At 37.6% G+C, this 144,179-nt stretch overlaps 4 protein-coding genes across 4 annotated transcripts; 1 reads left to right on the forward strand and 3 right to left on the reverse strand.

Annotated features, from left to right (window-relative positions):
- Positions 1-7,526: 7,526 nt before the first annotated feature.
- LOC307132257 (uncharacterized protein) lies at positions 7,527-10,615 on the reverse strand. The gene is made up of 4 exons (XM_079826430.1): positions 10,086-10,615; positions 9,316-9,346; positions 9,091-9,171; positions 7,527-8,749 (listed from the first exon to the last, which is right to left on the reverse strand). The coding sequence occupies exons 1-4, from the start codon at positions 10,263-10,265 to the stop codon at positions 8,319-8,321; spliced, it is 723 nt and encodes a 240-aa protein (XP_079682556.1). The 5' UTR covers positions 10,266-10,615; the 3' UTR covers positions 7,527-8,318.
- A 6,881-nt stretch (positions 10,616-17,496) lies between these two features.
- On the reverse strand, positions 17,497-70,136 carry LOC307132207 (multiple epidermal growth factor-like domains protein 9). The gene is made up of 6 exons (XM_079826379.1): positions 69,463-70,136; positions 58,986-59,184; positions 46,125-46,264; positions 40,328-40,477; positions 35,679-35,948; positions 17,497-19,733 (listed from the first exon to the last, which is right to left on the reverse strand). The coding sequence occupies exons 1-6, from the start codon at positions 69,908-69,910 to the stop codon at positions 19,249-19,251; spliced, it is 1,692 nt and encodes a 563-aa protein (XP_079682505.1). The 5' UTR covers positions 69,911-70,136; the 3' UTR covers positions 17,497-19,248.
- Positions 70,137-73,431: 3,295 nt separating this feature from the next.
- golga1 (golgin A1) lies at positions 73,432-104,679 on the forward strand. The gene is made up of 23 exons (XM_079827021.1): positions 73,432-73,595; positions 74,248-74,514; positions 77,375-77,465; positions 78,168-78,242; positions 80,998-81,128; positions 81,215-81,343; positions 81,619-81,788; positions 84,221-84,311; positions 84,907-85,002; positions 85,674-85,799; positions 85,892-85,987; positions 87,314-87,409; positions 87,493-87,588; positions 87,861-88,013; positions 88,110-88,205; positions 89,493-89,582; positions 89,674-89,776; positions 90,893-91,053; positions 91,156-91,311; positions 93,536-93,595; positions 93,693-93,959; positions 98,046-98,132; positions 103,200-104,679. Exons 2-23 carry the CDS (start codon positions 74,389-74,391, stop codon positions 103,275-103,277), a joined length of 2,574 nt encoding a protein of 857 aa, XP_079683147.1. The 5' UTR covers positions 73,432-73,595; positions 74,248-74,388; the 3' UTR covers positions 103,278-104,679.
- A 2,654-nt stretch (positions 104,680-107,333) lies between these two features.
- On the reverse strand, positions 107,334-113,645 carry arpc5la (actin related protein 2/3 complex, subunit 5-like, a). Its single transcript, XM_079827124.1, has 4 exons — positions 113,267-113,645; positions 111,131-111,202; positions 108,008-108,184; positions 107,334-107,914 (listed from the first exon to the last, which is right to left on the reverse strand). Exons 1-4 carry the CDS (start codon positions 113,405-113,407, stop codon positions 107,852-107,854), a joined length of 453 nt encoding a protein of 150 aa, XP_079683250.1. The 5' UTR covers positions 113,408-113,645; the 3' UTR covers positions 107,334-107,851.
- Positions 113,646-144,179: the final 30,534 nt, after the last annotated feature.

Consider the following 144,179-nt stretch of genomic DNA (forward strand, 5'->3'; position numbering starts at 1 on the left):
CCGTGTGGAGCAGTTATAGGATGGATAGAATATTCATTCTCTGGCATTATAAAGCTTTGAAGAGCCACGACTTTTTAAATATAACTCTGATTTTATTTGTCTGAAAGAAGAATGTCATATAGGATGACTTGAGGGTGAGTAAATCATGGGCTAATTTTCATTTTTGGATGAACTAACCCTTTAACACAGAGCCAGTGTTTGGTTTGTCCGTTCTGGAATTGGAACACCGGTTACACACTAGACTGACATCCATTCAAAGCCAATGAGTTTCCTGATCAGTCCACAAACTTCCTGGTTGAAATGTACTGTCTGCCTCTTTGACTTTGTGACTGTCTCTGGATTGATGCACCTAAACAAAAAGGGAGAGAGGAAAGCTGTTAGTTTTATTCAAGTAGGATGAAAAATGTGTCCATTCCCAGTCACCACCTTCAGTGTTAGCAAAAAAAGTTATTTTGAACAAAGAGACGTTGGATCAGTTAAACCACAAACAACTCAAAAACATTGCAATCACAAACACACAATCAAGAACAGTCCTGCAACAAAGTAGAGATGTGTGATTTACCCAGGCAGAGCATTTGCATACAACAATTTACATAATTTACATAAATGATACGGTAATGCATTTACATTATATGATATTGTATTGATCCTGTTTGCAGAGGATGGAGTAAGAGCTCCATCCTTTTAAAAACAACTTCCTCTCTGGTCTAATTTCAGATGAATTTACTCTACCTTTGCCCTAATACACAACACTATAATTTATCTGGATGATAATTAAATAATAAAGCCACAGCTTACCTTACAACTTTATTCCCCAGTGGTCACTGCAGAAAAATCCTGTGGGGAGGAATTAGGAAAGAGAGAACGCTGTTAAAGTAAGAAAAGCATAAAGCAAAGCTAAAGTTAAATTTTCGACGGTGTGGCTAATGTCTCAAAGTTACTAACTTAATACGGTACAATTAACAAAAACGTACAACCATCTGTTAATTCAAATTAGCGCGCTCAAACCTACGCGAGTTCACTCCAGCTACAAAAACATACACATGACAACAGAACCTGCAACTAATGCTAATTTGGTTCATACTTTTAAATAACATGCACTATCATATAAAAAAAATACAGTGAAATATTACAGTTACATATTGTGAAATCCTGGATTTTTTTTTTTTTTACAGTGTAAGGGGTTTCGGTTAATAGAATAAATGTACATGTAGTTGCAAAGTTACGTAAAGTCTTTACACTCTAAAAAAAAAAAGGTTCTATATGGCACCAAAAATGGTTCTTGACTCGTTATCATAGGGGAACCTTTTTTAGTGCTATATAGCACCAATTTTGGTGCTTCAGTGGTTCTTCAGCGTTCTTCAGAGGTGCTATGTAGCACCTTAGTCAAAGAACCGGTGAAGAACCTCTGAAGAACCGCTGAAGAACCACTGAAGCTCCAAAATTGGTGCTATATAGCACTAAAAAAGGTTCCCCTATGATTACGAGCCAAGAACCATTTTTGGTGCCATATAGAACATTTTTTTTAGAGAGTAGAATGTTTGTTATCAACATAAAAAATTACCAGATCAGACAGTCTACTAATACTCAATTAAAGGAATAGTTCACCCAAAAATTAAAATTTGACATTTATCTGCTTACCCCCAGGCCATCCAAGGTGTAGGTGTCTTTGTTTCTTCAGTAGAACACAAATTGAGATTTTTAACTTCAACCGTTGCTGTGTGTCACTCATAGAATGCATGTCAATGGGGTCTAGTTCTATTAGGGTAAAAAAAAACATGCACAGACAACTTCAAATTAATCCATGTGGCTCGTGACGACACATTGATGTCTTAAGACACAAAACGATCGGTTTGTGCGATAAACCGAACAGTATTTATATAATTTTTCACCTCAAATACAACACCATGTCCAACAGCCCTGAAAGCGCAGCACTTCCGGAAAGGAAGGTCAATGTACACGATCTAGTGTAGAGACCGGATTAATTTGAAGTCGTCTGTGCATGTTTTTTTTTACCCTAATAGAACTAGACCCCATTGACATGCATTCTATGAGTGACACACAGCAACGGTTGAAGTTAAAAATCTCCGCTGAAGAACCACTGAAGCACCTAAATTGGTGCTATATAGCACTAAAAATGGTTCCCCTATGATTACGAGCCAAGAACCATTTTTGGTGCCATATAGAACCTTTTTTTTTTAGAGTGTATCCGGAACAATTTGTACCAAGAACTTTTTTTACAGGAACTTTTTTCTCTCCAGACCTGCTACTGTCTGCGTTTCCACTGCGATCTAAAGTACCATGAAGATTAGGCAAATTAGTCCAGAGACGTGGGACTGCGTGCGGCTGCTCCTCCCAGTCAGCGACGGACAGTAATAATTTTTGTGCGATGCTGTCTGCAACAACAACAAGTATGGAGGAGATGCAAGCAGTGTTGCTTTTGCTAGTTATGTATTGGTTTACTAAAGATGTAATTAACAAAATGGCGGGAAAGAGACGAGCACTGATACTAAAGCGTATTCTGAAAGCTCGTAAAGCTAGATTTAAAATAAGACAACGTATGTTATTATCAGCTATTAAGGACATTGACCGTGCGATTGCTGAGACGAACGTGCGCCATCAGACAGAAAGAGCAAGACTGATATTTACTGAACGCAGAACGAGAGTCAAGACTCACAAGACTTCTAAAAATGCCGGTTGAAATAAAATGCTGCGTGAGCTCATCCAATCAGCATGTTCAGCACCCAAGTCCCACCCCCAAAAGTTCCTGAACTTTGAAAAAGTACTACCTCGCGAGCAGGGCCGTTTGGAGGGGGAAATATTTACCCGGAACTTCATTTAGACCCTGGTTCCTGCGGTCGAAACACACCGAGTACCACCCCAAAGTTCCTAGTTCCTGGGGAAAGTTCCTGCGGTGCACTGTAAAACCTAACAGTTGTATGTACTAAAAAAAATGAGTTCACTGCACTCAAACATTACCGAATGTTGTGTGGACACAATGACTGAAACAGAACTCAAAATGAATGAGTTATAGAACATTTCTAGTTCCCAGCATGATAATTGGATAATAATTGTATTGTTAAGTGATTAAATAAGTGATAATTGCAAATTGGTGGTGACACCTGATGATGGTAATGAGCAGAATCACTGAAGGAAATAGAAACACAAGAACTACAACAGAATTCAGCCACAGCTTTAGATGAAATCAACTGAAGGATAAAAGAAGACATTAAATCTCTGAAGATCTCAGCAGAGGAGGATTAAACAACTCCACAAACAGCACTACCAGCTTCACACTTTACTAACCAGACTAACTTTATTTCTGTCATTTCTGATATATTGAAAATAATAGTTTTGTTTGAATTCACCATGATGGTCTTCAGTGTTTGCGTTTGTTGGGATCTTGACCCTTGACAAAACATGTCTAGCTCTGGCTGCTTTAACGAAGCACATTTGTTATGATAAGAAAAGCCAAGAGGAAATGTGATCAGATGATGTTGGTTGTTTTTGGCTGATGATATTATCGTTAGTAAGGACTAAATCTCTTATCTCATTCGGAGTCTAATGCTCTGGTTATAGAAGTTTTATGTTTTTTTTTTGTATTATTCATAAAAGAACCTATGTGATTCTACAGCACAAGATCCAGGATGGTTGCGGAAGTCGAACAATATGCAGGACATAAATGAATGAAATTAATGCACAGAAAGTTTTAATCTACAACAGTACTCGGACACACACAGAGATCAAGAATCAGCGTATGAATCTCAACAATGGTGACAATCAAAAAATATTTTCAGATAAACAGATCAACTTTGAATATAAAACAAGCTACAAAAACATCACAACGAACACAGCAAAAGTAAAAGCAAATAGTAAGAATCAAAGAAAATTAGTCACAATTCAGATGCACAATTTATTCATGCCGCAATGCATGCTGGGACCCATGAGGGAGTTTTGATTGGTGGTAACCAGCATGCACTGCAGCATGAAGCTTTTCATTGATTGTCACCATTGTTGAGATTCATACGCAGATTCTTGATATCTGTGTGTGTCTGAGTAATGCCATAGATTAAAACTGCATTACAACTTTTGAGCACTACATGATTTAAACATTTTGCATATTATTTAATTACCACAACAGTGCTGGATCTTGTGCTGCTGAATCACATAGGCACCATTATGAAAAATAAAAATATTAAGAACACAATACTGCTATAACCAGAGCATAAGACTCTGAGTGAGATCAGTGACTTAAGCCACCACATGATGATTGTACTAACATCAATGTATATCCAACATCACCTAATCACATTTCCTCTAGGCATTTCTTACCATAACAAATGTGCTTTCTAAACACAAAGTTAAAGCAGCCAGAGGAAAAAAAATGAAAGTTAAATGTTTAAGGGTCAAGAGCCCAACTAAAGAAAAGACTCATCTCCACCATGGTGACATGATGAATGAATGATCAATTCAACTATTATTTTCATTAAAACAGAAATGACAGAAATAAAGTCAGTCTGGTTAGTAATGTGTGAAGCTGGTAGTGCTGTTTGTGGAGTTGTTTAATCCTCCTCTGCTGAGATATTCAGAGATTTAATGTCTTCTTTTATCTTCTGTTATTTCATCTAAAGCTGTGGCTTAAATCAATTGTAGTTATTCCCCCGGTTTCACAGACAATGCTTAAGCTAATCCTAGACTAAAATGCATGTTTGAGCTATTTTAACTGAAAGAATCTTGCACTGACAAATCTTAAAATATGTCAGTGGCATTGTTTTGTCTCAAGATGCACACCAGTAATGATTTTTTCTTGGGCACGTTTATAAAAGTTACTTAAATTTCCTAATTGAACTAAGGCCTAATCCTGGCTTAGTCTAAGCCCTGTCTGTGAAACCGGGCCATAGTGTTTCTCTTTCCTTCTGTGATTCTGCTCATTATCATCAGGTGTTCATAATTAATGCTCAATCATCACTTAATTAATCACTTAATTACTCAACTGCAACATATATTAAGAATCATTTCAAAAAATGTCTATTAGTGTACTCAACTGAAATGAGCTTAGAGTACTCATAACTGTTGGTTTTTAAACTCGAATTATTTGAGTTAATACGTTTCCTCAAATGTAATGAGTTTGCTTAACTCATTGGGTTGGACTTTGTGTGTGCTATTGTGAGCTAGCAGTAACTAGCAAGCTCTCTGAGTTAATTTAAAGTTTGTTATTTCTGTTGTTTTACTTATTATAGTGAAGTTTTAGCTGTAAAAATTATTTGAATGCAGTGTAAAGTTTAATTGGATATTAAGAAATATCCTTGGTTTAGTGGACTCAATTAAAACAAGTTCAGAGTACTCATAACTACAGTTTTTCTTTACTTCAATTAAGTTTGTTAAACTCAATTTAATTGAGGTAATCAGTTTCCTCAAATTAAATGAGTTAGCTTAACTTGTTGGGTTTTACAGTGTGGATAGAAGCCCTGTAGAAGCCGTTTTTGTAAAAAATAGGCTAAAGATTGCGTCATAACCACACGACACGAGAAGCTCGTAGGCAATCTTTTACTGTCTATGAGGCAATCGGGGGGACGTGGAGGCATAAAGGCCGATAGAGATGTTGCAAATCCTGCTTCATTCATCAAAAGTTGCTCCTGCTCACTCTCTCTGTCTCTACAAGATTCAGTGATTCAGATTTCACTTTGCACAACTAAGACATACAACTGTCAGACAGGTTGCTTACGTCACATCTACGTTGTCAAGCTCAGTCTGAGGCTGCGCAGTACCTCTGTTGAAGTCTATGGGGTCGCTGTGTCCATTTCTTTTACTGTCTATGTGGGCTTTTACTGTCTATGTGGGCTATAGTCAACAGAAGGTCTAAAGGGGGCCATGGATCCAATTAGACAGATATTCAATTTAATTATTTGTAATAATTATTAATTATTTGTTTTAGAGGAAAGTATACTAAATGTCTATGAAAAAGATACATTTGTTTGAGAAGCAAAATAATATATTAAAGGGAAAGTTCACCCAAAAATGAAAATTAGTTGAACCCCTAAGTTGTTCCAAACATCTTAAGTTGTTCTGAACACAAAAGAAGATGTTTTGAAGAATATAGGGAACTAAACAGTTGATGGACCCCATTGACTTCCAAAGTAGGGGGAAAATAATAAGGAAGTCAATGGGGTCCATCAACTGTTTGGTTATAGACATTATTCAAAATATATTCTTTTGTGTTCAGCAAAACAAATAAATCTACAGGTTTGGAACAACTTAAAGGGAAAGGGAAAATTAGCCCATGATTTACTCACCCTCAAGTCATAGGTGTATAGACACACTTCTATCAGACGAATACAATCTGAGTTATATTAAAAAAGTCTAGGCTAATCCAAGCATTATAATAGCAGTAATAGTTGCTCTGTTCGTCAAATAACATGCTCCACATGGCTCTGGGGTGTTAATAAAGGCCTTCTGAAGCGAATCGATGCGTTTGTGTAAGAAAAATATCCATATTTAAAACTTTATAAAGTAAAGTTTCGGCCAACCGCCTTCCGTATTCAATTTATGGAAAAAGTGTTGAAAGTGCCTCTGCCGATTGAAAGACAAACGCGACCAGGCACGCTCGTCATGACGTCACGTACGCATCTTGAATTGCGAGATGACACTTTCAACACTTTTCCACAGAAGGCGATCGGCTGGAACTTAGCTTGATAAAGCTTTAAATATGGATAGCCTACTTTTCTTACACAATCGCATCGATTCGGTTCAGAAGGCCTTTATTAACACCCCAGACCCGTGTGGCGCACGTTATTTGACGGACAGATGCATTTTTTATGGACTTCAAAAACAGAGCAACTATTACTGCTATAATAACGCTTGGATTAGCCTGGACTTTTTTAATATTACTCAGATTGTATTCGTCTGAAAGAAGAATGTCATATACACCTAGAATGACTTGAGGGTGAGTAAATCATGGGCTAATTTTCATTTTTGGGTGAACTATCTCTTTAAGGGTGAGTACAATTTTAGATGAACTATCCCTTTAAGACTTTATTTGACAAAATAAATATATTGAATAGAAGTGTAGACTAATACTCACCCTATTGGCAAATATTTTAAAATATTTTTACAACCTAACATAATATGCAATTTTTCTTCTAATGTAGATGCATCATTAGAAAAATGTTTACTCGACTGGTCCTCAGTGCCAACAGGACTGTCCACAAAGTAGATATCCTGGCTTTAGTCTCTTATCTGTCAGGCAACTGCTGTCAAAGCAGTTATGACAGTGTCAGGACTTATGACTAATCTAATAATTTGGTGTTATATAGCAAAGATAAAACATTTGATACAAGAGTGTAATTAAACTATATAGCTATTTTCCTATATCAATCAGATGCCTTAAATATAATTGCTTAATATAAATATCTAGCAAATGGTTATCTTTAAGTAGCTATCAAGCATCTCTTAAAGGCAACAGAAAATAATATATCTGATCTAGTGTAAAAATTCAGAAAAATATTACACATTTTCTGAGACAGACACAGCCTTTATGTAATAGTATTTATTGATATTTTATGGCCAGAGAAATGGTGTAATTTCGAAGGTGTATACATGTACATAAAAGATATTTCATGCAAATCAGTACGAATGTGCTATTTGGTGGTTTCAGGAAACTGCTAACCTGCTTTAATCCAAAGTTATTGCCTACTAATTCCAATGACAGCACCCATAATGCACCTCAAAAGCATAATATGGAAGATATTGATCATTCTGTCCATTCCGTAATGTTACAGAAATTGTAACATTCGCATTAGCAGCCCAAACATAAATAGCATACAAAAGATTTAAATAAGGTTACAATGGCATAAATATTATAGCATACAATACATTTGTGCACACAAAGCATTGACATTACTGGGTAAAAAACTCACTGTTGTATCTTTTGGACAAATTCAAATAAAATTCAATAAAACAAAAATACTTTCTCCTCAATTGTAATGCTTTAAAGCTTTGAAGCAGAACATAAAAAAAAAAAACTAATACCAAAAAGTAGTATTAGGAAGGTTTTTTTTTTTATTACATATTCCATTTTGTTCTTGAAAAAGTATCCTATAAGGAAAGGATTTCAGTACTATAGTATATTTCAAAGCACCCTGGTATTAACATGTGACTCCGTTACTGTACCACAGTATTTTTTGTAAGGGTTTCCTTCTGTACATGGCTCTGCTATTAATTATAGCTATCTCAGATATATCTGAGATCTAAATGATTCCCATGCAGAAGAACTGGTTTGGATGAAAAGGTCATTATTATGCAAAGCTACAGATCTATCATCATGTGGAAAAATGAGGATACACCACAAATACTGTTTTTTGTCCCTTTTTTTCTCCAACATCAATAAGGGACAGACTGTTGGTCGACACCATGAGTCTGTCATCAACTTGGAGATAAAAAATACCTTCAGAGAACAGACTTTTCCTCCAGTATGGGGATGTAAAGTTCACTGTTTCCATGTAGGTGAGCAGAGGCTGGGGCGGTCCATGATAACTTTCAGAATAATGATTAATATCATGCTGCAGAAAGATAATACCATTGTGTTCTTCGACTCCTCTGTATGTGATCTGCAAAGAAACTTTGTATGTTCCTTCACGAAGGATCTTCAGAGATTCACTGTCTTTATCCAAGGTGAAGTATCCGTTATGGTTTTGAGACCCAAATTCCATCCATGGCACATGTCCTTCTTCAGAAAAATTACCGGATTTAGCTAGAGAGAAGGAAAATGTGTGAATACATTTAGCCAAAAAATACTACAAGAATCTTTGAGAAGGAAAAATACAGATGATATGCTATTGTCTAACATTTGACTCAAACATCAAGGTCACAATCTTATTTATGATTAACCTTGCAGCTCTACTTAATATTTAATTGTAAACCGATTTAAACAGATGCTGTCTATTTAAAGTGACTTTCAGGGCCTGAATTACAGCAGGCATAGGCACACATTGTCTGATTAAAGGTACAACTCTTGGTTACAGTTCTTCTTTTCCTAATGGTGAATTGGCAATTATGTTTTGTATTTACTTCTACTTATGCATTACTTCTTACCTGTCAGACGAATGAAAGATGTGATTCTTTGTGAATCTTCACTTTCTTCGCTGCTCGATTCAGGACCCTGAAGCTGCCTATCTACATGGATGAAAAATGTGAGATTCATATTATCAATGTGAATTTCCATAGCAAGAAGTCGTATATAATGCATCATGGTACCACAATGTGGAAGACACTAAATTCAATATTTACAATAAAATTCAGCATTAGAAATGAACTCACCAATTTTAGGTGCCTCCATAGTTCCATTTTCCTATGTAAAGAGAGCAAATGCAAACCGTTTAACACACTACAATAATTTTAAATTAATCTGTATATTAATTCTCTCAGGCATACAGTAATTGTACATTTCATTTTTTAATCACTATTAAGTAATCAATCATTACACTATCTATCAGTAGATACTAGAACATATTTTGTTGCTATTAGTCATATATGCCATTGAATTTACTGTGGTATCAACTATTCACTTCTGACAATTATTCCCATTACTACTGGCACCTATAGTTTTACTATAATAATAAAGTAGGCCTATTAGTATTTATTTCTACCTATCCCAATTGTAGGCTAAAAGTTATGAGTGCTTATTTCACTGCAATATGAATTACAATATGCAGTAGCCTACACTAGAAAATATTCCAGTTAAAAAAATGTTTTATCTTTGAACACATTAGTTGAACTAAAAGTCATTACAAGTTAAATTAGTTACTCAGTAATTAAAATTAAAACAATACAATATCTGGATAGATGAATAGTCACTTTTTCGAATAATAAAAATAAATAAATACAGAGTAGAAGTTATATTTTTGTTGCAATCAATATTAAAACGGTTATACTCCAATATGTTATCATGTAGCCTACATGTCAATTAAGATATGAATGAAAACATTATTTTATTTTATTTTGTGCACATGTGTATTCAGTATAACAAATGATAAACTGAACCAATAACTGTTTGACGTTGACTTTAAGTGTACCTGTATGCGTCTTACCTTGCACGTCGTCGGGGATGAGTGATACATGACCGTGAACAGGCAGCAGCTGAAGCAGAACAGCACGCTGATGGACTGGAAGAAGTATACCTGTCGCCGCAGTGACTGGTAGGTCTTCAGGCGGCTCACGGGCACGGGCTCCATTAAAACCACGGCTATTTCGTCTCTTACCGTCTCCATAACTGATACTTTAAGTAGCACCGCTTCATTCCCTCGGACTCCTCTATATACGCTATTTCTCCCACGTGTTTTCTTCAACGCCCAAAACAAACAGCCTACTCGTGAAGTTTCGGCACCTTGAATATGAGGCTCTCAGTCCAGTCAATCCAGTGTCGCTTCCTGCTTTGCTCATGCAAGACGTCCTGCGCTTGACTCCGAGCCAAATTCTTGAAGCCTGAGCAAATAAACAATTACACGACATGTCGTCACCATGACTAGTGTTGCGTGTTCAAGTCGTTACAGTAAATGTCGAGGGAAGACCATTCGAAACCCCATGACTTCAGTGATTCAGGACCAGTGCTTACAGAAATAGGCTTATGCGGATATAGCCTACATTAAAATAAATCTTCATAGCCTATCATATTTAATGTATCTTAAAATCTGCTTGATACCCTCATGATATGTAACACTGGACCACAAAACCAGTTGTAAGAGTATTTTTTTTATTTTTATTTTTTATTGAGATTTATGAAAGCTGAATAAGCTTTGCATTGATATTGGACAATATTTGTTCGAGATACAACTATTTGGAAAACTGGAATCTGAGGGTGCAAAAAAATCTAAATATTGAGAAAATTGACTCTAAAGTTGTCCAAATGAAGTCCTTAGCAATGAATATTGCTACTAATAATATATATTTTTTATATATTTACAGTAGGAAATTTACAACATATCTTCTTGGAACACGATCTCTACTTAATATCCTAATAATGTTTGACATAAAAGAAAAATAAATGATAACTTTGACTCATACAATGTATTGTTGGCTATTGCTACAAATATACCCGTGCGACTTATGACTGGTTTTGTGGTCCAGGGTTACATATATCATGAGGACCGGTTATAAACACATAAAAAATTTAAAAAAAAGAATTACTCGTGGGCTTTCACATAGCCTAGCGTACATGGTTAACAGTTTTTGCTTGCTGTCTGCTATCAGATTGGAGAGGATATTGTAAGCCTACTTGAGCTCCGATTTGAGATTTAAATTTTAAGATATTTAAGTTTTTAGAAGTTTGATGTAGCCTTAAAAGCAACATTCTATCAGAAAATACGAGATGTAGTTGCAAGAGTTTTCTGGGTGGTTGCTAGCTAGCTTTATAGCAAAGACTTTATAGGGACTTTGTTTATAGCTAGAGAAACCACATTAAGTCCATGATATCAGGCTGAAAACACTGGCCAGCCTGAGATAGATAGATGATTTGATGTTACAGACCTCTAACACTGTTTTTCATTATGCAGCAACATTTGATAAAACTTTTAGACTCTGAAAGAAGACTAGATTGCAATGCACATTGCCAAGCATGTAGGTTTAGGTATGTAGAACATGTTCAAACCACTGTCGAGAGAGTTCTGTCGAAAGTGTGTTGATCACATAATCATAACCAGTTTGTTTAAAGCTACAATACTTACATGGTTTCAAAATTCAGTGTCATATTGCCTTTGTATTGTTTATCTGATGAAAGAAAAGAATTTGACTTAAAAGTGCGAAGAATGTGTTTGAGGTAATGGCATTTTCTCTTTTATTTGGAAAGGTTTAGGGAAGTTTGGGAAATCACAACAGTTGTCTTTGCAAAATGTTCATAGTCTGAAAAACATTGCGATGTCTATCACTTGATATTTCGGGCACGTGGCTGGTGCTTCTACCAAAACAATCAAAATATAATCTTGGCCCAGAGCAATGTGGGTAATGCTTAGACCAATCTTGCATGAAAGGAATGTGGATTTTCAGTGCTGTTTCCCTCCTTATCACTTTTGGGTCAAAAATATTAAAACATATGAGTGCATGGGCTACCCAAATATAATTTTTGCTGCTAGGTTTGAAGGTTTCTATTACATACTTATATGAACAGATCATTCACACCCAACTTCACACCTCATTTGACAGAAAGTGTTCCAGCTATGGATTGCAGCTCTGATCATGGCAATACCTTTAAAGATGCACTATGTAAAAATTAGTAATGAGTAAAATATCCAAAAACCACTAGGCCAGTGTTATATATTTTGTTCAGTTGAGTACTTACAATATCCCAAATGTTTCCAACTATTTGTAAATCGTGAAAAATTGCCATTTTAACCGAGGAACCGGCACGTGTGAGGGAGTCGCCTGTCGATTGCGTCATATCTGCATTACCCTCGGTTTCCGGTTACGCTTTACTCTCAATGCAGTGTGAACAAATGTCATAGCAGCATTTATTGGATTTAAAAGGGTTAGTGTAGACAGACACAATAAACAGTGTGGAGGTGCCATTTCTGCCTCATGATTCACAGTAGTATGAACACTGTTCAGATGTCAAAGATTATCATACAAAGATTTTTCTTAAATGCGCAGAGCTCCAAATGGCTGTCTATTGATGTTTTTCTACCAGATGTGACTTTTCCTTTGCACATTTTACAGAGCTGTATTCACTCAAGCATTTCGTCATAAAGCTAATCTGTTTCATCTGTTTATAACATGCACAGTGAGATCTGAGACTATGAGATCACAAGACAAAATGTGGGTGTTCCAGGTTGACCTGTGTTCATATCGGGGCAAATAGAAAGTTCATGAACGACCTCCATGATTGTGTCTGGACAGACAGGAAATTCCGGGGCAACCTCCGGGGTCGTGTCAGGGCAAACAGGACACTCGGGGGTGACCTACGTGGTCACATCAGGACTGTCAGGAAGCTTGGGGATGACCTTCAAGGTCATGTCAGGGCAAAAAAGAAGTTCATGGTCGACATCCGTGGTCGTATCAGGGCAGACAGGAAGCTCCGGGATGACCTCCGTGGTCGCGGCAAACAAGAAGTTCATGGACGTCCTTTGTGGTCAGGGCAGGGCAGACAGAAGCTTGTGGGCGACCTCCATGGTCATGTCAGGACTGCCAGGAAACTCAGGGACGACCTTCGAAGTCGTGTCAGGGCAAACAGGAAGTTCATGCTCGACCTCCGTGGTCGCAGCAGAGCAGACAGGAAGCTCCGGGACGACCTCCATGGTCACATCAGGGCAGACAAGAAACTCAGGGATGACCTCCATGGTCGTGTCAGGACAAACAGAGATCATTGACGACCTCTGTGGTTGTGTCGGAGCAAATAGGAAGTTAATGGGCAGACAGCGTTGCGTCGGGCAAAACTGGATCAGGTGCCGCCACCGCTGGAGAAACTGGGGAAGCGTACGCGTCCCAGACACACATTATAGCCATCGTCGTAACAAGGAGTGCAACTGATGGTGGAAGAATCTCTGAGACCCCAAGACTAGATGTCCGCTGCTCGCACCGATATCAGTGGTGTGTCCGCCAAACTGAGAGCCAGTGTCAAATGCCTAGGGACCACCTTAGTAGTTTCAGGTGCAGCGATCATGATGACTGGAGACTCTGGCATGGTGTACATGATGGCTGAAAACTTGAAGGCAGCCATGTCATGAAGAGTCTCTGGTGTGGCAGCCATGTTGTGAAGAGTCTCTGGTCTTGGGACCACCAGACTGGAAAACGTTCAGAGCACCGTACTAGTGATCATCAGACCTGGTCTTGCTGGAAACCGTGGTGGGCCAGCCTCCATGCCCTCTGGTGGCTACTTATTATATTTTTAAATTACATTTTAGCCATGCACTGGACACCACTGCATAATGAGCAGTGTTGGGGAAAGTTACTTTTAAAAGTAATGTGATACAATATGCGTTATTCCTTAAAAAGGTAACTATTGCATTACTTAGTTAAATTTTACGGAAAGTAATTTCTCACCTGGACTTGGTTGGTTGTTTGTTTTTATATTTTGGCAAATGTAAAGGCCCTTTCACACCTTAAGTGAAATAAAAGCCTCAGGCTGAAGAAAATGCAAATTCAGCCTGTACAGTAGAAGGCACAGCTCCACAAACCTTTCAGCTGTTCTGGACACAGGAGGACAAAGTTCAAAACTCTTACTTCAGCAATAAAAAAATGAAAAAAAAGAAAGACAAATGTGATGATGATCTAAAGTCATTTTTGCTTATTGGAGTGGTTGAATTGGATTGTCAAATGTCAGCAGCAAAGACATTGGTTAATAAAGTGAAATTAAATACATAAAGTATATTTATGTAATTTATTTAACATATTGGATGTTTGCGTAATATTCTGAGTTTGCATTTCACTGTTTTCTTTTTTGTGCTTCTGCACTTACTCCTGATTTCTCTCAACATGAGACCTCTCCTCTCGTGTCACTCAACACGTGGGAAAACAGTAACTTGCAATACTTATTTGAAAAAGTAACTCAGATATTTTGTTGTAAATTTAAAATGTGTTACTTTACTTGATACTTGAAAAATAGTATTCTGATTACGTAACTTGAGTTACTTGTAATGCGTTACCCCTGGGAGTCTGGGATGATACTTTTTTTTGTATCACTCCTCTTGTCTGTGTGCTTTGTTGGGGAAAGTAACTTTTAAAAGTAATACATTACAATATTGCATTACTCCTTTAAAAAGTAACTAATTGTGTTACTTAGTTACCTTTTATGGAAAGTAATGCGCTGCATTAGTTTTGCGTTACTTTTTCTCACCTGGGCTGGGCTTGCTTGTTTGTTTTTTAATAACAAAAAAAAAAAGTTATAGTTTTTGGGAAGTTTAAAGACCCTTTCACACCAAACGTGAAATGAATAAGCCTCAGGCTGACAGAAATGCAAATTCGCGTCTATACAGTACAGGGTGAAAACTTTCAGCTGTTCAGCCATTCTGGATTGAGGAAGATGCAGGAGAAGAAAGTTCAACAGGCTTACTTCAGCAATAATTTTTTATATAATAACATAGTGTCAGTCCAGATCCGGGTCACATTTGGTACATGTGGATTCCACACATACCAGATGTGGGCTGGATCTGGGACATTATATTACTGCCTGGGTTATTAGTATGGTTGAAGTGGGTCATCGAAGGTCAGCAGTGAATACATTGTTTAATAAAATGAGATTAAACACAAAGTATATTTGTGTAATGTAATATATTTAATTATTGCGGGTGTGCATAATATTCTGAGTTTGCATTTCACTGTTTATTAATTTTAAGTAATAATGAAGAATTTTTTTTGCAAGTGAGATGAGTAAATGCCTGCTCAAATTTAGTCTAGAACTACATAACCATCATGTTCACACATCGCACATACTTCACACATCTTCACTTACAATTTCTCTGCTGTCAGTCTATAAATAGAAAAAGGAACTCGGATATTTTATTTTATTTGGAAAATAATGCGTTACTTTACTAGTTGCTTGTAATGCGTTACCCCAACACTGATCGTGGGACACATTTTCAGTGGCTCATTCTGTAGGTTACTAGTTACGCAAATAGGTGGCGACATTTGACTAAGTGCGTCATTTGAATCATTCACTCAATTGATTCATTACTGATTAATTCTGCAATGAAACGCCACTACTCTTGCTTCGTTTGCAAGTACTTCAGTGGCAGTAGGCAGAACCAAACTAGCTAAGTAAGTGACAACATTCTTTCTAAAATCTAAGTTATTCAATATAAAGTTATTGTTGAACAAAATCAATATCACACTAGCAATGGGCAATAAACTACGTGAGTCAGTACGATTGTTTTTTTTGTTTTTGTTTTTTTAGAGATAAATCTCTTATGCTAACCAACACTGTATTTATTTGATCAAAAATACAGTAAAAATAATAATAAATTGAAATATTAATTCATTAAAAAAAAATTAAATGCTGAATTTCCAGTCCTCAGTGTCACATGATCCTTCAGAAATCATTCTAATTGCCTATGCTGATTTGATGCTCAAGAAACATTTCTTATTATTATCAATGTTTAAAACAGTTGGACTGCTTAATGTTTTAATGGAAAATGTGATACATTTTCATGATACTTTCATGAATAAGATTAATTTGAAATTGAAATATTTTGCAACATTATGTATGAATCATGTCACTCATGATCATGTGTTCTTTTGAATAATATATATTTTTTTTAAACTATGAAATGGTAGTGGTGAACAACAGCACTGTGTACGTCCATCCATGTCAGGAAACAGTTTTTGATCATAAACAACTCATATCATTTACTCATATCAGTATAAAAATTCCAGACAGTTGTAAGTCTGGCCATCAACCAGCATCTCTCAGGTAAAAAAGGGTTGGGTCAGGATTACTCTTGGGTGAGCTGCGCTGATCTACACCCTTGAGGAACAAAGGCTGCCATGAATGCAAAACTTCCATTGGTCTATTTTTATTCAGTTCATTGTAATTCAGATGCAGTGTTTCAACAGTGAGCTATTGCGAAAGTACAGTGAAACCTAACATACACAGCTACAGGCTGATCAGGGTTTTACAAATTTAGACCGCTAATTTATTTGCTTGAAAAAGTTTTTTCTTGAAAAATTATTAAATAATAAAATATATTCAATTATGAAAAAATTCAAGCATGTCCAAAATAACAAATTAATGTTCTTCTGAATTGCAAAATGTTTGTTTTTAAAGGTAAAATGTTGAATTTCGGCAAAAATAATGACTATAAGGTAATAAGGTTTCCCAAACACACTGTTCATTTTCCATTTGTCGATCAAACACACAACCCCACCCAAAACTCAAGCCATTGGTTGAGCTGTTGCTGTGTCAGGCTGGTCTAGATGATCGAACAAACAGAGCAACGTTTTTATAGCACCACAGAGACAGCATTTACACTGGTTCCGTCTACATTAAAGCCAGGGTGTGCAATTTCGTAGAGACCAAGTGTGCCACCTGAGTCCTGAAAAGTGAAGCCAAAGCGTCTCGTCTGGATGCAGTATAGGTCATAAACCCCACCCTCTCCATGTGATGTAATCTGACATAGACAAACTAAAAAATCTAATTGCACTTCAAATACATTTACACTAGTTTAAACTGGGAAAGAAGGAATTCTGATAATCACCCAAAAATCGAAATGTCATCATTTACTCACTCACATGTCGAGACAAACCAGTATGACTTTCTTTCTTCTGTGGAACACACAAGTAGACGTTTTAAACTGTGGATGAACTCTAACGTTAACTGTTTTGACCATACAATGAAAGACAATCCAAAACAACATTGGGTCCTACTGACTTATAATGCTTGGGCATGCCACAGAAGAAAAATAGTCACAGTTTTGGAGCGACATAGGGTGAATAATTTATTCATTTTTGGGTAGATTGTCCCTTTTAAAAGAGAAAAATTCAATTTCACTCAAAAAATGACTTCCATACCATCTCTTTGAAGCATGTCCTTTGATTCAATAATCCTTTATTTTCAGTCATTTGACCACTCATGAATGAGAAAATACAGTATTTTCCACCAAAATCCCATTGTATACTGTGAGTTATTAACACGTGACCTGACTAAATAAATTAGAAAGAAAATAAGAGAAGAAAATAAGTCTTCCAACACATCTTTGAAGTTGTGCTCACAACTCGGCCTACAGAGTTTGCATTCGGTATGGTACACTGTACAATGCAGCAAGAAGATTGAAAAAAACATTGATAAAATAAGACCACAGAGACAAACACAAATGATAAATAAATAGACAAATAAACAAGACGAATAAGGGAAAACAAAACAAAACAACACATTAGTTCAAACACCGGTCCTTTGTCCAAATCATCAAAATGATCCTGAATCACATTTAAAAGGGTCCTTGCAGACAAATGGAGGAGAAAAGAAAAAAACACCCACTCTGTCCACCGTCGTACCAAACAGGTTCCCAAAAAAAGTCAACTTGACAAAGTCTTCGGAACACGCTCTTCGTGGGTCATTTCACGCTTGCATGGCTTTCATGTCTACAATATTCTGTCAAACATTTGATCAGTTTTCGTGAAACTATGCAGCAGAAGAAATCCAGTCTTTTTGTACATTCCTGCGTAGAATCCAGCTCCACGCAGTTAGATCTGAAACTGTCTCCACACTCAACACTCTCTCTCTCGCTCTCGCTCTCTCTCCAAGCACGCACATACACACACACCCACTCACACATAAATACAATAAGGCTGAAACAGGTGCTAGTGTTACAGGTATGACTGTTATGTAGCATGTTCAGTTTGGTACCAATCCGTGACAGGAATCGAGTCAAGAGGAAATCGTAGCGAGGCTGCGTTCCAAAGAAATTGAACGTGCCATATATGCATGAAATAGTCTCTGTCAAAGACATACGCACACACATAGGCTTCCATATTAAGGGGCAGCCTTTTAACTGGCAGTCTTTATTTCCTTTACAAAAGCATTTCTAATTGAATGGACCTTTTTTCTATTGAAAATCCCAAAGCCAAAGGGAATTTCCCAGTCGGTGCAATTGGGTCAGTCTGAAAACCTTTCGAGTTTCCTATACAAATAGCCGTTTTGGGTGAAATGATCTTGGCATGTGGGTCCAAATTGCCTCAGTAATAGTGGGAGTGAATCCTCTTTCATGTATGCAGAAGTATCAATTGAAGTTTAGCATCCTTAACACCCAAACACACAAAGTTTAGATGCTCATTTAAGAGGCAATACATTTGCAATTCATCGACTTTTGTGTCTGAGGGCAACCGTGAAGTATCATGTTAATGGCTTGTCTTGTATTTCCTTGAGTCCTCTCTAAAATGTTGCAGGAAATATTGTACGTGAGAACACTTTTCATGAGGATATCACATAGGAAGCAATGGGGAGCTAAATAGTGTGTAGAATCAAATAAAGAAGCTAGCTTTGGCTCCCAGGCCATCTTCTTTCACTTATCATCGTAATTAACGGGATAGTTACTTAGCCTCATGTTGTTTAAAACCTGTATGACTTTGTTTCTTCTGTGAAACACAAAAGAAAAGATGTTGTTTTGGACCCCACCGACTTTCGGTACAAGTACAGTTCTTCAAAATATCATCTTTTATGTTCCACCGAAAAAAAAAGAAAGTCATACAGGTTTGGTACGACATAAGGGTGATTAAATGATGACAGAATGTTCAACTTTCCCTTTAAAAGACGTTACAATCGTATCGATAACTTCACGCTTTGTACATGTTGGCGGCAGTGGCGAGCGCTAACTGCCCATTGGCTGCGACCACACACGGCTCCTCCTCCAGTAGTCCATTGGGATCGGCGTGCGGGATGCTATCGTGGTAGCTGCTGAAGCTGATGTTGTCCTCCTTCAGCTCAATGGTCCAAAACGGGGCATTCAGTTTTCGGTTGCGGTACTCGCGATATGTGTAAACGCCTCCAACGAAGCCCATGAGGAGAACGACGACCACAATGATGACGGCGAGAATGATGATGTTAAACTGCGTCCAGGACACCACTGTTAGAGCAGAGGCCGTGCTGTTGTGTCCTGCGGAGTCTCCCGTGCCGGACTCCTGGGTCGGTAGGCTTGGGTGGGTGGTGGGGGAGGAGGACGTGAGGAGAAGGGAAGGAGGTGTAGATGAAATGGAACTCGTGGATTTGGGGATTTCTGTTGTGGAGGTCTTGATGTCTTGAGTCGGGGAGATTCTCACAGCTGAGAGAGAGAGAGAGAGAGAGAGAGAGAGAGAGAGAGAGAGAGAGAGAGAGAGAGAGAGAGAGAGAGAGAGAGAGAGAGAGAGAGAGAGAGAGAGAGAGAGAGAGAGAGAGAGAGAGAGAGAGAGAGAGAGAGAGAGAGAGAGAGAGAGAGAGAGAGAGAGAGAGAGAGAATTATCAAAATGGTTGGTGTGTCTGTAGAGATAGTAAAGGGTATAAATGAAAATGTAATAACTTAGAGCAATTAGCTGAAGTATTCAAGATTACGATCAATCTTGATAAAAATCTACCGATAAACCAAACCAAAGAGTGGATTAGGACTGCATCTAGGCCTATTTTTTTTTTTTTTCAATAAATGTGTTTTTTTCTATTATTTTTCGAAGTTGTAAACAAACATTATTGAAGTATGTTTTACATGAAAACAGTATTTCAATGTGTTACTTTCTTTGTAATTCTTTTGAATTATTTGTGAAATTTACTAGCAGCTTCTTATTGAAAATTGTTTCAACGCAAATCTCTTTTTTCAGTGACATATATGTTTTATTTGTAAATCGTTATTTTTGTTTGGACAGATGTTGACCATACACATAAAATTACCCATTCAAATTATTTGTTTTTTTCCCCACTAGTAATTTAAAAAGGAATTTCCATGTGGTGTGACGGGATAGTTCATGAGCATGAGCAACTGAACAACTGTTCCATGAGGCATGAGCAACTGAAAACTATGGAAGCATTCAAATAAAAATACAATTATTTTTATATGATGTCATTACGATCTATTTAAAGAAATCAGACCAGACACTGTTTGCAAATTGCTCTAAAAATAAGTCTTTACTATTTCAGTGAGAAGTGACTCATAAAATCCATTTCATCTAAATTCACAAGATCCCCAAAAGAAAGCAGATGTCAGACAAGATATGCATTGTTGAGCAATGTTTTAAATTAGAGACTTACCTCCCGCTATTAATCACATTTTTAATATTTCTGTGTCCGTTTTGACGCCTCCACGTGCGTGCGAGCTTTACTAGCAGGGCTTCCAACTCTCACGCATTCAGCGTGCGTGAGGCTATCAAATTACACTTTTTACACACTCATGCCACACATCCATTTTCTCACGCAGAGAAAAATCGCGAAGCAAAGAGGACACTGACACCGACAGACAAGACAAAGCAGGTTACTTTTGATATGAACCAAATTCTCAGCTCTCAAATTTATTACGAAATATAAACAATGCATACCGTTTTGGTGCTGGTCGACAGATTGCCGCCCCCCACCCCCTAAATGGACAACTTAAAAGGGTTTTGTTATTTTGGTAAAAACTTTATTTCTTCATAAGGATGACCTTTGCATGGAATTGGCCAAAGAGTTTACATTGATTACTTTAATATCTGTAGTATTTCTTACCTGAATAATAACCAACTGTTGGACCCACATGAAAAACTTAATTTATTTCATCTCTTTATTCAATTGCATTTATTTATGCTGTTGTTTACAATTTGTTTATTGGCTCTTATCTTTTTGTTGACTTTTTACTTGTGTTTTTTGCAATCAGTGCATCTTTGGTTATTGTTTTAATTGAAGCCATTTGCTTTAATCCTGAATAAAAGCTTCAGCGAGCGATAGGCTATCTTCTGTTTTGTCATCAGTAAGACATTACTGTAAGCCCCGTTATGGATTTTTGAAAATGACATTTCATGTAGTGTGTAACATAGTTCTAAGTGAATGAAAACATACAGCAAAAATCCTTGAAGGATTTGTTCACTTCAAAATGAAAATGTCCTGATAATTTACTCACCCCCACCTCATCCAAGATGTTTATGTCTTTTCTTTCTTCAGTCGAAAAGAAAATATTTTTTTGAGGAAAACATTCCAGGATTTTTCTTCACATAATTGGTTTTCAATTGCAACCAAAATGCTGAAGGTCCAAATCAATGCAGTTTTAAAGCAATTTGAAGGGCTTCGGAGACTCTGCACGATCCCAGACGAGGAATAGGGTCTTATCTAGGGAAACGATCGGTGGTTTAAAAAAAAAAGTACAACTGAATATACTTTTTAACCTAAATTGCTCATCTTGCGCTGCTCTGCGCCCGCCAGTGATTGCGCAATCATGTTGAGACGTCACACTAGACGTAGGCGAAAGTACCGCCCCAACCAAACTAATACAAACGCCCTTTACCAAAAAACACTCCATCTTCAACTTCAAAATCGTCTGACATCGTTGTTTTACCTTTCTTTTGCTAAAAGGTGTTTGTATTAGTCTTCGCATGTGCGCTTTGTAAATATGGCGGTACTTCCACCTACGTCTAGTGTGACGTTTTTGACGTGATTGCACAATCACTGGCGGCCGCAGAGCAGATTTTTTTTTATTAAATGGCCGACTGTTCCGCTAGATAAGACCCTATTCCTCATCTGGGATCGTGCAGAGTCTCTGAAGCCCTTCAAATCGCATTTATTTGGAGCATCAACATTTTGGTTGCAATTGAAAACCATTTTCCTCAAAAAATTTAATTTCTTTTCGACCGAAGAAAGAAAGACATCAACATCTTGGATGAGATGGGGGTGAGTAGAATATAAGAAAAATTTCATTTTGAAGTGAACTATTCCTTTAAATCTGAAAGTGCAGCGTATGCAGGAAAGTTATTGTCTCTCAAAAGTAAGAGTCGACTCTGAGTCAATTAAATGAATCGCTTTTCAAACGAGTCCTAAGCCGTTTCGTTGTGACGTCACAACTAAACATTAGCATATTGCCCGTCCACTTATTGCACGCACACACCACACAGAGACCAGGGAAACCTTGAACACTGCAGCAGATACTGGATTGCATCATGTCGAGAAGACGCTGTGCTCTACAATGTGTTTATTGTGTTTCATATTGTGTAGGTTTCTGGCTAACCGGCTAGCTCACTTTCTTACTGTCTTCTGTATCAGCTGTGTGCTGCAATATTACCTAAAACTGCCTTTCAAGAATCCTTCAAATTGAGATGACCTTCTGCGACTTTTTGATGACGTGGCAGCTGAGATATGCAGCCTTCCGTTTAAGAAACACCCATGCAGTGTATACTATCGCTGAGCATTAGGAAGCCTCAAGGCAGAGTTGAAGTTTATGATAATGGGCGTTTGTTTCTGAAATATGAGCTGTACGCGGTAGAGCAATCACAACAGACTGGGCCATCTGACCAATCAGCGAGTAGGCTCGTGGGAAATGATGGATTTAGACTAGAGAGACTGACTCATTCATCCATGATTCATCCTCGTTTGAGAATCACACAATGTACAATGTATTCTATGAAAAAATTAAACAGTTTTTTTTTACCTTTGATGCATGTAAACCTGCTGTTGGAGACCTCCAAAACAAAACTAGGAAACTTTAAAATAGCATAATCGGGGCACTTTAAAACACGGCACTGCAAATGACAGTGTATTTGTTTTCACTTTATCGAAAAGGATGAATGATGAATAGCCGAACGACAGTGCAACAAACATTGGTACATTCATTCATGATACATGAAACACAGTAAGTCATCCTTTGTCAATTAAAAATGTGTTAAGACTTATACAAACAAGACTTATAAAGCATATGTAATACGCATAAATGTTTCACGTTGTTAGCAAATGTTTTGAACTATGTAACAAGATATTTTTCGACGTCTGGAGTTTTCAAAACAATTCCACACGTGTAATGGCAGGGATGTTGAAATTAATTTTAATAGGCAAAACTGTTACCCAATCATAACAGTGGGCGTTTACTTCCAAGTCTTGCATGGTGTTTGAAAGAGAGGGTCAAAAACAGGATAGAAAATAGCTTATTACTTCTACATTAAGATGTTTTTTATGTAAAAATCTCTGTATGTTTTTTTTTTTTTTATGCAGTTCAAGACCCCTTTAACACTTTACTGCTATGTGTGGATGCAGCATATAACTTAAAATTAATGTCAAAAAAAGTCAAACATAAAATAATACAAATCCTTACATTTAACTGTAAGTCAATCTAATGTTAGATAGACACCATAATACATAAAATAAGGCGTTGTCAAAGGTATACAGTGCCTACACAGGAAGTCTACACTAACCATAAACAACTGTCCTCAACATAGATCCTTATCCTCAGGTGAAAGTGCGAACAGTGTATAATAAAATCATTAAATATTATCCAGACTACATCAAAGCTTGCATTCGCTTTCATGACGCAGTGGTTGCTGATATCCCAGCAACCATTTCAGCAACAAATTCCCTCACATACCATTGATATGACACCATTGTGAGTTACTGATAAAAAAAAAATGCTCTCACAGTCCATTCATTGACCACTTGAAACTAGATGCACCATTACTAAATCTCTCCTGCGATACCGATAACTGATTATTCAGAATGATATCTGACAATATTGGTAGCTTGATTTTCTTAAAGAAAAAAAAATCTCTCCCATATAATGCTGTAAACTATACATAACCCTCTCATTTGGTACATTTGGACTCGGGGAGAGCAGAGGGATCCATCTGCAGAAATTGATTTGTTGCAATAAGGTAAATCACAAAGTGGTAAGCCATGTAGCAAAGTCCAGCAACGGTCCAATCAGGCAACCAAATCCAAAACACAAATCCAAGTGAGTAAAGGTAAAAGACAGATAATCCAAAATCAAGGCAAGACATAACAATGGGTTAAATGCTCAGAATTGCAGACCTTCCAAACAAAACTTTGCAATGAACAAAGGGGGTGCTTTTCAATTCTTATTTGTGCATCCTCGTTTCCTTTCCCAGCTTCCTTTCCTCGCGTCTTATCGCCACCCCTTCAGGATGCGAGGTGAGGAAGCTAGGAAAAGATGTGAGGACGGAGGAAATTAATCAAGTGCATAAGTTCAAAGCGTCGTCAATTAATGATGACTACACCGCTGGATTTAGCTTGCACACCGGGATTCTTGAACATTAGCGATATTTATATTGTAATAGTATTGTAACCACATTTGTCCCTTTTTTATTTTTAACTATGAATTATTCCCAGTTATAAACTGCTTTTTATTTGTTGTATAGTATTACAGTTTGTTTAATTTTCTTTCATTTTCTCGTGCTTTGATATAATTCTGCAACTGTCCTACTACAGTTGTTGTCATTTGACATACATTTGACATTATACATTCAGTGACAGGAACAGAGGATAGAGTTCAGAATAAAGGAGAGGGCGCACTCTGGTGGTTAGGAGGGGGGACCTCAGGTCAGGATCTTACAGGTACTCTGCTATAATATCAGAGGTTAAAATGAACAACAGAGTTGTAACTGCTATTTATTTTCAGATATAATAATTACACTCAAATAAAACTGAAATGTTTGTATACAACTCAGTTGAACATAAGGGAGGTTTCATAAACTAAAATGTATTTAAGCATACGTATATAATATTAACATTAAATAAGCTCCTGTTGTTTTTATAGTTAACTAACGAACTGTCAACGTTGGATAACTTTTCTGAGGTAAATGCAACGTTTCCATAAGTGACATAGGACCCTATTTTAATGATATACGCGCATGGTCTGTAGCGCATTGCGCAGGTGCACTTGGGGCTTGTCCGAATCCACTTTTGATAGTTTAACGACGGGAAAAGGGATGGTCCAAAAGGTTTATTCCTAGTCTCTTAATGAGCCATGGGTGTATTTTTGGTGTAACGTGCAATAAACTAATCAGAGTCTCATCTCATTCCCTTTAAAAGCCAGTTGCGCTTGCTCAATGGCGGATTTGCTATTTACATGGCAGAATTTGCAAGTGGAAAGACTGAACATTTCCCTTTCAATCCTTTTATTTTAATATTAAAAAAATGTTTGTGTGCTGCTGCGCGTCCCAGTGTGTAATAAGCAGAGTGTACACGCACTGTGCACCCGCCTAAATGCGCATATTACTAACATGCTCTTTAAATATCATCTTCAGACCAGCATGCCCATGGGCGAACAGATGGGCACGAGTGCATTTGCTATTTAAACAACGTGGCGCTGGATGTGAAAATGATAACTGCATCGGGCTGAAACTAACAAAAAACATTTGCCTGCCGTCGCATTGCGCCGGGTGTATGATAAGGCCCATATTGTTCACAAGCTGTTTTATTGAATTCTTTCCACGGATGAAACACTGATTGAGGGATTACATGAAACATGATGCATCTCGGTAAGTTGTACTGCATCTTTCAACCTACCTTTTGATGTTTATGCATGTTTTTTTGTGATATAACTTGTATTAAAGTGGAAGAAAAGACTCACACTCCATGCTGCCGCTGAACTCAGGTATTACAGCAATCTGTCATAATAATAATACAATTTCTTTTATAAATCGCCTTTAAAAGCAGCTTCTCAAAGCGCTGCACAAAAAAAGTATGATTTAACAGTACTCTGAACAAAAGAATCAAATAAAAGTCTAGTATCAAAAATAACTCCAAGGTTCCTCACTTTACTTTTAGTCTCCAAGACAGACCCATCCATAGTCAAAGACAGTGAATCAGCTTTGGAAGTCTGATGATGACTTCAGTTTTACAACTGTTCAGACAGAGGAAATTATTACTCATCCATGTTTTTATCTCAGAAATACAGTCGGAGAGAAAACAAACATCATGTTGTTCACCAGATTTTGAGTGTATATAAATCTGCGTATAATCAGCATTCAAATGATAATGGAGGCCAAGCGATTGCAACAAATGACTAAGTGGAGGCAGACAAATATTAAAGCGCAGCGGGCCCAAGACTGAGCCCTAGGGAACACTAGTGAAAACAAACTGAGAATGCTCAGTGAAATAGAATTTTAACCACTTAAAAGCTAACCACGACACAACAAAATCGTGTTCAAGGCGGATGAGTAATAGACTATGATCAATAGTATCAAAAGCTGCTATTAAATCAAGAAGGATGAGAATGGAAATTACACCAGAGGTATAAGCCAACAGCTTGTGAGAATAGGATCAAGCAAGCAAGTGGTAGACTTAATGCCTCCCTTTTGAGAGCGTCAGAATCAAGATGTGGGAAATTAGTGACAGAACTAGTACCAGTCAACCCAGATGAACAGAGTAGTGGAACAGTGGGAGCAGATGCAACAGAAATTTGTTTTACGAATATCAATTTTAGAGTTAAAGAAATGAAGAAAAGAATAACATAGTTGTTGAAAAAACAGGCAAGGTGGTGGCAGCATCAATTTTAAGCAGTTATTTATAGTTTTGTAACAAATGTCCGGGATTTCCTTGATTGTTTGTTTTCAATAGTCTGAAAGAAATAAGATCTTTAATTCTCAATTAATGCTCAGTCTATAGTCACCAAGAAGGTCCTTCCAAGCTAAATAATGAACATTCACACTAGTAAGATGCCATTTGCCCTCCATTTTGACAAGCAGCCTGCCTAGTGCGCAGATTGTCATTATACCAAGGAGCAGAGATACATTGTAGGAAGGTCACATTTAAGAGCGTAAAAACATAATTTTTTGTTTGAATTTCATTAAAAAAATGATAGAATTTGAAAGCTAAGCCTGCTGCTGTCATGCATAGTCTGATGAGGAAGAAGAATGGCATTGATTAACAAAGTAAAATAGTAAAATAATTCTTTATTTAAACAAAGCAAATACAGGTAATCCAAATCTGGGGAAACAAACAAAACAATACCGGACAATGACTGAAAGAAAATGAGGAACTTAAATAGACATGGTGACTAAGTACAGACAGGTGTGCTCATTAAAGAATGTCCATTACAACTAATGACTGGCGGGAAACTAGAACAAAGGAAACGGGTAACTTAAGAAAGACAAACTAAGAGTCCATGAAAATTTAACTAAACATATTTGATATATTTATGTTAGGACATTTACAAAATATCTTCATGGAACATGATCTTTACTTAATATCCAAATTTTTGATATAAAAGAAAAATAGATAATTTTTACCAATACAATGTATTGTTGGCTATTGCCAAGTCAAGTCAAGCCAACTTTATTTATATAGCGCTTTTAGCAATGTAGATTGTTTCAAAGCAGCTTTACAGTGTTAAACAGGACAATAATGCAGCATAATTTTATTCAGCTGTATAGCCATTCTGGAAAAAACGCTGATGTCATCAGTTCATTTCAATTATCATACAGTGACAGTGTGGGCTTTAGATCAATAATTCGATCAGTAATTTAGTTTATATGGTTAATTTAGTTTATTATTTAGATTTATTTCGATGTTTACTTGAAAAATTTAGTGTCCCCAACTGAGCACGCCAAGCCAGAGGCAACAGTGGCAAGGAAACCAAAACCCCATTAGGTGACCTAATGGAGAAAAATAAACCTTGGGAGAAACCAGGCTCAGTCGGGTGCCAGTTCTCCTCTGGCCAATTAACAAACAGCGTATTATTATTATTATTATTCTGGCAGCTTTACAGCTCAGAGGTCATAATAGATCAGAATATTCGAGGGACCGGGGGCAACATGCTGGAGACGGGTTTATTGAGGATGATGTTGATTAAATAATTATTAAAGTGCAATATTCGAATGATCAGAGGCAACACGCTGGAGACGGGTTTATTGAGGATGACATATCGATTTAAGTATTATTTAATTGTAATATTCGAACAATCTGAGTCAACACGCCGGAGACAAATATACACTCTAAAAATGCTGTTGGGTTGTTTTAAGCAAACATTTAACCCAACCGCTGGGTTGAAACAACCCAATTGCTGGGTTAGTCCATTTTCAACCCAACTTGGGTTATTTTTAACCCAGCATCTTTTAGAGTTTACCCGTGCAACTTATAACTGGTTCCCTTTCAGTCGGTCACGTTCGACGTACATCGGAACTGACCGACGAATTGGGATCTGACTTCTCCTTCAGGGAACGAGGGTTACATACGTAACCGAGACGTTTTGTGGTCCAGGATCACATTTACATTGTTTACACTTTTCTGGTTAAAATGAAAGGATTCACAGATGTGCAGAACTCAGACAATGAGCTTGCGCTGAAAAAACAACAACAGTTGTTTTGTGTGGTATTCAGACTAACTTAAACACCTATGATTGGCCACTGGCACTCGCACAATACGAATAAGAGTGTTTGAAAGCCTATCAGCCGGTACCAGATTGACCAGGTACTTGGTAACATAGGCGCCACCTATTTATGTTTCTGACAGTGGGTGCCTACACTTCATAACACCCCCACCCCCAAAACGTGATGAGAAACGCATGTACGGCTTTCTTCGTGTATCTTTATTAATCTCTGTTTCCATAAGCAAATAATAACGCGCCTAATTAGGCGCAATTAGGCCGTTTGCTTTTCCACTGCAGTAGTATCGCTTCAAGTGGGTGGGATTACATTGAAGTTGCGCCACCTCTACTACCGCGACATCATCATAAATGCAACACAAAACTAAAGAAGATGCATATTTGAAATAAATAAAGAAGTAGGAAATGTGAGAAAAGTTTGTGGAAAAAGAAGGGGTGACAGTAATTTCTCGACTTCGTATTGGACACACAGCTTTGAATCAATCACATTTTAAAATAGGTAAACATAATGCAGGATTGTGCAGCAAATGTGGATTACCAGAAACAGTCAAACATTTTCTTTTAAAATGTGCTGGTTTTAAAGAAGAGAGCTCATAGAAGAGGCTAAGGCTGTAGGAATTAAAAGGTTAACATTAATGAACTTGCGGAACAATAATTCAAAAGTGACCACTGCTTTTATTAGAATATCTTAAGAAAACACGTTGGATTAGAAGAATTAAATTTTTCATTTTATTAAAATTTTTGTCCATCAAAGCTTCACACTCCATTCCAGTATGTGGCAGAAATTCACCAAAGCTGGTTTGCCAGCCGCCATTAAAATACAGAAGAAGACGAAGAAAACAAATGCGCGAAACAGTGGCTGCGTCCGAAAACCTAGGCAGGTGACTCGTTGCCTCGCTGCCTTATCAGACAATGGCTTGTAAGGCAGCGTTTGTGCATGAAGGCACCTCACGAAACTAATTTCGGACAGACTTCTTAGGCAGCGTAACTGTTTAATAATCTACAGCAAAATAGAGAGAGCTTTGATGAGAACTAAACAAATATTTAATTTCTACATTAGTAATTTCTCGCTAGAAATGACATCAGAAGTAAAAAATGTTGGTAAAAAAACGTACATTTACACACAAACTGACCAGCAAACGCAACTTTCGGACGCCATCTTTTTTTCCAGCTCAACTGTTATAGAATGGAAAGGACATGATTGTGGGATATCCAAGGCAGTGAAGGATACATCTATGCCATCCTTCAAAAATCGATCAGATGAAGGTATCTCAGAAGGTATACATTAGATTCGGACGTGCCTTGGTGCCTTCCTGCCTTCCTGCCTTGAAATGTGTCCTCCGAAGGCAGCATTTTCCAGGTTTCGGATGCAGCCAGTGCTGCGTTCCACTCCACTTTCAGACATACACTTGCAAACTTCCCTAAGCACTTCCCCACAGGGGAATCCCTGCCGCCATTTTGAAGTGCGTTCCACTTCGTGAAGTGGACGAGGGAAGTTTATATGGACAGACCCTTGCCCTTGCTCCCTCGATTTTGTCTACTTCATGTGTACACTGTAAGGTGGTGCCGATCAGTCTGGGCCGAGAGATGCCGTTCAGTCTGAACAGAGAAACCGTGATTTTCCGGAAACAAAGGACTTTCCCAAAGATTACCATTTAAACACTTCCCTGCATACACAACAGCCCCAACCGAGACACATCACACTGAGACACACACACCACACATTCACACCCTGCACAGCACCCTCTGTATAACTCACTCTCACCCACACTGAAAACTCATTCAAAATCTATGCAACGTTAAATGTGTACATTGTGTAACTATGCATGTTTAGTATCATTTGAAACGTATCGGTGTGTCTGGTAAAATGGTCTCATTCTCCTAATCATAATGCAAACCTCCAAGAAGTTATGTAAATTGATAAAAATACTATGTCTCACCAAAAGGTGACCCCCCCAAAGATCATCTACTCAAGTGCCTCCTGTATGTAAATAAGTGCCCTCCTTTACAGATGTCTAGAACCCATTCAAACACAAATCCTGATTGCCCATTTGTGACCCCCCTGAATGAGGGACCAAAATCTAATTATAATCTAAAACACCACCATTTGTGGACTTATTGATTATCTGGGTATTTAAGGGAAGGTGATACAAGAATCGGGGAATCTGGATTGAGATTTCCCACACTGCTTGTGTGTAGTTTTTCACGACCAGGTAAAGATTTCTAGAATCATTGATTCTTGAATTATTGCTTTTGTATATGATTGATTGATGTTTTTTACTCTTTGAGTTGAATTTTGATTGATGTTTCTTACCTGGTTAATACATCGTTATGTTTAAACTTACTGCAATGCATTTTGTGTTATTAACTCAGTATATCATGTTGTAACCATAACAGTACGGATATATGCTCAGGTAAGTTTAACACGGACTAAGATACAGTTTTGGAGAAGCTTAAAGAGCACACCAGACTGATGTCCTAGAGCTCCGACTAACACATTGGCACTAGGTACGTATACTTGGACTGTAGAGGCTGATAGGCTAAATAAGTCTTTCCGTTTAGAACAATAATAAATTGTTAGACCAATCTAAATAGGGCAAACTCAATTCCTGATTATTGTAATATTGTTCTAATTAACGCATACGTGGGAAACCACGGCATGATTACAGAAAGTTATCATTAGAGTTAGCAAGTTGGTCACTTGATTCTGTGATAATGGTCATGGCCTCTGATTAGAAGCAGTTTTGCATTAATTAAGTGAATTCAGATCTAAGGGAACTGAATAAAACTATTCTGGAATGATCAACGTATTGCACGGGCGTCCAGAATATCAGTGTGTCGCCTCTGCCTTGATGACCAAGACTGACGAGTCCGTAAAAGAGTTCGTAAACCCGGCCGGTGCGAAACTCTAAAACGTTACTGGAATCTTGAATGCTGAGTATAACATAAGATAAACGATTTAAATTGAAAGACAAAATATAAATCTAAAGTTAATGGTTAACAAAATCATTTAAGACCTTTTCATTTAATGGAGTCAGATGAAACAACAAGGTAAATACATATAAAGAAATGTGTTTAAATTAAACTGTTTTATTGTGTAAAAGGAAAGACAGTGATACGCAGAAACACCTTCTCCTTGCCATTGGACGCCGAGAATTGGACCAGTGGGCGGGGTTTTGCAACACTTCAGGCAGTTTCATTATATACCAAAATGCAACACGAATGTGACATCACCGCATATCACGTTTAATTTACCCCACCACAAACAAATGTATGATATTTTAATAATTTTTTAAAGCATTTAAAACAACCCAAACACACCTATCTACATATAGAATGCTGCATTAAACATTTTCGTAAAGGAAAAAAATACATAATAAATCAACTCCATAGTGGATTCCAAGTGATCAAGGGCTTAGGATGTTCCAGTTCAGTCCATTGCAAAGGTTCCGCCAGTAGTGGGCACTCACGCAATGTAAGCAATGATGCACATCCGAGTGAACGAGATGGAGGGACGTTAGCAAGTGAAGGACATAATAAAAAAAAATGGAACGCAGCACAGGAGCAATGGAGCCTATCAAAGGAATGGTGTTCTTGATTCTCAGCATGTGGATGTTTTTCACTGCACAACGAAAAAGTTTGTTTCAAAGGAGTATGGGAAAGGCGCACAAGGGTTAAGCTAATCTTGCATTTCTGTTTAAGGTCTCAATCGCTATATCACTGTCACAAAAGCATATAATGAACCTGGCTGCCAATATTATGTTTTAAAATGCGTATTCTGTGTATTCCAGATTCTTCATATTTTGCAAAGTCAAACCATCTGTTTGGACATTTAACTGAGCTTCTGAGTGGTGGGATGTGATTGTTCTGTTTGGACATTTAAAGGACAACTCCGGTGAAAAATGAACCTAGGGGTAATTAACACATGGTTACCGAGTAGATCGTTCTCTGGGATGCGTTTTCATGAAAATCGAACAGTTATTAAACAAACAGTTTAATAAGAAGATACTTTATAAAGACCGAATATTACGTGTACACAGACAGGAGCCATCTTGGAAAACTGTCTTGACAAGTCGAGCCACGCTGTGCTAAGTTGCGATAATTCCTATCGACCAGCTCACTTAGCACAGCGTTCGTGGCTCGACTTGTCAAGACTGTTTTCCAAGATGGCTCCTGTCTGTGTACGCGTAATATTCTGTCTTTATAAAGTATCTTCTTATTAAACTGTTTGTACACTTACAAAGTTCTCAATGCTTCGGTTTGAATGTAGGGACCCTCATTATGCTACCGTGTTAGTGTGAGGCTATTTTGAGCCTTGTTAGTGGTATAAACTAGCGATTTAATTTTACTTACTCTGTGCCCCATTCACTCGCGTTATAAGCTAATCTGTTTTTAGAGATAAAACTCTTTACATTCAATTTTCATGAAAACGCATCCCAGACAACGATCTACTCGGTAACCATGTGTTAATTACCCCTAGGTTCATTTTTCACCGGAGTTGTCCTTTAACTGAGCTTCTGAGTGGTGGGACGTGATTGTTATGTTTGGACATTTAACCAAGCTTCTGAGTGGTGGGATGTGATTGTTCCCGGTTTTACAAACACTCAGTGGCTGGAGAACTTTAGAATGTCAGAAGAAACATTTGCCTACTTGTGCAACAAAGTGCGTCCAGCGATGGAAAGACGGGACACAAACTTCCGTGTTTGGGTACCTCTAAAGAAGTAGCCATCGCACTGTGGAAGCTTGCAACCGGCTCTGAGTACAGAAGTGTTGGACATCTTTTTGGAGCTAGCATAACAACTGTTTGTTGATGTGTTCAGGAGTTCTGTGCTGTAGCAGAGACTTTGTTGGCACCAGAACAAATTCGTTTTCCAGATCAGGAGAAGTTTCAAGAAATGGCTGCCTACATTGAGAACAGGTGAGGTCCCACCCACCTGTATGTATGCTATTCTCGGCAGCAGTGTATTGCTGCACACCCATCATAACACCACAGGACTAAAACTGTGAGTATTTCAACCGTAAAGGCTGGCACTCCATCATCATTCAAGGTGTTGTGGATGGAAAGGGACTTTCCTGGAATGTTTTTACAGGACTGCCTGGAAGCCTGCATGATACTCTGGTTTTGAGACTGTTCACACTGTTGGATTTGGCAAGTCGTGGAAACCACATACCAGCTTACACCAGAAACATTGGTGGGGTGAATGTTGGCCACTGAAAAACGTATTCATTCTGGGTCGCCCCATCCAGCTTTCGCTGGATCCACTCCTCGGTTATCAACGAGAGGAATGTCTGCATCTCATCTACTGACCAAGATTCAGCCATTTTTTTTCTTTCAAGCAAGTCCATTACCTTGTATCTTACACTATCGCCCCGTAGAATCTGTTTTTGTAAAAATAGGCTAACGATTGCGTCATAACCATGTGACTCTCTGTCGTGTAGTAGTGAAATTACCGTATAGACAGGAGGAGAAGCTTGCAGGAAATCTTTTACTGTCTATGAGGCAATCGCGGGGACGTGGAGGCATAAAGTCCGATAAAGTCAAGGGAGAAGCATGGGGAGAAGCCGGTTAGAGCATGGGTTAGAGAGTCGGACTTGTAACCGGAAGGTTGCGGGTTCAAGTCTCAGGTCCGGCAGGAATTGACGGTGGGGGGTGTGAATAACCAGCGCCCTCCTCCACCCTCAATACCACGACTGAGGTTAGACCCTTGAGCAAGGCACCGAACCCCCAACTGCTCCCCGGGCGCCGCAACAATATGGCTGCCCACTGCTCTCTGTGTGTGTGCACTTGGATGGGTTAAATGCAGTATGGGTCACCATACTTGGTCACACGTCACTTCACTTTCACTTCACAACTACTAGAAGACTTACAACTTTCAGACAGATTTCTCACGTCACAGCTACGTCGTCAAACTCAGTCTAAGGCTGCGCAGTACGCTCAGCCATCAGGAAGTGAGTGCTTCTACTTGACTTCACTTTCCTCCGTTGAAGTCTATGGGGTCACTGTGTACATTTCTTTTACTGTCTGTGGTCAATAACTTAAAATGTTTTCCAGGACCTGTGGAAAATGTATTCCAGAACCAGCAACAGCACCTGTGGAAACCCTGATTGCTCATAAAACCACAAAGCACCTGCAGGCTGCTACAGTTTTTCATTCTGTTTGGGTAGGCTGACATGCAATTTCATGGAATATGTGAGCACTTATTTTTTTCAGTCTGCCTGGAACCAACGTTTGCAAGCTTTGCAGGCAAACATTTGCAAGGTTATGACATCAAATGATTATAATCAATTCAGCGCCAGTCCTAGACTTCTGGGAGCTCTAAGTAAAACATTGCCTTTCAGTGCATGCATTCATAAAATCCTCAAAATGACTCCCAACCCCTTCATCTGTTCTTTCATTGCCATTAATTGACAGAGAGAGCAGCAGGTTTATTAGGCTGCTGTCACTTTAAGACCAAATGCACAGTCCTAATACACTGACAAGAATTTGATTACTTTCCCAGCTGTTTAGGTTCACTGAAGACATACAGTAGCTGAATGTTTTTAAGTTAAAAAGTTCCCAAGATGGACATTTTGACATATTTTTGCCTGTTTATGCGCACGACTGAAGCCCAAAGTAGCCTGTACTTGTCCGGTTGCCTGTTGAACAGCATCTTATTCACAGCTCAATGCGCTTTGACATTACATGAATCGACTGATTCGGATGTTACATATGGGGACAGCGCACCACATAAAGGAAAGGAACGGAAAGAGGCATTATGTTTTCATAATCGTGGTCAACATTTTTGAGAGCAAGGGGGGCCCCCTGGTGGTTTGGGGGCCCTACACTACTTGCGTACTTTGCGTATGGGAGGACCGGCACTGCTTGTTCTTTTTAAAAGGACAGGAACCCCATCAGTATTGTCTGGGCATGTTTATAACTATGTTCTCACAATTCTTAGACACTTGTCGTACCTTTCAGGGTGCAGTTGTGATAGCGTGCGTCCCCCATGTATCCACGTGCGCAGTTCTCACAGTGTGCTCCTGCTGTGTGGTTGATGCAGCGGTGGCAGTGGCCAGTCTCGGGGTGGCATATTTGTGGCATGGAGCGAGGGTCCGCGTTCCCATTACAGTCGCAGGGCACGCACGCGCCTGCCGATTTAAATAAACCGTCGGTGCACACGTCGCATGTTGGGCCGGAGAATCCAGGCTTACATTCGTCACATACAGGTCGTCCACTGGAATCTGTAAATGAGAAAACAGACCTGATCAACAACTAAAAGATTAAATAAGGCATTTGTAGGTTTTTTTTTTTTTTGGAGCATTAATAGCAAAGTGTCTTTCCAAATGCTGGACTCATTTTGATGTACAGTGGGCCCCTAAAGTATTTGGACAGTTGCGCCACACTTAAAAAGGTATAAATGTCTTCTGGCTACTTTCCTGTGTCACTGCTATATCAAAATATATTTAATTTTATATTTTAAGACACCTGTGTGAAGCTTTTTGCTTGTTTGTTTTGTTTTAGTCATGTTTTATTTATTTTTTTATTTTTATTTTATATTTTGTCATGTCATATTTATTAACACAAATTTTAGTTAACAAAAATAACATTTTAGCTGACAATTTTAGTTGTACAATGTTTCAGCTGTAACTGTAACAATTTTTAGTGTATTGTTAATCTTGCTGTATTTTTGACATATTTTTGTCAACAGCACTGTTTTAAAGGGGCTATATGCAACTTTTTCCCCAAAATAAACGTAACAATAGCCTTTTTATTTGACCATTTATGACTCAAACATCTCCTGATGAGCATACTGACAACTTGTCCGCTCACAGTGGGTGCACCTATAAGCCTGTATCCTATTTTTCCTATTTTCTGGCGGGTCGTTTTTTCCCGCGCTGTCTGCGGATGTGACATCACCACCGCTGCGAGAGCGAGCAGAAAATAAGAGCAGTTCTGTTTTTTGGCCACAGGTGTCAGTCGCGAGTTTAAATTTCAGAAAAACGCATAAAGCCCCTTTAATTCATTTAATGTAATTATTGTCACAATGTATCAGTTATTGTTGATGAAATTATATTTTTTAAAAACAAATAGACGGCCATGAAAAGTGAAGATAGTTCTGAGAAAAGCTCTACTGTCTTGATTATTATTAATAATAATACTAATTTATTATTATTATTATTCAAGCATTTGAATTCAGACAATTTTAAGGGTAACGAGTGTAAAATACTTTTTGGGGCCATTTATAGTTCCAAATACAATCACATGGTGGCGCCAGAGCACCAAATTTAAAGTCTGAAATCATATTCTACAGAAGTGCAGGATATAAAAATGAAGCAGTAATTGAGAATATATTTCAATTTACTAATTTAAACAAAGCTTTGTAAGTGGCATATGGAGGAGCCAAGATTATAACTTCCTTAGACTGCGCGCACGTATCTTTGTGGGGACTCTTCGTAGACGTAATGGTTTTAATACTGTACAAAATGTATATTCTATCCCCACTAACCCTACCCCTAAACATACCCATCACACAAAACATTGTTACATTTTCAAAAAAACTACAACAAACAAGAAATGTATTCTGTTTTATTATTTCCTCATGAGGACCTCAATTTATGTCCTCAGGGTGACACGAGAGCCCATGAGTCTGTGTGCATTCAGGTTGAAGTCCCCACTGGGATAGACAAACATGAATACAGACACTGTTGGTTTTACATGTTTTTATACTGTTCAAACTGTATATTTTATCCCCTAACCCTAAACCTACCCCTAAATACAACCCTCATAAAAAAACTCTGCATTTTTATATTTTCAGAAACCATGATTTAGAATGATTTATAAGCTGTTTTCCTCATGGGGACCAGAAAATGTCAAGAATTACCGGTATCACTATATTTTTGGTCCCCACAACGTTGGGTATATCAGGACCCCAGACACACTCTCACACACACACCTTAGCTGGTGTCGGATCTGAAATATTTATGATAGGAAAGAAAAACACACTTAGCAGGATGTGTGAATGACTGCACTGGATTAACATCCTGACCTGCCTGACACTCACACTCACTCTCTGACCTTCATATCTATAAAATGATGTTCGGAATAAATGTCAAGGCATACAGTAATGCAAGCTTCTCTGCAGTTTCATGACACCACTGATCTGTTTTCTCAATGGCCGCTGTTGCCAGGGCAACCCCCTCCCTGAACCAGATCTCTCCCCACACCCCCGGCCTGACTGGCCTTACTGCCACAGTCTGCGACATACACAAATCTGTCACGGGCAAATCAGAGAGACGCAGACACACTGCTGGGCTGTGACAGACGGAAGAGGCCAGAAGGCGGAGGAATTTGTTTCGGCACTCCTTCCATTCCTGCGATGAGAACTCCTTGGCCGTGTCTGTGCCAGCTTCATGCTCCAGTGTGATGCCAACACATGAGGGTTTACCAGACCACCTTTAACGTCACCAGGGACTATGTATAACTAGTATACATAATGCACACACACACACACACACACACACACACACACACACACACACACGTCTGGTTCACTACATTTGTGGGGACTCTCCGTAGACGTAATGGTTTTTATACTGTACAAACTGTATATTTTATCCCCTTACACTAACCCTACCCCTAAACATACCCATCACACAAAACTTCCTGCATTTTTAAAAAAACTCATTCTGTATGATTTATAAGCTTCTTCATGGGGATTTCATCCATCCATCTAATACAATTTGTAATTAATCTCATTTTTCCAACCTGTCCAAAATTAAGCCAAAGTTCTACATTCTGCATTTTATCTTATTTTATTATTTTGTATTATTTTATATTGTCATTTTAAGTTGTTTATTTCTTATAAATACTATATTATTCTATTATTTTATTCACAAATATTATATTAATTATTTTATTAAGAATTTATTTAAATTTTTATTTTTTTATTATTATGAATTATTTATTACATTATTTTATTTACATTTGTGTACTATTTTTCTCTGAACTTTTCCATGGCCCCCCTATGACCCCCTTGTGCCCCCCCCCCGGGGGTCCATAAAACTCTCATTTTGATTTCATGGGGGTCTTTTAAGTCTAATTCAACTAAATGTCACACCTTTTTTTCACATACAAACATTTATTTTTAATTTCTTAAGTGGTTGGTGAGATTTTTTTCCATATTTAAAATACTGTTTCTTTTAAAAATCAGTAAATACATATTTAAAAAAAAATCAGCAAAGCCTCGAAATAAACAGGCAGGTAGTAATATTGCAGTTCCAGGGAAATTTCCCCCAAAAAAGGGAGCACTTCCCTTTGAGCAACCTGGGGTTAAGCATTTTGATCAGGACCAATTGCAGGATTTGAACCTACACATTTTCAGTCATCAGCACAGACCTTTAACCAATCCACAAAATTCCGACTTAAGATGAAACTCCTTTAGTCGTGGAAGGTGAGAGGCGCAGATGTGGGCCTGTTGACACATTGATAATCACTGCTGTTCTGCTTCATCTCCCTCATTGTAACCTCCCTTTCATTTTCCCTCTCTCTTCTATATAAAATCATTCAACTCAAATTAAAATTCCATGTCCACATATTTATTTGTTTGTTAAGTAGCCATGTTATAAGTGGCTTAATGTACAGTCCGACCATTATTATCAGTATAAATATAATGACTGTCAGACTGTACATTATGCCCTATATATTTGACCTGTAAATATATAAATAATATTGAGTACACTTATATAAGAGTTCTGAACTTTCAGTGCCCTCTCTCTCTCTCTTCCTCACACTCACTCGTTGACTTTGCTCCTCAGGCTCCACTGACCGTAAATGTAAAGTGACAACCCAAAGCCGCATCACCACGGCTGTTGCTGTGCAATTCCATCCAGTGGAAGAGAAGCTGAGATGGACACAAAGTCTTTGATTGGCTCCTTTGGTACCATAACATTTTCACTTGTAACCAAGATTTAAACCAAGGTTGTGTATCAATCCATCAAGGAATGAACAACTCCCACCTGCTCACTGACTCAATCATCCTAATGCAATAAACCTCCAGGTACCAATGGTTACTTGTAAAAACCGTCAGGTCGCTTATATAATGAACTATCGAATTTTGACTGGAGATACTGTATTTTTGGGCCCAATCAAACTTGAGGGCTTGACCCTTAAAGGCAACATGACCTCTGAATCTCTGAATTAACCCCACTTTTTTTTTACTGGTCAAAGTTTGGAATAATTAGGATTTTTAATGCTTTTGAAAGAAGTCTCTTATGCTCACAAAGGCTACATCTATTTGATAAAAAACTGTAATATTATTACAATTATTAAAATATACATTTTAAAATATACATATACAACTACATTTCAATATATATTCAAATGATTGAAATTTAAATTGTAATAATATTTTAAAATGTACTGTATTTTTTATCAAATAAATGCAGTATGGTGAGCTGAGACTTGTTTCAAAAACATTAAATGTCAAGATCTATCAGTGATATTCAATAGAAAATAAATCAAAATCAAATGTTCTATGCCTTCTATTTTTCTGCCCTCCAAAAACATTCCCAGCCAGAAGCTGCCCTAACCCTGTCAACATGTCACAGAGATGCAGACCCACCGAGATGGCAGCTGCCGCTGGAGGTCTCAGAGGAGCAGGGACAAGGCAGACAGGCGTCCGCAGACCCTTCGCCGTGACGCCGGTAAAAGTTGGGCAGACACTCCTCACAGTTGTGGCCCTGAGTGTTGTCCTGACAGTCCAAACAAACACCTGAAACACCAGGAGATTATACAGAACAACATTAGCAATAGTATAGACAGAATATGACACTTCATGACTTCCTGAGAGTCTTATGTAAATCATTATATAAGGTGAGGACTAACAACGGCCCTTTTACTGTCCTAAATTCACTGTAAACCTCTGCTTCACGGGGCTTATTGCTTTAATATTATATTATATAAACCAAAGTTGCATGTAATTTCATGCTTAAGTATATGAATGCAAATTAACAGATAATATTAAAGGGATAGTTCACCCAAAAATGAAAATTCTCCCATGATTTACTCACACTCAAGTCATCCTAGGTGTATATGACATTCTTCTTTCAGACGAATACAATCTGAGTTATATTAAAAAATGTCCTTCCAAGCTTTATAATGGCAGTGCATAGCTTCCGGCAGACGGCCTACACAAGTCGACTTACTGCAAAAGAGTAACCCCTGACACGATATATGACGCAGGATGTAGGAGTATCACAAGCTTTGACACGTCTTGCGGTTCAAACAAATAGGGCTGGGCAACAAACTCAAGCCCCTCTTCTCTTATATCGAAATCATCCGGCATTTCTCTTTAAAAATAATTTTTCCGATTTCTAATTCATGACCAGTGTTTTGCTCTATCCTCTGCGCTTACGTCGATACATCGTGTGTCAGGTCAAGGGGTACTCTTTCGACATAAATCGATGCGTACGGCCGTCTGCCGGAAGCTTGTTATTTTAGTCTATAATCGTTTAGTTTAGTTTATACGTTTTAAATATGGATTTTTTTTCTCACACAAATGCACCGCTTCACTTCAGAAGGCCTTTATTAACCCCCTGGAGCCATGTGGAGCCACTTTTATGATGGATAGATGCACTTTCATGGACTTCAAAACAGATCAGCCATTCACTGCCATTATAAAGCTTGGAAGAGCCAGGACATTTTTTAATATGACTCCGATTGTATTCGTCCTGTAGAAGAATGTGATATACACCTAGGATGACTTGAGGGTGAGTAAATCATGGGATAATTTTTAATTTTTGGGTGAACTATCCCTTTAAGCATTATGTGATTTAATAATGTTTATAAATATGAATGAAAACTTCAAATTGTTACACTTTGTTCATATGTTACCAGTTTTGGGGGTATTTGTTTAAAGGGTGGGGGGGGGTCTAATGCCTTCAGTTTTTTTTTTGAGTATGGCCCTGTATGACATCATAAAGGGCGGGATTCCTTGTATAGGCACTCCTGAATGAGTGAATGCGCAACCTCCCGCAGTTTAAATTGAAGCCAATACGGAAGTGACTTAAACTGCAATTCATCGACTGGCCGCTAGGGCCAGGCTCCAGAAGGGAGTAGAATCTCATTGAGCCTCATGTTAAAATGCCCAACTTTACAGCAGAAAATATATGTTTACAGCCTGGTACAAATTGTGGTTTTGGTCTATACGGCTAATTTTGCACATGACAACTGTGAGGGGGGTGAATTTTTTTATAACTCATTCGTTTACATTATATAAAGCCTTAAAGTTTGAATGACAAGTGGATAGCATTTATCTGCTGTCTGTTAGTCAGCGAGTCACCTGGCTGTTGCCAAGATAGCAACAGCCAGCTCGTCCCTACTTTACGCTTCAAAACTGCTCTTCAGAATCCTATGGGTGACGTCACGGACACAACATCCATATTTTTTTACAGTCTATGGCAGGTGCACATCAACCAGAGCGAGAGCAAGAGCACACCCATCAGCGAGCTTCGTTCAGGTTACAGAAGCCGTAGGCAGCGCTGTCATTTTGTTTTTAGATCACAAAATCAACCCTGTCACTAAAGAAGTGTGTTTTTGGTTGTGAGGGAAACGTAACCTTGTTCAGCTTCCCAAATATAACCCAGCGTTAAGGAAACAGTGGATGCAGTTTGTTTTACCGGAGCAACAACGGAGTTCTTCAAGTGTGTTTGTTTGTTCTCGGTCATGTGTTGAAACCGCGGGCGGTGAGTGAAACAGCATCACATGTCTGTGTTGTTGGCAATCGGTGTGTGTGTGTGTGTGTGTGTGTGTGTGTGTGTGTGTGTGTGTGTGTGTGTGTGTGTGTGTGTGTGTGTGTGTGTGTGTGTGTGTGTGTGCTCGTGACTCTAGCTCCGCCCACTGCACGCCTCCACGAGTTTCGGAAAGAATCTGTACAGCTTTTATAAATATGATAAAACTAAAGACTCTTCAGACAAATGAAGAATGCAATACTAGGTACTCAAGACATGAGACTGGCAGAAACTGTGTGTGTTATGTACCCTTTAACTCTGGTTTGATTTTTTATTTTTTCTCATATTGTAGTTGATGAGAATATGAAATCTTGAATGATATCTTTCTTATTTCGGTGAAATTTTGCCTATGTAATTATGTTCACTTTGTTCGTCAGAGTTCACTTTTTTATTCTTCGTTCTTTGTTTTAATGAAAATACATCAGCTTTATCACATCTCAAGCTGCATGTTAAAGTTATCCAGTAATGTTTTGCGTGGAAAATGAAGAAAGACCAAAAAGGCTTTGTGTGTGCAGTATTCTTCTGGCTCTGTGAGTTACTGCTCATCTTGTGCGTGTGTGTGTTTGTGTGTGTGGTATTATGCTGCGGGGCGGGTGTGAGTCTATGAACTGTAAGCAGTCTCCGGAGATGCTGATTGGGTTTTATGACTGAGGCTACTGACTGAGGAGGGCTGTAAATCTGACTGTGGCTCTCCGCATCGGGGGAAAGGTTACCAGCTACCATCTGCACACACACCGCAGAGAGACAGAGACAGGGACAGATGGGTTCCTAGACACATGCACTTGAACAAGCAGTTGACAAACATGTCTATGGCATCAGTAGACTGAGGCCCGTGTGAAATGATTTAAGACAAGCACGCCTACACTTCTCAGATGTCAGCAGGTTTGCTTAACAAATTAACACACACACACACACACACACACACACACACACACACACACACACACACAGCAGCATGAGTATTATTTTGATAGGGTTTTTTGGTTCTGATTCAAATTGAGGTTAATTAAGTCTGGGTTGCCTAGGATACAGGGATGAAGAGAGAAAAGAGAGGGAAGTGTGGAGGATGTTGTGATGAATCGCTCTAGGTGAGTCAATCTCAAATCTGTAGATAATAGTTTAAAGAAATAGTTCACCCAAAAAGAAAAATCGTTGTTATCTATTCATCTTCATGTCATTCTAAAATAGAGTAAAAGTGTCATAATATTCTTAATGATAATATTCTTATAAAATGTAAATGAATTTTAAAAATATGAATAAATAAAAACAATAAAAACAAATAAATATTCTATTCAAAATATATAAGTGTAGTTCATCTGTTTTATAACTTTATTATATGAACAGATCAGTAGTTTATATTGTATTAAAAATTATATTATTAACAGATAATATTGAGTATAATGTGATTTAATTATGTTTATAAATCAAAGCTTCAAAAAAAAAATGTTTTATTACATTGAGAAGTCCCTGGAAGGCTGAGAGTATGTTTGTTGAGTATTTGTTAAAGGTGCAGTGTATAATATTCTATTGGAGGATCTATTGACAGAAATGCAATCAGTTTTCAGTTGTGTATAAAGACCTTACATAATGAACTGTAATGTTTTTATGACCTTAGAATGAGCAATTTCTATCTACATACACCGCGGGTCCCCTTAAAGTGAAGTCGCCATTTTGTGCCACCATGTTTCTACAGTAGCCCTAAACGGACAAACTTCTCTACAGAGTGCTAGCTACTCTCTGCTGTCTCAGACGACGACATCTTTGTCCTTTGTCTGCCTCCGTAGCTTCTCTATGTGCTTCAAAAGGGAAGGGTGAGCAGTGGGTTGCAACTTCACTGCTAGATGCCGCTAAAATTTACACAGTGCACCTTTAAGTTTTTTTTAAAGTTTTTTTTAGATTTTTGTTTTATATTTGGTTCATATTATGTTTTATAATAATGTAAAGTCTTGTGTTTTTTTTATATATATCTATGGCCTTGTTTACATCTGTAATTAAGATGCGTTTTGGTCGATCGGATCACAAGTAGACGAGAGAGACTCATACCCGTTTACACCTGATATTTTAATCCGTCTCTTTTGTCCACTTTCAACCACTTCTGTCCTGATTTCTTTGAGGCGAGGCTCTATAGGTGAGTAAATGTATGTGTTTTTGTTTTAAGATCTTTCGATCTAGTGGATGAAATAAGCTTGTGGAATTTAAACATGAACATGACTGGAGACAATGGAAAAACATATGGAGAGCATCAGCTTTCCTTTCTGCTCTGACAGCCGCAAGACCATGCTGAACACTGTGAGTGTGTGTTAGAAATCAGGAATGGTGAGAGAACTTTGTGCTTGGTACGTTTTTCATATTCAAACTTGGGTCTCCAGCCGACAAACTATAAATCCCGTCTGTCTAGCGCGCTTCCCGTAATGTTTACTCGTTAGGTCTGTAGGCAGAGAGTAGATGTCTTTTGCGGCTGTTTAAATGCATTCGACCACATGAGCGTTTACACTACAAAAGCAATCCAGAATGCATTTTCAACTACCTCTGGAAGTGGTTGAAAGTGGACAAGCTCAAAACGTTTACACCTGTATTTAACGTCTGATCGACCAAAGCGCATCTTAATACCAGGTGTAAACAGGGCCTATGGAGTAAAGAGTTTTTCCAAATGTTTTGATGTTGGTTCGAGTTAAAGGTGGGGTAAGTGGTATTTCAAAACTGCTTTAGAAAAAATGTCTTGGGCCATTTTATTTCTTCTCGATAGGCGAGTAACATTGATTTTGTTTTGTTTCACAGAACTAATATGCTGTCTTTTGCTTGAATATGCTCATGTGTCATGTTTGCTTGATTGTCCATTTGCGATTGTATTGTCGTTCACTTCAGCGATGATAAAGACCTGGCCTGGAGCGTCTAAACCTCCTCCACTCTCTGTTTCAAGCATCAGCTCCCAAAGTGTGTCCGAAAAGTAAGATAATATACTCCTAATATATGTTTGTTTCCTTTGGTTCGTCTTTTCGTGATCGATATAACCCTCTAATCTTGTCATAATTGTAATATTTTCGTAAGTTGGACTGTCGTGCTCGTGCTATCGAGTTGTTCATGAGAACTGTGTTTGTGTTTTTGGGATGTAAGGGATGACTTTTTCACTGAACATTCGACCTGGATTACCATAGTAACACACATTGCTTTCTCTTATTGATGACATCATACCCTTGTCCGGCTGGCACAGCAGATTCCGCCATAGTCTTTGCCTGGGTTACGTATGCGTTGGGCGGAGCTATCAAAATAGGGGCGTGTTTGTTTTGGTGATTTGAAATCAACATTGGTTGACCAGAAAGCGCTTACCCCACCATTAATCTAAAATCTATATAGATTTCATTTTGAAGGAATAGTTCACCACAAAACAAACATATGTCATTCTAAAAATGTCTTTATTATATTCAGTCTTCTGAAGAGAAACAATAGTTTTGTGGCAAATTCAAGTTGTTATTCACCTATACTTGCAGTGAGTTGAACACAAAAACCAGATCAGTTCAATTTTGACTTGGATTTGTCAAGGTGGACGAACTTCCGGATATAAATCCTGTTCCCGAAGTTGTATTTAACTTAATATTCAATGTAGAGATGATAAAAGTGCACTGGACTGACCTGACTGGGGGTGGCAGTAGGTGGAGTGGTTGTTGCATTGGCACGGTTGGCATCCTGTGCTGCTGAAGTGGAAGAATCCAGGGTGGCAGTCGTCACACTTCGGCCCGTATACACCTATCTTACACGTACACATACCTGAACTGCAAGAGAGAGAACACAGGAAACACATGAACAAATCTAAATCTCTGAAAACAATTATGACACTGGCAGTCTGGAAATGTTGCCTGCCTGCTTGTACAGACAACATAGCTCCAGCTCCCAACGTCCTCTTTGTGCATTCAGTTCCTGTGGTATCTTATCACGCTCACACATGGCTTTGCCCTAGACAGCTAACATTCCTGGTCTAAAATGCAGTCAAGCACACTTTAAAGCAGTCTAGACCTTTCATTTTTAATTCCACCATTTCTACATGTGGGTACACATGAGGGACCTGTGGGCCAGACCACATTTGAAACCATCTGCTGTTTCAGACCTGGTTCCAGGAATCCCTCTGTATCTCTCTCACACACACTGATTGTGTCTAATCTTAATGTGCCAGTAAAGTAGTCAACCCAAAATAACAGTAGTCTGACACCTGAAACTACTGAAGCTGTTGGAAGTGTTACATATGTAGGAAATCACAGAGTAAATCAGATATCCAGAACAAAAACAAATCGCCAAACAAATCTCACAGAGAATGATCCACTTACAGTTTATCAACGTAGAACTAAAATCACACAACCACTAAAATCACTGAAATCAAAACTATTTTTTTTACATTTTCTGAAGAAATTGTGAGTGGTTGAAAAGCTAATGTGATTAGTGCGAAGTTATGCAGTTGCTAGGGTTGTTGCTAAGGCATTGCTAGCCAATTTCCAAGTATATGCTAAGTGGTGCTGAGTCGCTTTTAGCATGCTTGCTGTGTAGTTGCTAGCGTGTTCTGTGTGGTTGCTAGGGCATTGCTAGAGTGTTATGGGTGGTTACTAGGTAGTTGCTATGATGGCCTGGGTGGTTTCTAGGTCATTGCGAGGTGAATGTAAAGTAGCTGTTACGGTGATCTGATTGGCTTTTAACCTTTTCTATGTAGTTGCTAGGGTGCTTTGTGTGTTTGCTAGAGCATTGCTAGGGTGTTCTAGGTGGTTACTAGGTAGTTGCTATGATGGTCTAGGTGGTTTCGAAGGTATTGCTAGGTTATAGTCAAGTAGCTGTTAAGGTGTTCTGATTGGCTTTTAGCATGATTGTTATGTTGCTAGTGTGTTCTGTGTGGTTGCTAGGGCATTGCTAGAGTGTTATGGGTGGTTACTAGGTAGTTGCTATGATGGCCTGGGTGGTTTCTAGGTCATTGCGAGGTGAATGTAAAGTAGCTGTTACGGTGATCAGATTGGCTTTTAACCTTTTCTATGTAGTTGCTAGGGTGCTTTGTGTGGTTGTTAGAGCATTGCTAGGGTGTTCTAGGTGGTTACTAGGTAGTTGCTATGATGGTCTAGGTGGTTTCGAAGGTATTGCTAGGTTATAGTCAAGTAGCTGTTAAGGTGTTCTGATTGGCTTTTAGCATGATTGTTATGTTGCTAGTGTGTTCTGTGAGGTTGCTAGGGCATTGCTAGAGTGTTATGGGTGGTTACTAGGTAGTTGCTATGATGGCCTGGGTGGTTTCTAGGTCATTGCGAGGTGAATGTAAAGTAGCTGTTACGGTGATCAGATTGGCTTTTAACCTTTTCTATGTAGTTGCTAGGGTGCTTTGTGTGGTTGTTAGAGCATTGCTAGGGTGTTCTAGGTGGTTACTAGGTAGTTGCTATGATGGTCTAGGTGGTTTCGAAGGTATTGCTAGGTTATAGTCAAGTAGCTGTTAAGGTGTTCTGATTGGCTTTTAGCATGATTGTTATGTAGTTGCTAGGGTGTTTTGTGTGGTTGCTAGGGTGTTCTGGGTGGTTACTAGGTAGTTGCTATGATGGTCTAGGTGGTTTCGAAGGTATTGCTAGGTGATAGTCAAGTAGCTGTTAAGGTGTTCTGATTGGCTTTTAGCATGATTGGTATGTAGTTGCTAGGGTGCTTTGTGTGGTTGCTAGGGTGTTGCTAGGGTGTTCTGGGTGGTTACTAGGTAGTTGCTATGATGGTCTAGGTGGTTTCTAAGGTATTGCTAGGTGATAGTCAAGTAGCTGTTAAGGTGTTCTGATTGGCTTTTAGCATGATTGTTATGTAGTTACTATGGTGCTTTGTGTGGTTGCTAGGGTGTTCTGGGTGGTTCCTAGGTAGTTGCTATGATGGTCTACTCTAGGCAGTTTCTAGGGCATTGCTAGGTGATAGTCAAGTAGCTATTAAGGTGTTCTGATTGGCTTTTAGATTGATTGCTGTGTTGGGTGCTATGTGTGGTTGCTAGGGTGTTCTGGGTGGTTACTAGGTAATTGCTATTATGTTTTAGGTGGTTTCTAGGGCATTGCTAGGTGATAGTCAAGTAGCTATTAAGGTGTTCTGACTGGCTTCTACCATGATTGCTGGGTAGTTGTTAAGGTGTTCTGTATGGTTGCTAGGGCATTGCTAGAGTGTTCTGGGTGGTTACTAGGTAGTTGCTATGGTTTTCTGGGTGGTTTCTAAGGCATTGCTAGGTGATTGTCAAGAAGCTCACAGTGCCCACAGAGAAACTGCTATTTAGATGAATGGGAATACCATAGCCATAGCAATATCCAGGTATTATAGACCTCCTTGGCTCTAATCCCAAACCCAACGTATAAGCAACAGCAATAGTGATTCTTGTCTTAGCAAGCCCAATAATGACCCCTTTTGTTTGTCACTCTTTTATTTAGTAATTTTGCTGATTATCATGTCATTTTAATGGATGCTTTAGCCCTTACTCTTTTAAAACTCATTAGTCATTAGTCGACTCCCCCATACACATAAACACACCTCCATATCATACACTGACATGCATACTCGCACCCCAGGGCTGTTGCGTCAGGTCTGGGGTGAAGGTTGGGGCGAGCTGGGGCTTCCAGGGGTTGTGTGATTGGTTCCTGTGTTTGAGTGGAGCGAGTGATAGATGAGAGAGGGGCGACGATGACACCCGTGGGACAAGCTTAAAGCGCTCAGCCATGCTGAGAGGATCTCAACACTGGAAACCCCAGAAAAACAACAACAGCCGTGATAAAAGAGCCAACGATTAGACCAAAACTAAAAAGGAGATCTGAGAGAAAGTAAAGAGATTTTGAAAGAGATAGAAAGAGGGTGTAATTGAGGATGTATATACAATTTTTTGTAATAAGTTTTAAAGGGAAATGAGTAAATGTCATTAAAATAGCATAAAAAATATAGATGAATGGTTCTAAAAATAGGGGCAGGAACAACATCAGTGTCATCATCACCATCCACCCACATTTACAGACTGATTGTTGATATAACATATGGAAATTGTGACACTTCTGTTTCGCAGAGATGCTTCCTGTGGTGCAAAGAATATCACCTGCCCTGCGAATTCATACACTCACACAATCTGTAATGTGAATGAATAAATACAGACACACATCCTAAATTATATATTAGGGGAGTGTAAAACAGAGACAGAGACAAAGAGTGTCACACCCTCCTTTGAAGACACCATTAGCAAGGGACAGACATCCTTTTAATATAGGCCTGTGTGTGTGTGTGTGTGTGTGTGTGTGTGTGTGTGTGTGTGTGTGTGTGTGTGTGTGTGTGTGTGTGTGTGTGTGTGTGTGTGTGTGTGTGTGTGTGTGTGTGTGTGTGTGTGTGTGTGTGTGTGTGTGTGTGTGTGTGTGTGTGTGTGTGTGTGTGCGTCTGCGTGTGTGTGTGTGTGTGTGTGTGCGTGCGTGCGTGCGTGTGCGTGTGTGTGTGTGTGTGTGTGTGTGTGTGTGTGTGTGTGTGTGTGTGTGTGTGTGTGTGTGTGTGTGTGTGTGTGTGTGTGTGTGTGCGTGTGCGTGTGTGTAAAATATGTAGGCCTATATGAATTATATTTATACTTATTTTATTGTTTCTTAAATATATATAGAGATTGTATAGGTGGTTTCTAGGGCATTGCTAGGACGATTTTTATTTATTCATATATATAGCCTATATATATTTGTAATACAGTAATTCGAATTTAATGGGGAAAAGTACATACTTGTCTTCTCTTATAAATATCATATCTTATATTTTCACTTCATTTTATGGTGCAATATGACCGAGACTTTTCCTCAAGTTGTCATTTGAGGTAAATCAAGTTGGATGCTGTTGTAAATGGTGTAACACTCTTTAACATTTTTCTAAAGCGTGTTGCCACCACAATAGATACAGTAAATGTTCAAAAAGGCACCGCTGTTACCTAACACGCATCCTTTTAACATTTGTGGGGTGTTAGTAGATACATTTGCACTTGCTGTGGGAGAGCGTGTGGGTGGGTGCGTGTGCACGGGCCAGTAGACAGGTTGCCATGGTGACGGCTCAGCTCCCACAGCATTCTGGGGAATGAGAGTGAGGTGTGACATATATGACCTATCAATCACAATCTCCAGAGAAAGAGCCAGAGAGATCAAGACAGAGAGAAAGACCGCCTTTTAACGCTTTAATACGACCAGAGAAAAGGGGTTTTGTGGCGGATGCAAAATACAAACATCTGTCCTTCCTAATAACACTACGGATAACAAAAAATCAGTCAGTGAGAGCATATAAAGATGCCTGTTTCCCAAACACACACCACCACCCACACTGTATCACACACAAACAGTGATTATCAAGGTCAGATAATGATCAATCACACCCAGTCTCACGCCCTTCCCTTGCATTCACATTCATTAGCAGACAGACCCCTCGTCTGTGTCTGTGGGTCAGAGACTGCTCTCTAAAGCCAGCTGTTGAACAGAACCATTCATTAGGGTGGCACATTTAGCATTTTTGTAAACACCAAACAGGACGGCGTTTTATAGCTGTTAGCATCATGATGCTTATCTAAATGCATCCACCCCCGTTCTAGAGAACAAATTTAGCTTTATTTAAAAAGCCATGCGTATAGGAAAAGCTGATTAATGCATTATGCAACTTAGAAATGGCTGTATTCTACAAAGAAAGCTACTAAAATTCAAGAGACGTACGCTATTTGTTGTCATAATATCAATAAAAATACTCGTAATACTGGAAATAAACCTGCCCAGCCAGCCAGCCATTAGCACCATCTCAGCTGTGTGAACATGGCATTATGGTATCGACAGGTCATTTGTAATATGATACACCATCATACGAGCGTCACATGATATTTCACAATAAATATTTCAGTACGTTGTTACACTGTCAAGTAACTATTTGCAAGAAGACCTAATTCATATCTGTGATTAAAGTATCATTGTTTGCATTTAAAGGGATAGTTCACCCAAAATTTTTAATTACCCCATGATTTAAGGCATCCTATAAGTGTATATGACATTTTTCTTTCTGACAAATACAATCGGAGTTATATTAAAATATGTCATGGCTCTTCCAAGCATTATTGCAGTAATATGGCAGCCCAAAAAAGTGCATCTATCCATTATAAAAGTACTCCACACGGCTCCGGGGGGTTAATAAAGGCCTTCTGAAGTGAATTGATGCGTTTTTGTTAGAAAAATATCCATATTTTACACGTTATAAAGAAATATCTAGCTTCCGGCTCACCGCCTTCCGTCTTCAACTTCAAAAAACCATAACTGCCGCGATGATGACCTCAGGCATAAGCACTTTGAACTACGAGAGGCGTCACACTTTCTTTGTGACGTAAGTTGAATACGGAAGGCGGTCCGTTGGAAGAGCCAGGCCATTTTTTTATATAACTGATTGTATTCGTCTGAAAGAAGAATGTCATATACACCTAGGATGGCTTAAGGGTGAGTATTTTCATTTTGGGGTGAACTAACCCTTAAAGGCAAGACAGGTGAATAGGGTAAAAAAAACAAAAAAAAAACACGAATAGATATCACCATAGTTCCCCAGGTGATTACATTAAGAATTGCAAATATTTTTTGTATCACAAGTTTTCTGAAATGTTATGTTTGAATATGCAAATGAGACATTATCTAATTAAATATTAATTTAATTTGCAACAATTTCTAGAACAAAAATCTGAACATTGGATGAAGTCCGGTTCAAAGGTGCCTTGTTTCATTTTTTTTGACACAGAGTTTTTTTTTTTTATCTCTCTCTTTATCACTCAGAAAATAGTGTCAACAGCAAGAAGAAGAAAAAAATGTCACCATTTTTTTTCCCTTTATGAATAAAATCAGGCAAATTATATATAAACAAGTCCCCTCTGTAAAAAACCTTCAGAATATAGACAGGAATAAAACTGTAAAACTGTGGTTTATGTAAGTGCTGCGAAGTGGAGATTTCTGGCTCAGTGCAGGAGAAAAACACATTTTGAGAAAATGGCCTTTAAAGATGTACTGTAATTAGACGTAAATAGATAAAGTGCTATAAAAGATACACTTAAAAGTGGATTTTGGATGTTTTCTTTCCACTAATCTGAAGGGGGGACAAAAACACTTTATGAAAAGCCAAAAAGCCCCAAATCTCAAAATTGACAGACAGTGTTTATGCCTGTAATGTCTCGCCTTCATTATTTAAAGTTGAAATAAAGTGCAATAAGTCAACCAAGTGTATAAAATGAAAGTACTGTGCAAGGACGCCACACAGCCTTAAGTTAAAGACTTTGAGTTATTCATTTAATTGAATATTTTTTAATTATACTACCATTCAAAAGTTTGGAGTCATTGTTTAAGAGAAATAAAGCATTTATTCAGCAAAGATGCATTAAATTGATCAAAAGTAAAAGTACATTTATAATGTTAAAAGATTTCTATTTCAAACAAATGCTCTTTTCTATTCAGAGAATCCTGAAAAAGGGTAGTTTTGACAAAAATATTAAGCAAATATTATCAACATTGATAATAAGAAATGTTTCTAGAGCATCAAATCAGCATATTAGAATGATTTCTGAAGGATCATGCGACTCTGAAGACACTGAAAATTCAGCTTTGCCATCACAGGAAAAAATTACATATTACATATTAAAATAAAATTATTTTAAAATGTAATATCTTAAAACATTTACAGTTTTACTGCAGCCTTGGTGAGCTGAAGACTTCTTTCAAAAACATAAAAATCTTACTGAACACAAATGTTTGAACAGTAATGTACATAAATACGGTCATGTTTTTATGTAAATATAATTTGAAAGCCAAAAACGTAACCTGTTTGAGTTCTAAAGCATGACATTTCAAGTAATGTTTAATTATCATCACACTGAGAATTAATGAAAAATGAAACTGAATTAAATAATTAGATATAATAAGAAGGAGTTAATTAAAATGATTTAATCACTTGTCAGTAACTGTGCTTGTTTGAATAGAAACCCTTATAATTCACACACTAAAATGGCATTTGATAAAATAAAAACACTTTAATAGCAAAAATTGACCAGCATCAGGCAGCACAGTCAGATTTTAGCCAAAGCACACTAATGCACTCAATGCTGCCGGCTTGACACATAATATATCATAATAACATCACCAGGGGCTTTCTTAATCATTTGGATTGGTTGTTTATATGTGTGTACGAGTGTGTTTTCAGAGAGAGAAACTGTGTTGAGCAGGCAGCAGTAGCAGAAACCTCATTAATGTTTCAGAGACCCTGGGGCAGATCAGCTGCATATTAACTAGGTCAGTGTTACACAACGACTGGACCCCCACTCCTCTCTCTCTCTCTCTCTCTCTCTCTCTCTCTCTCTCTCTCTCTCTCTCTCTCTCTCTCTCTCTCTCTCTCTCTCTCTCTCTCTCTCTCTCTCTCTCTCTCTCTCTCTCTCACTCTCACTCTCTCTCTCTCTCTCTCTCTCTCTCTCACTCTCTCTCTCTCTCTCTCACTCTCTCACTCTCTCACTCTCTCTCTCTCTCTCTCTCTCTCTCTCTCTCTCTCTCTCTGCTGCCATGGAGATGCCAGCATCATTCTTCTGCCTGCATCCTTCACAACCATGACAACCGTGGAACTGGGGTGCTGATGCTTTTAAAGTGAAAGGCTTAGATGTTTTCCAGAAGGGGGAAGAATGCATGAAAGATCTGGTTTCTAAGCAACTGAAGTTGTGCAGATACAAAAATCCTTACTTGTCTTGCATCATACTTTACTTACTTAGGCTACTTAAACCAAAACCACACAGCACTAGGCTATATGTTTTCGATATATAGTAATTAGGGATTTGGGAAAAGTAAATTCCAGTTGTTTAAAGTCGGCATATAACGGAAGATAGACTTTTCTGCCCTATTGTGACATACACCCAAATGAAAACGCTTCTCGATCAAGAACAAATGTAGGGCTGGACTTGATTTGGTTAATTGGGAATTGATTGGATGGTTGTGGTTTGCTATTGCTATTGCTATTGCTGTGATGTCATGTGAGTGACAGGCTGCCCCGCCCTCGCCCCAGTAAACGCATCATCAGAGAAGAGATGTCATTGCAAGAGGGAGGGGAACTTATTATGTTTAAAGATTGTGAGGGCACATGCATTTAAAAAAAATAATGATGTGCACATATAAATAATTTATAATAAATACTGCAATATTCGCTGGACTGAACAGCCTTACTTGAGTGTTGATATAACAACCCAACAACATCATACACTCGGCGCAATGCGACTCGAGGCACGATGCAAGTGTTTTTTGCTAGTTCCAGCCTGACGCAGTTATCATTTTCACGTCCAGCACCACATTTTTTAAATAGCAAATGCACTCGCGCCCATCTGTTCGCCCATGGGCCAGACGTGCTGGTCTGAAAACGAGGTGTGTTCAGGTGCATTGTTGGCGAGCCCGATCTCACGAAAATGCGTATAAATAATACGAGTGTGCAATCTCGTGGAATGTATACGCCAAAATGAGTTTTGCCGTGCATATGGTACGCCGTTTTCCGCGTGCATGTGATACGCACTTTATGGCGTATTATACGTACGAACCCCCCACCCCCTACCCTCACCCTACCCAAAAGCGTGTCATATATACGGCATAAAGTGCGTATCATATGCACGCGAAAAGCTGCGTAGCATATGCACGCCAAAACTCATTTTTGAGTTTACATTCCACGAGATTGCACACTCGTACTATTGATATGCATTGTCATGAGATCGTGTTGTGTTGGCACGTTGCTATTTTGAGGTCAACTGAAAACGACTGTGCCATTGACCAACAAAAACCTGGTCTAAAGTCAATAGGGCAGTATTCTTTATTTTTGTTATTTTTTATGGTAATTATGTAATGTAATGTAACTATTGTTTTAACAGGGTACTAAATAATCACAAAAGGGCACGTTGGTAATATGTGCCTATAGGCGGGTACACAACATGTGTACACACAGCACACAAACATTTTTAAATAGTAAGTTTTTACATTTTGAATCAGTAAGTCTCATGCGATATGTCAGTAGGCATGTATGTTCATGGATTTGTAGTATACTAAGTATGAAATAAATGTATTTAATCATTTTTGTATAGGTTTTTTCACTAGGGTAAACTTTAACCATATTTCAAAGACAATAGAAGTAATTATTAAATTAAAGATGAACTTATGTCTTAAGTGGATCAAAAGGCACTCTGAAGTTCAGATAATTGCATTTAATGCAAATTTTAAATATTTCATTTAATTGTAGCTAATTAAAAGTATGCAAAAACATTACATTAAGTTCACACTTGAGTATATTCTTTTTAAAAGTATGCTTAAGTGTATTACTTTTTCACAAGTGTAAGGATGTCATTATTATACGGTATAAGGATGTTTTGATATAAGTGAAATTAAGTGCTAATAATGGTGTACAACTGACAATTTACCTCCCATGCTACTTAAATGTTGCATCAACAAAGTCAGATGCACACAAAAACACACAGTTGGCCAGGGGTATAAAGCATGCAGTGTATGCACATTACAAATCAAGTCATGAAATACATATCTTCTGATGCAGAACTGCAATCACTAAGATTACAATAATCATACACATTCTCTCCTCTGGAAAAAAAATGGCATACAATTTGTGTACAACACACATGCAGTTTTTAAATGTGTAGATGCACCTTAACTCAATCTCTTTTAAGAACAAAAAAACAGTTTTCATTTGGCCACTAGGATATGCTATAATAATTCATAATATTCAATGGATTCATATTGGCTATTATAATTTCCCTCAGGAGCTCTTGAGGTATGAACACAGGCTACAGACAAAAACTGTAGCCTTCCAAGTACAGTATAATTAGAGTTATTATTAGAAGCTTCATTGCAAAGACCACAAAACATCAAATCTTTATTGCTGACTTAAAATATGGTGGTCTACCTGAACAATGACTGACTTGTTATAGCTATCAATGCTTTCTCCAGCGTGACAATATATGAGAGTGAATGCTTGGAGGGTTTTTGAGAAGGTATATAACAAATCATACATTTTGACCTTCATAATGCGTGGCTGAAATAGCATCTGATATGCTGCAGTCCAAAACTGATATTATTTGAGCAGCTAAAAATATTCTCAAATAGCCAAAAGAAAAACTGTATTTGTACTTAAAGGAATGTCCAAATTTAAACGTAATCCTTATTATGGAATCCTGGTTACAGGCTCTAAAAGCCCATTACTTTACGGCGTCATCCCAAAACAAAGCCGGGACCACAAAAATCTGCTCCCTGCAGAGAATGTCATTTAATTAGGCTCAAACTGGCAATACTCAGCATGTCTTATTGTAATGTAAACCTTATAAACAATTAAAGCACAGAACAAATATGCCAACTGGAAACGGATACATCCTGAAGGCTTTGAGTGAGAGAAGCGATATGGGATTGAGCTAATCTGCCTGCTTGTCTGTTTTGTTTACTTTTGTTTACTAAATTTAAAATGAGCTAAATCTGATAAAAACTCTGCCTTTTGGGATATCTGGGAACATTCTGAAAGGTAAAAATGATACTTTTTTTAATCTAAAAGAGTTGAGGAATAGAGTTCAACTAGTGTGTGCTGATTATAATTTGCTTTCTATAAAAACAAAAGAACTGTCAAAAGTTTTTATGTTCATGTTTCTGTTTTAAATGGACAATGGACATAATTGTTAAAGAAAAGCACTGTAGGGAAAATGTATTCATAAATTAAGGCTTACATTTGAAATGAAAACAACAGGGAGAAATCGAAGTTGTATGAAAATTGTTAAGACAACACCAACACTCAAATTTTTTTAAGAATGTAATTTCATACTTTTGTAGTTTGAGCAGATACGCTATGTATAGTAAGTTTGGGGTCAGTACGATTTTTATTTAACCCTCTGGTGCTCTTCGGTCATTTCTTACCGGAAAATTTTCTGTTTTGAAATGTTAAAAATCACTGCTTCATCGGAATGATATGAAACTTGGTGCCTTTTCTAGCATTAGGTATGTAAACACACAAAAAAATTGGGGTCATGATTCGAGCATACTAATTGGTCATACAAAAAAAAAGTAGCGTTCATTGTCTTCGGTCATAAATGACCGACCACAGGAAATGAATGGGAAATCGGCAAAAACACAAAAATTCTCCGAATATTTGCGTGTACAATCTACAAATCGGCCACGATGCTGAAAAAAAGTACACAGCAGTAAAGGGACACTCTAAAACATCAAGAGTGTGATATTGACACATCCACTCACGCACACATGCACACTTATACACACACACACCTATGAAAAACTGAACCTATGAACCACATTTGGAATTGTAAAAAATCACAGCTTCATCAGAATGATATGAAACTTGGTGACTTGGTGACGAATCATGCCCAAAAATTGAGGGCATGATTCGAGCTTGCTAAGTGGTCGTAAAAAAAATACTCTCACTTGTGCTCTTCGGTCAAAAATGACACCATGAAATGAATGGGAAATCTGCAAAAACACAAATTCACAAAAAAAGTCTATATTTCTAACCACAACAAAAAAATCTAAAACTTTATAATAAATAGTCTTTGAGATTTTTTAAATATATATTCAAATCCATCAAAAAAAAAATCATTAAATGTGTTCAAAACAGAACTAGGGAATTCTCAAGCCTCTCCATAGAGACCTCTAGTGATTACACCCATGGTTGCATGATTTCTTAAATAATTCCAAAAGAGGGCGCTAATCTTTTCTTCCCTATTGTGACATACATCTAATTATTTTGAAGGCCTAGTCTCTATTTTAACCTGAAATACTGCAATAATAAAAAATTAAAAAATGGCAATGGCAAAAATAGACCATAATTATTGCATAAATATTAAAAAATACCATCAAATATCATTACAAATATTTGTAATGTATTAATAATAATTAATAAGCATGGACGCTCAAATGTGTGACCATCTTTGATGTGACATTACCATATCTGAAGCTAAATTAAATCTCTCTAAACTTGGGTAAACTATACACATTAAATATTGTCACTATAAACCAATACATGTGGTTGCATTTTTGAATGTCCATATATTGTGACACAATATATTGTTAAACCCCTACAGTACAGACATTTATAATGTTACAAAATATTTCTTTTTCGAATAAATGCTGTTCTTTCTGTTAATCAAACAGTACTAAAAAAAAAAAATGATCACGGTTTCCACAAAAATATCAAGCAAGCAGCACAACTGTTTTCAACATAATAAGAAGAAATGTTTTTTGACATATTATAAAGATTTCTGTAAGACAGGAGTAATGGTGATAATTCAGCCACCAAAGGAATAAAATACATTCAAATAGAACAGTTATTTTGAATTGTAATTATATTTCACAGAATTACAGTTGTATTTTTGCTCATATAAATGCAGCCTTGGTAAGCATAAGAGATTCTTTCCAAAAAAAAACTTCCATAGCAAGACGCATAAACATGTAATTTTCCCAGAATGCCTCTCACCTGTCACAGCTTGAGCCATCCGCACCGAAGGAGTCACACGCGCAGGGCAGGCAGCCGATGGTGCCGTTGGTGAAGTGATCTTCCTCACACTCTTCACACTGCAGCCCAGTGTAACCCGGCATACAGTCACACTGACCCGTCTCACGGTCACACTCATCAGGGTCCGACACTCCTTCACCACTGCAGTTACACACCAGCTCTTCAGAGGAGACAGACAAAAGATTCCTTATTCATTTTTGACAACCAAAGAGGGGCATTATAATATTGTTAATATTATTATAATCTAAATATATCAGTTTACAACAGCAAATAAAAATAAATAAATGCAAGGGTTAGATCAGGGGTCTGTTCTTCGTACGTGGATTACTCAGGTAGCTGGATTTGATTGTTGACGATTAGGCATGATCTTGGATTGTTTGGTTGTCTGGCTATCTCCAGACCAAGCTCAATTTAAGATTGAACATTGGTCTGGGGAGTCTGCTATGTATTTTCTACTGCACAAGAGGCATAATAAACAAGCATAAATTAAAGGACTTGTACGCAATTGGATAGTCCTTCAACCAATCAGACCACAAGAGGCGTGATCAACAGGCAACGACCCATCGCTTCTCTATCCGTCATCGTGTCAAACCCTCCAATAGCGCGGCAGGTGGATAAGCCAGTCTGTGATTGGTTACCGCAAAAGTGTAACAGAAGCAGTAGAAATGAACGTACAGGTTTCCAGACTGAGTTGCAGGGCGAAATCAAATCGGGGTTGATTTGAGCTGCAGAAGACGAACTCACAAGAGTTCATTACTGAACCAGGGGCAATAATAATAATATAATTAAATAATACATATTAAATAATAATAATATAATAAATCTATTTGAAAATAATATTATAATGTTGTGTATAATACTTTAGACACAGCCACTTTGATTGAAAGAATTTTGTGATGGAATAATTACTTAATAATATTATTGGAGTCTTACACACATGTTGTACAGTTAATCATTCATTCATGCATTCATTTGAGTGATGACGGATATTATGGGAGTGGCTTGATGCAGCACAAGAGATGCAGATAACTTGATCTTGACCCTTAAGAAACTTTAATACTGTCACGTAACAAATCTGCTTAAAATTAAATTAAAAATTAAATGAATTGCTAAATACAACATTGAAATAAAAATGTAAAGGGTGTACAAATACTATAAAACCGTGAATATAAATAATGTTTTTTTTATTAAATAGTGCACATTTAATTTATCTATTAAAACTTTTATGTTGGTTTGGACCATAGACCGTAAAAAAATATGGACGACTTCATTCTCTTCCGCTGAAGTAATTGAAGCCTCCGGAGGTCCGAATATGGCGCTGATACCTTGCGCAGATTTGGGATTGAGTCTGTGCAGCAGTGATCTCGGGACCAGAATCTGCGCGGTTGAGAGCAGGAAGTAGAGGCGTGATATCAAAAGTCCGCCCACATTCTCACAGATGCAGAACAATTCATTATGTCGGTGTGAAATAAACAGTTATGGAAATGTAGAGATTAAAGCTAAAGCTCCAATCCCGAAAAAAGTTAGTGCCTCAGAGAAGCCGTCAATCTCAGCTGTCAATCATGACGACACATGCCCCGTTTTTATAGCATCAAATAACTAACTAAAACTAAACTTATTAAAAAAAACGAACACTTGAAATGAAATCATCGTGATAAAAAATGCTTACAGTGACAGAAACCAACTTTGGGAAAAAATAATGTGAAGTGTAATTTGATAGTTTGCCTCGCATCTACTAGAAAACACGGAGGGGCGGGGCTTATGAGCTATACTGGGACCAACCACCTGGGGGCGATCGAGGCGTGGAGGCTTCAGTTTCTGAGAGGAGTGCTAGAGGCCTGGTTTGGACATTTGCTGTTTCTTTATAAGGTCCAAATTTGTGTTTTTTTTTTGTTTTTTTTTGTTTTTTTTTATTTGTCAAATTCTTTGCAAGGTGGCTTTTTTAATTATATGACGTCATTACGTTGCTGTCTTGCGCCAGCCGATCGCTGCATTGCTGATCGTAGTTTCGAGTATCGATACATCTGCCCTCTTCAGTGAGCACAGGAACGTGCAGTAGTCTCAGATAACTTAATCAAGATATTTCCAATCCGCAAATTCGTTTGAAGAACCAAATTAGCCAGAGATCAGTTATCACGATTAAAAGATCTGGGATCTGTCAAATCCTCTCAGATGTATTAAGCGAGGTACGAAGTACGAAGTAGCTCCATACGAAAACAATTGTTACTTTTTTTTTTGCAGTGTAGGTTTAACAAAGCGAAATCTTTCCAAGTGCCCCCTTAGGATACACACAACTCTGGTTTAAAAACTGCAACTACTGAGGAATATCATGAGAAACCATGAGAAACTGTCACCCGCAGAGCGTTCAAACATAAAGCCCTGTTAATGCGGCACTCCTGCTCGGTAGTAAATTTCTCCTTCAAGTTCAAGTCTGCTACGCATCACTCTACTCCGTCTTGCCGATCTCTGCCAGCTATAATAAATGACTCCCTCCAGCCTGATTCTTTGACACCTCATTAAGTTGATATTAGACTGAGAGAGAGCAGATCTTTAGTATGGAGGAGAGGCTGTACAACCACAGAGGAAGAACACAACATCTAAAGGCAAATCAGCAACATTATATTCCAGCTTGGCAGCAAATTCCAGCTCAAGGGAACAAGCGAAGCTCGTGTAATTGCAAATCTATACCAACTGCAATTAAATCGAAGAGGATTTTCCAGCAGCGTTGCTGTAATATTTAAACATTGATCTGAATTCAGTCTGGAAGCTATTTGTCTCAGCATTATTAAGTTGACGAGCAACATCTGTATGTCGAGTCCAGCTGCGATTAGGCTTAGAATGAAATATAGTTGGTTGTATATTCTTATCACTACTGGAGACAGTTGAGAAAGCCTGATTTTCCCTCATGAACGCCACAGCTCTGTCTTGAGTATGTGCTAACTTGCTACAGATTCTGTTTGCTCATGATCAAATGTGCTTGATCTCCAAAAGCAAGTGGGCTGCATTTATAAAAATTTAAATCTGAAAGAGCGTATTTGAATCCATCTTTCATGTAATACATGTTTTTATTCATCAGCCTTTGTTCATCCGCGTGTACCCGAAGCGACCTCTTATCCCTTAGAGATAACGGCTTATTCCCTTTGGTGGTCATTTAGTTCAGGGGACAGATATCAAAGCCAGGCGAGGTGTTAAAGGAACAGTTAATCCAAAAATGTAAATTCTGCCATCATTTATTCCCCGCCATGTTGTTCCAAACCCTTCAATGGAACTCAAAATGAGAATTTTACTTGTCCACTATTTACATGCAATTAGTTCCCATGAGTACAAAGGCTTCAAGCTTCAAAAATGAAGCAAAATCACCATAAAAACATCACAAAAGGTGTCCATGCAACTCACGCACTATATTTCAAGTGTTCTGGGGCTATTCAAGAGCTTTGTGAGGAACAGACTGAATTTAAGGTGTTACTTAATGAAAATCCATTGAACTATAACCAGATCATTAGCCCCTTTCACACAGTAATCCAAGTAAATTACTGTAAAATTACCAGAATGACTTTATAAGACACAAATATGCTGTTCACACAAGCAATGACGTTCTGGTTTTTAGGCTGCAAGATATAGAGCAACAGTCAAAGATGTCCATCTATAAATATATCCATATTTACATTATCAGCTATCACACCATCTCCATAAGAACTTTATGATTGGCACAAAGCACTCTTCTTACGTCAGCATGTTCTGACTTTGTACGTGCTCATACCAGTAATCTTCATTCTTTGTTCACACAGCATCATACCGGTAATTTACTGGTATAATGTTAGCCTCCAACTTCTCATATGGGTAAATTGGCATATGGGTAAAGTTCACACTGCACGACTATCTGGGGTAGCATTCAGTTATTGCTGTGTTTACACTGCACGATGGATCGGCGACAGGAGGTTTCACATTGCATGATTTTACAATAGAAAGAATCGCCGACAACTCTGTTTCACAACCAAACATACGCAAGAAGTGATAAGGAAATAACACAAGATCACGTGTGAGACCAGACTTCTTGCACGAGAAAAAATGGTAGCCCGCAGGAAGCTTGCGATCCGAATTGTCTGTGCAAAATGTTTGTGCTTTGTTTCTGTTTGATAAAATTGTAAAGCCTATGTGTATGCTATATTCTGGCCTATAACTCCCTATACTTTCTGCTGCCCTGTATCTTGCTCTCTCATTGGCTGTAGGTCATCGCTTATGTAATTTTCACAGCAGGATTTTCAATCTCACGGGCATCTGTGACGCATTCTCTCAGATTGCGTATTTGACAAAGCACACTGCGTGATTGTCACTCGCGCGAAGGAGCACTGATTTGCCTCCGATTTCAGCCATTTGTTGGCGACTGTGCAAAATCTGTCTGCGAGTGAAAATCTGGGCTAAATTCGTGCAGAGTGAACTCTGCATTACTGGGGTTTTTTTTAGTTTTTTTTAGTTCCTGTTCACACAGGATCTCTTAATGGTAATTTACCAGTAAAGACTGTATGTGTGAAACATAGACAGTAAAAGAAATGGACACAGCGACCCCATAGACTTCAACGGAGAAAAGTGAAGTCAATTAGAAGCACTCACTTCCTGATGGCTGAGCGTACTGCGCAGCCTCAGACTGAGCTTGATGACGTGGATGTGACGTGAGAAATCTGTCTGAGAGTTGTAAGTCTTCTAGTAGTTGTGCAAAGTGAAATCTGAATCACAGAATCTTGCAGAGACGAAGAGCGTGAGCAGGAGCAAATGTTGGTAAGTATTCGGATTAATTATCTTGTCATTTTACATAGTATTTATTTATTTTAATAAATTGCCTCATAGACAAGTAAAAGATTGCCTGCGTGCTTCTCCTGTCTATACGGTACGTTCTCTACTGTGCGACAGAGAGTCGCGTGGTTATGACGCTATCGTTAGCATATTTTTACAAAAACGGATCCTACGGGGCGATAGTGTAAGATACAAGATAATGGACCCTTTTATACATTGTCGTGTTTCTTTATAAATAAACAATGGACAAATGGAGTCTTTAAACGCCTCAGATGTAAAGTTATTCACTGTCAAAGTGACGCCAAAATGAATGCTAACAGCAGGTGATGGCTTGGTTAGCAATGGCTGCCCCTATGGAAGGTACGCTTTCCGGGTGCTGGATTACCCCCTTGGAGTGAAAGGGGCTAGTGAACTCAAGAATCAGATCAGTCTGATTGATGAGCGAATCAACTGATTCATTAAAAAGATCCATGAACATTCCACAAAAGAAAGAAAAGTCACATGGTTTTAGAACGACATGCTGTTTCAAACAATACTTTTCTTTCTTTTGTAAATAATGACTTTTTTTAACATGTAATAAGTACATTTTGTTTGTTTGTTCGTTTGTTTTTTGAAAGAAATTAAAACCTTTAATCAGCAAGGATGGATGCATGAAATTGAACAAGTGTCAGAAAAGAAAAAAAAATTCCATTTGAAATAAGTGGTTCTATATTTGTGAATTGTGAAAAAAAAGCTTTCCACAAAAACATTAAGCAGCACAAGTGTTTTCAACATTGATAATAATAATGCATGTTTCTTGAGCATAAAATCAGCATATTAGAATGCTTTCTGAAGGATCATGTGACACTGAAGACTCGAGTAATGATTTGCCACCACATCAGCTTTGCCACCACAAGAATAAATTATATTGGTTACACTTTATTTTAAGGTGTCATTGTTACAGTGTAATTATTTATTTAAGAACTGAGTAATATTCAGTAACTACTTGTACTTACTATAGGGTTAGGGTAGGATTAGGGTTTGGTTTAGGGTTAGTTGCATGTAATTATGCATAATTTACTGTTATTAATATAGTAAAGTACATGTAGCATATGTAACAAGAACACTGTAAAATAAAGTGTTACCATTATATAAAAAAATATATTAAAATACAAAACAGTTATTTTAAATAGTAATAATATTTCACAATATTGTCGTTTTACTCTAATTTTTTGATCAACTAAATATATCTTTGGTGAGTATACAAGACTTCTTTCAAAAGCATAAAAAAAATCGGTAACACTATTTTACAGTGTCCTTGTTACATATGTTACATGAACTTTACCATATTAATAACAGTAAATTATGTTCATTAAATTAAATGCAACTAACCCTCAACCAAACCCTAATAGTAAGTACATTTTGTAAATTAATATTACTTAGTATTTAAATATAACCGAAAAATCGTACTGTCCCCAGACTTTTGAACGGTTGTGTACATATAACAACACAATAATCAATTCACTCAGATGCATCTATTAAAGAACAAGTCAATGTAATATTACCAATAATATTAACAATGGCATGTTCATCGTGCAGTTTAATGCATATGACTGAAGATTAATTCAGATCAATGAACTCCATTAAGAGCCAGACATCTTTCTGTGAATCTCTCTCATGCCTTCATTCCCAAGATCCCATTTTACCAGATTTACTGCAGTAGGTCACCCAGCGGGGCACCTGCCGAAAGGGAAAAAAATCATTTGTATGCGCCGACAGACACACCTTCCAACACACAGAGCTGTGGAGTGTGTAAGTAAACACCTTCTGCTCCTGAGGGGGGCTGTGGAGGGTGCGGATAAGAAGCTTACAGATCCCAGTCTGACAGATTATACATACATCCATGTAAATGAGGCTGCCGACCAGACCCATCGCTTCATGACAATATTATGAAAATATTAAATATGACAGTGCGATTACAACTGAGCCATCTGAGAGGATGATCCTTTGATGTGAGATAAATGCGATGCGTCTTAATTGACCTCAGACGTGACATAATGAACCAACATGAACTTGTTTACTGTGAAGAAGGGTGCAGTTGTATATTAAGGGGTCGTTCGATGTTAGATATGATGCTAACAGACAAGATGGACACTGCGTGTCAGAAAACAAAAGAAGGAACACATGACAAAGGTGTCTCGGTGTGAAAGAGTCAGAACAAACGTATTCTTCTGTCCATTAGTTCAAGCGGAAATGGCACTCATCCCACTCCGACACAGACTCGAGTCGAGTCGAGTGAAGGGGGTAAAGAGAGTTCACTGGGCCATCTAATGCACAGCTGCTAGCATGTAGGTCAAACTCGCTCACCTCTAAAATCATACTCATCATAAAGGATTTATCCGTTTCCATTAGGATATTTCAGATGCCCCTCTAGCTAAAGTCCTATACATAAGAGGAAAGCTCTGACTGCAAATGCAACTGGATTAGTTACTTTTAAAGGGTTGTGCAACATTCAGAGGTGAATCACCTTTGTTGATGAATTCCTTTTAAATTCAAATGGAATAAAATGAAAGGTAATTGCATCTTGTTGTAGTTTTAAATAATAATAATAGTTTCATCTTTCTGTATGAACTACCCATCCATCATACACAAAACAGAGTATTTCCAGATTCATTTAATTTAAACATTTAATTTACATGCAGTAAATGTGTTATTATTGATAAAATAAAACTATTTTAAAAACTCATTATTTATTTATTTTAATTTCAATACAGATGAAATGTAAATACTAGATAGAAAACATAAACTTAAATGAAAATGAAAAAACTAAAATAAATAAATGAAAATTAGAAATGTTTCCCTGGCAACTAACTGAAATTAAATTAGCTTAAGTTGATGTTTTTTTTTTTTTATTGACAAAAGCAAATAACAAAATTTACTAAAACTTAATTTTAAAAATGAAAATGAAAACTAAATATAAAAGCCAATATTACAATCTTAATATTTTATTAGATATTAGTTATCACAACTTAAAATGTTGTGTTTTTGTTGTGCCGACTCATAAAACAAGTTGATTAAACGTAAAATATTAAGGCAGCATGAACACTTACTATTTAAGTAAATACAGCACATTATTAGATTTCCTAATGCTAAATTTTAAATTGTGAAAACTAATTGCAGCAGCATTCTTTACACATTATATACACAATACACAAAAACATGGAGTAATGGTGTATTATATACACAAAACATATGGAGTTTTTACAGAAATAGATGATATATTATATATATGGAAATACTCCATATGTTTTGTGTATGATAACGGGTAGTTCATACTGAAAAATGAAATGATAATGCTGTGTGATTTAAATGTCTTATAAGTTAATTTAAATACATTACTTTTATACACCATCAGGATCTTTGATTTATTTTATTATTATTTTTTTGACCACTTTGTTGTTGTGTTGGACTAATGAAATCTTTGAATGTCAATTCAATAAATTCTTCTTTCTCTCAATTTAATAATAATTTTAAAAAATCCAGTCAATTCAAAATTTTAACTCATGAATGGAAAAAGAGTCAATTCTTAAATTCTGAATTTGCCCAACCTAGTCTCTTCACAAAAGAAATGCCTTCTGGACATTTTTGGATACCTACAGATGCCCGTTGTACTGACGTGAAAGATTTCAATCTAAATGGATGTTAGTGTCCACTCTCGATTTCTAGCCCACTTTTTCGGGCCCTGCAGAGGTTTTGTTATGTGAAGCACTCCCCTAGCACTTCCTGTGTCCTAATAATGGCAGGCTTAGACAGACTATGCTTTTGTGGACATTGTCTCCTGATTATAACCTCACCATCAGGAACAATAGCTGTGGCATGTCTAATCACAATGACAGGGCAGACAAGGGTCAAACATCTGTGGTACATGTTGCCTGTTTTTACTCATCTGGAAATGATAATAATAATAAAATCTGTTAGTATTTTATTTTTCATTTGGTTTGGTATCATTTCTTGCATTTTGTTTGGGAACGTGGTTGAAGCTTATAGTGCAAGAAAGCAAATTTAGCCAAAATGTTCCTATTCAGAAACCTTTGTGATCCAGCTGCTTTTCATTGTCCCTCTGTTATTCTTTTGAAAGTGAGTATACGTTTCTAAATGTGCAAACATCTAAGCCTGTGTAGTGTAAAATCACTGGGGGTCAATGACCCTTTTGTCAGTGCACTGGTGGTAACTGTCAGTTTAGTTGTCTTGGGGATTTAGCATTATTATGGAAAAGTAGGCCAAGTCTATAGATATTTCCATATGAACAATTGGTGCACCCAAACGACCATGTAAATGCAAGATTGATGTAGACCTCAGTCTCATTAATAGTGTGACCTGGTTCTTTTACACATACACACAATGGATAATCTGCAGTCCTTCTTTCCTATAACAGCGACTAGCAACATAGTAATGAAGCCATTCTAATTAGAGTGTTAACAAACCCAGCTGGAAAAACTGGCTGATATACTGAAAATACTGGCTGTTGTCCTTTAACTGATGTAGCCCACAGCTCCTGAATCGCTTCATACTGAAGGGTTAAAGCCAGGACTGACAGACAACTAGCTAGTTGGGACAAATGCCCCGCAGTTCAATCAATAAAGAGCCTGTATGGGCACATTATAATATGATTTGCCATAGTGCATCAATGGATAGGCCCATTGGACATCATAAGAGCCTATTACATAATAATGATATGTTATAAAATAAAGGTCAAGTTGTATTGAAATCAATGCATTCGGATGGATGGATGGATGGATGGATGGATGGATGGATGGATGGATGGATGGATGGATGGATGGATGGATAGATAGATAGATAGATAGATAGATAGATAGATAGATAGATAGATAGATAGATAGATAGATAGATAGATAGATAGATAGATAGATAGATAGATAGATAGATAGATAGATAGATAGATAGATAGATAGATAGATGGATCCTCCAGATAGATAGATAGATAGATAGATTAGATAGATAGATAGATAGATAGATAGATAGATAGATAGATAGATAGATAGATAGATAGATAGATAGATAGATAGATAGATAGATAGATAGATAGATAGATGGATGGATGGATGGATGGATGGATGGATGGATGGATGGATGGATGGATGGATGGATGGATGGATGGATGGATGGACGGACGGACGCAGACAGACAGACAGACAGACAGGTAGATAGATAGATAGATAGATAGATAGATAGATAGATAGATAGATAGATAGATAGATAGATAGATAGATAGATAGATAGATAGATAGATAGATAGATAGATAGATAGATAGATAGAGGGAGGGAGGGAGGGAGGGATGGATGGGTCCTCCAGTAGAGTGAGGTGAACGTGCTATCGATTCCTCATCAATATATCATGCTGCATGGCTATGACTGCTAATGAAGTGATTTCTGAGAGGCAGACGGCGGACTGCAGGAATGATGCGTTGGTACAGTACAAGATTATGAAGCAGAAGGCAGAAAGACCTGATGTTCGCACAGATTAGATATAGCTACTAAATGACACGTACTTATTCAATAATATTATCATCGTAATAGCATTTCTTATGTCATAAACGTGATTTCTAAATGTTAGCATTCAATTATTTCGTTATCCATTTGAACTCACCTTGAGAAGTGTCAGAGGTTGTGCTAAAATCGGGCACGGTGCCTGATCTGTCTGCTTTATTATCAGAGAGCTGCGTTTCTTTCATCTGCGTTTCAACAGAGCTGAGCTTCCTCCGATCAAATGCGGCCATGTAGCTGGGATTAGACAGGGACGGGGTGGTGGTGGGCTCCGTTGTTGGTGGTTTAATGGTGGCTGCTGGTGCGGCGACATTTATCGGTTTTCTGGCGGACGCGATCGTGGGCGCTGGTGTTAATGCGACAATACCGAGCCGGTACCCTGGGAAGTCGTTCGCACTCGTATTTGGATGCTCTTCTGCGATTGCACGAGATTTCCTTAGTACTAACGGCAGCGCATCGTAGGAATGAACCGCCTCGGATAACCCCATGCACATAAACACGATGAATGGGAAAGCCGGAGATGTAAACATCATTAAGGCAAGCCACCACATAATAATAATCTCAACGCTCCATGAAAACCTCCTCGAGACGGACTTCGCAATGCCCCCGTCCTCCAATTTCCATCGGGTTATTCCAAACCAGGTGGTTTCCAAGCCGCCCCGATGTAGCCTACTCCACCATATCCGAGAGAGACCCCCTTTTTTCTCAATGGCTCTGAACCGACTGCAAGGTGTTTGATCCGCACCGACCTGTAGTAGGAGCGAAGCGCTTTAGAGTGGCACACGTACTGTCCAATCAGAACGCAGGATGAGATAACCGCTGTAGTGAGGTGTGTAGTTTTTCTCCGCGCTTTATAGACGGTGAGGCGTCTGATTGGTTCAAATCAGGCGCATCAAAACCTCGCTGGCTGGCTCGTGCAGTCAGGCGATCATTAAAATATTTTCGGTTTATAGCCTATTGTTGAATGAGACGCGGATAAAAATAAGAAACACGTTTCAAAATATTTAAGAACTTTCAAAACAACATTATCATGTAATTCTACTTCATTCTGCGTCCGCGAGAGCAATTATATTCATGTTTTTTTACCATTAAGGTTGTTTAAAGGGATTATAATTTATTTACACCACATTGAACGACTATTTTTAGTAATTTCATTCTTTTCTATTTTGCTATCATTTTATATAATTAATTCTATTTTATTTATGTATTTATGTATTTATGTATGGGGTATTTTGAGCTCTGGTGGATTTCATGCAGTATCAGTTGCCAAGCTCTGTCAGGTTATGATCATCAGCAGCTCCATCTTCTGGTTGTGCAAAAGAATTAGGGACAACGCTGTGGTTACGCTTCTCCATCCAGCCATACCAGCAAGATGGAGAAGTGTAATAATTGTTCTATTGGATTGTAATGCCAGAATTCCGAACAGAGTTTTAAAACAGAGCCTCCTTTACGCCTCACCCACATTCCTGCTGTTTTGAGACCTCATCAAGGTGAAGGCCAACATCCATATGGACATCTCATGCATGTGTTGACAAACACCTGGGGCTTAGGCAGTGAGCTGTGACATTGTACAGGTGGAGACACGGAATAGAATAGAATAGAATAGAATACAATAGAATAGAATACAATAGAATACAATAGAATAGAATAGAATAGAATAGAATATATCTTTATTGTCATTGTCATTAAAACAACGAAAATACACAATAGAATACATATAAGACAGTAATATATACAATAGTTTGTGCAAAAAACATTATAGTGCTGTAACAATATATACTATATACTATAAGCATAAATATGACAATATATGGAGAGATACATCTATATGATATATAACAACACATTTTGATATTTAAACAAAATAATAAAAAATTGGACATCCTGTTCAAAAGTTTTCAATTTTTCCTCAGTGTAGGGTTGTGCGATATTGACAAAAAAAGGATATCTCAATATTTTCTGGGATTTTATCGATAACGATAATTAGACGATAATTTGGTGAGTGTTATTGTGCTGGTACCTTGACAGGTTTAGGACTGCCATGGTCAGCTGACTCCTAAAGTTTATGATATTCTTCATATTCTGTGTGGTGTTCAGTTCACAGCACAAACATACCTTTATAAATGTATTATAATAAATGTTAATAATAATAAGACACAATAGGGCTGTTACCAATTAAAAATAAATAAGTATCAACACAATTCATCTTTGCAGTGCAGAGGAAACACATGAAGCTGCACCTGAAGTGGCGTTTATATAATTTAGACTGTTTAATGCAGCTCAGAGATGACAAATTAATAACCTGCAGTTATGCATAAATAATGTTTTGATGTTTTAAAATGATTTTAAACATGAAAAGACACTTTGACTGTGAAATTAAAATCGCCAGTAGGTGGCAGCAAGTCACTGTTTATGAGTGAGTCATTGGGATTCAACCGATTCTTTCAAACGAATTCATCTATTGTAGTTATTGAATCATTGATTCAATAAATCCAATATACATGTATTATTGAATTGACTGAGGGACACAATAATAGGGCTTTTCAAAGTAGTGATTCTCAACAAAAAAAAAAAGCATTAAGCATTTCTGTCCTTGATTGAAACAACTTTTATTTGTTTTGAAAATATTTAAAACTGAAAGGTTTTTTTTTATTGCGGGACAGGTTGTGATTATTATAATAAAACACTTAAAATAGTCCCAAAACGGCAATGTAAATTATGCACAATGTTACTGAAACGCCAGCTGAAGCACTGTGCTATTTCTCAGAATACTCATGTGTAACTGACATGCAAATGATATATGATGGCCAAAACACTCCACATGATTACACAACCCATATGAGAATCATCTTAAAGGACATGGTGCAGACTAGCTGTGTCAAAAAAAACTTTAGCCCTATAGAGATCTTGAATGACTTCTTTAAAAATAAATAAATACATTATTTGTTCTTATTTGTGTATTTTATTATCTTTCCATCTTTTGTTTATTATTGTAATTTGAGGTTTGTTTGAAATGCTGTTATCAGTGTTTGGATGAAGAGTCATCTGAATTCATTCAATTCACATTACTGGCTGGTCTTTTCATGCATTTTATATTCAAGAAATGTATATATTCAAAATATTTTCCCCTATTCCATATGTGGAATGTTTTATGTAGAATGTAATAAACTCATGTTCAGATTTATATTTTGTAAGAAACTAAATAGTAAGCTATCATAACAAAGCTATAACAGCAGGGATCTTCATTGGGGTTTTTGTGAAAAAAATTAAATTTAACAAAAATATAATAGTAACTAAAAAAACTAGTTAATTCATTTTTAATTGTTCCTTCCAACATCAGTGTTAGCCTAAGTAATTAAAATGAAAAGTAATTAAAAAAAATAATTTAAATGTAAAGTACAATCAATCATTATTATTTTAATATCTTATGTAATATTTTAAACAAAGTGTAAATACATTATTGTGTGATTATATGTTTTAATAATATTATCTAAGTAAGCAATGCTAGTATACTGTGAACCTTGCGTTCACATCCAATTAACTGGCTACATAAAATCTTTCCATACATTTTATATAAAAAATTTGTTTTTGATAATTCCCCATACATTCCACATGTGTTCAGATTTATATTTTGTAAAACTAAATAGAAAGCTATCATAATAAAGCGATTTAATAAAAGCAGGGATCTATGGGGGTTTTGTGGGAAAAAAATGAAAGTATGCATTTAACAAAAATATAATATCAACAGAAAAAACTAGCAAATTAATATTTAATTGTTCCTTACAACATCAAAGTGTTAATTCAAATGTAATATACAATCAATAAGTATTATTTTAACATCGTATATTTTAAACAAAGTGTAAATATATTAATGTGCCATTATGTTTTAACAAGATTATGCGTCTAATTTATCAATGCTACTGCTGTGAACGCTGAAGTGAACCTTGCGAGTATGAGGTATGACAGCTTTCATGTTTGACATGAAATCACGCGAACCTGTAGCCACGCCTCCTTCATGTGGTCGTCCAATCAGCGTTGAGCACAATTGCCAAGTTGTTCCTGGAACGTCATCAGAATTCTGATGACTGAAGATTACGTGGAGAAGTTAGTTAGCCAGCTGCTAACCCCCGACAAAAACAGCACACACAGATGTAACGCCTGGAGAAATATTTGCGTTAAACGTGCTTTTCCATTACAATAAACACCAGTTATTTCAGGGTTTATGGAGTTTTTACGGTAGGTTCACGCTTGTCTATTTCTTGGGTTAGTAAGGAAGATGCACGACAGCTAACATCAGCTAGCTCTTGTTTACAATTTATCTCATATTACTCCGCTTTACGTTTATTATTTGACAGTTTTGTTTAGATGTTATAATGCACTGTCAGCGTGTGGTGGAGAAACGGTTTTGGCATCAAGCCTACGTGTCATAATCAAACCTGACACTGGTTAGCTTACTACAGTGTAGCATATCAAGCAATTTCAATAATGAGTCTTTTTGGTCATGTAGTCTATTATAAAACATTGACACGCATCAAAATTTGGTTTTATGAGTTGATATTTCTGTTAACTCTACTGTATTGCCGATGTCTTGCGTGAAAACATTGCATCTGCTTTAAATAATTCTTAAGTATTAATACAAGTGTAGTACTATTTTGATATGACACTTCCACTAACTATACAAACAGGAGTACCCTCAATATACACAGGCACAGATGTATACTAGACAGTGTTGTATACTAAGCAATTCACTCTTGGGATGCAGGTTTCTCATTTTATTCAGAAAAGTATCTGCTGGTTAAAAGCCTTATTTGATTGTATTCCTGTGACCACTAGACCAAGTGAATTTCTTCTTGCTAAAGTAATTCTAGTGTTGTGATTGTCTCCACAGAGTCAAAGCAGCAGAGAGTAATCCCAGAATGAGATCTGCGCATGCCGTGGATATAACCCGTTCTGCATTACGAAGACCCTAAAGCATCATTCAAACCACTGCTTCACACACACGCCTATAGGCTACATCAACACTACGGAGATGTTTGCAAAGTTGAAGAAGAAGCTGGCAGAGGAGGCCGCCACTGCCCCTCGTACAGGGCGCATCCCTCGCTCCATGAGCAAAGAGTCCATCACTTCTGTGGGCGCAGATTCAGGCGATGACTTTGTGAGTAGATCTTTGTCTTTATACTTTTGTGTAACTGTCTCAGTTCTTTGTTTACATTGTACTGTACATACAGTAAATATACAGTAAAGTTTTATCCTTTTACTGAATTATATAAAATACAGTAAAAGTGTTTTTTTGCGAAATATTATTATAATTCCACATAAGTTTCTATTTAATTGATTCTAAAATGTAATTTATTCCTGTGATGGCAAAGCTGAATTTTCAATATCACTACTCCAGTCTTCAGTGTCACATTATCTCCCAAAAATCATTCTGATATGCTGATATATTCTTATCGATGTTTAAAATAGTTGTGCTGTTTATTTTTATTGTGAAAACTGGTGCTTTTTTTAGGATACTTTAATGAATAGAAAGTTCGAAAGAACAGCATTTATTTGAAATAGAAATCTGTTGAAACATTAAATGTCTTTATTGTAATTTTTGATCAATTGAATGCATCCCATTTGAATGAAAGTGTATATATATATATATATATATATATATATATATATATATATATATATATATATATATATATATATATGTATATATGTATATATGTATGTATATGTATAAAACTTACTGACCCAAAACTTATGAAGGGTATATTCTTGGCTTATTCTGATTTGTCAAATAGAAGTAAACATCCATTAACCTAACGCTACAGTATGTTTCTCTTAGGCTTGTCTGAATGACGGTATTTAAAAAAAAAAAATTCTAATCCAAAACCTTCCAAGTGTACTTCCAAGTCTAGAAAAGTACCAGCTGACACATTCTGATTGGTGGACATAGTAAATACCTAAATATTTCCTTTTGCAAAAGCAGAAGGGCCCTAGTAAAACAGTGTGATAGTTATTCCTCTTTCAAATGACTGGCTTATCTACAGTATCCATTCTAGAGAAAGTCATTTGACCGTGTACTGGCTGTGTTTACACAGTGCAGTGCTCCACCTGAGTAATCTGCTAGTATGTCTAAGGCCCTGTTTACACCTGGTGCGTTTTGGTCGATCGGATCACAAGTAGACGAGGGAGACACACCTGGTATTTTAATCCGGATCTTTTGTCCACTTTTTATTCACTTCTGTCCTGATTTCTTCGAGGGGACCAGATGAGCGTCTGCACTACGAAAGCAATCCGGTCAAATGCGTTTTCGACTACTTCTGGAAGTGGTTGAAAGTGGACAAGCTTAAAACCTTTTAGACCCCATTTACACCTGTGTTTAGCGTCGTCCACTTGTGATCAGATTGACCAAAACGCATCTTAAAGGAGAACTTTAAAATAAAAATTACCCCATTATTTACTTGCCCTCAAGCCATCCTAGGTGTATATTCCTTTTTTCTTTCTGATGAACACAATCAGAGTTATATTAACAAATGGACTGATGCTTCCAAGCTTTATAAAAGCAGTCCATTGAGTTTGAAGCTCGAAAAAGCACATCTATCCATAATAAATGTACTCCACATAGCTCCAGGGGGTTAATAAAGGCCTTCTGAAGTAAATCTATGGGGTTTTGTAAGAAAAATATCCGTATTTAAAACTTTATAAAGTAAAATATCTAGCTTCCACCAGACCGTCTTCCGTATATTCAACTTACGAAGAAAGTGTAGTGCCTCTCGCATTTCAAAATGCTTGCCCTACGTTCTAGTGATATGTCGTGCCAGTTAAGTTTTTTCTTAAGTTGAATACAGAAGGCAGTCTGCCGGAAGCTAGATATTGCTTCAGAAGGCCTTTATTAACCCCCCGGAGCCGTGTGGAGTATGTTTATTATGGATGGATGTGCTTTTTTGAGCCTCAAACTCAATAGACTGTCACTGCCATTATAAAGCGAAGGAAGCGTCAGGATATTTATTAATATAACTCAGATTGTGTTCATCAGAAAGAAGAAAGTCATATACACCTAGGATGGCTTGAGGGTGAATAAATCATGGGATAATTTTCATTTTAAAGTGAACTTTTAATACCAGGTGTAAAAAGGGTCTAAGGTTATTACTAAAGGGCTATGCTATGCTGCTTGGGAAACCAGTGATATTTTAGAAAATGCTAAATAATATCACATGCTTTGACAAACCCGTGTAACCTGACACTCTTGTCCTCTAGCAATTAATGGCAACACACTCAGGGTTAGGTTCAGGTTGTCTTTCGCCCTAAATAATTAAAGCCTTCAGGCTTGATGGAGACTGACAGTATCAGTAACCGGTCTAAATCAAAGGCAGCCTTATTGGTGTTTTATCAAGAGAAACCGAAGGGTTTGGACCCCAAGAACAATGCGTTTTAATTATTGAAGTAAAACCTAAATGATTCTGCATGTGTGCAGTTTAACTTTTGGGTATTTCCTTCTAATATAAATAAACATTATTTTCTCCCTTTTGCATTTTATAGTTCGTATGAAGGATGTGCATTTATTGGTAATTTCTCAGATAATATTGTTTTGTGTTTTTCTAAATAATTGTCAAATTTGTATATTTAATTGTTCGTGCTCATCCACTGTTTTTACATTTAGATGATCTTTGCTGTCATCTCACGCTCAGAGTTAATATTTAAAACACTCTTAATGTAACCTTTAGCAAATCTCAAAATAAATATCCATTTTTCTTACTGTACATTATTTTATTTTTTTTTGCTGCCTAGCCTACATTCACTTACATTTTAAAACTGTTGATTTTATTTTAAGTGTGTATGATTTAATTTTTACACAATAGTATAGAATTTTAATATTAGTCATTTATCAGTTATCGGCCATAAAAAAACGCTATAAATAATATATAACTGATAATCAGTATTAAATGGTAATTGATGTATTCCTATTTTTTTCGATGGTGCTTTTAGGATGATGTGTCTTCATCTGTATCTTTCGCTTTCAGGCGTCCGATGGCAGCAGCTCCAGAGATGACGTCTCTTCTCAGATTCAGCGCAGAAACGATCAGATTCGAAAGCTGGAGGCCAAACTCTCAGGTATCGCCAACACAATACATTGAAACTCATGTAAACTCATCAAGAGAAAGAGACTGAAAGAGGGGAAAAATACATATAAAAAAAAAATAGGCCACTCTGACGAAATCAGTGAGAAAAGGAAAAACGAGATGCAGGCTGTTATTTGTACACCCTTCTCATTTGCCGCTCTTATGTGATGAATTTCAGTCAGTACCATTTGCCACAATGTAAATGTATAAAGCACATAGCATTTGATTTGACACATTCATCGCAGAGCAAACCAGGCATGAATGCAAATGACTCCACTGTAACGGCCTGGAAAAATCAGCATAAATAATAGATAACTGGCTCTCACTATCAGCCTGCCATGGTATGTAGTTACACATAGCCTGATCTAGAAACTCCTTTAACCCTAAATGAGCAGTGCTAGATAAGACGGTTGCATAATTGACCTGATGATGTATTAGTGTAAAGGTCAAAAGGTCAGCAGTGACAGGTAGCTGTCATTGCACAGCCTCACAATCAGTCTGGTTTTCTCATCTCAGAAAATCATTCTGTATTTCCCTCCATTTGTTTATCTTCTCAATCATGTTTATCCCTTTGTTTTCTCGTCCCTGTTTTTTGTCCCTCCTCCCGCCCTACCCGTGATCCTCCCCCTCATCCTCCTCTGCCTCCCTCCGGTCGTGTGTTTGTGTGTGTCGGTATCCCATTCCCCAACCCTAGACTACGCTGAGCAGCTTCGGCTAATGCAGAAGACCAAGGAGAAGCTTGAGATTGCATTAGAGAAGTATCAGGATTGTACGTACCGTTCTTTTCCTCCCATTTTCACCTCTTTTTGGCTTTCTCTCCTCTCTCCTTTCCCATTCGTTTATCCGATGCTTTTACACAAACATGCATTCTGGCTACACATGATCAACTTATAGACAAGTAAGGTTGGTTCTTGATCATAAACCCAAAAAAAGAAGACCGTTAAATGGTTTATTCACTTTTAATCAATCATTTTATCACAAACCTCTTGGTCTGGGTTGTAAGTAAGTTAAGCTCTATCAACAGCATTTCCAATCATGAACATTACAACAGAAAACTATTTCTACCCTCAGTTGTTTAAAAAAACTGACGTGTGACTACTTAGAGCCGGTTCACACAATGTTTTTGTTGTGAGAAACGACAAGTCTTTTTTTTTTTTTTTTAAGTTTAATTTGAGCATAACATATTTAAGTCAAGTCACCTTTATTTATAAAGCGCTTTTTACGATGCAGATTGTTTCAAAGCATCTTCACAGTGTTAACAGGAAAATAATGCAACAGAATTTGATTCGGCAGTACAGCCGCTCTGGAGAAAACAGTGATATCATCCATCTCAGTTCAGTTCTCATATAGTGTCAATGCGGGCAGATCAGTAATATAATTGAATATTTAGTGTCCACAACTAAGCAAAACAAAAGCCAAAGGCAAAAGAGGCGACGGTGACAAGGAACCAAAACTCCATCAGGTGACAGAATGGAGAAAAAACCTTGCTAGAAATCAGGCTCAGTCGGGGTGCCAGTTCTCCTCTGGCCAACGAACGAGCAGTGTATGATTATGATTTAGGCAAACATTTCAAGTCAGAAGTTAGAATAGATTGGAACATTCAGAGCATTTGTCCGGTTCCATCTGGTTGAAGATCGGGGTCATCACGCAGGAGACTGGTTTGTTGAGGATCAGTGCCACTGGATGTCTTGACGATGAGGCCGTCACAGGGGAGAGTCTAGTTGACACGGTCATGAATGCATGTACTAACTGTTCAGAATTTTGCATTGAAAGCATATGTCATAGTTTAGATATGTTTTTAAGATGGAAGAATCCGGTTTTACAGATGCTAGAAATGTGGCTTTCAAATGAAAGATTGGTATCAAAGAGCGCACCCAGGTTCCTAACTGATGACGAAGACTTGACAGAGCAGCCATCAAGTGTTAGAGCGTATTCTAGGTAACTACTTGCAGAGGTTTTTGGTCCAATATTTAGAATCTCTTGTTTTTTCAGAAATAAGTAGTAGGAAATTACTAGTCATCCAATTTTTATATCGGCTATACTTTCCGTTAATCTTGTGAATTGTAAAGTTTCATCCAGGCACGAAGAAATATAGAGCGGAGTATCATCATAAGCATAACAGTGAAAACTATGTAGCATGTACAGGGTGAAAAGCAACGGTCCTAGCACTGAGCCTTGCGGTACTCCATACTGAACTTTTGATCGGTATGACCTCTCTTTTTAGTATGAAATGTCATGCGTGAGACACTGCAAAAGACGTGAGATCTGAGTTAAACACGTCCATCTAGCACATGTTTACATAAAAAAACAATGGAAGAGTAGCGGAATGGAAAAACACATTCTGTGTGAATGGCACCACTTTTTAAATTATTCTCACTTTTCTCAAAAAACCCAATTTTCAACAACAATTATATATATAAAACATTTTTAAAGGGTAACTAAACCCTAAAACATCTTTTTTTAGTTAATGATCTGCAAGACTGGGGCTTTGTTCGTTTGTTTGTTTGTGCTGTTCATTGATTCGAGTAAATGTTTTGACATTTGGGTATAAAGTGTTTTAATTTAATACATTGCAACAACAATATATTAATATAATACCATTTGATACTGTTACCATGCACATCACCTGTTTTTTATGCTTAAGAATTCTTTTTGGTAAATTAATCAAAAATATGCCATAAATGCTGTTGGTGGAGCTTGACTTGAACCTGAAACATTCTTTTAACCTCTTGCTTTGGGAGTTTTCAGTGCCTGGGGAAATTGTGTTTTGGGGTCATGGCATATAGAGAAAAGTCCTCTAAAGTTCTTTGCCACTTTTTATGACATTTTTTTCAGCGATTGTAGATTGTGCCTATAACAAGGTAAAATAAGATGTCATGATCTGAAAGCACTGATCCCATTTCTAGACCCAAATTAAGAGGATAAATGCAGCTTACATTTGAATAAAAATAAATGCATGTACTAACAATGTGTTTTACAGCTTTACTACCAAGGACGTCTGGAAATTAAGCAATGTTGTTGTTCTTTTCATTTCATTTAATGAAAATGTGGTAACATTAATGCAACACTAACAAAGATAAAATTAATACATTATGAATTGATATTTAACATATTTGCATATATTAAGTCTAACAATACCATCTGTGATAACACCTAACCATTGAGTTATTCTGTTGTCTGTTTAAAGCTTGTTTTAAGAGTTTCAGGAATATTCCCTGGTTACTTTCAAACATTTGAATTGCTGAATAATTCATTTATGTACTTTAACAAAAATATGAGCTGCAAATTTCTGCTTTTAAACCCTACAGATCTCTTTTCTGCTAAGCTTCCATTATCAGTGTATTAACATTTAACATGTTTGGTGTTCATTTACACACACTGAGGGACGCAAGTATTGTCTGTGGAAACGGACTGTTTACCACAGATGCGGCCCATAGGCATTATGTTGAAAATGATCTTGATTATTTGTCTCAGGAGGATTTCGGAATGATTTAAGTTTTTTACTTATTTTTGTTTTCGATCAGCATCCATGCGCAAACTTCAGGACCAGAATGAAGTTTTTCAGTCCAACAGAGCCAAGATGGCAGAAGGAATGGCCTTAGCGTTAGAGAAGAAGGACCAGGAGTGGATTGAAAAGCTGGCTTCACTGGAGCAGGTTAAGATGCTTTGTGACTTATTGGGTAAAGTTGCATCTAATATTCTAATAATTTATAATTGCTTTGTCCTCTTTCTCTCAAACAGGAGAAGTTGTCACTGACCGCTCGGTTAGACGAGATGACAGAGCAGAGTTTAAGTCTGTTCCAGAAGAGAGATGACTTGGATGAGCTGGAGGGCTTTCAACAGCAGGAACTGGCCAAAGTCAAACACATGGTCAGCACAGTGAACCTTGAGTGTTCTTTTATTAGTTGTATATAGCAAAAGCACTTACTTCGCAAAATTACATGCATCACCTTCCTACACATTTCTGCATTCAATCATTTTTATGCTGATACATATCCGAGTTAAAGGAATATTTAATCTAACACCAAGCCGTGTCAGAAAACTCCGACTAGAGTAGCTTATATTCATTGCAGTATAGCCAACAAAAACTAATTTCTCCCAAACCATTTAAGCGGCCTGATTTTAAGTGGGCATTTCTTCTGCAGCTGCTGAAGCGAGAGGAACAGCTGAGTCATCGGGAGAAAGAGCTCAAATTGAGAGGAGAGGAGCTGAACACAGCAAGACTGACTTTGAGCCAAACCCAAGACAAGCTGTATGAGCTGGGAGAGGAACACGAGGAGATGTGCAGGATCAACTCACAGCTACAGGCTCAAAGGTGTGTGAGGAAGTACAGAAGAACTTGACTTCCCTAATACTAGGGGTTTAACGATACATTGTTATATCTCAATTAGAGCTGCATGATTCTGGATAAATTAATAATCACGATTTTTTTGTTTGAAATTGAGATTGCGATTCTCCCACAATTCAGTAGAAAAAAACATTAGAAAGCGTGGAAGTCATGTCTCATCCATAAAGACTTGTTTCATTATTGGATGAATCAGCGTTTGTGAATAAATCTATTGAATGAATGATTCGATGACAAACACTTTTTTTAAACGCTCTCTTGTCATCGCCTCCTGGCATAATAAGCGATGACTTGTATTAATGCATACAAGTGTCTTTTAAAAAGGTGATTTGCTCTATTTTGATCTCAATGCTCATACCCAAACTATAAACTTTTATCCCAGTACGAATTTGTCCTCTGCTATTTCAATGTTTGGAGCACATTTATAACAAAATGTGTGGTTGAAAAGACTGTGAAGCTGTTTATCTGTATATTTACATGGCAGCTGCTCTAGGATCAGCAGCAGCACGAACGCAGATTTGAATGTTGCAGTGTGATGATTGCACTTTAAAAGCCTTAACCAAATTCCCTAAAGTCTTTGGTTTAAAGCCCGTTTCACAAGTTTCAGCGGAGTGTGAGCAGTGCTTGTTTTCGCTGCCCAAATCAATGAATGAGAACATTTACATCGGAAGCATAACCGGCTGACTCTCATTCATTATCATGGGCAGTGAAAAAAATATGCACTGCTCACGCTCCGGTGATGCTTGTGACGGGAAACAGCCATGATAATAGACATAGTGGAATCTTTGTCGAGATCGCAATCTTTTAACGATTAATTGTGCAGCTCTAATCTCATTATAAAAATGCTATGATATGTATCGTAGATGTAAATTATAGGATTTGTGATTTGAGAGTTAGTTTTAACCAAGGCTCAGCTTACTGTATTTATAAGGTATAATTCACCCAAAAATGTAAATTCTGTCATGATGTACTCACCCTCATGTTGTTTCAAACCTATACGATTTTCGTTCAACTTCCAAACACAAATGAAGATATTTAATGAAACTTGAGAGATTTCTGTCCCTCCATTTAATGTCCAGTCCTCTAAAACTTAAAGGGATAGTTCACCCAAAAATGAAAATTAGCCCATAATTTACTCACTCTCAAGTCATCCTAGGTGTATATGACATTCTTCTTTCAGACGAATAAAATCTGAGTTATATTACAAAAGTCCAGGCTAATCCAAGCATTAGGTACTTATATACAACATGTTATATGCATGTGTGTATGAGACAGAGGGGAACACGGTCGCATTTGGAGCAGATATATGCTGCCCATCATAAATCAAAGCACGAGACAGACGGGGTCCGGAGGAGAAGACCGGAAAATGTGACATAATGGACAACATTCGTCTGTATTTGCAATACACGAGCCGCGGTTCAGCTGCGCGAGACAAACGCTGCCAGTGTGAATGCACAACGGGGGCGCGCGGCTCCCACTCTCCATACGCACCGCTCCTGCCCTGCCAACGCACTGCTTGCGTGTGCGGTGTGAAGCCGGCGTTAGAATTGGATTCATAGTTTCTCTGTTTTCCATAGAAAGTGCATCTGCCCATCAAATAACTGCTCTGCGCAGCTCCGGGATGTTAATAAAGGCCTTCTGAAGCGAATCGATGCGTTTGTGTAAGAAAAATATCCATATTTAAAACATTATCAAGTAAACTTTCAACCGACTGCCTTCCCTGTTCAATTTATGGAAAAATTGTTGAAAGTTCCCCTGCCGATCGAAAGACTAACGCGACCAGGTAGGCTCGTCATGACGTCACGTACGCATCTTGAGTTTCACTTTCAACATTCAACACTTTTCCATGGAATGCGGTCGCATTGAAAGCGCGAGTACTGCGTGTGGGTAAAAAAATTTAAGTTTGCAGCGTTTCAGTGACATTACTATATATACTATTTATAATGTTGAATATATTATTATTATTTTAATAATAATAAAAAAAACTTTATTTTTCCTCAAAATATCGTGATAGTACCGTAATGTGAGTTCAGTATCGCGATTAGTATCGAATTGTGATCTGTATCGTTACACCTCTACCTAATAAAAATGGTTTGAAATTGTGAGAACGTAAAATAAGGTTTGACTTAATTTTATCAAAGCTCAAATGTTCTTCAGACTTAAAAATAGGGGTGTGCGAAACCACAAAATTTAGATCATCTAGTTAATCACCCTGATTTATTCCTACTACAACATTTTTGGAATGAGATGGAAATGTTTCAAAGACTGTTGAAATATTCATTAAACTATTAACCACTTCCAAGGCTTGGATAAAAATTCTTCCTTCTTAAAAAGAGATTGCAGTCAGATTGTTCTGTGCATCTGTGGAGTTATTCATAATTTTGTCCCGCTGTCTCTCTCAGGGATGAGTTGTTGAGTGAGAGAGCGGAGGCCGAAAGGAGAGAGCAGGAGTTACAGCAGCTCATCCAGCAGGTCTCACAGGATTTCCAGAAGGTGGGCACTTGACAACTTTCAGCTCAACATCAACACAGATGACACTCAGAAGCCAAGAAGGTTACTTTTGGGAGCATATAGTCACCACTCCCATATAAGTGTTGTCATTTCTTTCACTTTTATTTATACATTATATTTATGCATTTATAACAGTGTTACAACATTGCTCATGATTTATATTTAATGAAGAAATCTTGTTTTATTATTATTATTAAAACCAATTATTTGCATGTTCCATTATTATTTTTTTATTGCTTGTACTTTGTCTTTATTTTATTGCTGACGGTTTACATCACTTGTGTAATGATTATTTTATAGAAATCAAGCAATAATTGCATCGTGACAGTCCTTGACCATTTTTGACTAATATCAAAGAAAAATGAAAAAGAAACAATAATCTGCTGTATAAATATTTAAACCCTTTCTTTCGCTTGCATAAATTGTTGCTGAAGTAACCATACACTCCAGAGGAAACAGTCAACGGCTGTTTAAAGAAACAAACTGGCATATGTTTTTCAATATGTTTCCAGTTTTTCTTGAATGGTATGATAAAAATCATTCCCACATTTAATTGTTTCTTTTGTTTGCTTTCCAGGCACAAAGCAGTGCAAAAGCACTAGAGAAATCAATGGAGCAACTCCAGTCTGAACACAATAAGCTAAAGCTACAGCATGAGCAGCACAAGAGCAAGGTCTGATTGACTCTACAAATAATTCATTGATACTAATAATGTAAAGCATTCACTCACATTTGCAAGTGAAAATTACTGTCTGAGAATGTGACAAATTATTCAGCCGCACATGTGAGTGGCATCCAATCAAAACCTGTAGGCTATGTAATTACATCAGAATAAACACTCCCTAATTATATATATGCAAATTACATTTGTCTGCTTTCCATACGATCCATTTATATCCAAGTTGTTTTTTAGACAGAGTGTCAAGGTAAAGATAGCTTTAACAATGCATCTTGAGACCCTTTATTCCCTTTCATTGCACTGCATAGCAGTTTTTGGACCCAAAATGTGTCCTGTACCTATGCCCTGATGCTAAATTATATGTTGGGTGCTTCTCATTTCTTATTTGTGCATCCTCGTTTCCTTTCCTCGCATCTTGGCTCCATCCGCTTAGGAAGCGATGGAAGGATACACCTGTGTGTTCTCGCTCATGACTTGAAGATGTCCTTCAAGATGGCTGAGTTTGATCGGTTTCTGGGGTCACAGGCTTGAGCATGTAGGAGCAAGAAAACGAGGAAGCATCAATTTGAGTATTGAGAAGCACCCATAGTGTGTGTGAATGTATTGACCTAAATGCAACTCTATTTCATTGACACTTCGGTAAAACACTTCATGTGATTTTTCAGGTTGCAGTGACAGAGGAGGAACGAGAGCGTCTATTGGCTGATCTGCAGGAGAAGGCCACCTCCTTAGAGAGAAGACTAGAAGCAAACTACTCTCAGGATGAACACATACAGGAAATGCTCAAAGAGGTCAGAGGATACATATTTATACATACTTTTCATCTTACTGCATTTTCAGTCATCTAATATATGCATGTGTGTGTGTGTGTGTGTGTGTGTAGAAGTCTTCATTAGAGCAGAGGTTAGAGGAGGTCAGAGGACAGTTACTGGAGGCGAGAACAAATCACACAACAGCAGTCAGTTCAATGGAGGCCCAGGTAAACGCCCAGCATCTAACCTTGTGTGCCTGCTCTACATTATTAAATATTGTTTTTAAAATTATGATTTTTAGGCCTGGAAAAGTCATGTAAATAAGTAAAATCCTTTTTAAAAATTTTATTAGCCTCAAATTGAAAATATGTGTATTTAATGCATTTCCTTTCATGTTACTTTTGGTTCAGTAAACATCTTTACTTTGCATTGTTGTTTTTTTTTGTTTTTTTAAAATAAACACATTATACAATTTAAAATGTTTTTGATAGAAGTATCTTATGCTCACTAAGCCTGCATTAATTTGATCAAAAAATAAAATATTGCCAGTAGTATTGTGAAATATTTCATATTTATTAATTTATTATTATAAATAGTAGTAATATTTGAATATATTTTAAAATGTAATTTATTCCTGTGATTTCAAAGCTGAATTTTCAGCAGCATCATTATTCCAGTCTGCAGTGTCGCATAATATAGCAACTCAAGTAATAACTGCACATAATGTAAAAACTGCATATAATGTTATAAGTATTACATTATTATTTTAATAAAATGTTCATAATGTAGTATTTTTTTTTAAATGTAATAAAATCTTGAGCTCATAATGTAATAAATTTTACATAATGAGACATTTGTTACATTATAAACTTAGCAAAAATTGTAATAATTGTAGTAGCTTTTAAAACATAAAAAATATTAGTATTCCCTTAAAGTAAAAGTATTAAATTACCTGTGAAATGCAACAGATTTAAATATTAATGCAATTATTATTATTATTACAACTTACAATCATGTACAGTGGTTATAAAAAGTCTACACACCCCTATTAAAACAGTTTGGTTTTGTGATGTAATCGCAAGAAAGAAAGAATATAATATTTCTATTTTTGTGAAAACCATGAAACATTTTGTTCTTGTTTTCTTTGTTCAATCAAAAGTTCAAAAGAAAAGCATTTATATGAAATCTTTATAACATTTATAAATGTATTTTACTGTTATAATTTAATGTGCTTTTTAAAGTATTAATGTCGTTAGAAAAAGTCTTACTGACCCCAAAACTTTTAAACGGTAATGTAGAAAGTATTTAAAATATCCAATAGATGCATTTTTTTTTAAATACAGAATGTATCATTATTCAAATCATATTTCATTATTAATTGAATCAAGTTGAATTGAATTAGCAAAAACCCTTCGGAATGGAGTCAAAAATCTATGGATTGTGAATCAAACCGATTCACTGTACTGTAATTATCAGTGCAATTCTCTATTGTTTTAAACAGCTATTGTACATTAAAATCAGTGAGAGAATTGCTGTTTCTCATATGTTTCCAGATCTCTCGGCAGACCGCCAGCATCACAGATCTGCAGACTCTGATCAAGCACAAAGACGATTCATCCAGGGCTTACAAAGAGAGGACAGACGCACAGGTGAGAGCACTGTGATTCTCCAGTTAACCCTCACATCACATGACCGTGGCTGAGTGATCTGAATGATGTATGTGTTCTGTCAGATCTCAGATCTGGAGCAGAGGCTGGCTGACTGTGCTGAGAAGATAAAGAATCTGCAACAGCAACTTGAAGACAGTGAAACGCACACAGAAAAACTGGTACATTTATGTCAGCCAAAGTCTCACCAAACGTCCAAATAGCCGGTTCAGTTCTGTTCATGGGTTTGTCACACCTACCAACTGTTTTTGCTGAAATGTCGCCCTCTTCTGTCAGAGATGTGTCATACATACTGGGACGCCAGTATTAGATTTAATATATTAATATATTATGGGGGTATCAAAAAATGGGCATCCCAGTGTCTTACAAGTCAGCTTTATTGTTAATCCTTAAAATCCCTTAGATATTTGACCTTTGACCTTTGGTCCCATAGCAAGTGGAGTGGGCAGAGGAGAGAGAGCGACTACAACAGCAGGTCTCGACACAAAGACAGAGAGGCTTGGAGAAAACAGCCAGACTGGAGGAGGAACTTCTTGCACAACAGAGGGAGAGAGAAACCGAGGTCAACAAGCATCAGGACAACCTGGTGTGTAACACATCACTAGTGTTTCTTTGACTATCATAAACTTAAAATGGGAACATTTATTACAATTTTGTCTAATGTTTGTGTCTTTCTCTCTAGCGGCTACTGGAGGAGGAAAAGGCTTCACTGTTGAAGAGCAAAGCTGAGGTTGACAGCACTGTAGAGAGGCTGACAGCTGAACTGGAGCAGTCTAGAGTGAGAATCATCTACTACATTTGCACAAACAGATTCACTTTTTTCACAGATTCACTGTCAAATGTTTTTTTAAAGAAGTCTCTTATGCTCTCAAGAGCTGTTTATTTGATAAAAAAATGCAGTAAAAACAGTAATATTTTGAAATATTTAAAATAAGTGTTTTAAAATGTAATGTATTCCTTTGTTGTCAAAGCTGAATTTTCAGCATCATTACTCCAGTCTTCAGTGTCACATGATCTTTCAGAAATCATTCTAATATGGTGCTCAAGAAACATTTCTGGTGATTTTCAATAATAAGCCGTGCTGCATAGTAGTTTTTGCAAACCATGATACATTTTTTCAGGATTATTTAATTAATAGAAAGTTCAAAAGAACAGCATTTATTTGAATAAATATAACCTTTGTAACATTATAAATGTCTTTACTGTCACTGATGATCAATTTAATGCATTTTCGCTCAATAAAAGTATTAATTTCTTTCAAAGAAGAATCTTAGGGCGTGTTCACTCTTAACGTCTTTTTTGAAGGTGCCAGTGTCTGTTTTACATTATAATCCTATGGAGTAAACCGTGTTGTCAAAAAAGTTATAATCGTTTTTTTAAACACCGTCTTTTTCTGCAGCTCAGCGGGCCTTTTCAAGTTGAACAAAGTTCAACTTTTCTGATAAAAACGGCCTTCGTCAAACGCCTTTTTGACAGCTGACCAATGACAAGCAAGTAGCAAGACCTGACTCATTTCCATAACAACAAGAAAAATAGAGAAGGTGCCGGTAGTCTGAAATATGCTGCAAACCGCGCATCATCCAACCAGCGCTCCTGAACTAAATTATTGTAAGCACCATACTGTTTTCTTCCCCGTATAATGTTGTGTAGTACCCACAAACGTCATTGTGAACCGACATTCTCCTCCCCGTTAACTTCAAAAGCCAACGCAAGAGCCAACTTTCTCTTTCTCAACATTTTTTATCTCTGCACCACACAGCATTCTTGTTGCAGCTGTTGTTATAGCAACAAAAGACGCCCTCGGCTGCTATTTAGAACCAAGCGCTGCCAGCTTTTTTTTTTTACTAAAACTTTTTCTTGTCAAAAAAGACATCAAGTGTGTACATAGCAGTGGACAGTACAGCTAATATTATAAAGCGATCCATCAAAATCCTACTGGTTGACCGTCTGGCCAGCCATACCACTCAGTCCTACTGTGTATGTTTTTTGAGAGGTATTTTGTGATCTTGAGTCATGTTGCTGACCAGTATAGCATTTGTGTGACATATATTTGTTTGTGTCACAGGCGGAGTTGAGCAGCAGACAGACGGTCAGTGTTGAAATTGCCAAAGCTCTGGAGGAAACCAGAAAACAGAGGGAAGAACTCCAACAGCAGGTTAATTCACTGGCATATACAAATATGCATACATGTTTCACTCATAAAGTCATGTACCTGTTTTATTTAATTTATTGCTTGTCTTTTATAGGTCAGCAAAATGACAGAGTCTCTCGAGAAGGCGGAACAGGAAGTGAGTCGTCTTTCTCAAGATTTAGGGGCAAAGGAGGAAGAACTAAACACGTTGAAGGAAGGTAAGGGATCAGATGTGTTTTGGCGCCAGGACAGGATTTGCCATTTATTGCAAAATAAAAATAATAAATTATATACACATTGTACCGATCAAAAGTTTGGAAACATTACTATTTTTAAGTCTCTTATTCTCATCAAGCCTGCATTTATTTGATCAAATACAAAAAAACTAAACAAAAAGTTGTGAAATATTACAATTTAAAAAAATGGTTTTATTTCATTTTAATATTCTTTAAAATATAATTTACTGTGATGCAAAGCTGAATTTTCAACATCATTACGCCAGTCTTCAGTGTCACATGATCCTTCAGAAATCATTCTAATATGTTCTTTAACTTTTTATTCATCAATGAATCCTGAAAAAAGTATCACAGGTTCCCAAAAAAATATTAAGCAGCTATTTCCAACATTGATAATAACTGAGTATCAAATCAGCATATTAGAGTGATTTCTGAAGGATCATGTGACACTGAAGACTGGAGTAATGGCTGATAAAAATTCAGCTTTGCGTCACAGAAATGAATTATATTTTAAAGTATATTAAAATATAAAAACATGATTTTAAATTCTAATAATATTTCACAATATTACTGTTTTTTTCCTCTGTGTTTTTGATCAAATAAATGCAAGATTAAAAGCATGAGCATAAAAGATTTCTTTCAAAAACATAAAAAATAGTAATGTTTCCAAACTTTTGACAGGTTCTATAAATAATAAGTATATATAAATTGTATATATATTATTAACAACCAGTCAATAATCATACTGATTTTGATACTAATTTAAAGCATAAAATAAAATGGCATAAAACATAAAATAGCTTCATTTAATTTCTTGCTTCATTTTGATTCAGACATTACCAAAATCAAGGTTGTTCAGTGACTGCTGCTTTGACTGATTCAGTGGGTTGGTTCAGTGAAAAATGCTTTAAACTGGTAACTAGTTTGAGCAATTTATGAAAAGAACCATCTTCAGAACTTCACTTGTTTTTGATTTGGACTACAGTCGTGATGTTTTTGAGTTCTGCACTATAGGTTAAATCCAGTGATGCCAGAAATGTTTATGTCCTTTATAATGGTTAGCATTAAAAAGCTTCTGTTTCTTATTGTGTGTGTCAGAGCTGAAAGCAGCCGGTAGCAGTCTGTCTTCTCTTCAGTCTGAGTGTGAGTCTCGTCGTTTGGAGGCTGAGGAGAGAGAGCGAGAACACAACTCTCAGCTGACGTCGCTGCAAAAGGAAGTCCTCACACAAACACAGCAGCTCTCTTCTTACCAGTCACAGGTCGGTGTGTGCTTTTACCCACCTGAGCTGCCTGTTGCCGTTAGCTACATTGTCTTACCAATTTGATGTTTTTGTATTTACATATCTCTTTGTGTGTGGCAGGTGTCTGATCTCGAGGGTGAGGTGCTGAGATTAACAGCACAGTCACAAGCAGACGAGTGTGATGGTGAGCAGAATGGGACGATTACTGTAAGTGATCTTGACCAGTTGCAAAAGGTCAATAAAGATCTGGAGCAACAACTGGCTGAAAAGAACAAGGTGAGAGCAAAGAAAACCACTGAAACAAAATAATGTAAGTTCTAAGAAGAGCAGAGATTTTAAAGTGCCCCTATAATGCTTTTTGGATATTAGCTTTCATGTTTTGTGTAACATTGTTGTTTGTTAAAGTAAAAGGTTTGCAGAGTTTCAACGGTCAAAATGCACGACAAATGGAGTTATTGTCTCCTAAAAGAATTAACTGATTCTGAACTGCCTAAAACGAGTCCAGATTTACTTCCAACTCGAACCTACGTAGGTTTGATTTTCATAATGCCAGCCTATGCTCTTCATTGGCTCCTCGCAAACAACGTGTACTTTGACCCTCAAACACTGTAGTTGTAGCTGAGGCCTGGAAGAGATGTCGAACGCTGTTGTCTGCGCTACAAAAGCAAATCATCTTTGCATGGATTTTCTAAGAATGAGGACTCTGACCCAAATATATATATATATATATATATATATATATATATATATATATATATATATATATATATATATATATATATATATATATATATAAATATATAAATAAAACTTACACCATTGCTACAGTTCATATCACTGTGTTTGCAAGCGCTGAGAAAGCTCAGGAGCTGAAATTCAGATCACAGTGTGGATGAATCGCGTTTGTGTAAAGACTCAGGATCTATTGAAGAGAACGTGGGCGATGCAGAAACTCATACTAAGCTCACTGTTTGAAGCACCAGTCACAGGAAAATGCCTATCAACACGTGCTGTCAAGAATAATTAAGCGCGTACTGTCATGAATTAAGCAACGTGTCTTCTCATAGGACAAAGACACACAGTCTCATGAATAATTATGAGACACCGATGAGTCATCGCCGTACTATAGTACAAGAAAACGTCACAATCTATATGTTGTTGACATGAAGAAAAATTTAAACCATGGAAGTTGAAAATAGAGCAAAAAGGTTTAAAATTAACTAGTTTTCTCCCACATTCAAAACTAACAGATGGTAACATTGTTTTCCATGATGTTCCATGATGTTCAACACGCATACTTCTGTTAAAATCTCAGAAAATTTGGTTTAGGGTTTCATGACCCTTTAAATGTAAGTACATATTAGTTAAAGACACTTAATATAAAGTGGGACCAAAAAATCTACTCTATTTAGATTTGTATATATATATATATATATATATAATATCATTAATCGATATATCGCGATATAAAAATGCGACGATATGTATCATGATGTAAACGATAGTATCCGCGATATAGAGTTGTTTTATCCAAGGCTCAGCTTGCTGTATTTATAAGGTATAATTCACCCGAAAATGTAAACTGTCATGTACTCACACTCGTGTTGTTTAGTTTAACTTCTAAACACAAATGAAGATATTCTTTATAAAACCTGAGAGATTTCTTTCCCTCCATTTAAAGTCCATGCCTCTCAAACTTAGAAGATCCAATAAATGTCATAAAGGCATCGTAAAAATTAACTAATTCAGTGTCTAATCCAAATCCAAGTCTTCTGAAGAGACACAGTGGATTTATTTGATGAACAGATTTACAACGACACGCATACTGTAGTAAACACGGACGTTCAAATTATTGCGAGACGTGCGAAAACAACACAAGAGTGAGTATAAATGCAGAATTAACATTTTTGGGTGAGCTAAACATTTCCAGTTTGGGAATAGTCATTTTGACATTCTTTCTTGCGATTAGAACTGTGACTGATTGCATTGATCATCTGAAGCGCAAGCGATGCCAAAATGACACTCCTCAAAGTGAAAGTGCAAACATAATTTAAATCACCAGATCACATTTGGTCTTAGTAGTATGAATATTCAAAGCATTTTAGATGGTTTATTCTTATATGTATAGTGGATTAATAGGAGGAGAGGCGGGACATGGTGAGCACCGGGAGAGAATGCTGCCTGCATTGAAAGTGCGAGTAATGTGTGAGGGGGGGAAAAAAATGAAAAGTTTCAATGATATTACTATATTAAACGACTATATATAATATTGAATATAATATAATGATGCAATGGGGGACTATATTTGTGGGTCCTGATAATAATACAATAATAATAATATTTTTAAATAAATTAAAAAACGCTTTATTTTGGCTTAAAATATCGCCATACATATCGTATCGTGAGTTCAGTATCGTGATTTATATCGAATTGTGACACGAATGTATCGCTACACACCTAATATATATATATATATATCTGTTTTTTTTTTTTTTGTCAGACAATAAAGCAGCTACAGCAGAGGCTTGCCGAACTGAAGAGGACGCTACAGAAAGAGCTGGTACGTGTGCTTATTCAGATGCATTTGTCAGTGTACTGTATGCAACACAGTTCATGTCAGCTGTCAGTAAACATTTCCTCACATGTTTATGCAACAGAAACTGAAACCAGATCCTGACTCTGAGATGAAGGAGAGACTCCAGGAGGGAAGGCAGGAGAGATTGGCCGATAAGATGGTCTCAGAGACACAGATGCCCACCACAGCTTCATCCCCAGCTACAGGCTTCCCTCAAACCCCAGGCCTGCCTCCCATCACCCCTAACACCACAGTCACCAACAGTTCAGACCTCACAGACACAAGAGAGATCAACTTTGAGTATCTCAAGCATGTGGTGCTGAAGTTCATGTCATCCAGAGAGGCAGAGGTGAGGGCTTGATTGGTATCCGACCTTACACCTGTCCTTTAGATGACTTAAAAAAACAATGTACAGTCAGTAGTAGGGCTGCAACAACTAATCGATAAAATCGATTTATCTATAATGTAAATAATTGACAATGAATTTGATTATCATTTAGTCGCGTCTGTGCGCTGTGTTTTGAAACCATCAGCTAGTCACGTCACTTTACAGTAGGGAATAACCCATTTCTATGGACAAAACGCATATGGGGTGGATACAGAGAGTGAGCTGCTCCGGGAAAGGTACATGATCCAAGTTGTGCGAAACATGAGTGCATATATATATTATATATTCAAACAAAGTGTTTACCGCACCTTGCCCTCTTGTGCTTGATGCACATGCTGTGTTTTCTTCAGCGCATAACTTACATTTTATGGTTGTATATCATGATCTATAAATGTTAGAAAATCCCGCGAGCATTTCCATTTAGCATATTCTGACAAGCAGCGAGTCTTAAACGTGTGTGTTCATGTCTCGTACAAGCTAACACTTTGTGCTTTTGTGTTTATCATTTTTCATTTAGTCATTTTAATTTTTGTTTTACAATAGTAAGCAATCAGATGTTTTTAGGTTTAGAATGTAATTTTTGCATTGCAAATAATGAACAGCATAGCCTGCATAGATATTCACTATATGTGTTTTCATAGGAACATTTTGGCCATTTTCATTTTTTATTTTAAATTGCATATTGTTTGGAGGACAGCTTTGGGTAGGATGTGGAAAAATATTGTTTAAAATAATGGATTAAAATTATTAGATTTTTCGTCCAATTAATCAGAAAAATAATTGTCAGATTAATCGATTACCAAAATAATTGTTAGTTGCAGCCCTAGTCAGTACTTATTTTTTCATAGAAATTAAAACTTTTATTCAGCAAGAATGCATTATTTTGATCAAAGGTGACCAGTAAAGACATTTTATAATGTTACAAAACATTCCATTTCAGATAAATGCTCAAATTATAGTAAGAGTGATGGTAAGAAATGTTTCTTGAGTACTAAGGGGCTGTTCACACAGAATCTATTTTTCCTTTCCGCTTGTTTTTAAATGTAAACATGCTAGACGGATGTCTTAAACCGTTGTGCTCGCGTCTATGCATGACACAGCAAAAATGCAGCGCTCGAGTCAAAGAATTAGTTCACTCCTGAATTAAAATTAGAGATGCTCCGATCAGCATTTTTGGGGCCGATCACCGATCACCAAGATCATGATCTGCCGATTGCCGATCACAGAATGGCAGGGGAATGGCAATCTTTTATCTATAATCTTGCAGAGTTTGCACCATTTGTAGAAATGAAACTAACTCTAAATTAACTGAGTCAAGATCTTGAAGAACCAAAAAGTGTTAATTTTAGAAAATGAGATAACTTAAGGCTACTGTAGGCCATCTTACCCAAATACATGTATATAATAAATGTATATAATTATCTCACCTAAATATTTGATCATGCAGTGCATTTTTGTTTTTAAAAACAAATTTTCAGGTATGTCTAACATTAGTATTGAGGTAAGAAATACTAAAGACATTTAATAAGAAATCAAATGTAAATTAATATTGGTCTTCCCTGAATAAATTCAATTACTTCCTTCCTATCCTTACACTTAAGGTTGCAAAAGTTAGTCATTCAAGAGCAGCGAGTGTCATAAAGGTTCATCAAGCAGCAGTTTATTCGACAGCTGTCACTTTAAGAGCGAACACGGATACATGCAGTTGCACAAACGTTCACTCGTCTCTCCAGACCGTGCGCGCGAGTGCTGAGCGGTTTGAACACTGGCAAGACTCAAAAATAAATGCAAATGATAAACTTTAGTGACGATGTGACACTAACTCGATTGTGCAAAATGGCAAATCCTGAGTCAACTGTGCAGCTCGATTTTAGTGCAGATGTGAAGCCATTTGAGCATTTTCAAAAGGGAGAGAGAGAGAGAGCGCACGCTGTGATTCACGCGCACTGTTTGTGAATTTACGTCCCACAGAAACTTTTCAAATGACTGCGTAAGTTATTTAATATAGAAATATGAATTGCACCTCACCTTCAGGATTATAATTATTTTACCCGCGCTGGAAAGAGAATGAGACGGTGTCGCTGCGTATCATGCCCTAGCTCTCACGGCAGGTGCGGGTTTATGTGTCGTCAGCATGCGATCGGTTCATGAGATCGGCCTTTTTGGAGACCGCCGATCAATCATCCCAAAGCGATTATCGGCCGATCGAGATCGGTTGCCGATCAATCGGAGCACCCCTAATTAAAATTTCAAAATTTAATTTTTTTTATTTTTATGTATAAGATGTACTGTCAGTTGCGTGTCTATTTGTACTGCATCCAAATTGCCCGTAAGGGATCTTAATAAAGCTTGACCATCCTTGACCCATGTCATCCAAGATGGTCATGTCTTTCTTTCGTCAGTCGAAAAGAAACTAAGGTTTTTGAGGAGAATATTCCAGGATTTTTCATGCATGACGTGACGTTCATCGCGTACTCCGGTTCAAAAAGGTAGCGTAGGGCGGAAAACTCGTTCTCAAAAATCGTCCGACATCGTTGTTTTACCCTTTTTTTTTTTGTAAAGGCCGTTTGACTTAGTCTTTGCAAGTTCACTGTGTAAACACTGGGTAGGTACTTCCGCCTTTCCAACGTGACTACTTAATACATTTTTAGAAAAAGACTGATCATTTCCCCTAGACAAGACCCTTATTCCTCGGCTGGGATCCCTTTGAAGCTGCATTGAAACTACAATTTGGACTTTCAACCCGTTGGTGTCCATTGAAATCCACCAAATGGAGAAAAATCCTGGAATGTTTTCCTCAAAAACCTTAATTTCTTTTCAACTGAATAAATAAAGACATGAACATCTTGGATGATATGAGGGTGAGTAAGGGTGCGTTCACAGTTGTAGTTCGGTTTGTTTGGTCCGGACCAAAAAACTAAAACAAAACATATAGTCCTGGTCCGCTTAGCGTTCACACTGGCATTTTTAACAACGAACCTAAAGTTACTGAACCAAAGGCATAGGGATACGGTTACAACCTGACTGGTCGGCTTTTATGACGTGTATTTCACAACAGAGTTTGCTTACCGAACATTCAAAACAATGCTGTGTGCTGGATTAAACACGATCATTTTATGCGTGTACAATACATATGGTTTTATTTTTACCAGCTGAGAACTCATGAAGAGCTCATAAAATGTTCAAAACATTGAAAACAGCACCAGGATTTCCTCCGTTGTATGCAGAAACGAAGATCTGCATATTGATGAGGCACTTTACCTCCTCGTTGCTCCACGTTTGCCCTCTACTCATTTTGGATACACCGATCTTTCCGCGTCGTCAAATCAGCTGACTTGTAGCGTCGCATCTTGTGACATCACGTCCTGTTTTTGGTTCGTTTACATGTCTTTGGTCCGTGTTGCGTTCATATATCAATCAAACCGCACCAGAGTTTGTTTGGAAGCGGACCGAGACCCATCTTTTTAGCGGTCTCGGTCCGCTTGTTTGGTGCACACCAGGGTTCGGATGGCAGCGTTCACATATGTTCAAATGAACCACACTAACCGAGTAATCGCACCAGGGTTCGTTTAAATCAAACCAAACATGACAAGTGTCCCTAAATGATCGGAAAATTTTGATTCTAAAGTGAACTAATCCTTTAAAAGAAGTTCAACTTTCAAAAAGTGTCTTTCTGAAGAGTCATGTGACACTGAAGACTGGAGTTATGGCTGCTGAAAATTCAGCTTTGCCATCAAATGAATAAATTAAATGTTAAAATATATTCAAATAGATGTTTAGAGAGCATAAGAGACTTCATTCAAAAACATTAAACATCCTACTGACCCTGAACTATTTTTAGTGTACAGTATATTCAATAATGTTTTGTTGCAGTGGCATTTGATTTGAAATGCAGTGTCCTATAAAAGTTTTTTTGGTCCATTTTTACCCTAATAATCCTCTTAATACAATCTGGTTGGTATGTGCATCAGTGATTTTCAATCTCCCGACTAGTGTACCTGTAAATGATGCTTGAATGAATGAGATGTTCCCTCTCTCTCTGTTCAGGCTTTCCAGCTCATCAGAGCCGTTGCAGTACTTCTGCATTTCACAAAAGATGAAGAGGACATGCTCAAACAGACACTGGAGTACAAGGTGTGTAAGAGAAACCAATCTTTAAGCAGGGCTCGACATTAACGCTTGTCCGGGATAAGTGGATTTTTTGAAGGGGCAAGTGAAAAAGAATTTACTACAAAAATAACTACGGAATCACCAAAGTGCAATAATGATTCTGCATTCAGTTAGTGTAAGTGGAGAGATCGACAGTGGATAATAATAACTGATGTTAACAAGGTTGTCCTGTTGAGGCTCGCGCAGCCTCTCGAGGAGAAAATCGAAAACAAATGAGCGCCGCTCATACAAAGAAACTCAGTTAACATGCATGGTTAAAATTGTGTAGTTTTTATATTTATAACATATGATACAGTTAAGCAACATCACACTAACAAGAGTGTTGTTTTCCTGAATACCATCGCAACTGAAAATGACGCTGATTTCATACGCCAGTTCCATAAAGTCACTTACATTTTTAAATGCAATATGGACTGTTTTTGTTCTATTTCAGCAGCGAAAATAGTTCCAAACTAAGATCACAACAGAAACGTAATGCATCTCAAAGCAACAGGGTGTTACTGAATGATTCAGCGTTTTGATTCAACCGATTCATTCAAAGATCCAACGACCTATTCGTAAACGACCGCCTAATTCTTGAATGAATCAGCCTTTTGAAAGAATCGACTCAATGACTCACTCATTAAGACGGTCACCTGCGCCCCCTACTGGCGGTTTATAGTTTCATCTTTCCAACATTTCTTATTTGTATATTCAAAAATATAAAAAATTATCTCATAGCATTATTTAATGCAGTTGTCATTTTTCAGTGTAACTAATTTAATTTGATTGGTAACAGCCTATTGTGTCTTATTCTAATTTAATTTATAGATCAAATTTAAAAATATAAAATGAAAGCTGAAGCATAGCCTATATTTAATATGATTATGGGAAAAGGCCCTTTATAAAAAGGTGAAAAGGTCACAAATATGCATATATAAATATGTCAAAGGTGACTGAACACTGGTGAGAATATTGCTTCAGAATAGATTATATTTACAAAAAAAATCCGGACAAGCTACACTTTTACTCGGACAAGTGAATGACAGATTTACTTGTCCGAAGGACAAGCATGTGAACAGGCTTAATGTTGTAGCGTGGTCCTACCAGACTCTCGTACATTTCATTTATACATAGAGTCTGGCCACTCTCCATTGACAAGCGTCTACTTCCTTGAAGGCGGGTTCTCTGTTGAAGTTTTAAACTATTGGATCTGCCAAGAGTCACTCTGGATCTGCCATAACCAATCGCTAACGTTTGGTCGTGACGTATGTCACGCGCCGTTCGCCTTTGATTCTCACATTAACTGTGCACACCACCTCAGTGTCAGTGATAAAACCTTGTGCATCCGGATTGTGATTTCACGGTGGAGAGGAGAGTTTTGTGATCGGAACGCGCTGCTCTCATGGTGCATATCTCGTGCAATCATAACATGATTGTATATGCTGTAAATAAAATGTCATATGCTTGGTATGATAAGAATAAATGCTGCCGTAAATAACAGCCCAATTCAAATGTTTACGTGCTTTTCTTCTTTTATTTTTTTGAGCGGTGATGAAATATTTTGCTCTTGTAAACACTTGCCAGCATTTAAAGAAATACAAGTCTAGAAATGCATCTAAACTACAGCTCACGCAACCGCACTGTGCTCTGCAGGGGTCTAAAAAGGATATAAACAGTGAATTTTGAAATGATATATTCGTGAAAACTCAGAGATGTGGATTCGGAGAGCAATTACATTACCACACAACCTTGGTGTTTTTCAAAAGCAGTCGGTAATTCAGCCTGGGGTTTTTTGCGGGTGGTGGGAGACGGACGGCTTCAGCAACTCATTCACCACTAACGGAGCGAGCTGAAAAATACTTTTCCCGGACCACAACATCATGGCCACCAACAAAACTGAAGTGATTGTTCTTGCTCCATGTAACGGAGTTCATTTGTTCAGGGAAGAAGGAAGCGGGAACCGGCGAACGTTTAACAACTTTTAATCAAATAATAAACACAAAATGAAAGTAAAAGCGGCAGCCCCTCACGGACGACTGCCGCGCACATACATAACAAAACGTAAACAAAACACAACTTAAAATCCAGGCCTGGTCCTCTCTCGTTTTCACCGGTGTCGCTCGTCCTTATATGCCTCCGTGCTCCCTTATGAGAGGACTCGAGACGGGTCTCATTCTCAATCACGCACACTGATCTCGCTCGCTCGTCCACCTCGCCACACTCCGGTTTTAACTTCTGGACATTCGTCAGCGGTGCCACACACTCGCATCTTTCACCGCCGCCATTACTGAACTACAACTCAAACTAGCGCACAACATCAACGTCATCGCTCTCAGCCACTCCCTCTGTTCGCTGATTGGACCAGTAAAAAATTGTTCGGGAGAAAACTGAAGCATACACAGCAGTCCCAGACGGAGTACTGAAGGAAAATGAAAACTGAGCGGAAGTACGTAGGAGGGCGGAGCTAGGCTATTAATGTCGAGCCCTGCTTTAAGTATGATGGAGGACGGTGCGTAGAAAGGTGCATTCTTTTCAACCCTCATCACACCCAGCAGCACTCTCCTCCGCACCCGTGAGCTAACTAGGCCGCTCTGCTAAGGGAGCTAACAATGTGGGTCAGGATATGTGGCTCAGCGCACCGAATCAAACCATTAGCACTCAGTGACACGGTCGGGAATAGCAGCTGGCAGGTATTTATAGCTCAACCCAGCAGCAGTGCTGGAGAGCAAGATCACTGCACATCGCTGTGCTACATTACACTCACACACTGAGGTGTGTGGACGATTTCTGGATTTTTTTTAATGTATACAGAAGTTTAACTTTTATTTGAAACAGGGTTATACATCAGTAGGGATGTACATATTATATATTTTTTTTTTGTTGACATTTTTGATCAATCCTTGATGAATAAAAGTATTTATTATTTCTTTAATAGAAAAATTGTATCGACCCCAATCTTTAAATGTTAGCATAAATGTTAACGTAAACGGTAAAAAAATGCATATATTAAATATTTTTCTGTAAAAGACATTTTCAAGCATTTTGTTATTTAATTAATTTAAAGCATTTTAAATTAAAGCATTTTCATGTTTGAAATTACATTTTATATTGTTTATTTAAAGTATTGTGAACTATTGTAGTGTTTATTTGTAGTATGAAATATCAATAATCATTTCTGGATGGATGGATCTGTCTATCTATCTATCTATCTATCTATCTATCTATCTATCTATCTATCTATCTATCTATCTATCTATCTATCTATCTATCTATCTATCTATCCATCCATCCATCCATCCCTCCATGTCTCTATCCATCCATCCATCCATATCTGTATCATCCATCCATGTATATCTATCTATCCATCCATCCATCCATATCTGTATCATCCATCCATGTATATCTATCTATCCATCCATCCATCCATATCTGTATCATCCATCCATGTATATCCATCCATCCATCCATGTCTCTTTCCATCCATCCATCCATCCATCCATGTCTCTATCCATCCATCCATCCATATCTGTATCATCCATCCATGTATATCTATCCATCCATCCATCCATCCATCCATGTCTCTTTCATCTGTCCGTCCATCCATCCATATCTTTATCCATCCATCCATGTCTCTATCCATCCATCCATGTTTCTTTCCATCCATCCATCCATCCATCCATCCATCCATGTCTCTAACCCTCCATCCATCCATCCATCCATGGCTCATCCATCCATCCATGTCTTTATCTATCTATTTATCCATCCATCCATGTCTATATCTATCCATCCATGTCTCTTTCATCTGTCCATACATCCATCCATGTCTTTATCCATCTCTCCATGTCTCTATCCATCTATCCATGTCTCTATCCATCCATCCATGTTTCTATCTATTCATGTCTCTATCTATCCATCCATCCATCCATATCTGTATCATCCATCCATCCATCCATCATCCACGTCTCTTTCCATCCATCCATGTCTCTTTCCATCCATCCATCCATCCATCCATATCTGTATCATCCATCCATGTATATCTATCCATCCATCCATCCATCCATGTCTCTTTCATCTGTCTGTCCGTCCATCCATCCATCCATCCATATCTTTATCCATCCATCCATGTCTCCATGTCTCTATCCATCCATCCATCCATGTTTCTTTCCATCCATCCATCCATCCATTTCTTTCATCCATCCATCAATGTCTCTATCCCTCCATCCATCCATCCATCCATCCATGTCTCTATCCCTCCATCCATCCATCCATCCATGGCTCATCCATCGGTCCATCCATCCATCCATGTCTTTATCTATCTATCTATCTAGCTATCTATCTATCTATCTATCTATCTATCTATCTATCTATCTATCTATCTATCTATCTATCTATCTATCTATCTATCTATCTATCTATCTATCTATCTATCTATCTATCCATCCATCAATGTCTATATCTATCCATCCATGTCTCTTTCATCTGTCCATACATCCATCCATGTCTATATCCATCTCTCCATGTCTCTATCCATCCATCCATGTCTCCATGTTTCTATCTATTCATGTCTCTATCCATCCACCCATCCATCCATCCATATCTGTATCATCCATCCATGTCTCTTATCTATCCATCCATCCATCATCCACGTCTCTTTTCATCCACGTCTCTTTCCATCCATCCATGTCTCTTTCCATCCATCCATCGTCCATGTCTCTATCTATCCATCCATCCATCCATATCTCTATCCCTCCATCCATCTATCCATGGCTCATCCATCCATCCATCCATCCCTCTATACATCCATCCATCCATGTCTTTCATCCATCCATCCATGTCTCTTTCGTCCGTCCATCCATCCATCCGTCCTCAAAGAAGCACTATTTGAGTCTACGGACCATCCATTCATCCAAATTCCTATAGCAGTTAATTCCTTATCACAACGTTCTGAAATGCATCCTGTTCACTGATAAAATGAGGTGGTCAGATTTTTGAATAGTGTGTTCAACGAAAGAAGCACTATTTGAGTCTAATGTTTTGTGTGTGTTTCAGATGTCGTGGTTTGGTTCCAAGCCCACACCCAAAGGTATCATACGGCCTTCCATCTCAGGAACCTCAAGTTGGAGCTGAGAGACAAAAACGTCTCTGAGACAAAGTGAAAGAGGGAACAGTGAATGATCTCAGTAGGAAACTACCGACGTCTGAAGGGAACGATTGCCGAACTCTGCAGTTTCAATCTCTGCCTCAGCAGTTCCTATGTAGCTCATGCCCTTTAAAGAATGGAACACAAAAACAACTCTGTCCATTTTTCACTCAAATATTGCAGGGACTAAAATCAAATGCTTTATGGACATTAACTTTCTGTGACCTGGGAGTTTTATCTTTTAAGTAATGGTTAAATGACATCCGTCTCAACGGTAGTTTCATCTGCTTTCAAAAAACTACAACCTTCAACTGTTGATCTTTCAACACAAAAATTCATATTTTTTACCAGTCTAAGCTTGAGCTGGTGTTCAATCATAACTTTCACTCATGAAGACAGTGATCATCTGCCCCTTTTCCTCCAGAACTGGACGTCAGTGAAAATCAGGAATGGGATGTCAAGACGTACTGTTGTGATTTTGAAAATGTGGAAGCATCTTACTTTAATCTGCCTTGTTTATGTGTAAATTACAATTACGTACATTCCATACAAGTATTTATATATGAATACCTGTATATAAGTAATAAGAGGATTTATAAATCAGTGGATACTTAAGTTATGTTTTTTTGGTCATCACACACATGCATTAGTCTCAATATTGTTCATGAGTGTGTATGAGATTCTTCACTGTGGGCTTGAAACTGTAATATAGAGGCATATATGCACAGACTGAGGAAACAAGCATGCATGCCTTATACTGAATGCTTCGATTGGACTTTGGTTTTGAGTGTATATTGAAGCATTTTGAGTACACTTGAAGCCTTGACGTTCTAGGCTAAAATACTATCAACTGCATTTATATTTCTCTGAGAACAAGTCAATAGAAACATCTTTCCATATTACCTGTGAAAACCAAGTCGTTTTCGGTCAGAGCCAGTGTTTTGCTGTCAGAACGATGTAATTTTGTGTGTTTTAACACTTTAAGGCCACATCAGCACTAAGGTTAACCACTCCAAATGACAGACTCTTCTGGTAAAATAGCTGGATGCTTAACATGCGTTTCCTGTTTTTAGAAAAAGAAACCCAAAGAATTTCTGTTTTATGCGAAGAGAATTTGCTGTGCTGTAAATGAAGGCTCATTGGAAAATGCAGATAAAATGCCCTGTGTGTGAACAGCTTCGGAATGAGATGGAAGATCCACAATGCACTTTTCTACAACTGTATTCATGTTTGTTTTGATGTTACGATACTGTAGGCATCACGCCAGTATCCATTGCCTCTGCTTTCAGCAAAATACCACTACATCCTTACTTTGGTTTCACTTCATGGTATGTCAGGAATATCAAAACTTGATAAAATTCAAATCTTTCTCAGTGATTTAGTCTCACCAGTGCTGACTTTTGTGTTTTTGTTCTAAGTGGATCTGAAAGTGATGAGACGAAGCCTTTCTGCATCATTTTAGAGCAGAACTAACAGATCAATGTTTATGAACATTAATATTCCGTTTCACTTGAGAGATTATAGATCAGAACTACACACTGCAGCTAAATTCATGTCAATTCACCTTTTAGTGCTTAATCCCATTCTATACACGAGTTCAGCCATTCACGGGAGTGACAACTGGATTCTACAACCAAATTAAACAAATATTCTATGCATTGTGCACACCAAATGGAACAGCTACTTATTGAAAAGGGGTATGAGCCTTTACTTAGGGTATGTTTACACGTCAATGATGTACTAAAACATTAAAAATGTTTTGCGTACAGACGACAAAGTTGTCAACACAATCCCTTCACATGGATCAGTAAAAATGACTAAAAACGCTGTATTGCCAGGCCACTAGTTGGTGATGTCGCTTTGTAAAGAAACACTTGCGCGCCGACAGACGCGCAATGCGTTTTCACAAGTATGCATTTTTGTATTTTACACAGAGACTATAACGGTATCGCTTTCTAAAACTTGCACGACACCGTTTTCAACTAAAAACAGATAACTTGTGTTATCCAAAGAGGTTCATTCTCGTGTTACGTAGCACGTTTAAGCTTCCTCAAGAACCAATGAGGTTCATTCTCGTGTTAGGCAGCACGTTTGAGCTTCCTCAAGAACCAATGAGGTTCATTCTCGTGTTAGGCAGCACATTTAAACTTCAGCAAGAACCAATGAGGTTAATTCTCGTGTTACGCAGCACGTTTGAGCTTCCTCAAGAACCAATGAGGTTCATTCTCATGTCACGCAGCACGTTTGAGCTTCCTCAAGAACCAATGAGGTTCATTCTCATGTCACGCAGCACGTTTGAGCTTCCTCAAGAACCAATGAGGTTCATTCTCATGTTACGCAGCACGTTTGAGCTTCCTCAAGAACCAATGAGGTTCGTTCTCATGTTACGCAGCACGTTTGAGCTTCCTCAAGAACCAATGAGGTTCATTCTCATGTTACGAAGCACGTTTGAGCTGCAAAAACCACTGAGGATCAATCTCGTTACGCAGCACGTTTGAGCTTCCTCAAGAACCAATGAGGTTCATTCTCATGTTACGCAGCACGTTTGAGCTTCCTCAAGAACCAATGAGGTTCATTCTCATGTTACGCAGCACGTTTGAGCTTCCTCAAGAACTAATGAGGTTCATTCTCATGTTACGCAGCACGTTTGAGCTTCCTCAAGAACCAATGAGGTTCATTCTCATGTTACGAAGCACGTTTGAGCTGCAAAAACCACTGAGGTTCATTTTCATGTTCCACGGCAGGTTTGAGCTTCATCAAGAACCAATGAGGTTAATTTTCGTGTTACGCAGCATGTTTGAGCTTCAACAAGAACCTATGAGGTTCATTCTCGTGTTACGCAGCATGTTTGAGCTTCCTCAAGAACCAATGAGGTTCATTTTCGTGTTACGCGGCACGTTTGAGCCTCAACAAGAACCAATGAGGTTCATTCTCGTGTTACGCAGCACGTTTGAGCTTCCTCAAGAACCAATGAGGTTCATTCTCATGTTACGCAGCACATTTGAGCTTACGCAAGAACCAATGAGGTTAATTTTCGTGTTACGCAGCACGTTTAAGCTTCCACAAGAACCAATGATGTTCATTCTTGTGTTACGCAGCACGTTTTAGCTTCGGCAAAAACCAATGTGGTTAATTTTCATGTTACGCGGCACATTTGAGCTTCCTCAAGAACCAATGAGGTTCATTCTCATGTTACGCAGCACGTTTGAGCTTCGGCAAAAACCAATGAGGTTCATTTTCGTGTTACGCGGCACATTTGAGCTTCCTCAAGAACCAATGAGGTTAAGTCTCGTGTTACGCAGCACGTTTGAGTTTTAGGCAAAAACCAATGAGGTTCATTTTCGTGTTACGCAGCACGTTTGAGCTTCCACAAGAACCAAGGAGGTTCATTCTTGTGTGTTACACAGCACGTTTAAGCTTCAGCAAGAACCAATGAGATTCACTCTTGCACATTTGAGCTTTGGCAAAAACCAATGAGGTTAATTTTCATGTTACTCTGCACGTTTGAACTTCTGCAAAAACCAATGAGGTTTGTTCTCGTGCGTCAAGCAGGTTTTGTTGAGCTTCTGTTTATGTTCACTGATCAATGTTTATATGTGAATAAAAGCCTAAATTTTATCTGTTCATGATATAAAGCAATTTAGTCTCTTCAGAACGTTTGGACTAAACCGCTTAATTCATGTGGATTAGTTTTACAATGTCTTTATGAACCTTTTCAAGCAACAAATTGTCATTTGCGTAGTGGTCTATGGAGGGACAGAAATCTCTCAGACTTCAACAAAAAGATCTTCCTTTGTGTTCTGAAGATGAACAAAAGTCTTGTGGGTTGGAATGACATGAGGGTGAATAAATAATGGCAGAATTTTCATTTTTGGGTGAACTAACCCTTTAAGTGTAAAGTTATATCCATAAAATAAGAAACCAGACCTGACTGATATGCATCTTAGGACAGAATGTCCCTGAGTAGTATATCAGATATGTAATAACCAAATAGTCAGATAATAAAAAGAAATACACTCTTAATGTTCTTTATTGCACCAGGCACTTCACAATAACCCTCCCGACCCAACGCCACACTACGAATTGACCCATAAATCCACCACCTAAATACTATATATTAAACATCATCCTCTTTCTGTACAATAAGAAAAACTGAAAATTGGAACTAAAGAAATGTGAACTACACATCCGAATGCCAACTAAGTAAAACGAGCAAATACAACTTTCATATTCGTCACAGTATTTAATGCCCTGAAACTGCTGCTCAAGGCTTATACAGCAAAGTCTCCTCATGAGACTCATTGTCCTTCTGTCGCAGTTCACAGACTGTCACAACCGCTCTACTTCATTAGCCGAGAATCGTGTCTTCCATAATAACATATTCAAGAATCAATAATTTACATTAAATATCATACAATATCTCTGTTTTTGAGTGAAACAATCGCTTGGCCTTGAGTGGTTTTCCCCCAGATAAGGTTGAGTTGTGAGAGAGGAAGTTGTCCACGTCTTAGAAAGAGAAGCAAATCCCGTGGCTGGTTATCTCTCTATTTCTTTCAGCTTCTCAGACAGATTTTCTCGCAGTCAGCACCCGTACGATGGACCCCAGACCCCCTACAGCGAAAGCCTGAGTGAGAATATGAAGACAAAAATAGAAACAGACATGTGAGATGAAAAAAAGGCTTCAAAAAAGATCAAACCTCTTTATTCCAAGACCGACCTTTTCATGCCACTGGAGCAGGATGGCACTGCTGTTGTCTGAGGGCTTCTCGAAACCTCTGTAGATGTACTTCATCAGCAGGTCTACTCCGTTCTTGTCCAGAGATTTCACTGCCGGCTCAATATCGCTGCTCTTGAATGCAGTCAGCACTCGTAACACTGCCGCCAGGGCCCGCTCCTGAGAGAGGAGGTGGACGGAGCAAAAGAAACAAGTTTAGGTGGTGTAAAAAGACCACTTGGACCGTTTAAATGCCTAACTAGAAGGGTTGCAAAATTCGAATGTATGGGAATTAACGAGAATAAACTAGACAATTGCAAGTTAACTTATACCAGGGAACATAAATGTAGTTGGAAAAAAAACATCTTAGTTAAAACAACCAGATTTGAAGGTGCACTGTGTAAATTTTAGTGGCATCTAGCGGTGAGGTTGCGAATTGCAACCACCCACCGCTCACCCCTCCCTTTCAAATCACATAGAGAAGCTACGGTGGCCGACACAGGACAAAGATGATGTCGTCTGAAGCAGCAGAGAGTAGCTAGCGCTCTGTGGAGCAGTTTGTCCGTTTAGGGCAGGGGTGTCCAAACTCGGTCCTGGAGGGCCACTGTCCTGCAGAGTTTAGCTCTTACTTGCCTCAACACCTGTCTGGAAGTTTCTAGTATAACTAATAAGACCTTGATTAGCTGGTTCAGGTGTGTTTAATTGGGGTTGGAGCTAAACTTTGCAGGACAGTGGCCCTCCAGGATCAGGATTGGACACCCCTGGTTTAGGGCTACTGTAGAAACATGATGGAGCAAAATGCTGATTTCACTGTAAGGGGACCCGTGGTGTATGTAGATAGAAACGGCTCATTCTAAGGTCATAAAAACATAACTATGTTTTCAGTGGTGTGTAAAGACCTTACATAATGAAACGTTATGCATATTATATAGCATTTCTATCAAAAGATCCTCATAAATATTACACACTGCACCTTTTAATGCAAATTCAGTTGAATTTCTACCCACCACATTTTCTGTTCCTCAATCTCATGCACACAGCACTACTTTCTGCTTTCATTTTTATTTTATTCAACATTCACACTTTTTTGTTGTTCAATGAAATAATCATTTAACTCTTTCCCCGACAATGTTTTTGTTTTTTGCCAGCATTTTTGGTAATTTTCACAAAAATGTAATGGCCCCCAGAATATTTTGTTGTGTGTATATCTGAACATAACATAAACATAACATAAAAAAACAGACTCTTTTTAATCTAGCTTCATGCATTCTTTTATCAAAACTCGAATGTAGGTAAGTTTAATTAAAAAAAAGAAAACGCATATCAAAGACTACATCCAGATCGGATTCAGAACGATGATCAAACACAGATGGAGTAGATGGAGTCCATCAACAACCCCAAAGCTTCACAGTCCTATAGCACTTCCTGCATTGACATTTCACTCTGTAACATTCGGCCGTTATGATTTATATGCAGTTTAATGTTGATGACCACATTATTTTTCATATGCACCTGCTTACATATGAGATTGCTTGTTTCTGCTTCTTCTTTCCTGTGTTTTGGTCTGGAGATACTGTACTTGTTCATAGGGATGGGTGGTGTATCGAGTTTGTACAATATATCGATATATTTTTTAGATGCGATACGGAAAGAGGAAATGCCATTTATATCGATATACAGTAGATTGATACGAACGCATCTGAAATATAGCTGAGTAGCCTACGCAGAGTGAGCGGATGCATTTAGACATGTTCAGACACACATTCATTTAATTTAATTTTACAAAATATATATATTTTTGATTTTGAGAGGGCCAGCAGAGAAGGCCCTGATGGCCCTGACAGCCCACCACTGGGTCTAGCTAGCCTCTGTTTTGTTTGACAAACTTCGAACGTCAACAAGAAGTTACTCCACCCAGGATTGCTTGGAGCACCTTTAACTAATGAACCTTATTGTAAAGTGTTACCTCTTCGACAATGAGCTGCCTCTTGAAATTTTACATATTGCTACTCCAGCATCTTTTTTCTTTTTCTCTGCATCACTTTGTTTACTTGTTGTAGCTTACACATGTTGGGGGTACAAAACAGACACCATCACAGTTAAAAAAGCACCATCAGAGGAGCAGAAATTAAAAAAAAAAAAAAAAAAATAGTGAGGTGCTTACTATGGTAGTAAATGGGTCCAATTTTTGGAGGATTTAAAGGCAGGAATGTGAAGCTTATAATTTTGTAACAGCACATTAATTCTGTTAAAACTTGTGAGCAGAAAAAAAATGTTGAGCCATACAACTGTTCAATTGTGTTATAGTCATTTTAGGCATTACATTATCAGGGCAACAAAGTTGTAAAATTGGATATAACATTATACAGAAAAAGTTGGCAAGCAATTGTTTTTCACACCAAAAACATGTAGACACGTACTGTTTACATCTTGCCTCATAAATGCCTCAGTGTAGGCTATCAGTACTGTGATTGACGTGACCAATAAAATCTTACAAATCGGCTGCAGGCAGGGTGGAGTTTCCGCTGAACTGGTTTGGGGAAACAAATAATAATAATAATTCACGCTGTCAAATGAGCTTAACTTATACTGAACCTGGAATATTCCTTTAAACCATCCAGAGGACTGACTTTCACACCCCTCGAGGTAAAAGAACAGAACATTTAAGGCACACAGTGATGTCATCGTCGTCACAACCCATTGTGCACAAATAGCCCCCCTAACAGAACAGTGCATCCAAAAATCACATACGGTCCCGAGTAGGTATTACATTTGAATTTACTTCACGACTGTAAAATATACATCATCTATATAGTATGAAAATATAGGTAGTATGAATGAAATTCAGACGCATTACATCCGCCATGTTGTTACTGTCAAGTCATAAATCATCATAGCCATTCATAAATCCTCTCCCAAGGCCTCATGGGATAGTAGTGTCCAACGAACGCGCACTTCAAAATCTCAGCAGAAGTAGTAGTACTTTTAAATGCTATGTATTGGCACATACTACTCTTTTGGTGTACCATTTTTCTCATTCTATATAGTAGGGAAGTATTCGATTTTGGACACTGACAGTCTTCTTGAACATCTGAAAGTGATAGATCGAACAGAACTGGCTCTTACTTTCACTGCTGGATTCTTGGAGTTGATCGGTGGATTCCTCAAGGCGATGTGAAATGCTGTCATCATGTCCCCTGTGCATCACAGTTAGTTAAGAAAAGCTGATCAACCATTCAGTCACTCTCAAAGAACCCTGAAGAGCATTCCTTAGACAAGGTAAATCTTATTTTCGTGTGGTTGAAGGTTTTTTTTTTTTTTTTTTTGATGAGTATTAGAAAAATTTACAGAGAAGCTGGTGTTCAGAAGTTGGTGTTGATCTCACTGGCTAATCATGACTTGTGTTTAAATCTGAGGTTAAAATATGTTGATTTTAAAACACTTTCTTCTATCGCAGTTCAATATTCAGAGACAACTATAAATAAATCATTTCTGGGTTGATTTCACAGAAAGATGTAAACTCTCTCGGTTTCTCTGTGGTGTATAAATACGTCATTCTGTTTATAAAAACAGCATTCTGACCATCCCGACACTGACTCAAAGTACCACCCCAAACTTGCCCCATCTAAAATAATCAATTGAAAGCACGTAACCGGCTGCCAAGGCAAACCTTTAAACACTATTATAGTCCATATGCTGATGACATGAACATGCAAATCATGTCTTCAATTTATTAGTGAGGGTAAAGGAGGCCAGTGTCAGACTCAGACCTCTTTAAAGCTCCTACAGTCTAAAAATGCACCAAAAATGGATCATTCCAGTCACAAATGCTGATGACCTGATTAAATAAATGACATCACGCACAGTTGGAGGGAAAAAGAGGGGGGAGATTTTTTTTCTCAGAAACTAAATAACTGTTTACTTTCTAATTTGGCAACTCTTGGTGTGTCATTTAAAAACACATCCCTAACACAACGTCAAACCTACATGACTTTGTCATATTCAAGGTTATTCAAAGTTGAATGGAAAAAAAAAATGAATGTGATTAGAAAAACTGAAACAAACATTTTAAAAGAACCAAAAGTAATGGCAGTGTGTTAAAAAGAGTGTATTAATTATGCTCAGTAGCAATGAATATTAAACCTAAAAATAATACATAAGATAATTTATAATTGATTAGGGGTGTAACAAAATATCCTGTCACAATATATCACAATACAAAAATGCAACATGTATCGTGGATAGTGACAGTCTGTATTGTGTATAGTTCACCCAAAATGAAAATACCTGTGAGAAATTTTTAGTTTTAGTGTCAGTACTACATTGAACTATGTATAATGTTGACTATAAATGTATAATAAATGCAATGTGGGAAAATGTGTGGGCCTTGATAATGCCAAATGTCTTATGTCACCAGTAAAAAGTGGCCTAAATTATTTTTAGTAAATATAGTCAGTGACAGTATATCAGAGTGCAAGCATATTCCTCTAAAATAAGTATTTTCAGCTTCAGAATTATTAATATTTTTATTAATGTGTCACCATTGTCCTGTGCATTGGGTTACCAACACCAACTCCAAGCCTATTCATTTGCACCCCCAATGTAATACCAAATTAAGCATTTTAATCAACAGTAAATTTTTTGTTAACCTTTCACCATATGTCTTGGAGTATCGCAATAATATTGTATCGTGATATGTATCGAATCATGACGTGAGGATATCGTTACACCCCTATAATTGATATATCAGCTAAAAACTAACAAAACTAATATGACAATAATTAAACTGAAGCTGGAAAAAAACTATAATAAATTAGAAATACAAATGCAAATCAAATAGAAATAAACCCTAAATAAATCGCTATAATAAATTAATAAAATATTAGCCTAAGTAATCAGCATTCAGCACCAGCAATAACTCCACAAAATAACCTGTTACTTCAAATACAAAAACACAACATCAATCATTTTGAATAAAGATAAAATCGTCCCACATTCCTTGTTCAACGATTTGACAGGTTCATAAATATTAACATTGGTCTCAAAAGGCAGTGAGCTGCCCACCTAGACACTGGACAGCATTTCTGGACACTATATGCCTTTACTGGTGTAAATAATGTATGAGCTACATCTAAACTAGGACGAGGTTGTTTTCTGGGTGCCCTTAAGAGAGATTAACTTTTTCCCTGCATGTTTTCTAGCGATAATAAATATGTATAATCGATGATAACAGTGAACGGAGCATCGCTGATGTGAAGGATATTGTCTGATGAGATCGTCCACCTCGCACGCGTCCGGTCCCTGCTGCTCGCCCGCCTCGTCCTGGTCGTCCACGAATTTATTCTCGTCGTATTCATCGATGTCGACTCCCCGGAATCGTGAGGACAGGGTGTTTTTCGCCATGAGGAGGAGCAGCTTCAATCAATCATGCGCGCCCGGGAATGTGCGGTAACGGACAGGTCTGCAGCTGCACGGATGCGCGCGCGTCTCCGCTTCCCTCAGTGACAGTGACAGTGCAGAGAGCCAAAGGCACGGAGCGCCGTTAATGGGTTCATCTGTCAACAGGAAGGTGCGGCTGTTACCTCTCCCCCAGCGAGAGCATCTCCTCCACGCATTCCTGCAGAGCGGACAAAAATCCCGACTGGAGCGGAAACGGAATTGCACACCATGGTCACGCCGTGACACGGTGTTTCCGTTTCCTGTGAGGCAACGATGGAACTCAAATGTATGCATATTAATCGATATTAATATTGACTGCAACATAAACAACACCAAGAGAAATGTTCATTCGTTATCAATGAACATTGTCACTTTATTTATTTACCATCATATATGCTCTAATATCATTTTTTGTTTTTATTTTATGCATACAACCCTTCCAATAACTGTAGCCTATATTATGCATTTTATATCCAATGGCTATTTTAATAATTATATGGCTTTTCCCAGTTGTAAGCTGTGTACGAATTCCTCTTTTAGCTCTCAATCCAAAACATTCTCTTTCTTTCTTTCTTTCTTTCTTTCTTTCTTTCTTTCTTTCTTTCTTTCTTTCTTTCTTTCTTTCTTTCTTTCTTTCTTATAAATAAATAGGCCTAATAATAATAATTATCATAATCCTAATAATAGCATATGCTCTAATATCCTTTTTGTTTTTATTTTATATACAACTTATACACAGCTAATAATAATAATAATAATAATAATAATAACTGTACAACATGCCTTTTATAATTATATGACTTCTCCCAGTATTTTTCTCTTTATAAAATATATTTGCATGCTGAGCAGCAAATCACTATATTATATGATTTCCGAAGAGTCATGTCGCAGAAATAAATTACATTTTTAAATATTCAAACGGAAAACAGCTCTTTTACATTGTAATAATATTTCAAAATATTACTACTGCTGTATTTGTTTTATCAAAGAAATGCTAGTGAGCATGAGGAATTCTTTAAAACATTTAAAAATGATTTATAAATGTATTATTCCACACTTTTGACCAGTAGTGTTTATAGCATATTTTCATAAAACAATAAAAAAAAATATTTTGAAATGTTCTGGTGAAATGTGAAATTTATTTTTGTTATTGACATTTCCTATCTGATGAACCTATATATATCATCTCCCAAGGTGTTTGGAAATATGAATATGAACTGTTATAAAGTCTGTGGAATTGGTGACAAATACTCAAACAGTAGAGCGTGGCGCTAGCAACGCCAAGGTCATGGGTTCGATTCCCGGGGAAAGCAAGAAATGACAAAAATGTAAAATATGTACCTTGAATCCAATGTAAGTCGCTTTGGATAAAAGCGTCTGCCAAATGCATAAATGTAAATCTAAAAGTGTACTTGACAGATTTGGGGGAAAGGAAAGGTAGAAATTAGATTAAATAGTCTATACAATTATTGTATCTACGTAGCTTTCGATTACAGTTTTCCACAGGTCACTGAAGTTTAGGCAAGGCAAGTTTATTTGTATAGTACATTTCATACACAGTGGCAATGCAAAGTGTTTTACACAGAAATGAAGTTAAAATAGTCATAAGTGAATAAAATAAAAAATATATATAGTATAACAGTTATAATAGGATTTAAAAGAGAATAAAAAATAAAGATGAAATCCCCTATCTGGGGTGGAAGAAAATGGAGAGTTTAATTAAAAAATATTTGTCAGGTAACTGTGTTTAAAGGGATAGTTCACCCATAAATGAAAATTCTGTCATCATTCACTCATTCTCAAGTTGTTCCAAATCTGTATACATTTCTTTCTTCTGCTAAACACAAAAGAAGATATTTTGAAGAATGCTGGTAACCAGTTGACGGCACCCATTAACTCCCATAGTATTTTTTTCCTACTATGGAAGTCAATGGGTGCCATCAACTGTCTGGTTAGCATTCTTCAAAATATCTTCTTTTGTGTTCAGCAGAAGAATGCAGGTTTGGAAAAACTTGAGGGTGAGTAAAGATGATAAAATGTTGATATTTGGGTGAGCTATCCTTTTAAGAGCGGAGCTTGTCAAAGCTTCCTGGCCAACAGCAGAAAGTGACCACTAGAGGACAGCAAATGTTTTCAACTAAATCTAAATATCTATTCAATTTTACAGATGGATCAAACCAGTATACCATCTTGAACAAATTTGTTTTCTTTGTTTACAAAAATACTTTTGTTGTTTTTATACTGTTTGACAGTGTAAGACATGTGGCTTAATGATGCTATTACATTGTCTTTATAATAAAGAATTGGATTTATTAAATTTTAAACAAGTAAATTAATTTGTCAAGTTCATGTAAATAGAATATAAAAAAAGATGCTGAACTCAGTATGCAGATCACTGGGAGTGTCTGACCCAGTCTGTTCCCATACATACCCCATCATCATTTTCCTGAAAATCACTTTTAGTGTTTTTCTTCTACATGTATGTTTTGGTTTAATTAATGAAAGATAGCAGTGCTTGCCTTGCAGCTAAGTAATGTGTATGTTCAGGCTTTATCAATACCCGGCTTACATCCTCTCTCTCTCATTTTCTGAGGGCAATACAAATATTTACTCTGAGTCTGAACTGGAAGGGAATGCTGGGAGACAGAGACCTCTGGGTATTCCACACATCCCGTCTGCTGTTTTATGAATGTAGTGTTCATTTAATCAGATAATCTATGGCATTGATGAGAGCCTCAAGTTACACTCTTTGAACATATTCAGAATCTGAATAATTCATTCAACATATGGATTAAATGGAAGAGTATAAATAATGACTGTGATTTAGAAAACTGTGAGCATGTCCTTGTGTTCTTTAGTGTCTTAAAAATGTACTGATTCTTAAGACGCTTTTTTATTTTTAATGCAATAAAATGGACAAGAAGTATTTACAATTGTAATGAGGTTATTTTATTTTTTCTTCATGATACATTTATGTGGATCTATATATTATATATACTGCCATTCCTTTTTTTTCTGAAAGTTAATACATTTATTCAGGAAGCATACATTAAATTGATTAAACGTGACAATAAACAATCACCCTCAAGTTGTTCGAAAAATGTCAGCTGAGCACAAAGGAAGATATTTTGAAGATATTTTTGTAACCAAACAGTTGTGGGGCACCATTGACTTCTATAGTATGGAGGGGAAAAAAATACTATGGAAGTCAATGGTGCCCCAAAACATTCTTCAAAATAGCTTATTTTGTGTTCACCAGAACAAAGAAATTAAAACTTAAATGCTCTGATCATTATTACATATTCGGATCTGTAGTGACCCGGATCTATATCTAACATGGATGGATCTCTACCAGTCGTGATAATATAAAACTCTCCTGATATTAGAGTAACAATTACAGAAGAATAAAATGAAAGCTGCTAGCAGCGATGAAAGGGCCCTCACACATGCAACGCCACCCGGTGGCCTCAGGAAAACAGTGAATAGTGGGCGACATGCATTTAAGCGGGTCAATATAGGAGAAATATGGCAAACTCACTTCAATGTGCCACACTTCCTTCTGCCAGCAGGTGGCGCTCCGACTATAACTGAATATTGCCATGTAGAGTCTTCAGGTCAGGACTATTATCAAACGTGAAGTTTGAGGCAGATCGGACATTGTATACCTGAGTTACAACAACTTCCTGTTTAATGGCGTAAATCACATACAGTAGCATGTATCCACGTGTTGCAAGATTTATTGTGTTTCTAGCATGTTTGGGATTTCATGGCATATTTAAAAGTGTTTCTGGGAGTGAATTATAGTATAAAGCATGCCATCTCATGATGCCAGCAGGTGGCGCTATGACTAACTGAATATTGGCATGTAGATGTGTTTAGGTCAGGACTCTTATCAAACATGTGAAGTTTGGGGCAGATCGGACATTGTATGCCTGACTTACAACAGCTTCCTGTGTCATGGCGAAACATCAGACTTTGACAGGCCGCCACGGACACGCCCTTCGGGGAAAACTCAAGATCTTCACAATATAACATCACCAAGGCCTTTAGATTAGACTGACCAAATATGATGTTGATCTGGTTACATCTCAATGAGGAGTTAATCACAGCGTTAAACATGCCATTTCCTGTTGCCCACAGGTGGCGCTATGACTGTCACTGAATATTGGCATGTTGATGTCTTCAGGCAAGGACTCTAATAAAACATGTGAAGTTTGGGGCTGATCGGACATTGTATGTCCGAGTTACAACAACTTCCTTTTTCATGGCGAAACATCAGAATTTTGCGAGGCCGCCACGGACACGCCCTTCAGTGAAAACTCAAGATCTTCGCAATTTAACGTCGCAAAGGCCTTTAGATTAGACTGACCAAACATGATTTTGATCTGATTAAATCTCTAGGAGGAGTTCGTTAAAGTACAACGTCTGGAAATGGGAAAATTTGCAACAATTTGGCAAAGAAAATTCAAAATATCTCACTTCCTGTTGTTTTTTTCTGATTTCGTACCAGGAGACTTTTTTGTAGGTATTGGGCTGTTACATGTGTCTACCAAATTTCATACCTGTACGTGAAATGTAGCGGGAGGGGCGCTATGGAGCCATTTTGCTATGCCTGATTCTAAAACTCATATGTAAATGTCTTCAGGCTAGGACTATCAAACATATGAAGTTTGGGGGAGATCGGACATTTTATGTCTGACTTACAACAGCTTCCTGTGTCATGGCGAAACATCAGACTTTGTCAGGCCGCCACGGACACACCCTTCAGGGAAAACTCAAGATCTTCACAATATAACATTACCAAGGCCTTTAGATTAGACTGACCAAATATGATGTTGTTCTGGTTAAATCTCCATGAGGAGTTAATCACAATGTAAAACAAGGCATTTCCTGTTACCCACAGGTGGCGCTATGACTGTAACTAAACATTGGCATGTTGATGTCTTTAGGCCAGGACTGTAATAAAACATGTGAAGTTTGGGGCAGATCGGACATTGTATGCCCGAGTTACAACAACTTCCTGTTTTATGGCGAAACATCGAACTTTGTGAGGCCGCCACAGACACGCCCTCAAGGGAAAACTCAAGATCTTCGCAATTTAACATCGCTAAGGCCTTTAGATTAGACTGTGCAAATATGATGTTGACCTGATTAAATCTCTAGGAGGAGTTCTTTAAAGTACAATGGAAATGGCAAAAACGGCAAAAATTTTGCAGAGAAAATTCAAAATATCTCACTTCCTGTTGGGTTTTTAGATTTTGCACCCAGGGTCTTTTTTGTAGGTATGGGGCTTTTACATGTGTCTACCGAATTTCATACTCGTACGTGAAACATAGCGGGAGGGGCACTTAATTGAAATTTTGTAGGTGGCGCTATCGATCCATTTTGCCACGCCTAATTCTGAAACCCATATCAGCCGTAAATTTTCGCCACTTCTGACACATGTGCAAAGTTTCATGAGTTTTCGAGCGTGTTTAGGCCCTCAAAAATGTGATTCATTTGGGAGAAGAATAAAAATAGGCTGAGCAAATACAATAGGGTCCTCACACCATCGGTGCTCTGGCCCTAATAAAGCATATTTTGTTACCTTTTGGAGCTTGGAAGGGTTCAGTTTGAGCAGATGTTTTATACCATCATCACTGTCAAAATCAATATTTGGATCGCTGACAGCTTCTTCACCAGATCCACCATCAAGTGAAAGGGACACTTATATTTGCTCTGCAGTAAATCGCTGAGCCATTTCAAGTTTTGCTGATGATACTTCCCATTCTTTTGTTCTCTGCCTGCGGTAACTATGAGTGAAACGTCACTTCATCATTGTGTGTGAATTGCACTTATTCAGTCATCAAAGATTCAACTTATATAGTTGTCACAGTGTGTTTTGGTGTTGTTTCATGTTCATGTTTCATGTTATAGTTTGCCGTGTTCACTGTCTTGTTTCTTAGTTTGTCATGTTCTCTTGTTTTCCTGGGGCACGTTCAAGTTCAAACCGGTGCGCAACATTTTGCTATGGTTTCCAGGTTGAACGACATGTTTCCTGGAAACAGTGTGCAATGGTGTGCAACGGGGTTTGAGATGCGTTTTCTCTTGTTTGGTGGGTGTGTCAAATATGCCAGCCCAATCAGCAGCAACATGTACAGTATATAAACCACGCGGAATTAAAGCTTGCACATTGGGTCCAAGTAAAAAAAATGTTTAAAAAATGTGTCCACTGCAGCTCAGTATACGCAACAATTGAAGATATTAGAAGACAAGATTGTCGTAAGAGTTTTATTGTAAAAATATAGCATATCAACATGATGATGTAGCTGTTTATATTTTTAGCTTCATTGGCAAGGCAAGTTTATTTATATACCAAATTTCATACACAATGGTAATTAAGTGCTTTACATAAAAATGAGAAAGAAAATACAAGGAATTAAAAAAGTAAGAACTACAAATAAAATGATTTAAATTAGAATTGATTACCAGGAGATTAAAAAAGTTAATTAAATGGGAAGGGGATGTTCTCTTTTATTCTAGACGGCAAGGGCAGTGATTGCATTGAGTGTGTTTTGCAGTATTAAACACGTATTTATATCGATTTAATTATGCTTTGAAAATTCTTCAAAAAGAACACAAAGAATGGCCTTCTCAGTTGCCATACTCCTGCGTCATCAGAACAGGGTGTTCAACGCAGCACCCTTTCCGTTTAAAAAAACTTTTTGCAACGTTTTGTCTGGGCTGAACGTAGCCCTGGTTTGTCATGTGATTCCCATGCCCCCGTGTGTTCTTGTGTCATGTTCTGTCATTGGTTCATTGTTTGATCGTTATTCACAGGTATGTCTTGTTTAGTCATTAGTCCTTGTGTATTTAAGCCCTCATGTTTGCCACGTGTCTTTGTCTGGTATTGATGTTGTAACCCATTGTTTAGTGAGTTCTTTTCTGTCCTGTGTCCAAGTCTCGGTGTTCAAGGCCAAAAAAGTATTTGTTTTATGTTTTGGATTTTGGAATAAAACTGCACTGGGGTTCTGCAACTCGCCTCCAGTGGACTGTTGTTACAACTGTTACACGCCTCGGGTCGTTAGCGACCCTATACAATTTTTAGAAAAAACAAACGGGAAAACCAGCATTCTTTTATAATGTTATTCTTTTTTATTTTTGTTATATTGTTTGTAATGCATTGGTTGAGGAATACTAAGAAGGTTGATCTCTAACTATGATGGGTATGAATGACGTTCCAGGTCACTAAAGACTTGAGGTATTCGTTTAAGATAAGGTTAAATGATGTTAATGATGACAGAATAAAACTTTTTTTCCCTATGAGCACCACAACTGTTTTCAACACTGAGCAATGTTTCTTGAGCAGTACATCTGCATATTAGAATGATTTCTGAAGGATCATGTGACACCGAAGACTGGGGTAATGATGCTGAAAATTCAGCTTTGCATCACAGGAATTTTTACTATATTTTTGCTCAAATATATGCAGCCTTGGTGAGCATAAGAGACTTCTTTCAAAAACATTGCAAAATCTTACCAACCCTAAAGTTTTGAACAGTAAATAATATGGATATAGCCTATTATGGTTAAAAAAACAACTTATGGAACTGATTTCAAAGTATCTGTAATTGACCTTTTAGTGTGCACATTCTGTTACTTAAATTTGCCTTTAGTTTCAAAATCAACAGATGTTTTTGTTTTTGTTGCATATGAATACTTTTCTCTTTGACCTTCAAAAGTCTTATGTAATGCCTTTTAGTTCTGAAAACAGTCACCAGACATGATTTTTGGATGAAAAAGTTACATTTTTTATTTTTATATCAAGTCAGAGAGAAGAAAAAAGCACCAAAACCAGCATAGATTTAATTGTCAATTAATAATAATCGGTGTCAATAATACCATTTACCCTGAGAAAGACCAGATGGGTGTCAGAAATACTAAAAAGTCTACCATTCTTCTCTGCTGGATTAAACTGAAGGAGAGAACATTGCGGTCGGCACAAAAACCCTTCTTCTCAAAGCCATACATCATTTGAGTTGATTAAACCTAAAGTGGTCTAACATGCCAGTCTGAACTGCTTTGATTCAATCAAACAGCTTTTTGCAAAGCAGATTTTCTGTATTGGAAAGGCATGAAAGGCCACACACAACTGTGCAGTCACATCGCTCTCAGACTTAATCCAGGCTTCTCCACCTGTTCACATGACTCTGTAGCTCACACACTGTCTTAGTCTCTTGGGGCCCCTCTGGTCCCCACAAAAACGTCTTAGTGGTTTTCGTTTTATGAGGCTGGGACCCCCTGTCAATGCTCATTATTTTGGGGTGGGGGCTGACTGGCACTCCAGCCCTTGTTTTTAATGAGCAGGGATTTCCTTTTATTTCTATGGTATGTCGCATGTCATTCATCGGCCGCGTAAATCTGTTGTCATCGCAGGCTTTTCTGGTCCTCGTTTTGGATCGGCAGGGCTCAGGCGTCGTTCTGATGCGATAGCCAAATGAAGTTCTATAAAACGATGGCAGGACGCTAACAGTGGGAGAGGGATTTCTGTTCGTCGGGGTGGACGGGAACATTAGAGCTGTAGCTGTGGCCGGATAACGTGTTTTGGCATCATTTGCTTTGTAAGAACTTCTGTTCGATTTGGTCCTCCTATATATGGCTTCAGTCTTCTCTGTGATGTAATTTTCCTGCTTGTCCTCTATGATATGAAAAGATCTGCCAACGTCACATTGATTCTCTATGATTTCTTGTTGTCTGTTGTCGTCTTGTTGACGTCTTTCTTCCATCACGTCACACTCAAAGGTTTCCTCTGGAGTGTCGTTCTGTATGTCATTCAGCCAGGTATCTGTAATATCATATCGTGTGACATCTGTGAAATCATTTTGTTTTTCATCTTCTGTTTTGTTGATGGTGATGTCTTGTTTTTGGCTCTCCGTGATGTCATGTTCCTCTGTGACGTCTTGGTTCTTGTGCACTTCTGAGCTGCTTTTAAGGAAAACAAATTGTCAACACTTAAAGGAAAAAAGGTAGAAAGCAGACTGTTCACATCTTGTTTAGCCTAAAAGAACATGCTAGCCAACGCACGTGGACTATACAGTTTACATATTTGTTCGCAGATTAAAAGACTGTTTGTCTGGAGGGCAAAATAATTTCACAGCATATTACTTTTAAAACTATTTGGTTTCAGATGTCCAAAAGCCATAAAGAGTGATTACATCCTGAGGCTAAGTAAACCAAAAATCCCTTCTCGATTGCTTCACCCTGGAGACCTATGTTCAGAGAAAATAGTTTTGCTAGCCTGGAACATGAGCGAAACCTGCAAATACCTAATGTGAAATGATATTTGCAGCCTGACCTGCAGCTGTATTACAGCTGCTATGATACTGAAAACATGCAGTGAACTATGTAGTCATGGGAACCTGAAAAGTGTACAAGACAAAACGTACAAATTTCCATTGTAATTTGAGTAGAGTGGGGATTTGCTCTTTTGGCTCTATGAAAATTATGTTATGGGACAGGTGACATCAATACTTCATTAGGTCAATTAAGCCAACGATATGATGCTCCTTTGTCCGGATCTAATAGAAATTGCATTCCAGGGGATAAAAGACAACATGGTCTAACACCAACTCGTCACATATTGATGCATGGTCAGTTCCATTCCGCGTCACTTTTTAATGCACAGGGTACTCCATAGATTTCAATGAGAAACTTTTTTCAATGAGAAACTTCACCTCTGGTGAAAATTGCATTCTGGGGGGTAAAAATCGAGATCCGGGAGGGGGGGGGGGGTCCTCTGGTAAAAATTGCATTCTGGGGGGTAACAATCAAGATCCGGGAGGGGGGTCCTCTGGTAAAAATTGCATTCTGGGGGTAAAAATCGAGATCTGGGAGGGGGGGGTCCTCTGGTAAAAATTGCAATCTGGGGGGTAAAAATCGAGATCCGGGAGGGGGGTCCTCTGGTAAAAATTGCATTCTGGGGGGTAAAAATCAAGATCCGGGAGGGGGGTCCTCTGGTAAAAATTGCATTCTGGGGGATAGAAATCGAGATCCGGGAGGGGGGTCCCCTGGTAAATATTGCGTTCTGGGGGGTAAAAATTGAGTTCCGGGAGGGGGATCCTCTGGTAAAAATTGCATTCTAGGGGTAAAAAGTCGAGATCTGGGAGGGGGGTCCCCTGGTAATAATGTAGTAAAAATCGAGTTCTGAGAGGGGGGTCCCCTTGTAAAAATTGCATTCTGGGGTAAAAATCGAGATCCGGGAGGGGAGGGGTCCTCTGGTAAAAATTGCATTCTGGGGTAAAAATCGAGATCCGGGAGGGGGGTCCTCTGGTAAAAATTGCAATCTGGGGGGTAAAAATCGAGATCCGGGAGGGGGGTCCCCTGGTAAAAACTGCATTCTGGGGGGTAAAAATCGAGTTCCGGGAGGGGGGTCCCCGGTTAAAAATTGCAATCTGGGGGGGAAAAAATCTAGTTTTGGGGAAGTGGGTGGGATTCGCTTCAACCCACAGACTAAAAAACGACTTGGCAACACTGCTGGGGGGAACGCAAAAGTTTTGCGAGAGAATGCGAAGTTTCTCAGAGGAACATATATTTTTCCAACACCATTTTCCTTATCAAGATTGGTGGTAAAGAGAAAGCCACATGATGAAGTTCATCACAAGTAGTTTTTCCACAAGCTGAGGTTAATAGGCTACTAATATACAGAAGGTACATGTCATATACACATAAAAAGGCTCTCCTATAGCTCAAACAATAGAGCGTGGCGTTAGCAACGCCAAGGTCATGGATTCGATTCCTAGGTAAAGCAAGAACTAACAAAATGTAAAATGTGTACCTTGAATTTACCTTGAATGCAATGTAAGTCGCTTTGGATAAAAGCGTCTGCCAAACGTGTAAATGTACACAATTATGGTAACACACATGACTGAAACAATGCAATAAACATTCATTTAACATAAGATGTAGAATAAAATGTTATATTACAAAATGTTGTTACATTCTTTGGAGGCTAAACAATGAATATTATTCTTTATCATGGACCCAATTACTGACTGAAATCAACTGAAATTTACTTGCACTGGGTTGCATTATGAATGGGCCCGTCCGTCAAATGAACAGGCTTTATCATAGTGAACCTTAGTGGGACCCCCTCACCACGGGAGCTGAGACAATGTTCTTCCCTGACGACGGCCCTGCAGCTCAGTAATGTCTGCTGAGTGCAGTTGATGAGTTAAATTTACCTCATCTGTGAGCATCAGGTTAATGTCATTCCTAGCATGAGTTAGTCTGGCCTCCACTGTTGTGAGTTTCCATGGAAGTGAGAACATCAAACTGTCACCAGCTGAATGGTAGACACTAACAACATGGCTTACCATGTCACTTAATACTGCCTCTGTAGTACAGAGGATTCATGATATCACTCATGTAGCCTATCCTTATTAACCGCTTAAGGGAATGGATGAATGAGTCCATTATTTTTGGCATTCGAATATGCTAGCCATCTATTTCGTTTCATGTAGTTTTGCTTTACAAGGGCTTCAGACTTAACCTGTTCTCACTCCTAAGGTGTCCGATACTGCTGCATGTTGAAGAGACAAGGCTGGCAACCCATCGCTGTCAATGAGAAACCTGTGGAGTGCTGCAGGGTTGACTTATTTTTGTAGGTCTACACTATTAAAAATAAAGGTTCTTTATTGGCATTGATGGTTCCTTGAAAAAACTTTATTCATAGAACCTTTCCATTCCACAAAATGTTCTTTATAGTGGATTTTTTTTTGGGAAACCAAAAATGGCTCTTCTATTGCATCACTGCAAAAATAAATCTTTTGGAACCTTTATTTTTTTTTTAGAGTGTACGGTACATGGAAGTTAGCACCACCCATGCTTCCCTCGACAAAAACCCAATAGGATATTTTCATTGGCTTTTGAATTATTGCATAAAATAAGCTCTATGACCAACAAAGTTTTGTTCATCATGATAATCTTCACAAATGAAGTTTTGGCCTATAAATAAGTAATTCCTGTAGCAGTCTAATGCCTTATGCAAAGGGGAATTTTATTGTTATGATTTCATGAAATGATATGTTGGGGAATCATTTTGTCACCATGACATGATATGTTGAGGTATGATTTTTTTGTTTAAACATCCACAATAATTTTAGTAGCCTTTTTCATAGGCTATACTTTTTTGAGCACCTACCAATTTCTCAATATAAAACAACATAAAATAAAACACGTAGCATACAGCTAAAAGTACAGACACGATGACACAATGAATCCAAACGATGCAAATGATTGATTATTGCGTCCATCTGCCTGATCAAACCCCCTTTTTTTGCATTTATGAATTTAGCAGAAGCTTAAGACTTACATGCCTATAGTTGCATTCCTAGAGAATCGAACCCATGACGTTGGCATTGCTAATTGCTAATTGCTAAAAAAAAAAAAAAAAAAAAAACACATTCTGTTCTGTGCTAGATTAACTGAGACTTGTTACAGCACTTGCATATTGTTGATATCGTTGCCCTTGGACTGCTCTAGCTGCTTCTATTGCCCTCATTTGTAAGTCGCTTTGGATAAAAGCGTCTGCTAAATGACTAAATGTAAATGTAAATGTAATGTCCGGCTACTGTTTAGGCTACAGAAAAGTCGTAGCTCTGTTTTACCAATGTTTACTGGTTTTCTCTATATGTTCAGGTTTAGTTAGTTTTACCTAGTATCCTGTCCCGCAGTTGTGTCTTCTCCCTGCTCCTGCGGCTGGTATGATGAAGGCAGGTAGAGATGTAGTGATGGGGTTAGATTGCCCTCAGTAAAATGTCCATGTGCATCTTGAAGGACATTTTGGTCATCTTTTCTTTTCCAGAGAATCTGACACACAGGTGTTTCTCCAAAAAGAATGAAATTATTGAGAATTAGTTTGTGAGAAATGGACTGAGAATGATCATTACATTTGCTGCTCATGATAACAATGTCTTGTAAGCAATTACTTTGAGAAGGAGAACATAGCAACAGCGTTCTCCCGCTAGTTTATAACTTTGATCACAAGACTTTTGAGATGCCATAAACAATTTATTCAATCTCATGTTAACAGGTCAATGATTACACTTGTCTCAGATGCCATACAAAACGTAAGTATTGAATGTCAGTAGAAATACATTTCTGTAGGAGTTTTTGGAAAATTATCTTTCATTTTGTTATTAAATATTTAATGGCGTTTATTTAATATGGAATGGGATTCCAATTTGTAAGTAAAAGTGAAAAGTGCTCTGAATCGAGAGGTCAAATCGATATAGATGCTTTGTTTGATAATCTTCACAAATGAACTTGAATTCTTAAGCCAAAATACAATATTTGTCATTTTTGTAAACCAAAACCATATAAAATAAAATGCCAAAGAAGAATTTTATCATCATTAAATTATATGCTGGGGAATAATTTTTTCACCATGACATATGTTGACGTATTATTTTCAGTTTGAACATCCACAGTGATTTTAGTAAAAAAAAAAAAAAATTATATGTGTGTGTGTGTGTTGAATTCAGGTGTTCCACCTGATCACCAATCACTCCAATGGCCAAAGGTGTATAAAATCAAGCACCTAGGCATGCAGACTGCTTCTACAAACATTTGTAAAAGAATGGGTCGCTCTCAGGAGCTCAGTGAATTCAAGCGTGGTGCCGTGAAATTTCCTCAACTGTTAGTGGTGTTATAACAAAGTGGAAGCAATTAGGAACAACAGCAACGAAGCCACGAAGTGTCAGGCCATGTAAAATCACAGAGCGGGGTCAGCGCATGCTGAGGTGCACAGTGTGCAGAAGTCAACAACTTTCTGCAAGTCAATTGCTACAGACCTCCAAACTTCATGTGGCCTTCAGATTAGCTCAAGAACAGTGCATAAAGCAGCTGCATCCAAGCCTTACATCACCAACAAGGGTTATGGTGCGGGGTTGTTTTTCAGGGGTTGGGCTTGACCCCTTAGTTCCAGTGAAAGGAACTCTTAATGCTTCAGCATACCAAGACATTTTGGACAATTTCATGCTCCCAACATTGTGGGAACAGTTTGGGGATGGCCCCTTCCTGTTCCAACATGACTGCGCACCAGTGCACAAAGCAAGGTCTATAAAGACGTGGATGAGTGAGTTTGGTGTGGAGGAACTTGACTGGCCTGCATAGAGTCCTGACCTCAATCCGATAGGACACTTTTGGGATGAATTAGACTGGAGACTGCGAGCCAGGCCTTCTCATCCAACATCAGTGCCTGACCTCACAAATGCGCTTCTAGAAGAATGGTCAAAAATTCCCATAAAGACGCTCCTAAACCTTGTGGAAAACCTTCCCTGAAGAGTTGAAGCTGCTATAGCTGCAAAGGGTGGGACAACTCCATATTAAACCCTACAGATTAAGAATGGGATGTCATCAAAGTTCACGTGCATGTAAAGGCAGGTGTCCCAAAACCTTTGGCAATATAGTGTACATACACACATATACTGCATATACTGTATGTATATGTATATATATATATATTTTTTTTTATGGAAATAGTATTTTGACACAAACAAAACTTGATTTCTATGATTTCTTTCTTCAGTTAAATGCGAAAGGAGATATTAATCACTTTCATTGAATGGAAATAGTGTTTGTATGTATTGTTTATATTAAGTAAAGGTGCTGTACCATTAGTGATACCAAGCAAAATTGCACATAGTACTTTTTCAAACGTATCCCAAATTCATGCTGTTGGTTGAGCCAATGTTAGGTTGCGCTGTATGTTCAATTCAGTTTACTATGTGGTTTAAAAATGGTATGGGTCTTACAGAGAGACACCGTGAAGTAATGTGTTCCATAGCAGTACCTGGTGTGCTTAGTGCTCGGCGTCCCATCTGATTCTCCAGTGGGACAGTGGAAGGCCGGTGGGTTGAATCCAGCGGGACTCTTTGTCTGTGTACACTGCTCCTCGCTCTCTCTCTATCCTCTGTTCTTTTTATTGCAGTGTATGATTCCCATACCCTCAGTTCACCCTCTTTTTCAAAACACTCTCTACTGCATTTCTGTCCCCTTGCAGAAGTGGAATGAGGTCTGTCTTTCTCATCTTTATGGGGTGATGATGTGGAGCAGTTGTAGGGTCGTGGTGACAGGACACATCGCACTCCACATGCTGCGAGAACATAAACAGAGATCCTGATTAATAGGGTTTAAACGTCTTTAACTGCAGCTGCTGCCAGCATCAGCTGAATCTTGGTAAAGTATTAGGTATATTTATTTACAGTGTTGTGTGTAACGCATGACAAGTAACTTGAGTTATGCAAGTAAAGTAACACATTACTTTTAAATTTACAACAAAATATCTGAGTTACTTTTCAAATAAGTAACACAAGTTATTTTGTTTTTCCATTTATTGACTGACAGCTCTCCTGTCCATATGTTGAGAGAAATTGGGAATAAGTGCAGAGGGGTTGTGTGCGCTGTGTGAACAAAGGACTAAATGTGAGCATGCATTTACTCATCTCATTTGCAAAAAAAACCCCAAAACATATTCAGTATTACTCAAAATGAATAAAAACAATGAAATGCAATCTCAGAATATTACACACACCTGCAATAATTAAATATATTAAATTACACAAATATACTTTATGTGTTTAATCTCACTTTATTAACAAATGTCTTCGCTGCTGACCTTCGATGATCCACTTCAACCATACTAATAAGAAAAAATGACTTTAAATAAACTTCACATTTCCATGACATCTCTTCTCCTGCATCCTATTCTTCTTCAATCCAGAATGGCTGAACAGCTGAACGTTTTTTTTTAACTGTGCCCTCTGTACAGGTGTGAATTTGGATTTCTTTCAGCCTGAGGCTTATTCATTCTACTTTTGGTGTGAAAGGGTCTTTACATTTGCCGAAAATATAACTTTTTTTTGTTGTTATTATTAAAAATCTAACAAGCCAGCCCAGCCTAGGTGAGAAAAAATTACGCAAAAGTAATGTAACACTTTCCATAAAAAGTAACATTATTAAAAGTAAAACGTAATTTTATAAGTAACTTTCTCCAACATTGTTTATTTAACTATTAAGAGGCAGAATAATAAGCAAGATAATGTATGTCAGTCTCACAGGCTCATTTTTTTCTCGGGTTAATGTAAGACATGGACATTATAATAAACGTAGTACAATGGATCTTAATCTATGTAGGTGCAAGACTTTGTATGGTCAAAGGTCGTTTGAACATACAGGTGCACAGGAGTGGAATAAGTTGCCATTGGACATTAAGGTTTTAACGAATAGTGTTGGTTTGAGTGAAGAGATTGTTTTTGGATAGGAATGGATAGAATAGAATGGATCTGGGGTCTTTCGTGTGTATGTGTATTTTTGTGAAGTATTTTTTTTTGTGTATGTATGAATTGGTTGTGCATTGGTAAGGAAATACATGCCAAAAAGGGATGACTTTAAAATCAAGGACCAGAATGGAAATAGTGCAACTTTATTGTGTTATCCTTGACAAAGAAGTTGTAACGCAGTTGTATTGCTACTTTTATGTAAAATAAACTCCAACTCCAATTCAGACTGCAGACCTACATTTTCCCTTGCATAATATGCAGTAAGTAAGGAATAATTGATGACGGGCAGTTGAATTATTGAAAAATAATGAACACCCAAGGTGTTGAGAGCAATATATAATAAGATGTCATTTATTTATTTTTTGTCATTTATATTTATTTTCTTGGTCAATACCTTTGTGGGCTTTGGCTCATTTGCTGTTTTAGGCTGGATGGACTTTTGAAATAGCTGAAATAATTTGGCGAAGTGATATGGAACTAACTACAGTATAATGGGTTCCTTTTTTTGTTTGTGTTCCCATGCTTTTGTTTTGTGACTTTTAGTTTGACTTTTGGTTTCCTGTCTCCTGTGCTCTATTTTGTAGTCCCTTTGTAGTTTTCTTGTTGATTAGTTCCCTGATCATATCCAGGTGTGTCTTGTTAGTCTATGACCCTGTGTGTATATAAACCCCAGGGTTTCCTGTGTTCATAGTCAGGTCTTTTCCTTCCATGGCCGTTTTGTCGGCGTCCTTTATTCTTGTTTCCTTAGTTCATTTAGTTGTTTTGCTCCTTGTGTTTTGGTTGTTTTGTTAATAAATGAGTACTGCAATTGGATACTATGGTCCTGCATCTTTGAAGTTCACCAATCTTTACAGTTTGACAGACCTGGAACTACTTCATAGCTGTGCCTTTACTAGAAAACAATTGCCTTAGAACATTCGTCAACCAATCAGAAGCAAGCATTCAACTGTCCTGTTGTGTATAATATAATATATATATATATAAAGGTAACACTTTAATTTAGGGTCCAGTTCTCACTATTAACTATTTGTTTATTAGCATATTACTAGGATATTGGCTGTTTATTAATACTTACACTCTAAAGTTGGGTTGAAAATGGACTAACCCAGCATTTGGGTTGTTTTAACCCAGCGGTTGGGTTAAATGTTTGCTTAAAACAACCCAATTGCTGGGTTAAAACAACCCAATTGCAGGGTTAGTCCATTTTCAACCCAACTTGGGTTATTTTTAACCCAGCATTTTTTAGAGTGTATAAAGCACATATTAACAACCTAATTACTACCTTACTAATTATTAATAAGCAGTAAATAGGAGTTTATTGAGGCAAAAGTTGTACACTCTAAAAAATGCTGGGTTAAAAATAACCCAAGTTGGGTTGAAAATGGACTAATCCAGCAACTGGGTTGTTTTAACCCAGAGGTTGGGTTAAATGTTTGCTTAAAACAACCCAATTGCTGGGTTAAACCCAATCGCTGGGTTAGTCCATTTTCAACCCAACTTGGGTTATTTTTAAACAGCATTTTTTAGAGCGTAGTTAATGGTGATAATTGGACCCTAAACAAATGTATGACCTAATATTATATAATATTATATTATATAATACACCACAACTGTTTAATTGGTGTACAAAATCCCATTAAGCATGTGTAATATAGTGTTTAAACATATATTTAATCTAGTTTGAAGTCATGTGTCTAGTCAAGTCACGTTCATGTTATGTTCTCAGTCACTTTAGTCCATGGTCTTGTTTAATTCACATTGGTTTTATCAATAAACTACACATGGGTTCTTATTGCAACTCGCCTTCAGTGGAATATGTTACACTAAACATTTTGCTCACATTTTCAAAAAGCATTGACATATAGCTATGTTACCTATGAGAAGAGCTTTTTTGGCTGTGAATGATTTCTTGGAGGTTTTCTCTGAGAGGTTTCTTAAATCTTTAAAGGACCTCCCCTGAAGCATGCCGTTGCTACAGGCACCAGTGTTTGGAGAAGATGATCCATGTTGATGTGTTGGAAATGTTTTAAGAGGTGGGACCCCTCTGTGGTTTGTGACTTGGAGCTGCAGTCTTTGTTTCAGTATGGAGTTCCATGCCATTGAGCCTGCTGTTCTGATGGATCCTGTGTGGTCTCTGAAACGTCTCACGGGACAGAAATGCATCGCATGGCTGTGCCCATTTTTGTTCATGGGTCAACATGCGGCACCTCACTGAATAGTGATTGCTTACAAGTTATACACCTAGAGAATGTAAGAAGAAAGAATGAGAGAGAGAACATACAGTCAATTATGAACATAAATCTTATTTTCTTTCATTTCTGTTATGTATTACCTTTTGAACTATGTTACTTTAGCAACATATATGCCTTTAGGAACATATTTCTATAAAAGGGTATACAACCAGACATCCAGAAATATGTTCTGGACAAACTCAGCTTTATTAATGATGACCTGATTATTTACACAACATGATACAACCCAACAGTATGAAAATAAAGAGCTTAATTTTCCCATTGCTTAGTAAGAGATTATATGAGGATCAACTTGACTTTTACAATTATCATAATTTCAGAATGGAATGTATAATGGAGTCTCTAAAGGGAGACAAAATGAGATGGACGAAAAAATTATATTTCATTGGGCCAAATTTATGCATTCTCTCAAAAAAAAAAAACGTTTGCAAGCGAACACAAAACAGGTGTTGGAAATAATATGTGATGGGAGGAAAAACTACGGCTGTGTCCAAGGTACTTTTTTGAAAAAGTAATTACTATGTGACTGATGTGTATATGCATGTAATCCGGACATATGCTTCATTGTCATGTGACCTACTAGTGTCAGTTGCGTTATTTCATTGCCATTCACAACTCCTCTCAAGTGGCCTAATGGGATAGGAAAGTGTAATTTGCAAGTAATTGCAAAAGTGGTGATGGAAATAATATGAGATAGAAGGAAAAACTACATTTCAATGCTTTTGTGAGCACTGATGCCAGTAACGTGTTATTCTAATCTGACTACCTTTTTCCAGAAATGAGTAATCTAACGGTTACTATTTCCAAACCAGTAATAAGATGAATGTAATTTATCCAAGTCACTGTGAGTTACTATTTTTGTAATTTTCCAAGTAAAAATATATATTTTTGCTTTCTTCTTGCGTCTCAGGGAGAGTATTTATGTTAAGTGAAGTCAAGAAAGACTGTCTTTATGACAGTTTTTATTAAAACATGTTTTTTTTTCAGGAAATATTTTTTAATTTCAACTTAAAATGTCAGGAGATACATTGTTGACGTTACTGTTAAAAATGCACTTCCAATAAAGTGAGTGTTGGCAAAAACGGTTGTCATTTTTATGTTGAGGCGGCAGGGGTGTTGTCGGCAACTGCTGAATGTAACTAATAAAGTAACTTGTAATCTAACTTAGTTACTTTTAAAATCAAGTAATCTGTTAAGTAACTAAATTACTTTTTAAAGGAGTAATCAGTAATCAGATTACTTTTTCAAAGTAACTGTGGCAACACTGTTTGTGAGTGATCGTAAGTTTAGTTGGGGAGCGCAAAATTAAATGAGAGAAAGCAAATTTTCTTGGGGGAACGCAATGGATTGAAAGGGAAAAACCTTTGAAATGAATACCAAATAAAAAAATATTAATTCATTTCAAACATTTTAATTAGAGAAAATACTTCTGAATAAATTTCTTGTTTTTTATGTTAGAAGTTAGTGCAGCACCAAAGGACATGGCAAAATGGCATTTGATAAAACTTAATTTTGCTATTGCGATGATAGAAAACTAAAATTATTTCTATATTTTAAAAGTGTGGCTTTCTATACTTAAAGGGATAGTTCACCCAAAAATGAAAATTCTGTCATCATTAACTCACCCTCAAGTTGTTCCAAACCTGTATAAATGTCTTTGTTATTTTGTACACAAAGGGAGATATTTGGAAGAATCTTTGTAACCACGCAGATCTCGTCCCCCATTGACTACAATTGTATCAATATTTTGTACATAAAGTGGTAAATTGTGTTTTTTGGCCAAACAAAGCACCCGTGTTGCTTCATAAAACTAAGGTTAAACCATTGGAGTCACATACCCTGTGTCCCGATGTGCATACTATCTATCTGCCCTAAATAGTATTGAAAATGACTAATGTCACATACTTAGATATAGACACATTGTTACGTTCAGAGCCGTAAGGTTCTTTTGTTGGGCCAAGCTATGCTTTTGTTGTTCTCGTTCTCGTTCTCGTGTTAGGTCTCGTCTTCATCGCCAGACTGACTGTTGTTGTAATAATCAAGCTCTTAGTTTGATTTGGTGTATCTTTGCCTCAATTGTGTTGAGACTACTTAAGTAGAACATCTGTCCTTTGTCTCATTGTTTACATCTATGATTGAGACTTCAAAGAGAGTAGTAACCCTTAATTTGAGTTGTCTAAGGTAAATACTGATCTAGCTTTATTTAATGTCTCTATTTTTCTTTGTTAGGGTTAGTAGGAGGTTGGGTGCCATTTGTTTTGTATTACCTCTTTTCTCCTGGTTATGGTAGATGGGGAGTAAGCTTAACCTTTTGTATTTTGTTTTCTTTTGTAACCCAGTTAGTTGATTGTAATGTAGGAGTTAGCTTTATGTTTGTTGTTTTGGCCTTGCCCCCTCCTGATACCCCTTTCATTCTTTTTATTTGTTGAATTATGTAAATAAACTTCTCTTATGTTGCAATTGACTGGTTGTTGAGGTTATTGTAGCCATTCTGGGCCAGGAGACAGAGTTTCCTCTGCTGTTGCACATTCATTTACCACCAAACATATATTTCTGTTGCGTTCCTCCCCTAGATCAATTGAGTAACAGAAATGACACAGGCATGGATTACTTTAATAATGTCTTTGCTACCTTTTTCTAGGGCTTATAAGTGGTAGTTGCGTAGGCTGTCAATGGAGGGACAGAAATCGCTCAGTTTATCAAAAATATTTTTTCTTACGACATGAGAGTGAGTAATTAATGACAGAATTTTCATTTTTGAAACCCTTTAATATTTCATCCAATGTATTAAGCCATAAAATGGGGTCTTGAAACTGTACTAGAATGAGGAAGGACCCTGCTAAACCCGGATTATCTGTCAGTATGACTCATTTAAGGAATGTAAGTCCCAGCTGCATCTGCTGCCCGCACGTAACCCATGTGCTCTGTGCGTCCAACCCTCTTGTGTTGCGTTTTGATGTTTTATGATTTTGGACAGTGAGTTGAGCTCTAATCCCATGATGAAAAGGTTTCGGGATGGCATATGGAATGTGAAGTCAACAGTAACACCAATACGGGCTTCATCATTAGTCTTTAATTAGCTCAAGTTGTGCGAGTTTATATTTCTGTCTGTGCCACATGTTTTACCAAGATGTTCTGACAAGCTTTAGACAATTAACTGTATTTCTGTTTATTATGTTAAACATGACAAAGAGCAATGTTATACAACTGCTTAATTTCCCAAATAATTTTTTTGCTGCTTTTAATGTTTTGCATGCATCCATGTGCTCATCATATGCTGTCTAAAGATTTACCATGCAATGATTCCCTTGTGAAAAAGTACACTTTAAAATAGTGCTTTAAAATAACGTACTTCAGTGCAAATTGAATGTAATGTTTTCAGAGACTTAGATGTATGTTGTTTGTCATTAAATGAAAATTATAGTTTAAATTTATAATCCATGCAATTAGTAGTGTTTTTGAAGCACTTAATGACTTCAGTACATCTTTATATGTCATTTTCAATTACTATTGTTATTTAAATGTGTTTAAAGTGTACTAGCGAATGTACTGACAAGCATTTATGGCAACTAAAATGTAATTTCTATTGAAACTTGTATGTCATGTATTATTTGTAATTACACATTTTTAATGATGCAGTTTAGCACAAATAATTTTTTTATTAATTTTAAATGTAAAACTACAGTCAAAATTGAAGTTTGGCTTTTAGTATGAATATGTTAGCCTTATTGTTATATGCTATAGTGTGCACCAAAACAATGACAAAATTTGCATTTAGAAGATCTAAGCATTCAAAACTTACAGTCTCTCAATCCCGCCAATATAGATCAATGATTTTGATGACATCACTCTGCACTCAGCTTTTTTTGTCCAATCAAATGCTCTCTATAATCTATAGTGTCCCGCCCCTTCATTATAAATAGACGCTGAAGCTGCAGCTAAAATCGGTCACTTGTTGACACATTTACTACTTTCATGGTGAATAGCACATAGTGCACTATAAAGAGGATATAGGGAACGATTCAGATGTGTAAATATGCTTTCCATTGGGGTGAATGAAGTCCATTGCTTTCCATTGGGGTGAATGGTTTGACGTTAATGTCATGTGAACCGCCGCAGGGCACACACAAGGTGTTTCTCAATGTCAAGGATCCTTCCTCTGCAGGACTGATCCTTCCAAGTCACTTCCTTCAGAGGCTAGGCGAGGCTCCTCTTAAGCATTCGGAGAACAGGCAAATGGAACAGGCTAGCAAGTGCACGTCAGCCTCATTACGTCAGTGAAAAGGTCCGTTAGCGTCCGTTATCAATAACGTCATTTGTATACGGTTGTAATTTGTACTGGCATTTACAAGTTAAACTTTACTTATATTTACTACGGTTATAACAAATGTTTGGTAACGTAAATACTTACACTTGAAAGCATATTGCCCCGTTAACGCTCCGACTCTGCCAACGTCCGATAATTTGTATTTTTTTAACAAGATAGCAAAGCTGCGCGCATAGGATTGTGGGTGATTTGAGAACGCTAAGTGCGCGAAGTCTACTCGTATGCATCCTTTCCTGTATATGGCATATTTTTCGAACGAAGGACTCAGACCTTGGTTGAAATTCCGAGGATCCTCGACATTGGAACAGTCCTTCGACGGACGTCGATGACGTAGCATCCTCGGAATTCTGGCTTCCGAGGATCCTTCCTTGACATTGAGAAACGCCTACAGTCTGCTCCGGTCCAGAGACACGATAGCACAAAGCGGATCATATGCGGCACATACCAGAAAATGTATCTGCCATTTGAATTCTGAACAGAATGCTGTATTTTAAAGAGTTATGGAGGAGATTAGGAGGAGAATCGGTTAAAGATTAGAAGGAAACTGCAGCTTTACAAAGCTCAGCGGCTCTGGCCAAGCTGTGATATAAACTAAACGCTATTGGCGTTTAGGGGAGGAGCTGTTCAACATGTCCCGCCCTCTCAATCTGTTTCAGGAATTTACGTCAACACATTGAATGATGCTACGTGCTTCAAGACACTTCAGTGGGCCACACCAAAATATAAAACTTTGAATTTAACATTATTGTAAAGTGCACTTTTTAAAAGTGTTGAAAACTAATCGTGTACTCTCTTTAAATACACATAAATGGGCTTTTATTTCAGCAATATTATATTATCTTTAGACTTAAAGGTGCACTATGTAACTTTTCCGTCCACTAGAGGTCGCCTGTTCAAAACAAAGGCGTAGTTTGATGACGCCAAGTTTGAGCGGAGTCTTGAGACATGTGGTCTTCACCTCACAGCTGGTGGAAAAGAATCGGGATAGGACTCAGAAAGCATGTTCATGGATGCGATTATTAACATTACTGTAGTATGAAGCAGAAGAGGACCGAGTGTTGTGGAGCTGAGCAAGGCCGCTGGAGCGATTTTTAATAAGATGAAGGCAACACACACCTCGCGAGCAGCGGGACTTTTATTATGACACAGTTGCAGGCGCCATTTCCGCTTTTCCAGTCATGAGTATGAGGTAACGCAGCTCTGTTTATCATATTCGATACATCTGAGTGTGTTAAATGATGTTATGATGTTACTCTGTGCAGATATGACGCAATCGACAGGCGACTCCCTCACACGTCCCGGTTCCTTGGTTAAAATCGCAATTTCTCACGATTAACTAGTTGGAAACATTTGGGATATTGTAAGTACTCAACTGAACAAAATATACTGTATAACACTGGCCTAGTGGTTTTTGAATATTTTACTGAAAAAAATGTACATAGTGCAGCTTTAAGTGGACATTCACAATTAAGTGCATGATTTGCTTCGAAATCATTGTGTATTGTTTACACAAGCAGCTCACAATCACAAGCCAAGTTTGACAATGTATAGTCTGTGATGTGTGGAATAGGCAGAAATACATGGATACGGGCCTTCAAAACACCATTCTCATGCACTCATAAATACACAACATCTGTAAATCCTTAAATGATCCACCAACCAAAGAGATACATACATTCTCTTTCATGTGGCCCAACCCTGAAAAGGGATTGTTCATGAAAACCCCTCCGGTTCCTTTGAGAAACAGGGAAACGTGTAGGAAGATTTCCATCTGCTTGTTTGAGAAGGTTGCAGTCGCACTCTTACCTGCCAGTAAAGTTAAGGTCCAAAGTGGTTCTTCAGCATTTATACAGTGTTTTAAACTCCAGTTCAAAAGTGTAGATGTCTCTTTGTTGAATTGTTGACCATCTTTGGAGTTTCCTTGGGAACTTGCAGCTTTGGTTGGTGTTTTTGTTTAGTGTCTGGTGGCAAAGGTGAATGAGCAAGACCCATTATGTCGTCAATGGATACAACAACAAAACCTTGCATGAGCTCTGTGTAATTATGTGTTTGAGTGTTAAACCAGGGCACCGTTTCAAATCCGAATGTTAAGCGTTTCCATGATTTCAGAACCTATTCCAGACAAATGTGTTCACAATATCTATGCATCTGTAATCCACATTCTGTGTATTCTGTCATTTTGCTTTCGCAAACTACAAAAACACCATCTAAAGATTGAGAAACATCGCATATGGATTAACATTCTGCCTGTTCGTTCCCCTTCCCAGCCTCCCGCCCATTGTTAAACTGTCAGGGCATGATGATGGCTTCTAGCTAAAGAAAAGCATGTTTTCGATTTATAAGCATGTGTATTCATTCCAATAGCATGTACCTTTGATTCCAATAAAAATAATGCTTTGTCCATCTATTATAATTATGAGTATGTGGCCTGATAAGTCTGAATTTTGATTTGAATGTTAAGTCTTTTGTCTTAATTGAGTCTCAAATCTTGAGTCTCATTTACTCTACAAATCTGTCTGTCAGCACATTGGCCAATGCAAGCTCCCATGATCCTTTGGGGCTGCTGACTTGTGTCAATTGTACAAACGTACATTACCTTGCAGTACAAGTGATGTCATCTCCTTTGAGAGTGCGCTTGCAAAGCACGTTTGAATAGTTGAATAATTTTTAAATGTTGGCTTTTCAACTAGCAAGCTTAATAAAATAACTCCGTCTGATGGGTTTTACAATGATGGAAATGTGTTTGAATCATTTTAAGGTCTGGTTTTCTTTCAACACCCTAGATGAAATATAAACTATTTTAAAAAAGGTTTATAATATAAATATAACATATTTAAAGATAGATAAAATATAAGCATGTATTCAATAAACAATAAATACAAATAATATAAAATGTTGTATATTTTTCTATCAAATGCCTCTCTCTCTGTGCTCTATGTGTGGCAATATTCCCAACATTAGCCAACACTAACATTAGCATTATGAAGTGAATGTCTCAACATATTATGGATGGATTTAAAGTACACTTTAACCGGGGGGTCAAGTTCTTGCTTTACATCCAAATGCTCTTTCTTTTCTTCACTCTTCTGTTGATTTTCACATATGGAGCCAAGCTTGCTGCTATATAAATATGCTATCATGTGTATTATCAGAACCATGTTGCATTGAAACTACCCACTGGCAGCGAAAACGGATACTAACAGTTCTTGAGTGATCTTCTTTATTATTTTAGCAGTAAAGCGTGATAACATGCATTCTTTTTTAACGTGATTTGCTTGGTGCTGTGCTTGTATTGGATGATATCAACGAGAACCCTATTGCACAGTTTATGCTCACTGTGTCAGCGGCTCGCTCATTCTTCCTCTACATTTCAGATGGATCAAACAAGACAGTTGGCATTGGATTCACTGAGGGAAGTCTCAGGGTAAGGAATGCAACGAACACCCCCTTTATCGACTTCAATATCATCTCAAACAAACAGTTCGGTGCAAGCAGCAGATATAACAGCCTGAGGCTTAAGATATAGATCTCTTATGAATGTCCATTTCATTTTTCAACACTCAGTTTGAGGTCTGAAACACATCGGGCTCCCTCATCTGACCTCCTTGAATAGATTGAAGATCCAATATGTTCAGGCTCAGAAAGGAGCTTATTAGCCCTATAACAGAGTTTCCTATTCCTGCCCTGGAGGTTCTCAAACTCAGAGCCTCAAGGGACATGAATGGGAATCACTGCCCTATACGATTAAAAAAATTAAAACTTTATTAAAGTTTTAAAAGGCACGTCCTGATTTTGCAGAGTTAGACACATTCCTTGGTCAATATATGACCCAGGAACATTCCTGACATTCCTGTCTGAAAATGTAGTCCTAACCCTGCCCCTAAACCTAACCTTACCCATAAGTTATCCCTAAAATCAGAGGGAAATGATAGGTGAATAATGCTGCATTCGCACGGGGGATCGTCGTCAACGCTTGACGGAGGGCGTGTCTGAAGCTTGGTGCTGACGCGACTGTCATAGTGACAACAGCCAATCATACTACTTTTCCAGTTTTGCATGAACGCAATTGGCTAGCTTCTGCGCTAGGGTATTTGCATAGGCGATCTGATTGGTCAGAAATCTACGCTCAGGTTAGTAGCGGACTAGAACACGGGGGCGTCGGCGTTAACGCTTCTCATTTACTTTGAATGGGTGATGTCATGCGTTACCGAACTGAATTGTGGGTTCCGTCGCGTCGCTTCACTCGCGTTGCAAGCGGCAGAAGTTGAAGATTTCTCAACTTTCTTCAAGCGCCAACGCAGGCGTCATCCAATCAGATCGCCCTATGCAAATACCCTAGAGCAAACGCTAGCCAATTGTGTTCATGCAACCCTAGAGAGGAAGCGGCAAGTAATGTGATTGGCTGTTGTCACTATGACGGTAGCATCAGCGCTAAGCTTCAGCCACGCCCTCCGTCAAGTGTTAACGTTGACGCCCCGTGTAAATGCTGCGTAAAGGGCCCACCGGACTGATGTTTTAGAGCTCCGATTAACACATTGGCATTGATATGTATACTTAGGCTGTAGAGGCTAGTAGACCAAATGGGTCTTCCATTATAACAACAAAAAGTTGTTAGACCAATCTAAATAGGGTGAGCCTCAATTCTTATTGAAATATTATTCTAATTATGTGTATGTGGGAAACCACGGCATGATTATGTAAAGTTACCATTAGAGGAAGTTAAGTTGGTCGCTTGGTTCTATGGTAATGGTCATGGCCTCTGATTAGAAATAGTCTTGCATTAATTACGTGAATTCAGATCTATGGGGACTGAATAAATGTATTCTAGAATGATCAGCGCGGAGCACGTCTAGAATATCAGTTAATCACATCTGTCTAGTGACCAAGACTGAGAAGTTTGTGACAAAGAAATCGTGCTGAACCCTGCTGGTGCGAGACTCAAAGTGTTATCAAAATCTACTAGATGACTGAGTATAACACAATATAAAAGATTTGATTTGAATGATAAAATATTAATCTAAAGTTAATGATTAGTAAAAATCATTTAAAACGTTTTTCATTAATGGAGTCAAGTGAAACAAAGAGGTAATACATATAAGAAAATGTATTTAATTTAATCTTGTTGTTTTGCGTAAAAGGAAAGACAGTAACCCGCAGACAACCCTTCACCCGCGAAATTGGCTGCCGTCCTTGGACCTGTGGGCGGGCTTACAGTTTAATTAATCAAGACAGCCTTATGAATTTACTAATGTTATGAGATATAATCACACTTTTCTTACGGAAACTCATAGGATAATTATTTAGAATATTGTTGTATATTATATTTATGAATATTATTGGCTCATGCCATTGATTTATCTTTTGACACACAAAAATTCTTAAAATATTTGTAAAAAATGATTTATTATTTTGTATCTTAAAAATTGATGCTATATACCAAATGCATATTCCGGGTGTTATTGTATATGAATTATCAGTGCACATTTGAAATCTTTATAATTTACAAAATGTCTTCATTTTCTTGAAATTTCTTGAAAACATTTTCTTTCCAGCTGACGTTATACATTTTCTAGCAATTTTCAAATCCTGATCAATAAAGTCAAGTGTTGTCCTATTTTCCTTGAATATGCAATTTCATTATGCAAAAACATCAGATTTTGGAAGTAAAATATGTTACAGTTGTTGTTTACCGTTGACTTTAATATAAACTGAAATGTTTTGCTTTTAATCCCACAGATAGACATCAAGTCTTAAAAAGTTGCCATACAAAAGGTAAATTTATGTTTCTCTCACATTCATGTTTTTAAAATCCTTTGGATCACTAGATACAGGTCCTGCTTTCAAACATGTGAGGGATATTATGACCGATTCATTTTAACATTGTTTGAAGCTGGATTTTGAGTAGCGCTGAAAATGAAGTGGCTGTCTTTGGCTAAGTGGAACATATTTAATAAACAGTACATGAGCAGCACATATTTCAATTTGTCACATTGTTTTAAGTTTATGCTTGTTCACATTCATCAACTCGGCGACCTCAGGGCAGTGGCTCCTTAAAAAAATCTATTTATATTTGCTACAATTGGCAGTCCATAAAAAAACACATTTAATCAAAGAACAGCAATACCTCCACCCCCTATGTATCTCTAAGGCCTATGTATCCTCTATAATGTATCAACTCACTAAATAACTCTCTAGTGCTCCTGGTTTCAGAGATGCTGCAATTTCCTTCATAAAAATCAAACAGGCAATTCCATGGAATGAGCGTCTAGGAATTTGCCCTGGTTCTTTGTCTTCCCGCTCGGATTTTACAAGTAAAATGTAGTCTTGCCCTGCCAACATCTGCTCTGTGGAAGACACCAGTAAATCCACTTTTATATTGGCTCTTTATCTTTCCACCCAACACATGCGGATACTGCTGTCCACCTCAGCCGGTGGAGGAGATGTGTGAGTGAAATAAAGATACTAGAATTTCAGAGCTTTATGTAACATTGTGTGTTTGCAAATGAGGTATAAGCTGCATCAGTTCCAACGTTTTTATGTAATGTTAAAGCGATAGATCTCCCACATTAAATGTATCATAAAAGTCATCCATTCGACTTGTGTGCTATATTCCAAGTCATCTAAAGTCATCACTTGTGAAAAAGAGTACACTTTAACATACTTTGAAAATGATATACTTAAGTGGGAACTGAATGTAGTGTTTTCAGACACTTAATTACATGTTACATTACATTTACATTTAATCATTTAGCAGACGTTTCTATCTAAAGTGACTTACAAATGAGGAGAGCAATATAAGCAAATCAATCCAACAATATGCAAGTGCAGTGACCAGTCCCAGTCAGTCCAGCACAGTAAATACACAGGAATTAAAAAAATAGATATAGAGTATGAGTGTTAGTATTAATGGGTTACTGAATGGGTTGCCGAAAAAGATGCGTCTTCAGCCGTTTCTTGAAATTGGCTAAAGATTCAGCAGCACGGGTAGAGATGGGCAGGTCATTCAACCAGCTTGGAAGATTCAGGGTAAATGTCTGTGAAAGTGATTTTGTGCTTCTTTGGGATGGCACCACAAGGTGCCGTTCACTTGCAGAACGCAAGCTTCTGGATGGCACGTAGGTCTGAAGTAATGAGTTTAGGTGTGGGGGTGCAGAGCCAGTGGTTGTTCTGTAGGCAAACATGAATTTGATGTGCGGGGCGATTGGCAACCAGCTCAATTTTGAGAGGAGAGCTGTGACGTGTGCTCTCTTCGGCTCGTTAAAAACCACTCTTGCTGCTGCATTTTGCATCAGTTGCAGAGGTTTGATAGTGCATGCTGGAAGGCCTTTCAAGAGAGCATAATAATAGGCCAGTCTGGATAGAACAAGAGCTTTGACAAGGAGTTGTGTAGCATGCTTCTAAAGGAAGGGCCTGATATTCCTAATGTTGTATAAGGCAAATCTGCAGGACCGGGCAATTCTAACAATGTGGTCTATGAAGTTCAACTGATCATCAATCACAACTTCAAGGTTCCTGGCTGTCCTGCGTGAAGTTATGGCTGATAAACCTAGCTGAATTGAGGTTGAGATGAAGTGTTTGGTTGGCCAAGACCACAAGTAGTTCTGACTTTGCAAGGTTTAGTTGAAGGTGGTGGTCCTTCATCCAGCAAGAAATGTCTGTCAGGCAGGCCGAGATGTAGAGCATCTATGATAGAGCAGCTATCATCGGATCATCTGGCTGGAATGAGAGGTAGAGTTTTGTGTCATCAGCATAGTAGTGATAGGAAAATCCATGTTTCTGAATGACAGATCCTAGTGATTACACGTAGATGGAGAAGAGAAGAGGTCCAAGCACTGAGC

The sequence above is a fragment of the Gobio gobio genome (assembly GCF_949357685.1).
Source record: "Gobio gobio genome assembly, chromosome: 10".
Lineage (NCBI taxonomy): Eukaryota > Metazoa > Chordata > Actinopteri > Cypriniformes > Gobionidae > Gobio > Gobio gobio.

Excerpts from the sequence above, each read along its gene's own strand:
- LOC307132257 (XM_079826430.1), bottom strand. The coding sequence starts at position 10,265 with ATGGAGACGGTAAGAGACGAAATAGCCGTGGTTTTAATGGAGCCCGTG. Across the intron at positions 9,347-10,085 it reads CATCCCCGACGACGTGCAAG|GAAAATGGAACTATGGAGGC; the intron begins GTAAGACGCATA and ends CTCTTTACATAG. Across the intron at positions 9,172-9,315 it reads TATGGAGGCACCTAAAATTG|ATAGGCAGCTTCAGGGTCCT; the intron begins GTGAGTTCATTT and ends TCATCCATGTAG.
- LOC307132207 (XM_079826379.1), bottom strand. The coding sequence starts at position 69,910 with ATGTGGTGGCTTGCCTTAATGATGTTTACATCTCCGGCTTTCCCATTC. Across the intron at positions 59,185-69,462 it reads AACCTCTGACACTTCTCAAG|AGCTGGTGTGTAACTGCAGT; the intron begins GTGAGTTCAAAT and ends TCTCCTCTGAAG. Across the intron at positions 35,949-40,327 it reads CAGCGGCAGCTGCCATCTCG|ATTCCAGTGGACGACCTGTA; the intron begins GTGGGTCTGCAT and ends TCTCATTTACAG.
- golga1 (XM_079827021.1), top strand. The coding sequence starts at position 74,389 with ATGTTTGCAAAGTTGAAGAAGAAGCTGGCAGAGGAGGCCGCCACTGCC. Across the intron at positions 78,243-80,997 it reads ATTAGAGAAGTATCAGGATT|CATCCATGCGCAAACTTCAG; the intron begins GTACGTACCGTT and ends GTTTTCGATCAG. Across the intron at positions 81,344-81,618 it reads TGGCCAAAGTCAAACACATG|CTGCTGAAGCGAGAGGAACA; the intron begins GTCAGCACAGTG and ends TTTCTTCTGCAG.
- arpc5la (XM_079827124.1), bottom strand. The coding sequence starts at position 113,407 with ATGGCGAAAAACACCCTGTCCTCACGATTCCGGGGAGTCGACATCGAT. Across the intron at positions 108,185-111,130 it reads CCAAGAATCCAGCAGTGAAA|GAGCGGGCCCTGGCGGCAGT; the intron begins GTAAGAGCCAGT and ends CTCCTCTCTCAG. Across the intron at positions 107,915-108,007 it reads TGCTCCAGTGGCATGAAAAG|GCTTTCGCTGTAGGGGGTCT; the intron begins GTCGGTCTTGGA and ends ATTCTCACTCAG.